The sequence below is a fragment of the Rhamphochromis sp. 'chilingali' genome (assembly GCF_963969265.1).
Source record: "Rhamphochromis sp. 'chilingali' genome assembly, chromosome: 17".
Classification (NCBI taxonomy): domain Eukaryota; kingdom Metazoa; phylum Chordata; class Actinopteri; order Cichliformes; family Cichlidae; genus Rhamphochromis; species Rhamphochromis sp. 'chilingali'.
This window is the reverse complement of record NC_137944.1, coordinates 2,480,566-2,624,744: the sequence shown is the minus strand read 5'-3', so window position 1 is coordinate 2,624,744 and position 144,179 is coordinate 2,480,566. Positions and strand designations below refer to the sequence as shown.

General features: G+C 40.9%; 1 protein-coding gene and 1 long non-coding RNA gene across 2 annotated transcripts; one reads left to right on the top strand and one right to left on the bottom strand.

The window, feature by feature from the left end:
• Nucleotides 1-44,572: 44,572 nt before the first annotated feature.
• On the top strand, nt 44,573-53,009 carry LOC308383946. Its single transcript, XR_013969250.1, has 2 exons — nt 44,573-45,516; nt 50,066-53,009. It is a non-coding gene; the product is annotated as an uncharacterized lncRNA (long non-coding RNA).
• A 12,833-nt stretch (nt 53,010-65,842) lies between these two features.
• nxph1 (neurexophilin 1) lies at nt 65,843-143,688 on the bottom strand. Its single transcript, XM_080863556.1, has 2 exons — nt 143,246-143,688; nt 65,843-67,844 (listed from the first exon to the last, which is right to left on the bottom strand). Exons 1-2 carry the CDS (start codon nt 143,297-143,299, stop codon nt 67,089-67,091), a joined length of 810 nt encoding a protein of 269 aa, XP_080719682.1. The 5' UTR covers nt 143,300-143,688; the 3' UTR covers nt 65,843-67,088.
• Between the last annotated feature and the right edge of the window lie 491 nt (nt 143,689-144,179).

The following is a 144,179-nucleotide window of genomic DNA, read 5'->3' as shown; positions in this document are numbered from 1 at the left end:
TCTCAATTAGAATCCCAAATGGGCTTTTCTCCAGTCAGTGTTATGGTGAAATTTAACTTGTTCTTTTGTGTAATTGCACATGGCCCAGCAAAGGACCCCTTAGTAAGCTGTACAGCATAAGTTTTCAATTCACTTTTGTCAGAAAACTTCACAGTATGAGAAGTTACAGCACAGTTTCTCCAAACGTGTGGTTCTTTTTCAGCCAGCGTGCTTTTAGAGCATCTACATTAGCTCATGTAGTAAAAGTACAATCAGTAAGTGTACTTTAACATTTGAGATTCCGAGTCACTCTTGCTTAGATCATGTGAACTATATCATGAACCTTTTTTTGTATAATGCATCAAACGTGTTCAAATCAGTTTATTTTCAATTTATTTTAACTAATCTAGAGACAAACAACTCCTTTTTAGCTTCTGTTATGTATTTACCTCTCACACCTTAATCTAGATGTTAGTGTTCTCAGAGTTAACATGTCTCATGTTGCCATGTTGTATTTCTAATACCCAGCCTCAGTGTTCGCCCTGTTCACCCTCAAATCCAAACACCAATGATCTAGATATTCACAAAATTCACAAGGAGATTCTTAAGGTCTTAAGTTTTGTTGTTTTTATGTTTTACAAAAAAAACTTCACATTTTTTATATTTTTAAACGAAAGTGACATGCAAGGATATTTTTCTTTAGTGATGTTGCTTCAGCAATCTCAAATACTAATTATTCTGGGAATTTTTATGGTCAAACTATGTGATTTTCCAAATGTGTGTGTGTGGAGTAAAATGACCTTGTTCTTATGATGTTGTCACCGTGAATCATTTAGGATTAACAACACAAATTGTATCGATAGCAGAAACAGTCTTATAACTTATAGTTCTCACACGTTACCGCTAGTTTTACAAACGCAGTCTTCTTCAGCTCTGTTTATGTAGCTTTTATGAAACTGATTTTCCATAGTACAAGTAGAATTTAATTTTTCTTTGCTCTCCAGTATAAATGCAATAATTTGCAGGCTTTTTACTGAAACTCTCACAATGCAACACTCAATGCTCAGAGCTTCATATATCAACAGCTCTGAAAATATCTTCTTTTTTTAAAGTAATGTAGGACAGGATCTCTCACTCTCTGTGTCTCAAAAAAACCCAACTAAACTGGCAATCACCACTAAACAAATGAAAGTAGTTTATGGCTTTTTTATCAGCTGCATTTCTTTCATTTATGTATTGATCACATTGTTTATTGGTAATGCTTTTAGGTCACTGTTTTAGCATGTCTGCCTCACACTCCATTTAAACAGTTTGACAGATAGTGGGGTCTGGTAAGGAAGTTGGGGGGAAGCAGACAACTCCACAGGAAGAGTCTTTTTGTCTTTTCTCCACTGTAAAAGATAGCAAGGCAGTGTGAAACTTTCTTTGCGGGAAAGACAAAAGGTGTGAAAACAGCTGTCTACTGTCTTCTTTCCTGTAGGAGGTATTTAACTGAGAGCCATGCTCAGTGAGAGACTCTGCTCACCCTCTGCCCCAGCGATGGCAGTCCCTCACCAAGCTCGATTTCTGTTCTTTGTCTTGATTAAAGAATGTTAGCTACCGCTCATCGCTTGTCTGCAGGCTTTATTAAATGGAAAACTTCCACAACAACCTCTAAACAGTGGTTTATGGCTTTTTGTCACCTGCAACACCATGTAACACTTGGATGTTAGATTCTTTTACCAGTCAGTGTTGTTAGCCCCAACCCCCAGGCTCCAGGTGTCTGAGCTCTAACCCTGGCTGCCAAATGTCCCACTGAGGCCTTTGTGCTTTTTACCACCACACTAAGTTTGTAGTCCTATCTACTAATATTATTAAATTTTTTATTATAGCACAAGGTTCAGTTAGGTTACTACTTTGACTTCCTCAATTTGAGCACATTTTTGACCTGATACTTTATCAAACTTTTACTCGAGTGTTTTTGACACTAGCAGCTGTACTTCTACGTAAGTAAAAATTGCCTGCACTTTTGCCACCTCAGTTGCCACTTTTCTGGAGTTTGTACACTTTTTATATTGAAACGTTCAACATTTTACGTGTTATCCTTGATCACAGTTCTAAACAAGTTAACTTTCTTCACTTCAAAGTAACCCAAAAAAGAAACTATATGTCCAGTTCTCTTTACTCCAAACCTGGTTTAAGGCTATGCTGTTGTTGTGATATGGCCATACAAATAATATTAAGTTTAATTAATCTTAAAAAAAAAATGGCTGCTTCATGGCTACCTGTTCAGAGAATTTGCAGACTTTTATGGAAACTGTCACAATGTAACACTCTCACTGCCAAAAACAGGGTTGATCCATGTTTCTATGAACACTGATTAATATATCAACAGCTCTGAAAATCCTTTTTTTTAAAGTAAAGCAGAACAGGATCTCTGTATCTCTAAAAATCCCAACAAAACTGGCAATCACCTCTAAACAAATGGAAGTAGTTTATGGATCTTTATCACCTGCAACACCATGTAACACCTAGATGTTAGACTCTTTTACCATCATATTTGCAAGGGTTTATGTGTTATCCTTGATCACAGTTCTAAATAAGTTAACTTTCTTGACATAAAAGTAGCCCACCAAAGTAGCTTCGCCTGGTCCGGCTCCATCAGAGCCTTCAGCCTCGTCTGGTCCAGCCTCATCAGAGCCTTCGGCCTCGTCTGGTCCAGCCTCCATGTCTTCAGCCTCGCCAGGCCCAGCCTCATCAGAGCCTTCAGCCTCGCCAGGCCCAGCCTCCGTGTCTTCATCCACGCCTGGTCCAGCTTCTGCCTGTGCTTCGCCTGGTCCTGCCCCGCCTGGTCCTGCCCCGCCTGGTCCTGTGCCCACCGGGCCTCAGCCAGTACGCTTGACACTGGGGCGCCGCCGCTGCCTTCCGCGCGGCCGGCCCCCTGAACTGCTCCGTCGTCTCCTTCGTCGCCGCCGCTGCCTTCCGCGCGGTCGGCCCCCTGCACTGCTCCGTCTCCTTCGTCGCCGCCGTTGGCTTCCGCACGGCCGGCCCCCTGACCTGTTTGGACTCCTGTGCTGTCGGCCCCCTGGCCAGCCCCCTGCATTGTTCTTTTTTCTGGGCTCGTGTTTTGTTTTGGGGCTTTCTTGTGCTTTGGTGTTTTTGTTTCGTGCCCTCCTTCCTGGGCCCCCGCCGCCCACCCTGGTCGGGTTGTTTTCTGTTTTGGGCGGTTTTTGGGGTTTTTTTTCGTTTTCTTGTGTTGGGCTGTCGGGAGCCAGCCCTTGGGGGGAGGGTACTGTCAGGGTCCTGGGTCTCCTGACCCAGCGTTTTAGTTCTTTGTGATTTTTGTATTATTGTACTTGGTGTGAGTTTCTAGTTTCGATCCCTTGCCCTTCATGTTTCTCTATGTCCCCTCTGTTCTGTGTAAGTCTGTGTCTGCATGTTTGAGTTCCCCTCTGTCTCTCTCGGTTCTTAGAGTCCTCTGCCTTATGGTTTATGTCTCTGTGTTTCTTAGTTGCTGTCTCCACTGTGTCAAGTTCGCGTCTCTGTGTGATCCTTCCTGTTTTACTTTGAAGGTCCGTGTCTTATGTGAATGTGTCCTGCTTTGCTTGTCTCGTCAGTTCTAATTTCCCCCAGCTGTGCTCTCCTTCTGTGTCTCATTCTCCTCGTTACTTCCCAGTGTATTTAGTCCCTGTGTTTCTCTGAGTCAGTGTTGCGTCGTACCCTCAACAAGCTGTGTGTGTTTTGCCTCCGTGTTGCCAGTGTTTTGTTTCCAGTTCCAGTTCAGTGTTTTGTGCTTCAGTGTTTTAGTCCACCAGCGTTTTTGTTTGTCTTTTGGTGAGTTTAGTTAGTAAGAGGTTTTCCAGCATTAAAGCTACGTTTTAAGTTGAATTTCTGTGTCTGAGTCCTGCATTTTGGATCCACCACTCCTGCTTGCCCGCCTGCCACACAGCCAACCATGACAATTACACATTGATACAATGAATAAGGTGTCTATAAAAATTACACATGGTGTAAGAAAAACATTATAACATACAAATAAGTGTTTTAAGATAATCTGACATACTTTAAAAGCATAAGAATAAAAGTTTTTTTTTTAAAAAAATCATGTTCTTTGATGATCACATTACATGTATCACATTTTTTAAAGCATAACGTAGGGTGTTCACAAAAACAGTTTTATGATTACTTTTTCCACAGTGCTTGTATGCCTCTTGCAAAACTATGTACTTATCACCATATGACATAATAACTCACGATTATGCAAGACCAGCCATGAAATGTCCGTCGCTTCATTACAATCATTTGTCCCCGCTGCTGCCCTCAGACCCAGTCTTCTGTACTGTGGGGTAAAATTGCTTTTTTGGTGGTTCATAAAAAATATCTCAAAAAGCGATGTTAGTGAGGGGACCAGAAACACTGGGTTGCAGAGCAGTTGGTAAGTAAGTAAGTAAAGTAAAGTAAAATTTATTTATATAGCACTTTTTAAGACAAAAACGCTGTTACAAAGTGCTTCACAAGAAGACATGTCAAACAAACAATATAATATCAAACAAGCAATAGTACAATATAAATATAAAATAAAACAACATATTACGCCTATTTACATTACCCAAATGCCTGTCTAAACAGATGAGTTTTAAGCTGTTTTTTAAAAGAGGCCACCGTGTCGATGGTGAGTAGTGAGGAGGGTAAACCGTTCCACAGTATTGGAGCCAGGGTTTGAAAAGCGTGATCCCCCTTTGTTTTCAGACGAGTCCGTGGAATAGATAGACGACCGCTATCAGTGGATCTAAGATCTACAGGAAGCGCTGCCTGAGGAAAGCGGGGAGGATCATCAAGGACTCCAGTCACCCCAGCCATAAACTGTTCAGACTGCTTCCATCAGGAAGGAGGTTCTGCAGCATCCGGTCCCGAACCAGCAGACTGAGAGACAGCTTTTTCCATCAGGCCATCAGACTGCTGAACACGTCATAGACACCTCAGCTTCACTACTGGAACTTCAACATTATGCACTCCACACTGTATATAAATGCCACTTGTTTTGCACATATTCAACTCTGTATATTTTATATATTTTATTATTATTATTATTATTATTATTATTATTATTATTATATTTTATTTTTTTTACTATTTAATTTGTAAAAATGTGTACACACACACACACACACACACACACACACACGTAGGAAAATATTTAGTATACACATCCAGAAATGCATACACTATTATATATTGTACATATATTTATTAGTTTCAGGTTGGCCATTCTTGTATTTTGCTCGTTTGTGTTGTTGTGTTTGCACATCTCTGTTGCTTGTGGGGCTCGCACACAAGAATTTCACTCGCATGTGCTGTGCCAGTGTGCCTGCACATGTGATGTGACAATAAAAGTGATTTGATTTGATTTGATTTGATTTGAAGAGTCCGCTTTGGAGAATAGGGCTGGAGAAGCTCCGAGATATAGATGGGGGCCTCACCTTGTAGAGACATAAACGTAAAGGTGAGGATTTTAAACTTATATCTATACTCAACCGGAAGCCAATGCAGGGATTTTAGTATAGGAGTGATATGAGAAAATTTATTGCTGTGGGTTAAAAGCCTTGCTGCAGCATTTTGAACCGCTTGGAGCCGATTTAGTAAGGCCTTAGATACGCAGGAGAAAAGTGCATTACAATAGTCCAGCCGGGAGGAAATAAAGGCGTGGACAAGCATCTCCAGTTCGGTTGTGGAGACAATAGTCCTGAGTTTGGCAATATTTCTTAAGTGAAAAAGCAGGAGCGGGTCACGGATTTAATATGAACGTCAAAGGACAAAGATTGGTCGAAAATTATCCCAAGATTCCGAGCAGTGGCTTTTATCAACGATGAAAAAGCACCCAGATGTTGACTAATCTGGGGCTTGATATTCTCTGGGGCTAGGATTAAGCACTCGGTCTTGTCTGCGTTCAGCTGCAGGAAATTGTTTGTCATCCAAAGATTAATTTCCTTAAGACAGTCCATAAGAGTGGATAGCTTGTCTAATTCCCAAGATTTAAAAGAAATGTATAAATGGATGTCGTCCGCATATAAATGATAGGAAATATTTTTGAAACCGCTAATGATCCGGCCTAAGGGAAGAATATATAGTGAAAATAACAGGGGGCTTAAAACCGAACCTTGTGGAACTCCACATAGAAACTTAGCCACGTCTGATTGGAAGTTTCCCACTGAAACTAAAAGCGTCCTATCTTCCAGAAATGAGGTGAACCACTTTAGAACAGATCCTGATATCCCTACCGTGCAGTTTAAGCGATGGATTAAGATCTGATGGTCAACGGTATCAAAGGCTGAGCTAAGGTCCAGAAGAACCAGGACTGAGCAATCACCCCTGTCTGCAGCCATCAAGAGGTCATTTGTGACTTTCAGCAGAGCTGTTTCTGTAGAGTGTAACTTTCTGAAACCCGATTGAAATTTATCAAGAATGTTATGCTTCTCCAGCGCTTTCTTTACTTGTAGCCAAACAACTTTTTCTAGGATTTTAGAGATAAAAGGAAGTTTTGAGATGGGCCTGTAGCTTGACTGAAGTGTTTGATCCAGGTTAGGCTTTTTCAGCAGAGGTTGAATAACCCCCTGTTTAAAGCACCTGGGGACAGAGCCAGATAGCAATGAATGGTTTATCAGCGTGACCACAGAGGGCCCGATGGTCTCAAAAACTTTACAGAATAAACGAGTAGGTAAGATATCAGCTAAACTCGTTGAAGGATTCAATTGAGTCAGTGTTTCCAATAAATCCTCTAAAGAAACTGGGAGGAAAGATTCCATAATTATGGGGTGTGGACGATCATGGTTGGTGGGGTTTCCTGAGGGAGTTATGTTATGTCTTAGGCAACTAATCTTATCTTGAAAAAATTTTAAAAATTCACTGCAGTAAGGACTTGTATATTTCTGGAGAGTCTGCAAAAGCTGCCTTGCTCGTGCTCCTGATTGGATATGTGGAGCCCGGCTCTGATATCTCACTGGTGGCAGCTAAAGGTAGGCATGCCTTGGAGGCGGAGTTGGTCTCGGGCGCAATCTTTCAAACGAGCCTCACGGCATTTCAGGCAACCTCAGGCCGGAAACAACATCCGGTCACTCGCGGTCAAAATCCACGCAGAGCTGGTGTTTCGCAGGGATCAGGTTAACACATCTGGGTCTAAAAATATAAAGAAAAACAAAAAGAGTTTTAAAACACGCAAACTAGCAAAATATCAAAGGAGCATAACATAACAATAACAAGATGATATGAGATACCTGATGAGGCCATGATAGGTGATGCAGACATGTAATGTATAAACTTTTACGGGAGTTAAAAGTCGAGCTTATATATTTTTTAAAGTGTATTGTACATGGGATAGGCTCCAGCGCACCGCGCGAGCCTGAAAAAAGGATAAGTGGAGGCGAATGCATGGACGGATGGTGTATTGTACGTGTTACAAACCATTGTGATATTTATTTATTTTTTTAATGAAAGGATTGACAGAATGGTAAAAAGGAAAATGCAAAAATGTAGTTAGAGAGGAAGATTAACACTTACCGAATGATATGCGGATAAGGAAAGAGACGCAAGTTGCTGTTGAAATCGGCCGCTCCCTATGCGAACTCGCAAGCAGTCTGAGCGGTTCCAGTTGTTGATATGGCTGAAGGCAGGGGTCTTCTGGGAGCTCGAGGGTAGTCTTAACCTGAGCGGGAGATCATAAAAATCGGACCCGGAGCGGATTGGCTAACCGGGGTGCGAAGGGAGCGGTGCAATAGTTATGTGATTGGCAGCGGGGCGAAGTGAGGCGGAGTTGGTCTCCGGCGCAAATTTCGAACGAGGTAAGCAGCGCATTCGGGAGCAGAGCGGGGAGCGAACAAGCAGGAAAAAATTGTGCTCTGCAAGAAGTTGTGGATCGGAGATTAAGAGCGAGGTAGAACTTAGAGTGTGCGTTGAATTTTAGAGGTTGCTAGTAAGAGGGAAGTTTTTGAAGAAAAAAGACTAAGGATTTTTTCAGGATTTTCCCTGTTATCGAATATAAGGTTTTGGGAATAGAGGGGGTACCCTAACAAGTTATTGTAGGGTTTTGGAGAAAACACGGAGGGTTTTTTAAGGAGTTTTCGATGCTTATGTTTCTAAGGATTAGGTTAAGGGGGCTGGGGGGATCGCGAGTTTTTTCTGAGTATGAGTTTTATTCTAAATCTAAAAATGCATATTGGATTATAACGCTTTTGGGAATAGAGGGGTAGCTAACAGAGTTAGGGTTACGGTTTTGGAGAAAACGCGGAGGATTTTTTAAAGGAGTTTTGGCTTTGTTCGGGAGCCGCAGGGGCGCTGAATTTGAGAAAAAAGACTAAGGATTTTTTCAGGATTTTCCCTGTTATCGAATATAAGGTTTTGGGAATAGAGGGGGTACCCTAACAAGTTATTGTAGGGTTTTTGGAGAAAACGCGGAGGGTTTTTTAAGGAGTTTTCCCTGCTTATGTTTCTAAGGATTAGGTTAAGGGGGCTGCGGGGATCGCGAGTTTTTTCTGAGTATGAGTTTTATTCTAAATCTACAAATGCATATAAATCGAAATAAAGTTTTCCCCCAAGGCATGCAGCCTGTGTTTGTGGCCATACTGAACGTTACAAAAGCACAAGTTTAACTAAACAATTTTAATATGGTTTAATACATTTTTAAACACATGAGCACGGAGCCCGAGAGAGCACGGTCCGGAGACACGGGCGCGCCCCCGCGCGCCCAGAAACGCAGTCTCGGGCGCGCGCGCCCACACACTGACCTGCCACCAGATGGCGTTTTTTGAGCATAAAAAAAAAAAAATAATTAATGGCTTAAAGAAATAAAAGAATGATATTTGATATATAAGAAAGTATCTAAATAATCCATTAGTTGTTTTTAGGGGGGGGGGAGCAATGAGCTATGAACTAGCATATTTTTTATGAATATCATATTTTTTATGAATATCATATTTTTATTACTTCCTTAATTACTTCCTACTTCCGGAGCTCATGAATAATTCATGACCTGTCAGTTTGACATGAGGGGTATAATATCACTCTCTCATACCTTCTTAGATGAGCCCTGGCTAGATGTTGAACAGGCACTATGCAAGGATCTAGAGATTTCAGACCTACCATTTAGTAGCTGAAACATCAAAAGACATGAATGCTTTAAAAGTATCAACATCAGCTTCTCTCTGACAGCATGGTGGGAGTTTCTAAAAATAACGGAGTCTTCATTAATCCCATGCAAACGTACACCTATCTGGAATAACCCTGACATATCGTTAGCTTGATAGCATAATTGCCTAAGTCATTTTTGGCCAATGACATAGGCAGACGGACAGGATGATGCAGCAGTGGTAGGGGAGTAAAGTTAGGCAAAAATCTCAATTTGACCAAAAAATGACTTAGGCACTTATGCTATGAAGCTAACGATATTACAAAACAATAATATGATAAACTTTTCAGATTGGAGTTGTAAAGGAATTAAATACTTAGAACATATATTAGAGGGAACAGAATTTATTCCATTTGACAGACTAGTTGCACAATATGGGATCAACAAGAAAATATTTTTAGAATATCAACAAATTAAATCCATAGTAAAAAAGAAATTTAACCTCAGTCAAGTTGAATTACAAACACCACCAAGTGCAGCACATTTCCTTACTCTTAAATCCCCCAAATTATTATCTAAAATATACAGAACACTTTCTAAATTAGATGAATCAATATCCCTTCCTATTGCAAAGTGGGAAGCAGATTTATCAGTCAGTTTAGACCAAAACTTCTGGTCTCAGGTATGCCTAAAAACCTTTAAATTGATTAAAAATCCCAGTCTGCAATTAATACAATACAAAATACTACATAGAGTGCACTATACAGGTCATCGGATGTTCAAGATGGGCTTTACATCTTCCAACAACTGCTCACACTGTCAAGGCAATACACCAGACAATTACATTCACGCTCTTTGGTTCTGTCCACCAGTGTAGAAGTTTTGGCGCGAGATATGTGAAGACTTATCAAAGTGTCTGAAATGTAACATTCCAACTTCCCCCTTAGTGTGTTTGTTGGGCAGCTTAGATAATGTCACTTCAGAAAAGAATATAGCCCATATGGTTTTCACTGCCCTATGCATAGCCAAGAAGACTGTCCTCATGAACTGGAAAAATAAAAACAATCTTAATTCTAACCAATATAGAAATTATCTATTAGATTACATTAGTCTTGATACAGTCTCTGCCACCACATCAGATCAATTGCTCTGGGCTCCTTTGATCAGCTCCATCACCTAGTGGGGGTGGGGGGTCATAGTTTGGTCCCGCCTTCACTGTTGTGATTGGTGTGGGGGTAGGGACAGGCTTAGGGCGTCGGGGGTTCCCCGGAGGCATCTTCCTTGGGGGGCTCAACCCGGGGTAGCGGTCATGTCCGGTTGGGGGCTCTTTTGGCTCTCGGGTGACTGTTTCCTCGTGGCTGCGTGCAGCGGGGCTAGGGGAGGGTCTGTGCTGACGGACGTGGGTTACTGACCTGGTAGCCTGGCTGCCCCTGGGTGGGTCCGGGATGGGCGTGAGGTTCTGGGGGCGCTCCGTCTCTGGGCCAGGGCCCTGGCCGGGCCTCGGGGCCTTGGGTCCTGGTTTGTGTGTTGCCGGGGTTGTGGGCGGGTGGGTGCATGGGGGCCCATCCCTGGAGCAGGGTGCCGCCGGTGCGTCGAGCCACCTGGGGGGTTCTTCAACTGGTGAGGAAGATTGTCACACCTTGCAGGAGCTTTCCTCTCCTCAGGAACTCTCTGCAGGAGGGGGAGATACAGGAGAGGTGGAGGAAGATCTCAGCCTGGGCGTCTATTGTCTCATGTAGTCTGGGAGATGAGTGGATGGTGGGGTGGGTGCAGTTTTCTCTGTGGTGGGGTTGTGTGGACTGTCCCGGGCTCTGTGGGGCTGGGGGGCGCTGCTGCGCTGGGCCCCGGTCTGGATGGGCCTGGGGCCCCTTTCCCTGGCGGGTCACGGAGTATGGGAGTGCCTACTGGGGTCAGCGGGGGAGCTGGCCCCAGGGAGGGGTCACCTGCCCCTCCCTTCCTTCCCTCCCCATCTCCAGCTGCCTCCCTCTTCCCGCTCCACCACAACCACCCACACATGCAGGGCCTTGGAGTAGGGGTATGTCACCAGGGTGCAGAGGAGGCTACCCCCCCCCCCCCCCCCCGTCCCCTTCTGGCTGCCTCTGCCTCAATTGTATCTCACAACTTAGACATTCACATTACTCACACTCTCATTACACATACATATAGGATCTTGGGGGTGGGCACGATACACGGAGTCCAAATTACCATCAGGGTGTACACCCCACCCCTGGCGTCGTTGCCCACCTCTCAATACACGTAGACATTGAGGACTAGCAGGAGGGACTATGTGCTTACCTGCTGCTCTCTGGCAGGTAGCTCCATGCCCTCCTGGGTTTTAATTGCACCTTAGAACACACATGCATCAACACTACAATGAGCGGGTGGAGGGAGGTTTGGAGTCTTCTCTCACCCCCATTCTCTGCGGCCTGCTGGAGCGGGGGGGCTAGGACTAGGAGGAGTTGGCCGTCCAACTGCGGTCTGGAGTGTGGGGCCTCCCTGCTGCTGCGGAGTCGGGACGGTTTGCCTCTCCCCACCGCAGGGAAAAGGGTAACACCACCTGGGTCTGGGTGCAGTTCCCCCCTCCAGGGGCAAGGGTACCTAGACCCGGTTCGTAGAGTACGCTTGGGGAGTGTGATCGTATGTACAGCGCCTCTTTATGTCTGTCTCCACGTTGGTTGAGTGTGGAGTAAGTGCATATGAGAGCGTGAGGGTGGGAATGGATGTTTGTATCTGTGTGTGCCTGTATGTCTGTGTCTATATGTCAGGTTGGGTATCAGACGCCACCTCTCTGGGGACATCTCAGGCGCTCCAAGGTATGGAGGCCTATCTCCACCCACCACCATTTCCCCTGCCAGTGGCGGACTCCCTCAGGTGTCGGTGCGTTGGTGGTTCTTTGTGTCTGGGGGTGGACGTCCAGGTACACACTGGCTCACTCCTTGGCGGCCGCTTATCGGGGCCTGGAGCCTGGGGCTCGCTCGGGCCACTTCAGAGGTGGGGTGCCCCCAACCTCTCGGCCTGGGGCTCGGTCACTCAGGCACAGCTGGCTGCCGGCGGAGCTCACGGGCGCGTCACTGCAACTCCCCCTGGCTTCTGCTCCGCGGCTGCTGAGTGAGCCCTCATCTGGAACTCTCCTCAGCTCTTACTGGGACAGTGGCGCGGCTGCCCCTCTGTTGGTCTTCCTTGGTCTCTTGTGTTCTGGGGGCCTCTGGATGTCTGGAGTTTTGATCTCCTCCATACCTGCCCTGGAGGACGGGGCTGTGGCTCCCCACACTCCCTAGCAGATCGTTACATGGAGAAACCTTTGGAATGCAAGCATGCTGATCCACACAGGTATGCACACAGGTGTACACACGGGTATTCACAGACGCGGACTACAGCTTTCTTGGCTGCTGCCTCAAAGCACATTGTGCGCTGTCTGTCTTGCGTGCTGCACAATATCGTTTATTATTTAGTATCTACTGATATCTACTGCTAGCTAGTTTATTGTGATGGTGCTGTTCTTTTTTTTATTATTATTATGTTGCTCTTTGTTGTTTGCTTTCTCTTCTGTTTTTTTTTCTCCATACAGGTGACCCAGGTGTTTTGTTTTTTTTTTTGTTTTTTTTTTCTTTCTTCCCCCCCTTCTCACCGTCTCTTCTCCCCTTTGGTTTTCTTTCTCTCCCTCTCTTTCTTTCATTCTTTCTCCCTGTCCTATCACCCAGTCATGTCTGTCCCGTTTGTAGCAACTGAAAATAAAATAAATTCATAATTATAATAAAGGTCAATCAAATGGACCAATATGGCAAGGCCATGATGATCCACTTGGTAAAATAAGTCCGCTTGGCATCTTTCTTGGCCTTAAGACAACAATTCTGATGGCTAAAGATCCAAACGGGACAAAAAAAAAAAAGTATACACAGGAGGTGATCAGGGGATGTTGAAACACATGGGGAAGCAGCTGACTGAAATGAACATAATGGCTCGCACAAGGCAGGACCAGAAGGTGGCGGGGCAGACTTTTGGTGGTGGCTGAATGGTTTCAGCTGATCCTCCAGCTGATGGAACAGGGAGCTGGACAACCTCGCCTGAGCCTCCAGCTGGCACAGGAGGCTGCATGCTGGAACATGAAGTTCCTGGCTGGCCTTTTCAAATCCTCCAGCTGGCACAGAGGAATGTTGGGCGGGCTCGGCTGAGCCTCCAGCTGGCGTTCGAGTTTACTTATACAGCGAAAAATCACAACAACAGTCACCTCAAGGTGCTTTATATTGTGAGGTAGACCCTACAATAATATGAGAAATTGGTTGACAGAAGGACAACCATGGGGACTGACACAGAGCTGCAAATGAAGCCACAGAAATGAAATGCTAGGAGGACTAAAAAGCCAAGGTCATCAATAACTAAAGATTAAAGGCACAAATAAATAAACCATAGAAAAATTCATATCAGAGGTGCGCGTGATAGTCAAAATTCATGAACACATGAAAATACAATTAACTATTTTAGAAGAATAATACATATTCTTTATAGATAGATCCATATTCTGTAATATATCTATATTATTGCTAACGCACTTTCTGGATGGATGCAAACTGCATTTCGTTGCCTTGTACTTGTGACATGTGCAAAGGCAATAAAGTTGAATTCTATTCTACTCTGTTCTATTCTCAAAACCAAAAGAACCATAAATCTACAAAAAAGTAAAAAGTCTGGGTAAACAACCTAGGGAACCTGATGCAAACTAGTCCTAATCCTGGTCAGCAGTTCTCATCCCCAACAAAACATGGCATGAGCCAAGCCCTTGAAGTCAAATGGCTTGCTGGAACTTCCTTGAGGGCAGTCGAAAGTCTGTTCCCACACCAAGTTTGTTTTTGGAACTGCCAAAAGTGTATCCCCCTTTAGCTCAAGGTTACACAGGTGCTGGATCAGGAGCAACCGTGGCTAGCCAAGCCATTGAAAACTTTTTTATTTTAGTGTGGTGGCTTCACTTTCTGCTAATGTCCTGCAGCAAGACCTTAGGTTGTCATAACTATAAGTACAGGTTACTTTATGATCACAGTCTTCCTTGGGATGCAAGTGAAATCCCTTTGGCTATGGAGGTCTAAGGCCATGCACTTCTACCAGACATCCGCAGTTCATCCCCACTAGCCAGCTTATGGCCAGAGCATGCCTAGCAAAGAAGTCAAATAACAAAAAAATCACTCTGGTTTAGAGGCTGGTTATTCCTCTCAGTCACTCTTCACCAACTATCTCCATCACTGCTGCCAAAACCTCTTCTTTGAAAGGTAATCTAAGGAACTTGGAAAGAAAAGCGTCTGGACTTCTTTAAGTTGCCTGAAGACGTTTCACCTCTCATCCAAGAAGCTTCTTCAGTCCCTGTGGGAATATCCCCCCAAAGAGGGGTCCTTGTGAAACCTAGCCCCACTCTATCATGTGATTTCCTGAGGTCAGATGGCCCAGGCTGTGAGTGGTCATTAAGGTGTCTGGGAAAGGATCTCAAAACTGGATTATAGATGGCAGACAGTTGGTGTCGTAAGCCACTGCCTCTGTTAATAGGGTGAGTCTAGGTTTCACAAGGAGCTCACCCGAAATCCTGGCTGATTGTGTCCAACAACCGTTTTCACACCTTGGCTCATGTGATTAGGTAGAGGATCATCAGGGGGTCCTTCTGTCCCTCTTTGGGGGATACTCGCACAGGGTTTAAATCTGGGACTCTCCACCATTTGACCTTAGAACTGAAGAAGCTTCTCGGATGAGACGTGAAACGTCTTCAAGCAATTTAAAGAAGTCCAGACGCTTTTCTTTGCAAGCTCCTTAGACTACGATGACCTGGATGACTGAGAACCTTCAAAGACACTTTGAAAGGTAACAGAAGCAGTGTTGACCAGTCACCATGGCACTACTACACAAGGTAGTAGTATTATAGCATACTAGCATATAGTTTCTAGTTGTACGTCCTCATTGTCACAGGAATTGTGGGGTGTGGTATTATAGCCTGTGCCCTATATTATTCACTAGTAATTATGTAAGATTATCACATAATTACGAGATCTCAGGCCATCATAACAGATCTCAGGTCATGTTATATGTGACATAGTGCTCTCAGTTTTTTATTTTTTGCCTTTTCTTCTGTCAGTTTAATTACTTCAAACTCCAAATCAATATGGAAAGGCTGAATTCTTGGATTTTTGGGGACAGTATGAACTTCATATGACCCCAGAACTGCACTTTATAGTACCAGAGTACCAGAAACTATCATTCCACCTTTGTGTTGTTGCAAGCAGAGGAGCGAGCAAAGGCAAAAGGATGGCAAGAGTTAGGGGTGGGGTGTGCAAGGCTTCATGCTAACCCACATAAAATGGCGTTTACAAGTGTCTTTATCACAAACTTCAGGTCAACAAGGAAGACAAGATGAGGCTGCGGATCCCATCTTGGCCTTCTGGTGCTATTGGATCATAATAGAAAGCATATTCTCAAGGTTCTTTATTATTTGTCACATGCATAGTTATACAAGTATAAAACACAGTGAAATGTAGCCTGACACGCTCCTCGACATGTGCAAAAATTGGGGGGGGGGGGGGGGGGGTGTAGAGGAAGAACATTATATATAAAAACACCCAGCACGCCCCTGCGGGCGGTTTATCCTTCAAGCTCGGGTCCTCTACCAGAGGCCTGGGAGCTTGAGGGTCCTGCGCAGTATCTTAGCTGTTCCCAGGACTGCGCTCTTCTGGACAGAGATCTCCGATGTTGTTCCCGGAATCTGCTGGAGCCACTCGCCTAGCTTGGGAGTCACCGCACCTAGTGCTCCGATTACCACGGGGACCACCGTTACCTTCACCCTCCACATCCTCTCGAGCTCTTCTCTGAGCCCTTGGTATTTCTCCAGCTTCTCGTGTTCCTTCTTCCTGATATTGCTGTCATTCGGAACCGCTACATCGATCACTACGGCCATCTTCTTCTGTTTGTCTACCACCACTATGTCCGGTTGGTTAGCCACCACCATTTTGTCCGTCTGTATCTGGAAGTCCCACAGGATCTTAGCTCGGTCATTCTCCACCACCCTTGGGGGCATCTCCCATTTTGACCTCGGGACTTCCAGATTATACTCGGCACAGATGTTCCTGTACACTATGCCGGCCACTTGGTTATGGCGTTCCATGTATACCTTGCCTGCTAGCATCTTGCACCCTGCTGTTATGTGCTGGATTGTCTCTGGGGCATCTTTACACAGCCTGCACCTGGGGTCTTGCCTGGTGTGATAGACCCCAGCCTCTATGGATCTTGTGCTCAGAGCTTGTTCTTGTGCTGCCATGATTAGTGCCTCTGTGCTGTCTTTCAGTCCAGCTTTGTCCAGCCACTGGTAGGATTTCTGGATATCAGCCACCTCCTCTATCTGCCGGTGGTACATACCGTGCAGGGGCCTGTCCTTCCATGATGGTTCCTCGTCTCCCTCCTCTTTCTTGGGTTTCTGCTGCCTGAGGTATTCACTGAGCACTCGGTCAGTTGGGGCCATCTTCCCAATGTATTCTTGGATGTTCCTTGTCTCATCCTGGACTGTGGTGCTGACACTCACCAGTCCCCGGCCCCCTTCCTTCCGCTTAGCGTACAGCCTCAGGGTGCTGGACTTGGGGTGAAACCCTCCATGCATGGTAAGGAGCTTTCTTGTCTTTATGTCAGTGGCTTCTATCTCCTCCTTTGGCCAGCCTATTACCCCAGCAGGGTACCTGATCACGGGCAGGGCGTACATGTTGATGGCCCGGATTTTGTTCTTACCATTCAGCTGACTCCTCAGGACTTGCCTGACCCTCTGCAGGTACTTGGTGGTTGCAGCTTTTCTAGCGGCCTCTTCATGGTTCCCATTCGCCTGCGGGATCCCCAAGTACTTGTAACTGTCCTCTATGTCTGCAATGTTGCCTACTGGTAGTTCAATCCCCTCAGTTCTGACTACCTTCCCTCTCTTTGATACCATTCGACTACACTTCTCCAGTCCGAACGACATTCCAATGTCATTGCTGTATAGCCTGGTAGTGTGGATCAGTGAATCGATGTCTCGTTCACTCTTGGCATACAGCTTGATGTCATCCATGTACAGGAGGTGGCTGACAACTGCTCCGTTCCGTAGTCGGTATCCGTAGCCAGTCTTGTTAATGATCTCACTGAGGGGGTTCAGGCCTATGCAGAACAGCAGTGGGGACAGAGCATCTCCTTGGTAGATCCCGCACTTGATGGTGACTTGTGCTATGGGCTTGGAGTTGGCCTCTAGTGTTGTACGCCACATCCCCATTGAGTTCCTGATGAAGGCTCTTAGGGTCCCATTGATCTTGTACAATTCTAGGCATTCCAGTATCCAGCTGTGGGGCATTGAGTCATAGGCCTTCTTGTAATCAATCCAGGCAGTGCACAGGTTGGTCAGTCTGGTCTTGCAGTCTCGGCTGATTGTTCTGTCTACCAGTAGCTGGTGTTTTGCGCCTCTGGTATTCTTGCCAATTCCTTTCTGTGTCCCGCTCATGTATTGACCCATGTGCCTGTTCATCTGTTCATATATATATATATATATATATATATATATATATATATATATATATATATATATATATATATACATACACACACATATAGTATATACACTGGGTGAATGTGCAGTAGTAGCAGCAAGCAGGTGAATTCTGTAAATTAATATGAATAGATATCTGACTATTTTACAGGATAGACAATATAAACATATAAACATATTTAAAATTAAATGAATTGAAATGTACATTGTGCCTTGGTTTAGTGTCTGGAAGAGTCCTATCTCAGTCAATTATAGATGATGTGAGAGGGCGGGTGTGTGTGTTTAGGGCACGGATGGCTTGGGGATAGAAGCTCCTCTTGAGTCTCTCTGTCCTTGCCCGGAAGATGCGGAACCTTCTACCAGATTGCAGAAGTTGGAACAGTTTGTTGCCAGGATGGGACTGGTCCTTCAGTATCTGCGCTGCTCTAGTCCGGCATCTCCTGGTGTAGGTGTCCTGAAGCGGGGGGAGAGCAATCCTGCAGCAGCGTTCTGCTGTACGGATCACTCTCTGGAGAGCTTTTTGGTCCTTCACACAGCTGTTCCCGAACCACGATGTCATGTTCTGTGTGAGGATGCTCTCCACAGCGCCTTTATAGAAAATCCTGAGGATCTTTGGAGAGACCCTGAACTTCCTCAGTTGTCGTAGGTGATACAGGCGCTGCCTAGCCTTTTTGGTCTGGACCTGAATGTGGGCAGCCCATGTCAAGTCTGAGGAGATTTGGACACCAAGATACTTGAAGGACTGCACCCTCTCCACTGGAGCTCCATTGATGATAATGGGCTTGTAGTCTCGGTGCTGACCCCTTCTGAAGTCCACCACCAGCTCCTTGGTCTTGCTGACGTTCAGCTGGAGGTGGTTGTCCTGGCACCACGATGCCAGATTCTTCACTTCATCCATGTAGGCTGCCTCATCGTTGTTGGAGATGGCACCCAACACCACTGTGTCGTCAGCAAACTTCACAATGGTGTTGGAGCCATGGGTGGCCACACAGTCTGAAGTGTAGAGGGAGTAGAGCAGTGGCGAGAGGACACATCCCTGAGGTGCTCCTGTGTTGATGGTGATGCTGTTGGAGAAGCACCTGCCCACCCTCACCACCTGAGTTCTGCCAGTGAGGAAGTCCAACACCCATGCACACAGACGGCTGTTAAGTCCCAGATCCCTCAGCTTTGTGAACAGTCTGCAGGGCACTATTGTGTTAAACGCTGAACTGTAATCAACAAACAGCATTCGCACATAGTTACCCTGTTTCTTGTCCACGTGGCTGAGAGTGGTGTGTAAGACGTGGGCGATGGCATCCTCTGTGGATCTGTTGGATCTGTAGGCGAACTGCAGCGGATCTGTGGTGTCTGGGATGGAGGAGGAGATGATGTTCTTCAGCAGCCTCTCAAACACCTTCATTACTACCGAGGTCAGTGCAACTGGCCGGTAATCGTTCAGGGATGAGGGTTTGCTGTTCTTGGGCACAGGGATGATGGTGGATCTTTTGAAGCATGTGGGGACCACAGACTTCACCAGGGACTCGTTGAAGATGTAAGTGAACACACCTGCTAGCTGGTCAGCACAGCAGCGCAGCAGACGGCCGGTGATGCCGTCTGGCCCCGCCGCTTTCCTTGTGTTCACTCTCCTCAGTGCCGCTCGGACGTCATGCTCCGCGATGCTGGTCACCGGTCTCTCGCTGATGACGTCACTGTCCTCGGTAGTCAGGCGGTAGATAGCATTAGCCGCCTGGCTAACCTCGAAACGGGCGTAGAACCGATTCAGCTCGTTGGTGAATGCAGAGTCGGCGTTGATCGGCGCAGTGTCCCTGGCTTTGTAGTCCGTAATGGTGCGTAGTCCGTGCCACATACTCCGTGTGTCGCCCTGGTGGAAGCGGGACTCCACACGTTCCCGGTACCTGCGTTTGGCATCTCTCACCGCGCTCCGCACGCCGTATGAGGCCGCTTTGTAGGCGCTCATATCGCCAGTGGCGAGACCCGCGTTGTAGGAGGCGGTCCTGGCGTTTACTGCAGTGCGGATCGATCTGTCCATCCACGGTTTCTGGTTTGGGAATGTGGTGACTCTCGCAGTGGGGATAATCTCCTCCGCTAGCATATTGACGAAGCATGCTGCTACTTCCGTAAACTCGTTGATGTCGACTTCGCATGCTCTGAACATGTCCCAGTCTACGTCGTTGAGTGCGTCCTGTAGCGTAGCTTCTGATTGGGCAGTCCACCGTTTTACTTCCTTCGTGGTCACGTCTTCCCTCCGTATGCTTTGTTTATACTGGGGAATGAGGAAGATGGCGTTGTGGTCAGACTTCCCAAAAGCCGGGTGTGAGACAGCTTTGTAGCCCTGCTTGTATGGCGTGTAGCAGTGATCCAAAATCCGATCCCCTCTCGTTGGACACGAGACATGCTGGTAAAAGTTTGGCATGACTTGTCTGAGGTTTGCTTTGTTAAAGTCTCCTGCTACAATGAGGGCTGCGCCCGGGTCCTTGTTTTGAAGCGAGCTCAGCACATCATGTAATTCGGACAAAGCCATACCTGTGTCCGCTTGACGTGGGATGTAGACCGCCGTGGCGATGACTGAGGTGAACTCACGGGGCAGATAGAAAGGGCGGCACTTAATGCTCAGGAACTCCAGATGTGGCGAGCAGCCGCTGGAGAGAGTAGAAATGCTCCTGGCATCACACCACTTTCTGTTTACCATGAAACACACTCCTCCACCTTTGGTTTTGTTCGACTCTGCCGTTCTGTCCGCGCGGAGCACAAAGAATGAATCCGACGGAGTCACGGCCTGGTCCGGCACGGTGGGGGACAGCCATGTCTCCGTGAAGCACAGAATGTTGCAGTCCCTCATGTCACGTTGGAAGGTGACCCTTGCTCTTAGGTCATCGAGCTTGTTCTCCATGGATTGTACATTGGCCAGTAGGATACTGGGCAGTGGTGCGCGATGCGCCTGCTGTCTCAGTCTGTTCCTAATACCAGCGCGTTTTCCCCGGCGCTTCTTTGTTCTGCGCCTCGGATGAGCGGCCCGTCCTTTGTTGTTCTCCGCGCCGCGTAGAATCTCTGGCGGCCAGGAAGGGTCAGGTTTAAAAGTGTCCAAGATTAGATGTGCAACCTTGGCACCGATGTTTACAAGTGATCCGCTGTCGTAAACTATAAGACTAGAGGATTTTGGGATGAAAACCAGAGCAAAAAATAAGTAAAAAACAAGAAAAGTGGATAGTCGGAGCGGAGCGGTCAGGAAGGCGTCTGGACGTGGCCGCGCCATCTTTCCTTTTATATTCTGTCTCACTCTAACAATATGGTATGGTAACTGCACCAAATAGGACAGAACTTGACCTGGATAGTGAGAACAGCACAGGGGATCCGCATATTTGTGTTTTATCTGTTTGGGGGCACACCTACCTGCCTTCCAAGTGGTACCCCAGATACTTATTAAACCCGATTCTTTGATCCCCATGATAGAACAGAGAAAACTGACTCAGAGTGTCAAAACATTTATATATTTATTCAATCATCTTCCGGAAGAGAGAGCGCCCTGCACAGCCCAAAGCAAGTTGCAGAATCTCTAACGTTAGAAGCTCAAGATGTGTCTCATATGGTGTTATTTTGGTACTTCACATGTCACACATAGTTTCAACAACTCCTTATATGGTACAAGTTCCTCTTTTCTGTCTGGCTTCCTGTATTTATTAATATGCTTGTATAGCTCTACACTAACTTCCTGTTTTTCAGTCTGGCTGAGCACTTAGTTTGTGAGTCAAAAGTGGCTGTCACAGTCCGCTGTGGCAGACCGTGTGGAGAGTGCGTGGAGGACTCAGGCGCAGACACAAGTGACACGAGAGTGAACTTAAACAAAAGCGAGCCTTTTATTGTGGCTGGTGACACAAGAGAAACAAACAAGAATAAGGGCAGCACAAAAGCAGTAACTAAACAGAAACCTAAACTGGGAACAAACTAAGGAAGGCTATGGCTTGGAATACGACAGACCGGGCATGGAGACACGGAGGGTGGGAACACAGACGACGCAACGCAGACTACATGAAACACAGAGACTAAATACACATGAGGGATGATCAGGGGAAGTGGCCACACATGGGATCACAGCTGACACACATGAACCTAACGACAGGACAGGAGGGTGCAACTGAATACACTGACATGAATACAGATTTACAAAGTAAAACAGGAAACATGGAAATTAGACATGACAAGAACTAAACATAACCACGCAGACATGACTCACGACCCAGGGAAACTTAGTACAGGGGAGATGACATAACTGACAGCATGAACTTGACAATACAAGACACACAGACATAAACACACGAAGGGCAAGGGAGGCTTGATACGAGGGTAACACATACAACTGGCTGGACTACCTAGTGAACCTAAACAAACAATAAACGATAATCATCAAAATAGGTTAAACACAAAACACTGGGTCGCACGACCCAGGACCATGACACCGGCCTTGCTTTACAAACCTTCATTATTAAAGTACATAAAACGATATAATCAGCAAATAAGCATTAAGAATATATATTAAATTCATGACATACTGTACCTCTCTCCGTCCAAATTGCACACTTCTTCGGGTTGACCATGAGCCCCGTCTGCACTGTACAAAAAAAAAAAAAAAAAAAAAAAACCCTAAAAGAAATCGAAAAACCTAATATTCCGGCAGCTGGGGCGCTAAAATAATACCGTAAAATAACAGAAAATAACTTTCTCATAAAAATAAGGGTATTTTCAGTAATTAAAATACAGGTTGTTGCCCTAATTTTGCATGGAATTTTGCCTTTTCAAGTGCTTTTAAACATTAAATTAGGAACATTTTAACGTGATTAAACAATGACATTACCTATAAACAAGGTAAATGAATGCGGCAATATGAATAATAATGCTTAAATTTACAGAAATATACAGTTAAAAGTTGGTTTAAATAACATTATTTGATGTAAAAAAGGTGTATATTCAATTATATTTGATGTAATACTACAGTATACAACACAAAATAATTTCATTCCACTTTCAAAATGTGTCAAAAACTTTTCAAAAAACTATATATTGGGTTTGAAATTACAACTTACTGTAAGAGACTGTTGGTTTTATCTGTAACAAAGCATCCAAAGAACCCCTGATTATAATTACATCAAGATTATGTTAATTCTTGATCACATGTTGTGTATGAGCAGTTTTTACATGTTTATTTTACTTATAAGCAGTGTTGGGGAGTAACGGAATACATGTACCGCCGTTACGTATTTAAAATACAAAATATGAGTAACTGTATTCCGTTACAGTTACCGTTTAAAAAGGTGGTATTTAGAATACAGTTACTTTGTTGAAATAAATGGATTACACTGCGGTACTTTCCCATTTCATTTTGTCGCAGGTCAGGACTGTTTGGTTTTGTTTGACAGCTACGTTCTGTTGTTCCAGGTGGAAGCGTTATGGTTGCCATGGTTACAGGGCGACGCTCTCTCTCTCTGCGACTGTGTGTTTCCTGGGTGAGAGAGCGCCTTTTCGTTGTTGTTGTTGTTGTGCTAAGCTAACAGGCAGAATGCTACAAGCATAGCTCTAAAGAATGTAGCATCATGGGCAGTGTAGTCCGTGTTGCAGGGAGAATGGACTGCCATACACGTTATGGGTCTGTGAGCGCGAGGAGGGAGAAAAAGGGGAGTGGAAAGGTACGAGTTGTCATCAAGGAAAAACGGGAGCTGGAAGCATGTAAATATAATAATAACCACTGCAGCCAAGAAGAGAGCCTGACGAGCCCAGTTGTAAGTAAGCTATTAAGACTCGACTGTACACTGTGTTCGTGTTTTCCTCCGAAAACAATAAGTTCCGTTGGAGCAGCCTTTCAACGCCTCTCTCTGTCTCTCGCAAGAAAAGTTGACCCAGACAACAAAGTAAAGCTATTTTTCGGCTACGAGCCGACAGGGACCCCGCCGTATTAGTCAGAGGTCCCTTTACTACAGTTCGGAGTCGCGGACCTTCAGTAACAGTAATAAATCACACAGCAATAGTACATTCACGTTGTTGTAAAAAGCATGATAATATATTAAGTAATCCAAAGTAGTCAGAATACGTTACTGTGATTGAGTAACGTAACGGAATACATTACAGAATACATTTTGGGGCATGTATTCTGTATTCTGTAATGAAATACATTTTAAAAGTAACCTTCCCAACACTGCTTATAAGACATGACACATGGTTTCAACCATAAACATGGGTTTTATTGACAAAAAGATAACCCTTCCTGGAACAACCCAAGAACAACTAACACTTATGCATGAACAAAGACACATAGAAAAAAAAATCTAATTCAAACGCACATTTGAGCACAAAAGAAGGGGACACTGCCACCTCGAATGTTCATCTGCCTCCCCACTGTCACAGTTCTGGGTCATTTTGACCCAGCTTTTTCTGTTTCTTATGTTTTGGTGTTTTTCTGGATTATGATTTATGTTCTGATTATTTAGTGATATTGTTTTGTTTATTGTTATTATTGCAGCTTTAGTTCAGTGTCAGGTCTGTCTCTCTCTGTCTAGTCCGTGTCTTAGTAAAGTGTGTCTTGTTTCCTGTTTTACTTTGAAGGTTCATGTTCATGTGTGATGTCAGTGTGTTCAGTTTTACTTCTCCCCTGTCTCGTTAGCCCTAATCCCTCCCAGCTGTGTCTCCCTCCTGTTTTCCATTCCCTGATTACTCCCCTGTGTATTTTAGCCCTGTGTTTGCCTTTGCTCAATGTTGCGTCGTACCATCACATTTTGCCTGTGTGTTCTAGTTTGTGTTTTTTCCCCCGATTTGATTTCTGTTTTCTGCAGTCAGTGTTCAGTTCATGTTTTGTTTATCGCCAGCAATAAAGCTATGGTTTTCAGTTGCAATTTGGTCTCCGCGAGTCCTGCTTTTAGATCCTCACCTCCGCCTACCCGTACACAGAGCCCTGACAGAACAACGTGACCAGTAATGGATCCAGTGGACTCACGTTTTGCCTCAGAGGAGTATCTTGCGCAGCTGAAGGATTATTGCCGGCGCATACTTCACTCTGTGGATCACTTCAAGAGGCAACTGGAGGTAGTGGTTTTTGATAACTATTTGTCGTCCACTACCTCCACTGTTAGTTTTATGGACATAAAAATATTAAAATAAATAATAATTGATCTGAGAACGAGGCTCAGCTTTGAACTGTTTGGCATGGGCGGTCCGGGTAAGGACAATTTAGCTGCCCTCCTGGAATCCCTCGCCACTTGGTATTCTCAGCATCAGCGGCCTTTCCCGTCATTATTTATTGCCAAATTGCTCGATCCTCCCTTAAGGAGGTTCAGGAGAACCCGGCCAGCATCAAGCCATGTCAGCTGGGGGTTCTGAAGAACCCAGCCAGCATCACGCCTCTTCAGCTGGAGGGTCCGAAGAGCCTGTCCAGCATCAGGCCTCGTCAGCTGGGGGTCCTGGAGGACCCAGCCAGCACATCCTCATGTCTGCTGACAGCTCTGGGGAGTCCGTTCAGCCACCACCTGCTCCACCACCTGCAACGTCCACACCGTCGCCTGCAGCGTCACCACCTGCAACGTTCTGGTAAATGGAAAGCTCAGATGACACTACACCCTCAAATACATCATGGCCAATACAGGGTGGAGGCCTGGCTGGCAAACATGAAAAAATGCCAGTGAATTAAAGACAGTTAAATTTCCAACCTCAGACTATACTTGCATCACCATTTTGCAGTTCTTGAACAGTGTCATTGTACTCTTGTACTGTACGAATTGGAGCATGGTGTTCAAAATTTTCTAGCTCACTTCTGTGAATCCACCAACATTATGTCACCCCAAATTGTCACCAGCAATACAAAAGACAGTTGCCTTAGCAATGTTTCCATGAACATTCAGTCCATTTCTCTCCAGTTCTCTAAGATCTGCTATCAATTGAGAAAAAAACTTTCTCATGGCCAAAATGTATGAAATCAGCTTCTCGGCGCAAAAGCTGCAAGTTGTCAACAGTGGATCGATGAAAAGCATCAAATTTTGCTAAAGTGAAGCAGACACCAAGCATTTTGTGTTTTGTTTTTTTTTGTTTTGTTTTGTTTTGTTTTCTTTGCCGATCCAAGGGGATTAACCACCTCGAAAGCATCTTGATACAGTATTACTTTTAAAGTGAGACCTGACTCAGAATAAAAAGAAGATTGGATTTAAATACAGATCTATTGCACGCATCATTTAAAATATGAGGTGCACTTTCATTCCCTGATGTAGAACCCTGTTCCAGTATACCAGCATCTTTTAGCAGAGCTTTCAATGTATGTTTTATGGGTAAATATTGAGCATATTGCTCCTTTCTGTTTTCGTCAGACTCTCCCCCCCCCCCCCCCCCCCCAAAAAAAAAAAAAAAAATCGGCTGCGGATGTACATAAGGAAAATTCTCCTCAAAATCTTTTGTACTCTGTAGAAAGGGCTGAGCTGCAGCATGCATGGATATCTACCTCATCTAGGGTCTTCAACACATCTTTAATTTCTGCCTCAGATAGTTTGGTTTTTGTTTGTAACAATGTTTTGATTCTGTGTGTATTGCAGGCACATTCCATTAAGACTATTCCTTTCTTCTATGATGAGCAATTTCATGTAAAACATGCAGATTCTTCATGTACAAACTTTTCATTTGTGCAATGTCTAGTACATCCTCCTCAGGGACATCATCCCGTGACCCTTCGTCTGACTGGCTTTCAGCAACAGGGGACTGAACCTCACTAGGAACTGAAGGAAGACAGTCTGAACCAGAGACATGGACAGCTGTAGAGTGTTTGTGCTTTCTAGATAAGTGGGCTATGAAAGACGACACCACCAAAAAAGTTTTATCACAGTTTTTAAATGGGCAATGCACTTCCTTTCTTCTGGAAATGTGAGATTTTAGATGACAGAATAGGTCTTTCAGAACAATCAACTGTTTCTGACAATGAGGTTGTTCACATATAAAGCGTGCTTGCAAAGTCGGATACTGTAACACAGCAGATGACCGTTGATGATGGTGGTAAAAATGACATTTAAAAGCATTATAATTTCTGAACTGAAACTTGCAACCTTCTATACAACACACAAACTGATAATGTGGCTTATTTTTATGAAGTCCTTGATGCTGAACATACCCTTTTCTCATTAAAGCAATCTTTTGACATCCTTAAATGCAGCACAATACTCACCTTTACAGCTTACTGAATAAACTCGAAAACTCACGCCACTAATCTGCAGAGAAAGAAAAAAAAATCTTTGAATCATGAAACCTGCCAAAATCCAAATAAATGTATGCAGTGTCAAATTCAAATTCAAATTCAAATTTTATTTGTCACGTACACAGTCATACACAGTACGATATGTAGTGAAATGCTTGGACAACTGCTCGTGACCTAAAGAAAACAAAAAAGGAAAAGGCTATGAATAAGAGAGGAAATAAATATGAAAAATTAAAAAGGGTAAATTTAACTAGGAAGGAATAAAATATATATTAAGGTTAAAAATGAAATAACTGTACAACACAAATTGGAATGAAGGGTAAATTTAACTGGGAAAGAATAAGATAAAATATATAAGTTAAAGTTGAAAATAAAATAACTGTACAACAAAATACACAATATAGAACTATATAAGAATGTATGAAGAAATATAAATAAATATATACACAATAACAGCAGCTGTACATGTATTAACTGGAAGTGAAGAATGTAGTGACCAGTGTTGTGCAATCCACATTATGTCTAGTGCAGTGCAAATATGCTTAAAGTGATTTAAGTGATGAAGTGAAAACAAAGTCCAGAATGTCCAGTGTGTGTGTAAGAACTATATGTGTGGGTCAGTACTGTGTGGTGGTGTGATTGAGAGACCATATCGCCTGCGCGAAGAAGCTCCTCCTCAGTCTCTCTGTGTTGGTCTTCAGGGAGCGGAATCGCTTTCCTGACCTCAACAGAGAGAACAGTCTGTTGTTGGGATGGCTGAGGTCCTTCACGATCTTCCTGGCCTTGGTCCAGCACCGCCTGCTGTAGATTGAGTGCAGGTCAGGGAGCTCGGAGCGGATGGTGCGCTCAGCTGATCGCACAACCCTCTGTAGAGCTCGTCTGTCCTGCATGGTGCTGTTCCCGAACCAGGTTAAGATGTTTCCCGTCAGGATGCTCTCTATGGTGCACGAGTAAAAGTTCCTGAGCACCTTGGAGGGCAGTTAGAAGTCTCTCAAGCGTCTGAGGTGGTAGAGACGCTGACAGGCCTTTTTCACCACGGTGTTGATGTGACAGGACCATGACAGGTCCTGCGTGATGTGAACTCCGAGGTATTTGAAGCTGTCCACTCTCTCCACTGGGCACTCGTTGATGACAGGGGTCCGGTAGTTCCTCTCCTGCTTAGTGCTGAAGTCCACTATCAGCTCCTTTGTCTTACTGACGTTTAGAAGGAGGTTGTTCCTCTGGCACCAGTTCTCCAGATTCCTAATCTCCTTCAGGTAGGCCGTTTCGTTGTTATCAGATATCAGGCCCACCACGACGGTGTCATCAGCAAACTTGATGATGGTGGTGGAGCTGGTAGTGGCCACACAGTCATATGTGTACAGAGAGTACAGCAGGGGGCTCAAAACACACCCCTGGGGGGCTCCAGTGCTGAGAGTGGTGGAGGCTGAGACATGTCCGCCCATCCTTACTGCCTGTGGTCTGCCAGTTAGGAAGTTGGAGATCCACTGACACATAGATGAGCTGAGTCCCAGATGCTCCAGCTTGGTGGTGAGTGTGGAGGGAATTATGATGTTAAATGCAGAGCTGTAGTCTATGAAGAGCATTTTAACATAATTCCCCCTTCTAGTGTCCAAGTGAGTGAGTGATGTGTGGAGGAGATGAGAGATGGCATCGTCTGTGGAACGATTTGGACGGTAAGCGAACTGTAGCTGGTATGCGCAGTCTCTTAGGATACGACCTGGGATGCCGTCTGGTCCTGCTGCTTTCCTGGTGTTCACTCTCTTGAAGGCTCTCCTTACTTCATGCTCGGAGATGACGAGCACGTTTCCGGTGCTGGCAGTATCTTCCTGTCTGCAGCCGTTAGCGCCGCTAGCACTAGCATCGTTGGAGTCCTTAGCTGCAGCCTCGAAGCGAGCATAGAAAGTGTTCAGCTCGTCTGCCAGAGTCACGGCCGCATTCGTCATACCGGTTGTTGGTGCTTTATAGTCCATTATTGTCCTTAGTCCCCGCCACAGGCTCCTAGAGTCACTCTGTTGGAGTTGTGACTCTAGTTTCCTCCCGTAGCGCTGCTTCGCCTCTTTCACCGCCCTCCGCACGTTATATGACGCGGCTTTGTACGGGTCCATGTCCCCCGTCGTGAGTCCCGTGTTGTAGGCAGCGGTGCGGGATCTCAGAGCGTCGCGGATGGTTTTATCCACCCACGGCTTCTGGTTGGGAAACGTTGTGATAGTCTTTGTCTCCACGGTATCATCCGCTAGTTTCCCGATGAATCCCACAACTGCTTCCGTAAACACGTTGACATCATCATCGGAGCTGTTTCTGAACATGCCCCAGTCTGCGTCATCGAGTGCGTCCTGTAACGCGGCCACCGATTGATCCGTCCAGCGCGCAACCTTCCTCTGAACCGGAACTTCCTGTTTCAGCCTTTGTTTGTATTTTGGCATGAGGAAGATGGCGGCGTGATCAGATTTGCCAAACGGAGGGCGGGATTGTGCCTTGTAGCCGTCCTTGACCGTAGTGTAGCAGTGGTCCAGTGTCCTTTCACCTCTGGTGGGGCAGGTGATGTGTTGATAAAAGTTCGGCGCTGCGCGTTTGAGGTTGGCGCTATTAAAGTCCCCCGTCACAATAAGCGCAGCGTCCCGGTGTTGTGTCTGGTGCTGTGTGAGTTCCTCATGCAGCTCGCATAAGGCGGTGACCGTGTCCGCTTGTGGTGGAATATAAACGGCACTTATAATGACCGATGTAAATTCCCGAGGTAGATAAAAAGGACGACACATGATGGACAGTAGTTCCAGATTTGGTGTGCAGGAGCGTGTGAGAGGAACAACGTTCGCACTGTTGCACCAGTTGTTGTTCACCATTAAACACACGCCGCCTCCCCTTGACTTCCCCGAGTCCCGTGTCCTGTCCATGCGGTGAACCGAGAAGAACTCGGCCGGTTGGATGGCGTGGTCCGGCACCGCTGGGTTCAGCCATGTCTCGGTGAAGCAGAGGAGATTGCAGTCCCGAATGTCTCTCTGGAACTTTACCCTGGCCCTGAGGTCGTCAAGCTTGTTCTCCAGTGACTGGACGTTGGCGAGCAGGATGCTAGGCAGAGGTGTGCGGTGTGCACGAGCTCTCAGCCTGTTCCTGACGCCGGCTCGCTTCCCTCTAGGCCGCCGCCGCTTCCCTTTGTTCTCCCTCAAGATCTCACTCGGCCAGCTCGGATCCGGAGTTAAAAACTTCGAATTGTGAGTACATTGTAAACCAATAGAAACAAGAGTGTCACTGTCATACCTAATGTACCCAATGGTGATGATTTTGTCAATTTAGAAACGCTGAAAACTAACTTAAAAAACAAAGACAAAGAAAAAGTGGTCGGAGCAGTCGTGACGGCAGCCGACCTCACCGGTGCCATCTTAATGTACATCTTAATGTCTGTTTATATATTGTCAAATAATTCACCTCAGCTGCTTCAGCCTACTTCCTCTCCACAAAATAAAATAGTTAGCTTATCCTTTACATGTCCATTACATTTTACAGGGCAAAGCTAGCACAGTGGGCTACTTCTATTTCCTATTTCTCTCACTTAATCACGCAGCACATCTTGGCGCACATGAGCTCTGATTGCGCCAAGATGTGCAGGTGTGTTGCTAGAGTGGAACAGTTCTTATGTTCCATACTTAAAATCACATTAAGACAAATGCATCAGTGGCAGCTGGTCATCGCGGCCGCCTAACGGTGCATTCACACCAAACGCGACAGACGCGACCAAAAGGCGCCAGACGCCCCTAGCTGGTCGCTTGCACATTCGCACCTCGCATTGGTCATACTTCAAAATATGCACGTTTCACGCGCGTGAAGTGGAAATGTGGGAGAAAGTGGTGTCAGACGGTATGTTTGAAGAGAAAGTCTTCCTTCTCTATTTACTGTGGAGAGCAGAGCAGCGGTGTAAAGGACGTCCTCGCCGTACCTGGGTCCAACAGGTCCTCCAGAAGCGCGAGCAGTTTGGTGAGTTTCACCACTTGCTCCAGGAGCTGTGTCTGGATGATGGCCGCGTTCAGCGGTACCACTGTCTTTCCTTCGCCCAGTTTGAGGAGCTGCTGTCGTGCGTCGGTCCAAGCATTGCCCGCCTAGACACCAACTACAGGCGCTCAATCCCACCTGCAGAGCACCTGTCCGTCTGCCTGCGGTTAGTAAAAGTGTTTAATACAGTAGTCCTTTATTGATACCTGTGCTAATATATGCTAAACTATCCGTTTATACACTGATAACATGGATGTGGTATGCTGTCAGTGAATGCCGTCTGTGTTTACTGATAGCAAACTGTGGTATGGAGACAACTGTTTCGAGTATCACTAGAAATATTATAAAGGTCTCATCAAGTCCTGATTTAATTCGATTTATGCTGTTATCAGTGTTTGCAATGATAGCGTGGCTGTGGTGTCATATCAATGTATGCTCTCGGTGTTTGCTGATATCAAACTGTGGTATGAGGGCCACTGTTGGTAATCTTTGTACTGATACTCAGAAGGTCTATCTTATAAAGTCCTTATTTTGTTTTATTTAGACCTGGTTTAATTCTGGCGGTTGCGAGGCCTGGGTCATGTAGCAGCCAACAGCTCCTCCAGAGAGGCTGTCCTGGTGAGGGAGAAGTTCATGGCCCACTTCTCGGTGGAGGGAGCAGTGTCTTGGCAAACAAAAGAATAGCCTATTTGAAGTCCCAGTGACTTCCCCACAACGGCTCTTTTAAGAGCCACCCACAAACCTCTAAAGAACGCTCCTGCCTTTTTAAAATTTTCTTAATAAATGAAGCTCTTAAATAATTGGTCTTCACTATGTTCCTATATAGTAGTATATTTTTTCAATAGTATAATATGAAATAAATTCTTCATGTGTCAAGTTGTGTGCCAATATTTGCTGTGTAGTAGAACTGAGACATTAGTCATTACAAAAATTTATTTGAAATTATATAAAAATTCTCAAACAGAAAAACATTACACTTAAATATATAAAATATAACTATTTACAGAGAGAAAGGAATATAAAGGACCCAGCTTAAAGTGGAAGAGAAGGAGCTTTGGCTGGACCTGCCCCTTTGAACTAGGTCAGAGCATCACGTCACCAGGCTCCTGATTGGTTGTCGCGGTGCGACTTGAAGCTGGAGTTCAGATTTTTCCAACTCGAGTGGTAGATGCAATACGTGCGAATGCACAAAATGCACCACACAAACTGCCGCACGTATTTTTTATTTGCGCTTCAAACGCGTCAGTCACGTTTTCGCCATGCAAATCTGCTTCTGAATTTTAGCAGGACCCCCAGTCGTGCGTCATCGCGCTCCTCCATTGACTTTACATGTAAACCTGATGCTCTGGTCGCGTCTATCGCGTTCAGTGTGTACGCACCGTAACGGGTATTAGCGGTGTAGAAACTATCCACGTAGCAGCTGCTGTGTTTACACGGTCACAGAAAGCTGGCAGCTAACAAATTAGCGAACAACAACAATGCTAGCCAGCAAGCTAGCTGTACACTAACTGCACCTTATACTGACAGACAACGTGCTTTGCCTTCCCTAGCTAGGGATTCCATGCCTTACCGTCTCAGTAAACTCCGAGCCATAGTGGTCAAGCAATACCAAGTTAATTCTACTAAGCTGAGTTTGATACACTTGCCTTGCAGCACTGCTTGGATGATCTTTCATCAACCTCTCTCTTCCACCGCGCTTTCCACAGCCATACCCGCAACCTAGTGGTTGTTAGTTAAAATTCATTGGCCGATGAAGACGTTTCACCTCTCATCCGAGAAGCTTCTTCAGTTCTAGGGTCAAATGGTGGAGAGTCCCAGACTTGACCCTAGAACTGAAGAAGCTCCTCGGATGAGAGGTGAAACGTCAAGCAACTTAAAGAATTCCAGACGCTTTTCTTTCCAAGCTCCTTAGACTATGACCTGGATGACTGAGAATCTTCACAGACATAGATGACATAACATTTTCAGCAAAATTATAATCCAAATACTCCTTTGATTATTAATTGTTCTAATTAATTTTAGATCATTTTATATATTCTTTCATAGTATTAAATTTGTATTTAACAGTTCAATCTCTCAAATAACAGACGGATATTTGTGAAATTATGATCAATTTTTTTATTACATTTTATTACATTCACAGTGATTTTATGTTATTTTACAGTTGACATGTAAAATCACAGTCTATTTATGTAAATTTAATGATATTCTAAAAAAGCAGGAAAAAACTGTAAAATACACAGTAAAATACTTTTATATTACATTTTGGTTTTTTTTACAGTGTGCCTCGGGGACTCCAGGACTATGTCCACTGACAAGGTGGAGATGGGTAACCAACCAGACATAGAAGTGGTGGAAAAGCAGAGTAAGATGGTTGTTTGATAGATGTAGAGCAGCGGTCCCCAACTCCCGGGCCACGGACAGGTACCGGTCTGTGAGTCGTTTGGTACCGGGCCGTGAGTTGAGGCTCGAGTGTGAAATTTATGGTTTTTAGGGTTTTTATCGTTAACTCGGTTTTCCTGGGTCTTTTCCCGTGTTGTAGTTGTGTGTCTTATTTTGAAAGAAATATTTACATGTTACCATAGCAACCGGAGAGCATTAAGGGGGAGAGAGGAGGATAATACTCTCAATGTTGTTGCCGCATTTCAGGAGGTAATAAAGTTAAAATGATAGAAAAAACTGTGGTATTTTGAAAATATAATAATAAAGGCAAATTCACTGTGTAATTACTTATTTTGTTGTATTTATCCACGACACTTTAAAGGCTGGTCCGTGAAAATATTGTCTGACATTAAACCGGTCCGTGGCACAAAAAAAGATGGGGACCGCTGATGTAGAGTGATGTAAAGTGACAAGGAACATCAGTAAGAAGGAAAGTAAGAAGTTCAACAAATACCAAGGGCTGAGAGAGAAGCTCAGGAAGACTACTGTTGCCTCAAGTGAAGGCAACAGTAGTCCCTGTGCTAATCAGAGTACTCAGGGCAGTGACCCCCAAACTGGGTGAGTGGCTTCATAAGATCCCAGGAACAACATCCGAGATCTCTGTCCAGAAGAGCGCAGTCCTAGGAACAGCAAAGATACTGAAAAATGACTGCCAGCAGTGTAAGTGGTGATTTTTAAATATATATATATATATATATATATATATATATATATCCACAAATTGTTCTGTATAAGTTTTTTTTTAAAAAATACCTTGTTCTAATAGAATTCCTAGAGCTTCTTATTTTGATGAAATGGAGATTTTATGGAAATGGAAATTTCATACTGCTATCACCTCATTTCTGCTTCTAAATAAACTCTTCCTCAATTACATGTTCTGTTCCTGTTGTTGATTATACAGCATGGCGAACCTTGAAAAAGCAGTATGCATGAGACCTGAAGTCTCTATCCTGAGGAAGGGTTCTGGTTCTTCCCTATTAATACAGAAAAGTGACAATCATTCATATTTTACAATTAAATAATTATAGCATTTGTTGATTTAATTAGGAACTACAACAAAGTGGTTTGATTAAAAAAAGTTTTAAAAAAATGCATATAGGATTTATTCAGAATAATCAAAAAAAATCTTTTCAAATGGAAAAAATCAATACTGACTGATATTTGCATTTATAGGGTGTACTCAACACCTGCCTCAAATAAGCCACTTACTCATTGTTCTGCCTTTGTTTTCATTTACGTATGATGGAAAAATTAGTTCTTGTCCATCAAATCAAACGCAGCTGTCACAACCAATGAAGGAGCCCATTTGTTTCTAGACATTTCCACCCTGTGCACTCATACTAATACCAGAACAGTGGGCAAGATAACCCAAAAAGTCAATAAAGGTTGGACACAGTTCAGTTTCACCCTCAGTTCTCCTTTTAGGCAGAAAAGCATGCTGGGAGAAAAAGCCTATTGAGCTGAGACCTCTAAAGCTTTTGTGTCTGTTTCCATGTTTGTCTAATATCAACTCTCTGTCTGTGTTGTTCCCCAGTTTAGTTATTTACTGTTTTATTTTGGTACATTTTTTCCCATGTGTTTAGATTTACCTAGTTCGTTCCTGCGATTAGTTCTTGCTGTTCCATATCACCGTCTCTCTTTAGGTGTCTAAGGAATTCTTGGAGCAGCTCATGTCTGGAGGCCATCTTCTTGGTGCATTGGCAGATGTGTTTCATCCTTGATTGTGGCTCTCACACTCATTAATCTTCTCCCTCCCACTTTCCATTGCTGATAAGGCTCCAAGATACTGTAATTCAGTTACATTAAATGAAATGTATTTAAATGTTATTTGTAATTTTATTTTATTATACGTTTTTAGCTCCACCCCTTCAGTCCAGTTCCCCCTACACTCTCTTTGCAACAATTCATCTACACTTATACAGTCTGACTAACATCTAAGTATCTTCCCTATAGATCCCGGTGAGGTAAATCAGTGAGTCAGTATCTCACTCACTTCTGACTTACAGCTTGACATGTTGATATATTTGATTTACTATGAAAGTCTCATTTTAATTTGTTTTTGAGTTTGAGTTTGTGCTTCCCAACCTCCTGCGCCACGGTTGCATAGCACATTTAAAACCAGCGGTACACCGCAGTGCTTTACAGTAATACAATGATTTATAGAAAGATTAACAGGGAATAAATACACCAACAGGTGGAGAGTACTAATTAGCTGCAGCACAGTGAAAATATGTAAAAGAAAATACAAACACAACTCGACTAGGAGATTATTCAACAATAAAATAAAATAAAATGATTAAAACTACATAAAAGAACATTTGCAGGATACAGACACTAACTAGGGAAGGCTAGATTGAATAAATGGGTTTTAAACCGTGATTTAAAAGATTGAACTGATTCAGACGCACAGATGCATGCGGCTGTTGATGCCAAACAGGCTTGTCTCTGTATTTCAGAAACTGCTGATCTACTAGTATTTTCCCACACATCCAGCTCTCACGAACAACCAACACTCTAACCCATATGCTCCTTGAAGCTTATGGGTTACAGCAGCAGAAGGCCATGCCAGGGGGTCACTCCTTTCAGCTAAGAATGTGAAATTGAGGCTAGATTTCTCACAAATTCATCAAAATTGGACGATACAAGATTGGATTGCTGTAACCCAACAATTTCCACAGTCATAGATCTGAGATCAGTAGAACACATTTTGGATGTGGTGGAAGGCAAAATTAGGATAAGCAGCTGATAAATCTGCAGCTATTGTGTGGTATTATAATGCCAATGTGGACCAAAGTCTCTGAGGAAGGTTTCCAGCACTTTGTTGAATTTATAAAAACAAGAATTAATTTGATGAAAAGTGCTCCGTATGATTTCGTTATTATTGTTTTAACACATTAATTAATTAATGCTGACATGAACCTGAAAAGAAAAAAGTGGCTAGGATAGAAAAATGGAGAAAGGTGCAGGTCATTAACATAGATATTTTCATTTTAAAACTGTTCCAGACGGCAGTGTTGAACTAAAGTTGTTTGTAAGCACTGCAAAGAGGTTTTTTTGTCTATTTCAAGTCTGAAGTTTCACTTAAATACATCACACACAATTGATGCCCAAATCACCTACCCTTCAGCAGACTACGCTGCATGCAGCATGTGGGAGAAGTTGTCATGATCTGCAGTGGCAGGTTGCGTGCAGTGAATGAGGTGTCGACCCAAAAGCAGACAATAAGATGTGGAACTGAAATTAACAAAAGGTAAGCCTTTATTGCGGTGGATACACAAACGTAAACCAAATGAGGGAAACAACTAGAGGAGAGACTAACATAACATCTGAACCAGGAAAACCTAAAATACACAAAACTTAGAAATACTTGAAGAGACAGAGAACTTAAATACACAGAAGGCAGGGAACACAGCTGACACAAATGAACAAGACGCCACCGGGGAAGCAAAACTAGATACACCGAACAAGAAACACGAGACTGTCACAATGAAACGGGAAACACTGAGACATAGACTAACGCATGGCATAACTTGACACAGGAGCTGAGAGGACATGAGAAAGAACACGTGAAGCACAACACAATAATGACACCACTTGGAAGACACAGCACTCAGGAGAACATGACACATAGGGAGGGAAACATGGGAATAGTAGAGAGAAACAAGACAAAAGGACTCACATAAACACAGACACACACAGAGGACACAAATGGAAACACAAAATACTGGGTCAAAATGATACAGAACCATGACAGAAGTTTAGAAAAACCATAGCAAGAAAGTTTAAAAGGCACCATAGCAAAATGGATGGTTACAAACTGCAAGCCACTTAGATGTCAAAGATGTCGGTCTGAGGAATGTTTTAAGGATTGCAAAACATTACGGCATATATGAGCCTCCCTCAAGACACACTATCACAAGAAGAATCTTGTGAAAAAGAGCACTAGAAAAAGTGACTGTGTGACACTTTTCCCCTGCGCTGGGAAAACCTGGCAGAGGCCCTGGTCCACAAGATCTTCAACTTACACGTCTGGCAGAGCTTCAACAGCATTCCAAGGAGACTGGGGGACACTGAACCTGAATGGACCATGTTCAGCACCTCCATTGCCGTTGCTGCACTGAGCTGCGGCCACAAGGTGGTTGGTGCCTGTCGTGGTTGTTATGTTTACATACACTGCTTAGATGGTGAAGGGTTGCTTTACAGGGGGGACTGAATACGAACATATACTCAGTTACCAGTAGGGGGCTCTGTGACTAATAGTGATAGAAGGATAGAAGAAGAAAAGAGTATTGTGATATGTTTTGGATGGCGAACTATTGCTGAATACACGTTCCATTATAAACCAAGCCCCGTCTCCGTTCTTCTGTTGAAACAGCACAGTGGTGATAACCCCCGAACCAAATGGTGGACACCAAGGTGAAGGGAGCCAACAGGCTGTAGAAGGACTGCTATCAGGCTTGGTTAGCCTGTGGGTCTTTGGAGGCAGCAAATAGGTATCGACAGGCCGAGCAGAATGCAGCTCAAGCAGGAGAGGAAGCAAAAACTTTCAGACTGCCTCAAACACATTGTGGCAAACCATCAGGTGACTCAGGAGGGGAAAGCAGTGCTCTTCCTGCACTGTGTATATTGCTTGTGGAGAGCTGCTTACGTCAGCTGAGAACATTGTCGGGCTGTGGAAGGAATACTTCGAGGACCTCCTTAATCCCACTAGCTTATCTTCTGTGGAGGAAGCAGAGTCTGGGGATGAGGGGGACAACTCATCTATCTCTGGGGATGAGGTCACCGAGGTAGTTAAACAACTCTTTGGCAGGGCCCTGGGATGGATGAGGTTTTCCCTGACTTCTTGAAGGCTCTGGATGTTGTAGGGCTGTCTTCAATTCAATTCAAATCAATTCAATTCAATTTTATTTATAACAGTCGAAACAAGGCACCTTATATTGTAACGTAGACCCTACAATAATACAGGTGTGTCTTGGTTGACATGTTGCGTCGAGATCAGGGGTGGTACCTCTGGATACAGAACCAGGAGTTCTGAAAACTAAATGAAGGTTAAACTGAACCGTTAAATTAATCAATTAACGGTTTCACAACTACTCTTTCAAGAATTTTTCAGGTAAATGGAAGGTTGGCAATCAGGCTATAATTAGTTAAGACAGCTGGGTCTAGTGAGGTTTAAGTAATTAATTACTGCCAGCTTAAAGGCTTGTGGTATGTTGCCCAGTAATAAAGATCGATTCATCATATTTAAAGACTGAAGGATTAGTTAATGGTAACTGTCATTAACTGTCAGTAACTGTTATTAACTGGGTGACTATTCTCTGATCTCATAAGCAAAAAGAAGATTTCTTCCTTCTCTTTTTAGCCTTCAGGACTCCATTAAGATTAGCAAAGATCTCTCATCATATTATTAAAATGTATTATTTATATACACACAGAGAAATCAAAGTGAACACATATAAAATAAGTTATAAGAAATTTTAAAATACATTTATTGAAGAAATGTGACTGAGTTAAACAAAGACAGACATGTAGAAATACTGATCTGATCTGTGGGCTTATGAATGCTGAAGAGCAGAAAACGTGTGAGAAACAGATCACAGCACCAGTCATCAAAAACCTCACCTTCAGACCTAAATGCTGTGTGAGAGTGCACTCTAACATGCAGTCAGAATACATGTAATTGCTAATCTATAATCTTTTTAATATACTTTTGCCTTTTCCCAATTGATCCTTTTCCAACCGGAACAGCAGCACCAGAGGCTACATTAATCCTGTTATTGAAAGACTGGAGTGTGGCTCTAGAAATCCAAATAGCTCTTTTACCGTTGTCACCTCACTCCCCACCCATCTGCTCCCTTGCAATTGTCTGTAATTGATATCTCCATCAATGAACCAAAAGGAACATAAAACAAGCCTCTTTTTTTTTTTTTTTAGCTGCAATAGGAACTTACTTCCCACTAAGTCTGCCATAATGTATAATAGCATAAATTATAATTGCCATTTACACTGTATTTATGTGTATATATATATATATATATATATATATATATATATATATATATATATATATATATATATATATATATAAAAACACCCAGCACGCCCCTGCGGGCGGTTTATCCTTCAAGCTCGGGTCCTCTACCAGAGGCCTGGGAGCTTGAGGGTCCTGCGCAGTATCTTAGCTGTTCTCAGGACTGCGCTCTTCTGGACAGAGATCTCCGATGTTGTTCCCGGAATCTGCTGGAGCCACTCGCCTAGCTTGGGAGTCACCGCACCTAGTGCTCCGATTACCACGGGGACCACCGTTACCTTCACCCTCCACATCCTCTCGAGCTCTTCTCTGAGCCCTTGGTATTTCTCCAGCTTCTCGTGTTCCTTCTTCCTGATATTGCTGTCATTCGGAACCGCTACATCGATCACTACGGCCGTCTTCTTCTGTTTGTCTACCACCACTATGTCCGGTTGGTTAGCCACCACCATTTTGTCCGTCTGTATCTGGAAGTCCCACAGGATCTTAGCTCGGTCATTCTCCACCACCCTTGGGGGCATCTCCCATTTTGACCTCGGGACTTCCAGGTTATACTCGGCACAGATGTTCCTGTACACTATGCCGGCCACTGGGTTATGGCGTTCCATGTATGCCTTGCCTGCTAGCATCTTGCACCCTGCTGTTATGTGCTGGATTGTCTCTGGGGCATCTTTACACAGCCTGCACCTGGGGTCTTGCCTGGTGTGATATATATATATATATATATATATATATATATATATATATATATATATATATATATTAGGGGTGCAACGATACACAAAATTCACGATTCGGTTCGGTTCGATACTTTGGTGTCACGGTTCGATATTTTTTCGATACAAAATAAAATGTTCATGCCTTTTTAATTTGTCATTTATTAAAATTATAAATATATATTTTAACTCAAAAGTACAGTTTTTAAATTTAACCCTAACCCTAACCCTTGTGCGTTTTTTTTATTTTGACAGCAAATGCGCACCTGCGGACCACTTATGTGCAGCCCTGGTTATTTAGCTCATCATATTGCAGCCACAGAAATTATTTTGTCCATGAAACCATAAAGCTGCACTTTCTTTTTGCCTTATAGTCTGATTTGTCATAACTTTTCTGTTTTGCGGTAAGCTTTTCTTTGGCTGTCACTTCTTCACCCTGACCTGTCTTATTTGGCTCAGCAGAACTGAAATATATATCCTGCTGCTTTTACACACGCACTCACATAAGCTCAGCGATTCTCTGCACGATCAACCTCTCACATGCTTAAGCTGCGGGAGATTTCACTTGTCATGTATGCGTAGTAAGCTAACGATTAATAAGACAATGTCAGAGGAATTGGTGCACAAATTATCATCACTCACAGATCAGTGCTGTCGCTCTCTATACACAGTTCACACGATTGCAAAGTGAAAGCAAAAAAACAAGCGCAAATTCAAACGCGATTTCAATATGTCACATATTGACAGTGGCTCACCGATGCCAATGACATAATTACCCAGCTACATTTCTGAAAGAATGCAAAAGCATTGACATATATTTTTCCTTCCTACAATAGCCGGACGGGCAGGGCAGAGATAGATTTTGGTAGCCCGACTGGAAAAATCGCTAGCCCCAGGATGTCGGGCTAGCGATTTTGCAAGCCCTGTATCTGATTGAGGAATCACTCATCTTTGGAAAAGAGAGTTTATTACAGAGAAATGTCTCTTTATATATATATATATATATATATATATATATATATATATATATATATATATATATATATATATATAAACACACATACATATATATATACAGGGGCGCACACAAGTGGTCCGCAGGTGCGCGTGCGCTGTCAAAGTAAAAGGTGCGCACCAGATAAGAAGTTGCAACGCGCGTTTGCGTACATGAGTTTAAGTTGTACCCAAACGCGCGTACACAACCACGTACATAAGTAGTTGCAGGAGGTGAGCTGGCATTTGTTTGAAGCCCGCTCAACTCCTGCAACCACTTTTCCGAGAATACGCGCTTCTTTTGCGGTTCGGACTCCTTCTGACATTTCTTTGGAGGTGGAGGAAAACCAAAGTAACTGCTTAAAGGAGCTTCTTTGACATCTTTAAGATTTCTAAACAAATGTCTGTCCTCCTCCAGAAAATCTTATGTACGCAAATGTGTGTTGCAACTTCTTATCTGGTGCGCGTCTTTTATTTTGACAGCGCATGCGCACCTGCGGACCACCTATGTGCACCCCTGTATAGACTAGTCCAGAGGAGCAATATATAACACTGGAGTGTGGAAAGATATGTTTAGAGGCAGCAGCCAACCAAGATGTGTGAACACCTGAGTCCAGCCAGCGAGAACCACCAAAGCACCTACACTGAGATGTTCCAAGAGAGGTGCAGTCCAAGATGCAATCTGACACATAAACATAGACAAACAGGCACACAAAGAAACAAACATGCATTCCCAACCTCATGCGCACATATGCAAATACTCAGCACTCGTCCAACATGGAGACACACAGAAATGAATACATCACACACACTCACACTCCCCAAACATACTCTATACTCCCAGGTCCAGGTACCATCACCCCCAGACGCAGAAGATGTTGCCCTTTGCCCTGGGGTGGAGACAAGCAGACTGCCCGCGGTCCTACAGCATCAGGGAAGCCCAACATCCCAGACCCTCCTACTGCCCCCCCCCCGTCCCCAGATGGCGAACAGAGAATGGGGGTGTGAAGACCCCATCCCTCACTCTGCCCACTCATATGTGCTGTTCTAAATTGCATTTAAAACATGGGAGGGTCATGGTACCAACGACTCTCTTCTAGATAGCAGCTGGTGTCAGCACGGCCCCTCCCGAGAACTCAAAGCCCTGCATGTGTAGGGGTGTGATGGAGCGTGAGGAGGGAGGCAATTGGGGATGGGGAGGAAAGGATTGGGGGAGGCAAAGTACCCCCTCCCTGAAGCCAGCTCACCTGCTACATTGTATATTTGCCCTAGTATTTGTTCTCGTCTCACAAAATTACAGGAAACTTAAATTTCTGCACAATATATTGTGACAAATAGATTTCAGTCTAGAAAATCTAGTTGTCTATTTAAGATTTACTTTAAGATTTTGTTTTCTCGTGAATAAAATAAAATTTACTATTGATCCAGTTATCAGAAACAATACATTTTTAGCTTGCGTTTATGGAAACCTCTGACATTAAATGATATTTAGAAATAAGGTTGAAGCTGAGAAGTTGAGTTTTTTCAGTCTTTCTTACTCTTCACTTGATTGAGTATCTGCTTGAGTGGATGTCTAGTGTCTAATCAGAGAGATGAACACCCACTTGCCCTTACTTTAGTTGGCTCATCAGAGACCTCATCAGGCATTCCAGAAGTTCCAGAATTCTGTGCATAATGGACAACTTGACGGGAAAAAATTTACTCATACTGAGGAGAAGAAATGTGCAGAATATAAAGCAGTAGATGTGACATTTTCTGACATAAGAAAATTATATTTATGCCAGATTTATCATATAAAAGCAACTACTGATATTAAACACAGTTTTTAAACAATGAGTGTCCACTGTTGTATATTTAGTGTTAGCCCTATATTTGCAGTGTGTTAAAGAGTGTGAAAATGCTATCTTCTAGTGAAAATAGAATTAATTTACAGTCACTGTACTAAAGTATAACCTAATTTAGCAAAGATTCTGTTGATGTTTAAAATTAATATATGTTTATTTTTAAATGCTTTATTTTTTGTTGTTGTTGTTGTTTAAATTTGACTTAAGCTGCAGGTATGTCTAAAGGCAAATATTTTATAGAGAGTGTGAAGGAAGGCTGTGACATCATTTATCTTTTTATGGCTCTATCAGATCATGAACTTAGTTTTAACTCATAGTAAAATAGATTTGCTATGCAAGTAAAACAAAAATGAAATGTTACTTGTTATTGCCTGAAATGCATTTATCACTGTAGGACATTACCATACACTTTAGCTTGACCCCAGAGGTGGAGAAAGTGACCTGCATTTGACCCAGTCAGTAGTCTTATACCTCCCTTATTGTCACCTGCTTTAAACTTCTCTTTAAAAAAACTTTCTATTTAATAAACTTAAATCAAAATATGCACTTAGATATAAGAAGAGGTGTTGGAGGTTACAAAGACAAGGCCTGGAAGGGATATGGATAGAGGGGTGTGTACTTTAGCAGGTAATTAATTCTCATAAATTAAAGCGCTCTGTTTTATCAGACATTTTCCAGTGCCCTGGGGCAGTGCTCGTTTAGACACATTCAGTATTAATTAAATTGTTTTCCATAGTGTTCTTGAACTTTTTTACAAGGATAACAAACATCCTTTGAGAGGCCCTTATAGCTGTCTCAGTCCCTTGAGAAATGTGTGAAATTAAATATGAGAGTAAGCCTTTATCTCTGGTTCAGTCCATATTCACTGATATAGGTCTAATGGAGTTTGAGCATGGGAGGAGTAAGTGTTAAAATTTTGATAAAGTTAGTAAAATGACATTAATTCTCGTGATTCAAATCTAGATGTTATGATATTTTGATACCACGGTAAGCATTTACGGGATATTGTTTTATACAGGAAAACTGTTACTCAATAAGGCTCATCTACTAGTTGTTTTTCTCTTTCTCTGTGACCCAAGAATTAATGTGTAGGACTCACAAGCTGGTACCCCAAGGTCGAAAACACCACAGAGATGAGACCACTTCCTTACTCCCATCCTCCCTTCCTTATCTCTTAGAAAAAGGCTCGTTAAAGGCTAGGTGGTTTGTCTCAGAATTCACTAATGAAAGAACTCTGTATTTTATGTCTAGGAGTGTATTTTGCTGGGATGATCATAAATTATAGCTGAACTGATAAACTACACAAGGGATACTTTGCTCAGAAGGCAGGAAGACGTTTCCTTATTTAGTCTGTACCGGTTTGAACTGGGAAAGCTGACACACGAACCTTTTTTTTCTCTATATAAACTGCTGTGTATCAAATAAACCTTTGAGTTGATTCTGGGAAAGCAATCTGAACAGTTTCTGTATCACTTTGTTCTCCTAGCTGCTCCCGATATCGTAACTAACCCCGCTGAACGGCATACCTGAGTGTTACTTTGAATAATTAGGAGTCTTATAAGGAAAGGACAAACTCTGCTTATCGCTCACGCCACGGAGGAAACCCGGGAAGGCAATTTCCTTCAATTTTGGTGTCAGAAGTGGGATTCCTGACAGAAGGTAAATATGCGTCTTTCATATTTATATAAAGACCTATTATACCTCTCTCAGTGATCGATCCATAAAAAACGGGATATGCTGACGAAGTTTCACTTAGTGATCCAGAGAGATACACTGACTGACTTCCTCAGTCCCCGAGTAAAGTAAATTAACCCTTGTGTGGTGTTGGTGGACACAGGAAGTTGCCTGTTGTCTTGAATATTTTAATTTTGTTTAAAAAATAATAATAATTAATTGTTTAATTAAACGTACGTTAAAAAGTGAGAAGTTGCTCACTCAGAAAAAGTGACACAGGAAGTCGCCTGTTGTCTTAAATACTTCTCGTTAAGTCAGAAGTTGCTCAGAAAGAGTGACACAGGAAGATTGCCTGTTATCTTGAAACGTACGTTAAAAAGTGAGAAGTTGCTCACTCACAGAAAGCTAGTAAATAATTAAATTTAATTTTGTTAAAAAAAAAAACAAACAAAAAAAAAACAAAAGAAAACTGAAAACGGGTCTCACAGATCCGATTACCATACAAGGGTTAAAAGCAGTAAATTAAAAGCAGAAAGACACAGGAAGTTGCCTGTTGTTTTACGAGAAGTTGCTCGTTAAGCGAGAAGTTGCTCGCTAAGTGAGAGTTGCTCACACAAACAAAAAATTGCTAGCAATAAATTTAAAGTAACCTCAGCTGTGCCGCAGCGAAAATACTAACATAAATCCTTCAAGCGTGTAAACCCCTCTGGAAATCACTGAACATGGGTCAGAATAATTCAAAAACCACAGACAAGTCCGATAAAAAATCAAAATTACCTGTAAAACCAACAAAAATTAAATTTAAAGTCTCAAACAACAGCTCAGTACGACTCCCATTTCCAGTTACGTGTAACCCACGTCCACGAATCGGCGAAGACTTCCATGATTACGTATCCAGAACATGCGGAAGTGCTTATGTGACTGACTTTGTTTACAACTTACGGACTATAAGTTCAATGCATTCTAATTTATTTCCGGAGCCTTATCCCGAACGATTATCGCCAGAAAACAGGTCAGTAGAAATGTTGAATATCATTTGTGATGAGAAAAGTAGTCTGCTTAAAAAGTCCTGTAGAAAATATATGATAGAATGCCGCGACGTGATGCATCAAATGTTACCGCTATGGAAAAAGGGACCGGAACCAGGTGTAGATACTTTTACATCAAATAAAACTAGTGCAGGCTCCAGCATAGAAAATAAATCTACCGCGGGAAAAGCTAGTCTTGCATGCTCAGCCATTCAGCCCACAGCCCCGCCGCCTTACGAAGATGAGACCGAATTAATAGTTGCTGCAGCAGCCGCATGCAAACAACGTCAGCGCTTTGATCCAACCAGCTTAAAAGACAGTGACACAGAACCTGAATCACATGCAACGGATCTTAGACACCTAATTGAACAAGATCAGGAAAAACAATATATACGCCGCGAGGAAGAATTAGCAGAACATAGAAAGAGAGAAAAACTTTTGAAAGAAGAATGTGAGGAACTTATGAAAAACAATTTAGACGTCTATGAAGAAAAACTTTTGCATCAGGCAGTGTCCACAATAGACACCCACATGAAACGCCACGATATCGTAGCTAGAGGTTTAGAGGTAGCTAAAGAAATACCTGTTACCCGAACTTTAATAAAGACTTATCTAAAAGGAAAAAAGGAAAAACAAAGCCGGAATGACAAAGGTCCTCACGCCAACACTCGCGGTAGTAAACAAACAAACCCAAAATCTAGTGACGTCAATGACGCTTACCCCTTTATGATAATAGGAGATCAGTGTTGTATTCAGCCCCCTAAAATCTCAGAATTAGTGACAACTATTAAAGAGCTTCCCAATCCTCTTAAAAATCCTACAGCCTTTGTCTCTGCACTACAGAGAAGTACCAGATATCACCATTTGGGTGGTCCGGATTACAGGTACATATTGTGTCAATGCATTCCTGGAGTAACCGAGTCACAACTCATAAGAGAGATAGGTGAATTAGACCCAAAGCATGATAAAGCATCCACAACTGCAGAGTTTTTGTGGGTAAATAATGACAAAATCACCGATTTCTTTAAGAATCTAAAGAAATTCCTGCTAACAATGTCCAGAGACAAAATTGACTTAAATGCAGTAACTATGTGTAAACAGAAGCCTGATGAATCTATCCTAGTATTCATAAAACGCTTTATGCACTGTTGGACAAGCTAGAGGTGCAAATTTAGCTCAGTTTTCCAGCAGCCGCAGACACCCAAAGCAAAAATGAATTTGTGTATTTAATTTAACACAAAGTGTGAAATGTTTGCTGACACTGATAACAGCTTATGTTTTCTCTGCCCTATGTACCGACATGATGGAGAAGGAACATCCTCTGTGTCAGCTGGACCCTCAGCAGAGAATGAACTCAACATCCTTTTTGTCCGGTACTCTATGTCACACACTGTGCCAAAAAAACGTGTACAGACGCCACTAACAGGTAATCCCATGACTGGGAGCCACACTTTTGTTTCTCTCACACTGTTCAACAACATGATAACTGCTCACACAAGTGAAGGTCAAACAGTGATTTTGTTACATAACTCAGACATAGGTTACGAAATATGTCGTCACATACATCTAACCTACCCTATCCACTGTACTATTTCTGCAGTTACATTGCCAGCTGAATACCAGAATATGACATTATGGTCAAAAAGTGAGAATGATATAGGATTTATTGACTGTATACCTTATCACGCACAGCTAAAAAAAAAAACAATAAGCCAGTATATGTCAAGCAACATCCCATTTCTGCCGAAAAAGCCGCAGCCCTAGATGTCATGATAGGAGATTTAGAGACTACAGGAGTAATAAAGCCTACAGTATCTCCATATAATACTCCTGTCAATCCTGTGCCAAAGCCTAACAAACCTGGCGTATGGCGTTTCACACAAGACTTAAGACAAATTAATGCAGTCATTATCCCTTTGCCACCTCTGGTCCCAGATGTCCCCAGCATATTGACATGTATTCCATCCACAGCCACACATTTTACCGTGGTGGATTTATGCTCTGCCTTTTTCTCAGTGCCTGTGCATGAAGATACACAGCCGTTATTTGCATTCACACATAGAAATAAGCAGTACACTTGGACTCGTTTGCCCCAAGGCATGATAGACAGCTCTGCTGCTTTCTCAATGGTGCTTCACTCCTCCAGGGCTGCACCCTGATCCACATGTGGATGACCTCCTCCTCTGTGCTCGGAGTGAAAAACTATGTCAAACTGCTACACACATGCTTCTCCAGCACCTCCAAAAGACTGGCCACAAAGCATCTGCAAAGAAAATGCAGTACTGTCAGACTTCTGTTCAATATTTGGGATTCACACTGTCTCACGGAAAACGTTCCATGACTGCAGACAGGGTCAAAGCTGTGACCTCTGTCCCTCGTCCCACTACACAGAAGGAAATGTTGTCCTTGCTGGGCATGGTGAACTATTGCAGACAGTGGATACCAGACTGTTCTTTTCATGACCACATTCTGCGTGACTGTTGTAAAAAAGACAAGCCTCCTCGAATACTGTGGTCCACAGAAATGACTGCCTCTTTCAATGCATTACAGGGAGTGCTGACCTCCGCCCCTTGTTTGGGTCTGCCTGACTACCACTTACCTTTCCATCTGTACGTTACAGAGAACGGCACGACCTGCACAGGTGTACTGGCCCAAGAGCATGGCAGTGGCTACCGTCCAGTAGCCTTCTATTCAAAGGTATTGCCAGCAGTAGTTCAGGGGATGCCGGCCTGCCTGAGAGCAGTAGCAGCTTGCTCTATCATGATAAGGGACTGCGAGAAGCTTACACTCTCACATGACACTATTCTACACACCAATCACCAGGTCACGACCATTCTAGCAAACATAACTACACAACACATGACTGCACAACGTCGCTCAGGTTATGAAGCTACACTGACCTCCACAGCAAACCTCACCATAAAAGCAAGCAGCACACCCAATTCGCCAGCACATTTATTGATCCATATGCTGTGTTCTTCTGACCGACAGGATGGCTCAGACAGGCTTGACGTTCATGACTGCATGACACGTATACAGGAATCCACAGCACCACGTCCAGATTTAGAGCAAACACCTATCCCAGACTCAGCCACGGTTTATGTGGACGGGTCCTGTTCAAGGCCGAATGACAACTCATTTCTTTGTGGCTATTCAGTGGTGACATTGCCTGACATCATACTAGAGGCTCACTCATTACCATTTCACTCAGCACAAAAAGCAGAGCTCATGGCTTTAATACGCGCCTGTGAGCTCCATTTGGATAAGCGTGTGACAATTTACACAGACAGCCGCTATGCGTTTGGCGTCGTACATGACTTTGGCACATTGTGGAGACAAAGAGGATTTAGATCTGCTGATGGAAAACCGATTGCTAATTCTGATCTTGTGCAGAGACTTTTGCAGGCTATACAGCTGCCATCGGCCGTTGCAGTTGTAAAAACGAAAGGACACAGTACAGCTGACACAGACGAAGCAACAGGTAATGCCTTAGCAGACGTGACAGCCAAGGCTGCAGCTGCATCGCAGCTCCCACCTCCACAGGAAGTATTATCTGTGCCCCTACAGCTGCCACTTGTTACACTCCCAGACTATTTCGAAACAAATGTTGATTTAAAATTCATACAAGCGCAAGCATCTGCCTGTGATTACACCTATTGGGAGAATAATGGCTGTACCTTAGATGACAGAGATGGCCTATATAAAAACCTTGAGGGTTTGATTGCCCTCCCATCTTCCCTGCTGCCAGTCCTTGTCCGACATTTTCACGGTGTGAGTCATGTCGGACAGGGAGGGGTAATAGGGGCAATAAAATCAAGATTTGTAATTGAGAAAACATTGCATGCAGTAAAAAGCATATTAGCAACCTGTCTAACATGTGCACGAACTAATGTAGGAAGACCAAAAGCAGAACATCAGCATTTACCACAACCAGATTTTCCATTTCATACATTACAAATTGATTTCACACACATGCCAGCACAAGGAAGCATCAAGTACTTACTGGTAATAGTGGATCAATTTAGTAAATGGGTAGAAGCTTATCCAACCTCAAAAGAAACTGCAGAAGTAGTCTGTCAAAAGTTGTGCAATGAAATAATACCCAGATTCGGAATACCTCACCAAATTAACAGTGATAGAGGACCTTCATTTACATCAGAAGTAATTCAAAAGTGTACTAAAACTCTAGGAATAGACTGGAAATATCATGTGCCATACCATCCTCAGAGTTCAGGAGTTGTAGAAAGAATGAATAGGACCATAAAAAATCGCCTGACTAAAGCAATGATAGAAACAGGAATGACCTGGATCAAACTACTTCCTCAAATCCTCTGTGAGATTAGAATGACTCCATCCGCAGCAACCAAATTATCTCCATTTGAAATAATCATGGGAAGACCATTTCCAACACCATGGTCAGCTTCCAGAGGGGCACCGCTATTGGAAGGGGACATAGACACTGCATTGTCCGACTATGTCCACAATCTGGTAGAAACACTGAATAATAACTATCAGAAAGTTTGTCTCTCCCAGCCTCTCCCCTCCACAGATCCAACCCACAAGTGGAGACCAGGGGACGCGGTGCTAGTGAAGTCACTAAAACCAAGAACACTCGGGGAGGCCGCGTTTTCCAGCCCCCAGACTGTACTGGCAGTGACGAGAACCAGCATCCTAACAGATGGACAACCTCAGTGGATTCATGCCAGCAGGGTTAAGACCAGCCCAATCGGACCATCTCAGGCGTCGGATCAAGCAGACGACATCTCCGGCGAGCCAGCGCCCGGAACTAGAGCAAATAAACACACACGGGTAGATGACATCTCAGGCGAGCCAGCGCCCGGATCCAGTGCACACACGCAATCACTGATTAACACACAACGTCTGAAAGAGCCACAGCAAGGTACTCGAACATCCAGCAGGAATAGAAAGCCAAAAGTACCACATGATGTCTAACCTGATAAAGCTAGACTCACTCCATCCTGATAATGAAGAAAATGAAATGCCCATTGTCATCATACGGCGCTTATTCGATGTCTCTCGAACCTGGGACCAGGCCAGAAGACGATTGAAGAACTGTTTTTCTTATATATTTAGGTTATTCATCATACTTATCGCATTAACCTTAGGATTTTTCTTTGCTATTTTGTATTGTAAACTGCAACCATGTTCACATTTCTGCAGGTCATATTTTGCTGACGATACTTGATGCTCTATTTTGCGAGACACCTAATTAATGCACTCTTAACGTTCCCTAAAATGAGTAAATGACAACATAGACGCCACTAATAAACCATTTTATGCACCCTCTAGAGTAGGAGTCAACTCCTGGTATGAAAATGCTAGAACAGCTGCTCGTGATTTAGGAAACAGCAATTGTTATGTCTGTTCAAAGGGTAATCCAGAACAGGTTATAGTGGGATACCCAATCTCAGGTTTTCCCCTGACAAAGATGCTATTCAAAAATGATGAAAAGGGGCCCTTAACAGTAACCCTGATTGAAGCGGTGCGAGTAGAACTAAGTCCTTTAGATTGTTTACTCATATACACAGGACAAGTCTCTAGTAAGGATGTCAGCATGATTAACGACTCTACCCACCCCTGTAACCCAATGAAGCGCCCCGAAGACCGCACTGAACCTGTCTCGCCCCCAAAACAGGTGCGCCATCACGCAAATATCTTGATGACATGCATACACCGACCAAAACTTGAAAACATAAATTATGACGCGCAAAACTATACATTTTTTTCTGACTCTCCAGGAGCACGCTGTAACGAAACATGGCTAGCAGCGAGTGTTGACAGGACACAACATAGACATATGTTTTTTTATCTATATGCATATATAAGTACGCATTCAGATAACTCCACAATCCTGCATTCGCCCAACACACTAAACGACTCGTACTGGGGAGGCATATTAAAAGGCTTTACAGCTTCGCGCCTGACCAGACCAATCCCACATGCTTATTGGATGTGCAATAATACCCTTAGAGTGGCTTTACCTGTTAATTGGACCGGTACCTGCGGTCTAGTAACTTTAGCTCAAGAACTACTAATACAACAAACCTCAGATCTGCCTGTATCCAGCAAACGTACAAGACGCTCCACTTACTCACATAACGTTTACATAGATGCTATAGGGGTTCCACGCGGGATACCAAGGGAATTGAAGGCACAAGGGGAAATATCCGCAGGGTTTGTCTCACTAATACCGCATATACAGGTAAACAAAAATGTAGCCTGGATCAATTATGTTTATTACAATCAGCAAAGACTTACTAATTTGACCAATACGGCCCTTAAGGCCCTAGGAGAACAGATGTCGGCTACCTCTTTAATGACCATGCAAAATAGGATGGCCTTAGACATGCTGTTAGCTGAGAAAGGAGGTGTTTGCGCGATGTTCGGAGATGTTTGTTGTACTTTCATTCCCAATAATACCGCCCCTAACGGTTCATTCACACTAGCTATGAATAAACTTGAAGCATTGCAGATAGAACTAAGAGCCAATGCAGGTCACGGTCAGTGGCTAGACAAGTGGCTGCAGGACACGTTTGGAAAATGGAAGGAACTAATTGTAGCTTTTGTAACCATTGTAGCATGTATTATTTTGTTTTTGATGATTATTGCCTGTTGTGTGGTACCCTGTGTACGTTCAATAATAACCCGTATAGCTACTACTACAGCTACTTCAATGTATTTGCAATTGGCACAAATTGACCCAGATTATGTGTCAGATGTCATCAATGATGATCCTGATGTATGTATTGAGCATTAGATTGTGAATTACTCAATCGTCAAAGAAGAGACTGACGTTTTCTTCTTTTTCTTTTCTTCTTTTTAAGATTTTGATATTAAGCTCACTCGAAGGCACATTTATGATTTGTTTCACATTTATGATTTGTTTCACATTTATGATTTATCTTTATATTATGTTATTACATTCTGTCTTTATACTATGTTATCATTACATGATAAAAGGGGAGAACTGTTATGATATTTTGATACCACGGTAAGCATTTACGGGATATTGTTTTATACAGGAAAACTGTTACTCAATAAGGCTCATCTACTAGTTGTTTTTCTCTTTCTCTGTGACCCAAGAATTAATGTGTAGGACTCACAAGCTGGTACCCCAAGGTCGAAAACACCACAGAGATGAGACCACTTCCTTACTCCCATCCTCCCTTCCTTATCTCTTAGAAAAAGGCTCGTTAAAGGCTAGGTGGTTTGTCTCAGAATTCACTAATGAAAGAACTCTGTATTTTATGTCTAGGAGTGTATTTTGCTGGGATGATCATAAATTATAGCTGAACTGATAAACTACACAAGGGATACTTTGCTCAGAAGGCAGGAAGACGTTTCCTTATTTAGTCTGTACCGGTTTGAACTGGGAAAGCTGACACACGAACCTTTTTTTTCTCTATATAAACTGCTGTGTATCAAATAAACCTTTGAGTTGATTCTGGGAAAGCAATCTGAACAGTTTCTGTATCACTTTGTTCTCCTAGCTGCTCCCGATATCGTAACTAACCCCGCTGAACGGCATACCTGAGTGTTACTTTGAATAATTAGGAGTCTTATAAGGAAAGGACAAACTCTGCTTATCGCTCACGCCACGGAGGAAACCCGGGAAGGCAATTTCCTTCACTAGAGCTGGGCGATATGAGATTTTTTCATATCACGATATGTTTTTTTCATTTCAGGCGATAACGATATATATCACGATATAAGCCAAATAACTATATTTGTAAGATTTAAATGTGCCGTTGCTCACAAGTAAAATGTGAAATAATCAGCAGTTTGTTTTGATTTAAATATTTATTTCCCATAATAAGTTCAACAGGGTAGATGTACTAAAGAAACATGAGACTTTTTCAGATAAATAAAGGCAAATTTTGCAAACTACACAAAAGGCAGCCGCTAAACCATTTAAGTTTCAAAATAGAACAAACAAAACAGACTACTACATTGTCAGTTCCACTTAGAAACAAAATATTAATTCTAAAAATAAATCTTAGTTTGTTTTACAGAAGAACAGAAAAAATTGACTAACTTTTGTCAATATCAAATAAACTGAGAACTAAAAGGAAATTCTCAATCTCTCCTTGTTGTATAGCTTAGCTTTTCAAACAGTTTTAACAGTTACTTTAGTCTGACAAAAGCCGAATGATGAATTAGCGCTTCCAGTCAGAGATTGAGCATGCACCGGTTTATTGCATTTCCAGACTGGCTTTCGGCACAATTTACAGTGCGCGCTACTCTTTTTGTCAGACTTGAAATAGCCGAAATACCTTCACACTACGGAACTTCTATGGCTCTTCCGTTCGACAATCTCTCCGGCATTGGAACCATCATCTGTTTTCTCTTCGGTAACCTTCGGTCACGCTCTCGGTTGATTTTTCTCTAGTCGGCACACTCATTTCCTCCGTTACCCAGGCGGCAAAGTGGCTGGCTGCTTCCCAAAACAAATACACATGTGCAGCTTGGCACTTGTGCTGTACGTAATAAGTCATGTGACGTGACGCTGCGGCTGTGATTGCTTCGGCTCTGCACTACTTAATTTGGATTGGCTGTTTGTTTGTTTTTTAAGAGGACAAGAGCGGTGAGGTCTATCGCAATAGTTTAATTTTTCTATGGAGAAAAAGTTATTTCGCAATACATATCGTTATCGTTCTATCGCCCAGCTCTATTCATACCTATGTGTCCCTGTCCTCTGTCAGTGCGCCCCAGTGCAGCTGTGGCTACAATGTAGCTTGCCATTGCCAGTGTGTGAATGTGTGTGTGAATGGGTGAATGACTGAATGTAGTGTAAAGCGCTTTGGGGTCCGTAGGGACTAAGTAAAGCGCTATACAAATGCAGGCCATTTACCATTTACCATTTATATAGGAACCATATGTGACAGTAAGATTATATGAATCACAAAAAATTTTTTTTAACTTATCCCAATTCCCAGAACTTATATCTACATTAACCAGCATCAGATGCTGAGTATTAGAGAAAATTGTATTTAATCTTAGACAATGGTAGAAATAACACCCAAAAAATCTCGAGTAGAATTAAATCCCACACATTCAAAATTCAGGTGAAGAAAGAAGGTAAGGAAACTGAGGCGACATTTCACATTTCACGACTCACCAAAAATGGACAATGGAAGAAAAAGACTGTACTCCATTAGCCTCCACAGTAAGCAGATCTCAGTCCAATAAAACATCAACGGGATGTGCTTGAATGGGGAATTTGGATGAGCAGCTGAGAAATCTGCAGCAAAATCTGTGGAATATTTTCACTGCCTTCTTGTGGTTCTCACATATACACACACGGGCGGTCTTTATTCTTCCTTCCTTGTCTTCATGTCTCTTTGTTACCATCTGACTACACTTCTCCAATATGAACGACATATCAATGTCCTTGCTGTATATCCTGGTGGTGAAGGTCAGTGAATCAATGTCTCATTCACTCTTGGCATACAGCTTGATGTCATCCATGTGGCCACCCAAAACTGAAAAATAATGTACATTTAAAAAAAAACTGACAGGAAAAGGTCTGGCAGACCCAAAGCCACAACTGAATCAGTGGACAGCTTGGAGGATAAACAGCTCAAAGGACAACAGCTTCAAGCACAGCAAGACAAAGACCCAAAGGTCCAAGCTATGCCAGAACTACCTCAGGAAAAAAGAACAAGACGGTAAACATGAAAATATGAGCGGCCAGCACAGTCTCCAGACTAAAACCCCATCGAGCTGATTTGGGATGAACTGGAAAGTGGAACTTAGGCAGGCAAAGCAACCTACAAGTGCCACATTTATGAGAACTTCTGCAAGAGATATGGGAATAACTTTCTGAAGACTTTTTGATTTCTATTGTAGAAGTAATGCCACGGATGTGTTCAGTTGTTATATCTGCCAAAGGTGGCTCCTTTGATGAGTCAAAAGTTTAGAATACGTTTTGGTCTATAAACTGATTCCATGATTTCTTTTTTAAACTCCAATTACTTATTTCTACTATGCTTTCATTTCAGAGCGCAATGAAACATTAAACTTAAAATTTTCAATAAAAAACTGGAAAAACTGGGGTGTTCTAAAACATTTTACCAGTAGTGTATATGAACCATTTAAGGTGCATGCTCAGTGAGAATAGCCCCACCAAGGCTTGAGATGGAGAAATACTGGATCCAGTAATCAGTACAGTTGCAAACATCCAAAAGAAGAGTTGTAAGCATGAAGACTTGGATAGTGCCAGGCCCTGACATTATTCACACCTCAGGGCTTAAGAAACTAACTACACTTCATAAGCATCTGGCAGCACAAATTAGCTTCTACTAAGCTACTAATGGATGAGACACACCCAGCATGGCTTGCCGAATACGGGACAATCCTGATCTCCAAGGCTCTCCAGAAGAGATTTGTTCAACTACTGGACAAAAAGTCTGCCTCAGAACAACATAGAAACTCCTGTCAAGCAGCAAAGGAGGAAATAGAAGCTAAGATCCTGTGGGACTTCCAGATACAGATGGACAAACTGGTGATGGGTAACCAACTGGACATAGTAGAGATGGGCAAGCAGAGGGAAATGGTTGTAGTGATAGATGTCTTTGTTTTTAGTTTTTTGCAATTTTTGTTTTTGTACTATTGCTGTGTGATTTATCATTGACTGCTTTCAGAACTACACATGATTATTTGCAGCAAGCAGATTGCTAATGCTATCCATCAAGTCTGCAGCCTATGACCTAACCTCAGCTAATGCCAGCTAACAATGTTAGCTCGGTGGTGAGTAATAGCAATAAATCACACAACAATAGAACATTGAAGATACTGAAGTGACATATAACCCTGGTAGCTACCACAACTAAAACAAGGTAGTTGCAGTAGGCTAACGTTAGTTTTTAAAAAAGAAATTACTTCCAGATATTTCTTTAGGGTTGGAATCTTTTGAGACTGAGAGCAGCTTGGTTGCTGGCAAAGAGAGTTTGCATTGAACAGTTAGATTTCGCCCATCCCTTTAAATATGAAGTGGTGTTGGAATTTCCAAGTAAGAAATGCATTCTTGCCCGTGCCCTGCTGGCTCTGTTGTGCTGGCTTCGGGTCCATTGTGCAGCAAACTCCACCAGCATTAGCAGGACGCTTACATTAGAACCTCTTATTCCATGTTTGTTTGGGTTTCCAGCAATGCGTGGAATTACCAAAATTACAGAGTGGAGGGAGAGGGGATAGCCTAACATATGAAACAGAAAAAGACTGCCATGTAATTTATTTCAACAAAGTAACTGGATTCGACTACCATTCCTCGGAGTTTCTCCTGTTTGGCTACAGCAGGCAATGAGGTGTGTTCAGGGTGCCTCTGTTAATTTGAGTTTCAATGAAAGTGCCATAAATAGGCATATACCTTTGTTTGTTTGGGTTCACTGTGATAAGAGTGTTATTGTAAACATGTTGCTGATTGTAATTGTTTTGTTTGGGTAGTTCTCACGACGATGATGATGACAACGCTGAGTGATCTTGTCGCTGAATGTTGAATAAATCATCTGTAAACAAGAACTTGTCCACATGGTGGTTGACGGGAGCTACAGGTACATGTATTCTGTTACTCCCCAACACTGCTCATCCCTCCCCTGGAGAGAAGGGAATTTCCCAGTAGCATTTAGTCAAACACAGTGTCCAGGAAAAACTAGCAGTGCCTAACCAGTCCAGGAGCTCGTCGACCTGAGGTATGAAGTGAGCGTCAAACTGTGACACATCAGTTACTTTTCCATAGTCCACATAGAACCATACTGACCCATCTTTGTTTACCACAAGAACTATGGGGCTACACCAAACACTGTGTGATTCATCTATTACTACCATCTCTAGCATATCAGCCAATTCCTTCCTTGCCTGTGTTCAGGCAATATTTTGGGCTGTGACCTCACCCCAGGGCGGATCTCAAAATGGTGCTCTACAAAAGTGGCGCTATCGGGCAGGGGAGAGAACCCATCTGCAAAGCGCAGGATGGAGAGGCACAAGGACAACATTAATAGGCCCAGTCAGCCATTGGATTCAGACCAAGAATGTTTTTGCTGTGACGATTCACCACTACATCACTGTACTGCCCTTCTGCAGAGATTCTCAACTGAAATTATTTTTTTGATAAAATGTCTCTTTCTAACAATTTACAAAATGCCAAAAAGTAGTGATAAAAATACACTTTCAGTTTACTGTTGCCCTTTAAAAATGTCATGCAATACTTGTGTCATCTGATGTACTGATGTACAGTTTGTGTCTCTATCATGAAGGCTGAAAGCTGCAAGAATTTTAATGATATGATCTATTTATTTGTGTATTTATGTATGAATGTGTGTATATATTTACAACACAGGTCTGACCTGATGACCAATGGGGACTTCAACCCACAAAATGACCAATTCCCTAACTTTCCTACTTGGGACTCCAACCCAATTTCACTGTTTTCCTTTTCCTTGGGACTCCAACCCAGTACTGTAACTTACAAACTTCCATCATCATTACTTCAACTGTCAAACCTCATGAGATTTTCACCAAAATCAAAACAGACATTTACCAGCAATTTTTACTGATAAGATTTTTAATTTTATCATTTAATTCAGCACACTTCGGATAAAATCAACAGGCCTGTGCCTACCTCTTTTATAAAGGCGCCTGTCCACTCAGTTCGATTGCCAGGTCACGCCTGCCCGTCTGACCACCACGGACCACCGAATTTCTCCGTCTACACCTCCAACTCTCTCCTTCCTCAAACACCGGACGAGCCCCCAAATGTTAAGGGTTCAATATTGAGGACGAGAGTAAAAACAACCATGGTCCAGAAGAGCTTGGTCAAACAATTGATTTTAATGAACACGCGTGGGAGATGAACACTGTACGCAGACAGCATCGATCTCACTCGAACAATAGACAATAAGTTGTTTTTATACCATCAGGGAAATTTATAACGCCCCCTCATGCGTTAAGCAGATACAATATATGCATACGTCAAACCAAAACCACAATGACTTTTAACACAGTTTGAAAAAGCAACATCGCCTCGTCTCCATGCCAGGTGTCTTCCTGTCGCTCCCGGACGCTCGCTTATCATCTGGAACATCAGGCACACATTCTGCAACAAACTGTTCTTTTGCAGGCACAATTTTGCAGTTGCAAGCTTTTACAAAATATTATTTGAACCTTCACCTACCCCTGAGTCTAACTGCTGTGTAAGTGTGTGTATGTGTACGTGTGTGTATGTGTGTGTGTGTGTGTGTGTGGCTCGACCTCACACGAATTTTGTCTTATGAGAAGAGAGGCCAATTCTCATGTGTATAATAACCTAACTGAAACTATATCTGTAATATGTTGAATAAATGTTTTAATCAAGAACCACTACTAAAAGCTTAATCAAAAGATTTAAATGAATAAAGGACAATAATGAATAACCTGGTTATTCAAATAGCATCCTCCCAACAGCTCCTCAAAGTAACTTACACTAGTGCTTTAGTTTCACTTTCACAAACACGCTCAAAAGCCTGCAGTTTCGTGTCTACTTTGCACAGAGTGTACTCAGAGTTAGGCCCTTCTTTTATAACCCAACAGAATTAGCACATACACATTTAAGATTATAACAAGCATTCAAAAGCATTTAAGATTATTGATTTAACTCAACAGTTTAAAATGGTTATAACTGCACCTGTAATAAAGGCTAATTGGGTACCAATATGCTTAAACATCTGAATGCAATATCAATATTAATTATTAATGCAATGGTAATGATGATGATTATTAACAATAGCAGCAAAAATTTCTCTAATCCCCACATTACTTATTTGTGGCATACACAATTTCAGGGAGATCTATCAAACAGGTTCCAGAAACCTTTTCATTTCACAATCCAGCAAGGCCAGCAAGGAATGAAAAACAGAAATTGGAAATACGAGCTATTATTTTTCTAAAATGCATGTAATTATATTGGTTATTTCAGGTTTATTTTTACATTGTAGAATTTTAATTGATTCTCAGAAGAAGAGTTTATAAATCAATCTTACATTTAGAGTATCCCTGTTACAGAATTTCTCTGAAAAAAAAAACAGACACAGTGAAAACAAATATTTCATCACAGTAATCACTGTTTCCGGCTTAAGATAAAGGTTTTCTTGTCATGTAGAATTCCATTACTGTCTTCTTTACCAAAACCTTATGGGAAGCAACAATCAACAGTTTGGAGAGGAATTATCATGGCTGTTGTTAAAGAATGGAGATTCAAAGTGATTAATGAAAAGTAATATTTTATGGCAATTAAAATGATTAAAGCTGGAAGGTTTTTTGCTGTTAGTCTGAATTGCACCAGGAATGAGGTGGCAAAGAAGATGAGAAGCAAACTGCATTAGTAAGTTGAGGAGAACTGTATTAAAATGCAAATGTACATCTGTTAATAGTTCTTCAAAAACCAATAATCCCCTACAGTCAGTCATGTGTCAAAATGGTTAATGGAAAAATATCCCAGAGGCACGCAAGGTCCTTTTCCATTCCGCTTTTGATTAAAGCAGAAATTCTCTTCAGGGAAAAGCACAGTTTAGGTCAGGATGGGATTGGCAAAGATGGCTTAATGTGGGCAGGAACCCAAATTCATTGTTCTGAAGCCCCTATTTCACAGAAACGTGTTTCTTCTCAAGGGAGGAACTCTTGTCACGAACATGACACAATACCAGGATTTATATCAGATCTGCAGTTATTACCAGCATTTTTCATACAGCTGAAAAGGACCCAACCTGTTCTAAAAAAAAAAACACTGACATGAAATAACGTTATGTATTGATAAATACATAACGGTAAGGATTTTTTTAGTCCGAAGACCAGTAATTTTTTTTTTTTTTTGTAATTGTGATTATAAAGCCAGAAAAGTGAAAGTTGTTGGTTTTAAAGATTAGGCAAATAAATAGGCATATTACATAAGTGATATTATATAGTAGCTGTGGAAAATATATTCTGTAAAAGTATATTAGCAAATGTCATATTAATCCAGCAGCTAATAAAACGTGCACAATCATAGGTTATTATTATAAGTGATCTGCTTGTAACAGCATACGTGCCTGCACAGAACAGGATGTGCTCAGGATGTGCTATATACATCATGGGCCCCATAGTGAGAACAACAGGAAACAGCTGGGGTGAGAGACAGTTGAGATAGCTTTCTAAGGGTTATAGAAGATTACCAAAAAAGGAATTATATCTAACTGTCACTAAGTGTGTGTAACTGATGCATGTTATGTTATCTGCCTACTCATGAAGGGGCGTGAACCCTGACATATAAAACTGTGTATCTAAGTGCTTACTCTTTGAGATAGACACGGAAGGTGGTATTATGTACATCTCCACATGCATGTGCTAAATAAATGATTGTTGATTGACTGGACCTGCTCTAAGTATTAGTTGTTTGTTCTCAGCCCAACATCAAAGAATACGGGACATAGCATAGTCAACCTACCTGCATAGTTAAAAAACAATATATTTTAGCATTCATATTATTATAATACATCAATCATATACTTTTTTTTTACTTTGTCTGGATTATAATCACAAAGCCTTAACACAATCAGAACTGCAACTGAACTCAATTTATTGTGTTTGATGGACCGCAATTGTATAAAATAGATCCATACATTAAGCTTCTGTCAAATGTATTGTATTTTGCAATAAATGATGATATTTTCTTTTTGCCTTGTGGGGTACAGTGAGTAAATGTTATTAATTGGTACACTACTATCTCAAAAAAGATTGGCACCTTATCTTGTATTTAGAGAAAAAGGTCCCCAGGGAATGCAAATGTGCGAGTGTCACTGTGAAGCCTCAAGTCTGGAATTTCAAATGTTACCATTTTTTTTCCTTTCTTTCTTTTTTTTCATTAGATATGGACACAATGGCAGAGCTGAGGAGTTGGTAACTAAGGCTGCAGCTCAATACCTTGGATAGCGGAGTATATCCAAGCTTGTGATCAACCAGAGTCCTAGAAAGAGTTATAATCACTCTTAGACTATCACAACTGTTCTTATTGTCTTGGAACAACTGTAAAGACATAATTTTCTTGGGGATTGATAAAGTATTTTGATTCTGATTCTAACAAGGGGAAGTTTTCTTTAGAAGCATTGTTTGAATTTATTCCTAAATTGACTACAACAAAATTATACTAACTGAACATTCTATCTTGTGAGGCAAGTAAAAAAGTAATTTTAAAAAATTGAATACGCTGTTAAGTAGACTGAAAATGGTGACCTCTTACTACAGAGTCCATTTCTTATCTTAAACTAACTGATCAAAAGTGAAGTGGTTGGTTTTCTAGTTTAAAATGCTGACACTGGAGAGAAGGGAAGGCTCTGACAATCCAGACAAATAAAACCAACCAAGACAAATAAATGTAACCAATAGACAGAATTTAGATGTTGACAAAATAAAGAGCAAAACAAGCAAGCACATGACGATACTGTTCTGTATGTTGCATGGCTGCCTTTTCATGTCATCATTAAACTGCAGTTACCAAATGTCAGTGTAATAAAAAAGATCAGACATACAAATTTGCTTTCTTTTGTTGCACTAACATATTTCTCATTTCAAGCGTCTGATAAGATACACAATGTATGTGTAAACAGTGCCAACAACACCATGTACAGTTCTATTCTTTGCCATAAGAGTGTGGTGAGTTCTTGGCTATGAAACTGTAAGAGGGTAATGATTATACTGTTTTCAACAATACAAATCCAGAGATTTATTAGCTCTGAGAATCTTTCTTCTTGTAATTCAGGTATACTAATGCTCTGTGTACATAGACTGTGGTTGTATATACTGTGATTCCTGCTTCGCAGTTGGTATGACATGTGCTTATGTGCTTTATTAATAGTCAGAATTAATGAAAATAAAATCAGGAAATGTAACTAATCCCCACAGGGAAAATTCCTTTTTACCATGGGTCAAAATACATTATATATAACCTAAAATGTAATGAAAGAATTTAAAACAACTAACAAATATTTTATGGTATCAAATGCAAAGAAAAACGGAGTAGAAAATGGCTCTCAAAGGAAAGCTGGGGCTCAGGAATTAGCATGAATTGTGTGTTTATGGAAAGGTCAAATGTCAGTGAGCGAGATAGTGTCCTAAATTGCCCCAGGATATAGTTACAGAGTGCTTAACGGACATAGAATAAATGGTTATGTGAATGTGTGGGTGAATAAGGATTATGATAGAAAGAGCTTTGAATTTGTATATAAGTACCTGTACATTTACAATAAAGTAACAGTAGCATAGTACCACAGCAACTGAAAGACGTAACAACCTAACAACAAAAATGGAAGCACAGCTAGTAATTTTTCTTTTAAATAATTTTAAAAGAAAAACAAGGTGTTGCATGACAAAACTGAAGTAGTGGCAAACTTGTGAGATATAAGAGTGACTTATGACGATCACTTTAGGTGCATTTGTATGTAAGAGATCAGGCCATTAGGTGGGTTTTTAGTTTTATTTTTTTAAAGGCCTCCATATCATTATAATGCCTGTTAATTCTGAGAACAATTATAACAACTGTATTAAACAGCTTATACTGTTTTTTTTTTTTCCTTAAGCAATTGTGCTTCATTAAAAAACTGATTAGTGTCTAGTGTCAGTTGGAATTAAGAAGTTCTGCTTTTTTATATATTTGCTTCTACACTGATGGTATTTCGTTTATACTCTCCCTTGCTTGTTAAAACTGAGGATTGAGGGTAAAGTTTTGGGAGGCAGCTTCTTAATGAGGACAGCTATAAAAGTACCCCACAGACCTCCAATGAAAACACAAACCTGGCATCCACTTTAATTACTGATAAATTGTGAGCCAGCAAAAGGCAATGGATTTCCCTTCCCTAGAGGCTCTAATCTGTTTAAAGCTGAGTACTGATCCTAACTGCCGAGTTGGAGGATTTGATAGCAGGTGCCACTGTGAAGTCCCACAACAGACGCTATCAGTCTTGCATCCCAATCTCCACATCTCCCGGGGACTGAATTACAAGCTTGCCTCTGTGTGTCCAAATTTCTGCCATGTCTGATCATTCAAATCTGCTTGATCACACATGGCACTAGATTAATTATAGTCAGGCACGCTGCTTATGTGTTCTTATGTTGTCCCTGTTAGTGTGAAGGAAATGTCGAGACAGACTGTTTACACATGCACTGTTTGTACACTGCACAAATGTGAAAATCCAAAGCTGTTTAATTTAGCACAGTGCACACTAAGTGCTTAATCAGTCATTTCTTTAGCCTCAGGAAAAACACAATATTGTATACTGCTCAAAAAAATATTAGTAAACCCATAAAGATAATTAATTGCTACTAAAGATTATTACCGTTAACTACTTCATTGCATTATAATACATAAAAACTGTCTTATTGCAGAGTGTCACGCTAAAGTGTAATAAGAATCTCTGCAGTTTCTTGTTACATTTTAACATGATAATCTCTGTAGTTTCCATTTTAATGTCAAATTCATAACAAATTATCTGCATTCGCTGATTGTGACACATTTGTCACACATTCTAGAAAACTGTCAGTATAACCTGTCATTCAGTATAATCTGGTTTCTGTTTTCAGATCTACATCCACCAACTAACTCTATTATAACAGATATGTATCATATGTATGTCGATAATTTACAGTCTGTCAGGGTCTCTGGGTCTTGGAACCAGGACAATGCATTTCTGTAAGGTTTTGTGATTCTTCATTTTTATATTAACATTTTGTAGGTTTCCTTTAAATTATATTCTATTCATTGTCAATTTATATTCAACTTAATCAAGGTTTTGGAATATTTAATTATCATTTGTGCCCTGTCTCTGTGGCTGTCCCCTTGGATACAGCAGCTGTCCCAGCAACGCAGCCCAGATAAACATAGGTTCTCTCCATCACTCTACACCAACCAAGCAAAATCCAATGCTGAGTGAGAAGGACTTGTTGCCTCCTGCTCTCTTCAAGTCTGGGGGAAAAAAAAGACTATGCTGTGCCACAAAATCTGTAGAGACTAAGAATGATAGTTTTATTCCTGAGATGGCTGATTATAACACATTCTCTTCTGTCTCCATGCCAGACTTTGTTTTCAGTTTCTGAACCGGCCACTACTTGTTTAATTTCCAAGCCTGATAATAGGCCCTTTTCTGGGAGGCAGTGGGGGGTAGAGCTTACAACCCAGCGCGGAGGTGTGGGAAGCCAGATCGGGCGCCCCACTTCCAGCTCTCCTCTCTGCTCTCTCCTATCTTGTCCCTTTTGTCTTACTCCTCTCTATCATAAGAGAGAAGGCTCCAGGCATCATAAGGCTACATAAATGTTAAAGATGTAAGTATTATTTCTCAGTTGCAGTGAATAGATAGAAGAAAATAAACTATAGAAACTAAACAGAAGAAAGAGAAATAATAATTTAACATAAACCAGTGACACACTCCGGGGCCTGATCAACCCTGGCAAGGCCTCCTTGGATGAGGGTGTATAGTGATAATGGCCAAAACACCCAATGAATCCATTGGGCGTTTAACCGGAGCCTGAGCCTGTGGGTCCCACATCTGATCTGAACCAGCACCTGAGCATCCAGTGACAGTGGGTCTTGCTCCACTTGAGCCAGAGGAAAAACTGGAATTGCCATCAAGATCAGCCATCAGCCATGCTACCAGAGGTATTCCATCACTTCCATCGACGTTCTTTCGTCAACGGCCTCTGACAAAGGGTTGCTGTTGCCATCACTGGCCACCTACCAAGTGATCACAAACCTGTGAACCTGCTCCCTCACCTTCACAGGCTTCCTTGAGATTTGCACCAATGGACTCCCGGTCGGCCTTCAGAGTTGCACCATCTGTGCCGCTGATCTCCGGAGTCCTGCATTTGGGACTCACGCAGCAGCCATGACATAGTCCTATTAGTTATTCTAGAGGTGTTTAATATATGTGTGACCAAACCTCAATAAGCACACACATATGTATTTATGAGATACCACCAATTCATTTAAAATTACATTTTTTGTGCCTCTCACTGTTGCTCATGTTTTAGGCAACAAATCTTGTGTTAGATGGGGTAGGACTCATCACACAGATATCCAAGATAATTGAGAAACATATAACATCTCCTTAATGTTGTGAAAGCTTGAATTTTGAGTGAAACCTGAGTCTTTTCCTGTACTTTGTTGCAGTTCAGTTTATTATAATAAATTTTCCTTTGCCATTGTAGCCCATTGTCCTACAAAGATGGGTATGATGGTTTGCCACAAACCTTGAACAAATCATTACTGATTTAATTAACTCACACATACCAGAATTCAATTGATAAAATTTCTGATTTCTTTAATCCATCTTCATCCCCAAACCTTCCCCCAACCCAGTAAAGAAAATTTAAGTCAATACTTTTATTATATTTAGTCAGTTCTAAATCTTCTGTACATGATTTCTGTTTTCATGACATTCACACCTAGGGCTGCAACATCATTTTCTGTGTTAGAGGAACCAAGAACAAGCATAAATGGACTTTCAAGAGGACTTAGCAGAGGTGGTCAAAAACACAGCTCATGGGGCATATACAGAAGCAGCATAATTTGGATAAACTATGTACAATACAAACCATTCATACAAATTAAGCTCTAATATATAGAATTCAATACATTACATTTGCTATATTAATTGACAATGAACAAGTCTTATCCCCAAGAACCCACTGATCAGTCAGTTAATCCGGAATTTTGTCAGTTCAAAATATAGGCCAGTCATCTAACTGACTCAGTAGCTGGTTAAGTTCGTTATCGCAAAAAGCTCTCTGATGATGACCGAGGACTGATCATCTTACACTATCTGAAAGTCTGTTGTTAACAGGTTTTCTCAACTGACTGTAGAAGAAGCCAGCCTGGTAACCTCACTTATTAAACTACCTCACATTTCTAACAGCATCACACTCACATTTGAATCTTTGTTGTCATCCTCAGCCTCTTTTTCTAATAACATTTGAAGGATAGTTTTCATTCTTTTTAAACAAGGAGCTAATTTTTTTTCCATTATTCAGAATAAAACGCAGAGTGAAACTGGTACAGCAGGGGCAAACAGTCCATATACTATCAAGAGTTAATACACTGTATATTGAAATATGCTAAAAGAAAACAAGGTTATTAACATTCAGTTGGACTACAAGTGTGATGTAAAAATAACAACAAGAAAGAGCAGAGTTCAATAATGAACAATTCATACTAGTACTAACCCAAGATGACCCAAAGGCCATTGCTTTCGACAAAATTCAGCTGGAATAAATCATAATTAAGGGATAAAATTCTAACTGGTAATCCAAGGTTACTTTTAAGCAGTTTACAATTAGCACATTTTGTAAGAATTGAAAGTTGCTCTTTGCTCTTTCAGAAGATTGAACAGGGGAATCATTTGGGGAATCATTTGGGCATAGTTGACACTCTGATATGGACATGTTAAGGGACAGAAGGGCTAACATACAAATGTCTCTGGCCTGGATAGAAGTCCTAGTCTGTTCTCCACTCGACCACTATGTAGTTTGTGAGTGTATGGAAATGTCAGCCAGAGGGAAAGTAGGGAGTGTCACTGTGGTAGTTGTAGTCTGGACACACTTTCTGCACCAGTTTGTAGTCGGTGCTGTAGAAGGAAATGAAGATGCAGATGACTTTGAATGGTTTGGAGCAAAGCCAGGAGACATGGCTCTGAGTTTGCTCTTGGTAGCATGTCTTGGATGGGTCAAAGTTGCAGAGTGTGTTCTTGGCACCCTTCTCAACCTTCTCATATTCTATGCGACAGTTGAAGGACTTTGAGTCCTTGGCATCAATGACGGACTGCTGTGCTGCCACATCAAACTCAACTATCTTTGTTGGAGGGACCAAGCTAACAGACACATTGCCCTGCCCTGTGGAGTTGTGGCGAAAGTAGACACTGAAGGTGCCATTTCCATGATCTACAATCTTACCAGTGATTAGCAGGTTAAGTTTAACTGTCTTAATGTTTGAATGGAAGTCCCCCCAGCCAAACATCTTCTTAAACTTTCCTGTCTTGACCATAGGCCGCCGTTTAGCCCGTGGTCGTGAGTCCTGCAGGTCCGTGGAATTTCTCAGCCAATCCCAAAGATCCTGCTCCAAATAGGGCTCTGGAGTGTCATAGTGAAGATCCAAAGCTGTGCTGTTCTCCTTGCCTTGTAGAGTCTGTGATAGCAGCCTACTGATGGACATTTCCTTATTACTTTGTGTCCATATATGCTTAAGTGTGGATTTCAGATTTCCTGATTTGACAATGTCTGACTTTGAAGGATGAGCACTTGTAACCTGGGGAAGAGAGTAAAAAACATCTATTAGCTGAGAGTTTACATCAATATGAGGATGCTACGTTAGGATCTAGATATCTATGAAATGAGCAAATTGCAAATGAGAAAACATTCCTTTCACCAGGTGCATATCTACACCAGTTAGTCACAACGTTAAAAGTTTGAAAATTGAAAACGTGAAGAAAATATTCAAATTTAATGTTTTGTATTAAAACCTTGGACCCTGGTATTAATGTGGATGTTACTTTGACACATACCATCCAGAGAGTCCATACGCATCATAACACAACACCCAGAGGATCTTCTACCACACAACACCCTGTCCCTGCACCTTGGTCCTGGCTTGTAATGCCTGATGTGTCAGCGAGCTGTTCTGGCAGTACTCAGGGGATATACAAAATATTTGGCAGGATGTTTTAATTTTATGGCTGATCGATCTTCATGGTACTGTATGGAATGACATGCAGTGTTTACATGGAAGGTTTTGATGCATGCTCCATCATGTGGGTAAGGAAATCCCCAAAAAATTGTTTCTGTTCCCCTGGATAAACTGTACATTTGCTTAATGACTGAAAATGGCACCACTGATTAACAGAGGACTGTGGGGTCAGTTTCATGATCATATGCAAATTGTCATGGCTATTGATCAATGACCAAGAATACCATTCACATAGAGTTGGCGAATGGCTGCAGTCACAGCATTGTAAGATCCTTACAGACCAGGGAAGCAGAAGAACATCATATGAAAAAGGCTATGAGTAAATGTGGTTATCCCAGCTGGACATTTGTCAAAACTGGTAAGACACCTAAGGGTGCTCCAAGCGATCCAGGAGAGAAGGTCAACGGCTGCCCAGCCAAAACCCTTTATTGATCGCTTATGTGTCTGGTGTATCAGAACAGCTGAGATGCAGTTTCTCTAAACACAGCGTCTCTATAGATTTGAAACCCCCCCAAAACCCAGTGTAAAGTTCACCACAAGGATTGTGTCCCACTGGCAAATACTTTCTATGCCTCCTGTTTTTTAAAATGTGCAAAATGATGTTTCTTGAGGCAACTTTTTACAACTTGGCACTGTTAAAAAACAAATAAACAAACAAAAAAATCCTAAATTGTCAAACCTAAAAGTAGGCTACACATTTCATTTTTTACACCCGTGACACAACAGCCTAGAGATAAAGCGTGGATGCTACATGCATATGTATTCTCATCATCACACAAAACCATCTAGAAGGTTTTACACACACTGTTAAAATAAGAATGCATCTGCACCGTAAAGATGTCCTCGACTGCCAGAAGGATGGAGATTTAAATCTGTATTATATATTAATTTTAAAGTAAACATCTAGCAATCCTTTTTTTATATGATTTATCTTTTGTTTTTGACAAATGTGAGTAATTTTTCTTCCCTTTCAAGCCTTTCCATGACTGACATGTACTATATACAGAGATCACATCTAACATAGTACTAAATAAATTACACTGAGAAATTGAGGTACAAAGTCTGTCTTTAATCAGCCAAGTCACTCCGGGTAAATAATGTGGTGATCCTCTCTCTTCTCTAATGACTTGAGGTTGTAGATTGTTTTGTAGATTGTGGTACTGATGTTACATTTGCCAAATTGTAACACCAAATTCATTAAAAACTGACAATGAAAACACTGTTCAACCCTTCTGCTTTAAAATGAGCTGTCATACTAGAACCCACTTGTGTATGTAAGTGTGCTTATGATTAAAGTGACACTTTTTTTCAAATGGAAGAAACTTTTATTCCATCCATCCATTTTCTTGACCACATATCCAATTAAAGCCACAGGAAGACTGGACAGGGTGACAGCTAGGGCTGGGTATCGTCACTGATTCCTATAACTGATTCGATTCCGATTCACAAGATCCCGATTTGATTGGATTCGATTTTGCATTAGAACCCTGCAGTAGATCAAAAACTGAAGAAAGGTTTTATTAGAGACATAGCTTTTGTAATTTGGTATAATTTGTAAAAGTTTAAATTACACTGCACACAACGGTAGACTGGTGCGTAATAAGCAAGCAAATAATGCAGAGAACAGATTTTATTTATGCTTGTTCAGTGAATTTTGGTCAGAGGGTGATGAAAACTGCAGCTTCAGAATCTGTGAGATGTTGGCTTTTGCAAACATGCTGTCGGCGAACAGGGAGATCTGCACTATAGCAAGTTTAGATTCATCCAGCTACCCCAACATAAATGTGAACCATGGAGAATGCTAGAGTACCCACAGTGAACCTATGGGGACAGAAATAATATGCAAGTTGCACACAGGAAGTCTGTATTTATTTAATTTTTTTAAACTTATATTCTTTGTTGAAAATCAAACATTTTAAAATGTAGAACACATTTCACAAGTTGATATAGTATTCATTCAATTCAACTCTCTTTAACGCAATAACAATTTAATTGAATTTTATTTAATTAATGCCAAATCAAAGCAACAGTCACTTCATGGTGCTTTATGCTGTAAGGTAAAGACCCCACAAAATAAGTAGTAAGTAATTAATAAATAATATTCAGGACCTTGCTATTGAAGAAAGTTATGGTTATGCCAATAATGTTTGTTTAAAATCCTACAATGTGGCTGAATTAAAGCAATTCTGCAACGATTTGGCCAAAATTCCTCCACAGCAATGCAAAAGCTTCATTATCAACGATCACAATCACAATCATCTTCTTCATCAAGCAGTTGATTGTAGTTTTAGCTTCAAAGTGTTGGATAACCAATGGTTAAGTTTAGGGAACAGTTACATTTGACATAGGGCCAGGTAGGTTTGGAAGGTTTTTTCCACTCAATTAGTGAAATCATGATTAAAAACCAGAGGTTTGTATTTACTTCAGATTTCAGGTTTGTTTGATGATCTGAAACATGTAAGTTTGACAAATATGCAAACATTAAAAATAAATAAGTGCCCAGAAAATATCCTGAAGAGTTTAGATACTTTTACAGAAAGGTATCTTAGTGTAAATGTGCATGTTGTTTAATTGTAACCCTAATGTTACCTTGAATTAACGGCAGTTAAAAAAAGCAATGATCATCATTGAATTCTTATAAGATACAAAAATAATAGTCATTAATTAATTTTTACCAACAAAAAATGAATAGTTAATGCAAACTTAAAAACATGAAGAGATCGTCCTCCTCTCTTTGTTTGTTTTTTTCTGCCTGCTTACAAGATGAAAATTGTTGCGTATCATACCAAATTGAAAATAATCAAGATAAAAACAAAGCTTGGAATAAAAAGAGACCCAAAAAGTCCTAGCTTTGAAAAGACATTCATTGTTTCCAGATCTAACTTAGTAAATCCTGCTCTTGCTCTTGACGAAGGCGGTCACACTTTTCTCCTCTCCTCCTCCTCCTCTCCCTTAGCTTCCCTGCTTAGCTTCTTATGTCCTTGTCTAGTCTTGTGTTTTTTGTATTACTTTTCCCTGGAACACTCTCTCACAGTCTGTTCTCTAAAACCTAAAAGAGGAATTATGGATTGGATCAACTGGTCCCTAAATGCAATTGACACCCCTTTCTCAATGAGAAGTTTGGGCTCGGGTGAGCCTGAGTGCTGAAGATATCTACCTATTCGGAACCATGATAACAGGGTTCTGGCTGATCGGAGCTGGCTTGGCCCTGACTTATCGAAGAATTTAGAAAGCAGAACCGGCTGTTCAAACCCCCACAAGGCTGCCCACTGGGATTGAAACGATGGGAGAGGCGTGAGTTTCTCAAAATGGGCTCATTGAGTGCAGCACGGATAAGATCTTGGAGAGGCTACGGCTGCTGTGAATACTCAGAATAAGATCTCTGACTGCAGACTGGATTACATCTCGGAAGGGCTCGCTCAGAATAACATCTCTGGGTGCAAATTGGATGACATCTCGGGGAGGCACACTGTCGTGAGTTCTCAGAATCGGCTCCTCGAGCACAAGAAATGACAACATCACAGAACGCTAGTATGGCGAAGCGCACGGCTCTCCAACGGGAGATTGAGAGACCAGTGTCGGACTGTAGAACTGCTTTGAAATTCATATGAGCTGTTCGCACTAAAGTAAAAAGCACCATCACTTCATGCGGATACCCTTTCGGCGCCAGCTGCGGTCTCAAGGCTGGAGCTGAACAACAACACCCTGATAACGACTGTGTTTAGTCTGTTCCTTCCCATTCCATGCAAGGCCACCTGGGTTGGCTGGAAAACTGTTTACTTAGCCTAGCAGGGCGAAGGACACTGTCTCAGCTGAACTCTGGACACACACACACATACATATACACTGATATGCACACACTCATCCCCCCTCCCTTTCCAAACGCCTTCGACGCTTATTCCCTTCCGATGCTGACGGTGGATCAAGGAGACCAGTGCACGCAGCCCCGGATGTACTGTCTAATTCGGCTGTCTCTCACCCTTTACCCACCCCTGTTGCTTGTCATGTGTTTCTTTGGTGTATTAAGAGTTTTTTCATGTGCAGAGGTGTTTTTTTCTGTTCTCAAACTGATCTCCCTGTTGGAGCTCAGTCTGGGGGGAGTTATTTTTTCTCCTTATCTTTCCTCCAAATTTTTCATTGTTATACCTCTCTGACCTGTCTTCCCCATGTGATGTTTTGTGTAATGTATGTATGGTCGGAGGGTAAGATGGCGCCGCCATTGCGTACAATAGGTCAGCAGCCTTATGAAATTTCCCTTTGTGGGACTAATAAAGGTATATCAAATCAAATCTAAATATCATCTCACCAGGGGCGATTTTAGCCCAATGAATCAAAATTAATCAAAGAGTTCTCACTTTTTTGACAATATTTGCTGTTTGTGTAAACACTACTAAAAATATAAAAAACATACAGTACTTAATTGAGACATAACATTTTAACAACAAAAGCATAGATACCCCCCTCCCAAAATGGTTTGTTCCAGCTCGCCTCTCCCCTACTCTGGCTCTAGCGCCATTTCTGCCAGAGCGATGGTAAATGGTAAATGGCCTGTATTTGTATAGCGCTTTAGTCATATGGACCCCAAAGCGCTTTACACTACATGCAGTCATCCACCCATTCACACACTGGTGATGTCAAGCTACATTGTAGCCACAGCTGCCCTGTGTGCAGCCTTAATGGCAAAGTTCAGAAAAGAGTATCTAAGCTTAAGAAATTAAATATGTTGTAATTAAAACCCTTGAGCATTATAATAATTATAATAATAATAAGCTGGCCAAAGGAGAAGATGGAAGCCCCTGACATCAAGACAAGGAAACTCCTGACTATACATAGAGGGTTTCACCCCAAGTCCAGCACCCTGAGACTGTATGCTAAGCGGAAGGAAGGAGGCTGGGGACTGGTGAGTGTCAGAACCACAGACCAGGATGACACAATGAACACTCTCGAGTACATCAGGAAGAATGCCAGAACTGATTGTGTACTTAGTGAATGCCTCAGGTAGCAGAAGCCCAAGAAAGAGGGCAAGAGGAAGAACCATCACTAAAGGACAGGCCCGGTACTGTGTATATACCCAGTAGATAGAGGAAGCAGCTGACATCTAGAAATCCTACCAGTGGTTTGACTAGGTTGGTCTGAAAGACAGCACAGAGGCACTAATCATGGCAGCACAGGAACAAGCTCTGAGCACAAGATCCATAGAGGCTGGGGTCTATCACACCAGGCAAGAACCCAGGTACAGGATGTGTAAAGATTCCTAAGACGCTAGCAGGCAGGGCATACATGGAACGCCAGAACCAAGTGGCATAGTATACAGAAACATCTGTGTGAGTATGGAAATACCGAGGGCAAAATAGGGAAAGCTCCCTAGGGCGGTCGAGAATGACTGAGGCTAAGACCCTGTTGGACTTACAGATACAGAGGGGCGCAAGAGGGAATTTTTTTTAATATATGTAACATTTTGTATGTGAAGTGGATGTTGTGTGATTACAAGAATTGTCAAAAACAAACAAACAAACATATTTTATTAATATTCAGAGATGGGCAGTAACGTGTTACAATTACTGTATTGCTGTAATCTGATTACTTTTTTCAAGTAACGAGTAAACTAAGGGATTACGATTGCAAAAAAAAGTAATTCGATTACACTTACTTTCCCCTTAAGCACGCTGCATTACTGCGTTACTAAACTGTGATTTTGTTTGAGAGAGTGTCTCATGACAATGACGCAAGCGTGTGCGACGGCTGTGGAAGCACGTATGTAAATCAACAATAGAAAACATGGAGCGAGGGATGGAGTACGATCGTGCATCATTTAATACTTGGAAATACCGACATTACTTTGAATTTGACTTTTTCAAAAGCGACAAAAACATAAGCATACGTTGTACACTCTGCATAGGAAGAAAACTTCCACATCAAAAAATTCCGCTTCCAACTTGAGCAAGCACCTAGCACAAGAATGTTAAATTGACAGAAAACCCCCAGGATCCCCCCACTGAAATGACCGCTGTGGCTCAGATGGACCCACTCCTGCTAAACAGATTAAACTAGACATAAGAGCGACAGGACTTAGTGCCGCTGAACTGAAGAAGCTCGTCGCTGCCTATATCGTCGAGAACATGTTGCCTATTTCCACTGTAGACTCTGAATCATTCCGAAGCATTGTAGGAAAAATACCAACTAAAAGTGGTGTCAAGCTGCCCCAGAGAAAGTCATTTGTAGGATACCTTGAGAGAGAATATGACAAAATGAACAACTACAGGCCGATCTCAAATCTCCCATTTTTAAGTAAGATCATTGAAAAAGCAGTTTCTCAACAGCTCAGTTACTTCTTAAAACAGAATAATTGCTACGATGCCTTCCAGTCAGGTTTTAGACAGAACCACAGCACTGAAACCGCTCTGACCAAAGTGTTTAATGACATATGTCTGAATACAGACAGTGGAAAAATGTCAGTCCTAGTTTTACTGGATCTCAGTGCAGCATTTGATACAGTTGACCACAACATATTACTCAAACGACTGGAGAACTGGACAGGTCTTTCAGGAACTGTACTAAACTGGTTCAAAACATACGTAGAAAACAGGAAATACTTTGTATCAATAGGTAACTTCACATCTGAGCAGACAAGTATCACATGTGGAGTTCCCCAAGATTCCATCTTGGGACCCCTTCTGTTTAACATCTACATGCTCCCACTGGCACAGATTATAAACAACAACAAAATAAACTATCACAGCTATGCAGATGACACACAAATATATATCACAATGTCACCAGGAGACCGAGGCCCTGTACAGGCTCTTGGTAAATGCATTGAGGAAATCAATGACTGGTTGTGCCACAATTTTCTCCAGCTAAACAAAAACAAAACTGAGGTAATAGTCTTTGGCGCCAAAGAAAAACGATTACAGGTCACCAGAGAACTTCAATCTATACATCTAAAAACCACAAACCAGGCGAGAAATTTGGGTGTAGTGATGGATGCAGACCTAAACTTAGAAAAACACATTAAGACAATAACAAAGTCAGCTTACTATCACCTCAAGAATATATCAAGGATAAAAGATCTGATGTCTCAACAGGACCTGGAAAAACTAGTCCATGCATTCATCTTTAGTAGGCTTGATTACTGTAACAGCATCTTTACAGGTCTACCTAAAAAATCAGTCAGACAACTACAGCTCATTCAGAACTCTGCTGCTCGAGTCCTCACTAAGACCAAAAAAGTGGACCACATCAGTCCAGCTCTGAGGTCCTTACACTGGCTGCCTGTCCGTCAGAGGATAGACTTTAAAGTTCTGATGCTGGCCTATGAAGCTCTGAATGGTTTAGGACCAAAATACATCAATGACCTCCTGACCCAGTATGAACCATCCAGATCCCTCAGGTCATCTGGATCCGGTCTTTTATCAGTTCCCAGAGTCAGAACCAGACACGGAGAAGCTGCATTCAGCTTTTATGCTCCTTATATCTGGAACAAACTCCCAGAAAGCCTCAGATCAGCTGAAACACTCAGTTTATTTAAATCCAGGTTGAAGACTCACCTGTTCTCAGCTGCATTTGAATAAAGCACCAAATCCACACTTTAAGCTTAAATTTCAAAACTTACATTTAACTACTGATTTTATCTACTGTTCTGATTTTATCTGTTTTGATTTTATATACTGTTGTTTGTTTGTTTGTTTGTTTGTTAATTAGTTAGTTAGTTTATTTGCTTGTTTTATTCAATTTTAAATCATTATTTTTATTTGTTCTTGTTTCTAATGTCTCTGTAAAGCACTTTGAATCACCTTGTTGTTGAATTGTGCTATACAAATAAACTTGCCTTGCCTTGCCTTGCCTTGCCTTGCCTCTAACTTAAAGGCTACACTCGAAGAGGCAGAGTTTGTTTCCACTACTGCTGACATCTGGACGGTAAATAATAAAAGCTTTATGGGTGTAACAGTTCACTGGATTAATTCCACATTACAATGCAACAAGGCCGCCCTAGCATGCAAGAGAATTAAAGGCAGCCATATCTATGATGTAATCGGAGCAGAGATTGAAGAAATCCATTCATCATATGGACTACAAGACAAAGTTGTTGCCACTGTAATGGATAATGCATCTAATTTTCCTAAAGCATTCAGAGTATATCAGCCCTGTCATTTGGAGTCTGAATCTGAAAATGAAGAAGGTGATGACGAGGAACCGACCTTTACTGATGTCATAGAAGCTCTTTCAACCACATCTGGTGATGCACAGTTTAGCCTCCCTCAACACTACAGATGTGCATCGCACACAATTAACTTGATTTCAACAAGCGATGTTGACAAACATCTAAATTCCTGTGCAGACACCAAGGCTGCATATAGGAGTAGCATTGCAAAATGTTCTGCTCTTTGGACTAAAGGAAGTCGATCAACATTAGCCTCTGAACAGGTGGAGGAAGTCAGCCAGAGGAAACCTAATGGTACTGACATCCACAAGGTGGAATTACCTGTATGAGGCCATTTCTAGAATCATCACAATTCCCTTAAATGAACTTAATCCCCTCTGTGTAAAACTGGGAATCAAGTGCCTTAATGAAAGGGAGTACCAGTTCTTGAAAGAGTACTGTGCTGTGATGAAGCCCCTGACAGTGGCTCTGGACATCTTACAAAGGGATGAGTGCACCTATGGGGCTTTACTACCAACACTCACAAGCCTGATGTCAAAGACGCTTGCCCTGAAAGATGACCTCTCTAGATGACCTCTCTAGAAAGACCTCTGTAAAGGTAAGATTATTATTGGATAATTGCTTTGGGTGGATTTGTTAAACTTATTATACGCTTCACAGTGGGTGGATGTTATACGTAGTTTTAAGCAGCGTGTACAATTATTAAAATGATAGAATAAAAGACCAAGTATTCACCCCTTGTTAAATATCAGGGATATTGATCATCATTGATTATGAATATTAATCATAATATCAACAAAACCAAAATTAAATCTCATACAGTATTGATAATAGAAAATATAGATGGTTTAGGGCAGTAAAGCCCACAAAATAATGACAATAGGTAATTATATAGTAAAATAATTTTATTCTTAGATGCATCATATTGTATGTTACAGGCCCTCAAGACTTGATGCTGTTCTGGACAGCCAAGAAGGACTTCTCGCAGCGGCCACTTGTCCCAAGTTTAAACTTTGTTGGTTGAGAGATGAGTGTAGGAGAGTATGTGAAGGAGCTCCTGATAACAGAGTGTCGTAAAGCTGCTCCTGCAACTGACAACACTAATGTGTCCCAAATGCCAGCCAGCCAAATGCTTTTTCTCAGCAGAAAAAGAAGTAACCGACTATTTAAGGTCAGACTATGAGCTTGAGATTTTGAATCAGTTTCCAAATCTCAAAAAGATGTACATGAAATACAACAGGCCAACTCCATCCAGTGCACCAGTGGAACGGCTGTTCAGTTTAGGTGGATTGGTGCTTTCCCCAAAAGGAACAGACTGTCTGATAGAAGGTTTGAGAAGCTTCTGCTGATGCGATATAACCACTGTTTCAGTCCAAAAGAAAACAATAAAACATCGGTCTTTTTCAGGGTTGCCACAAAATGAGACTGGATTAACAGCCTATATGTAGCATGCAATAGCATTTTCTGTTTTGGTAATCTCATTATTACTCCTCTCTGCACTTTACCAACTGTTAAAAGATGTTATTGTTAATTTTATTTATTTTATTTCTTTATTTTTTTTGTTGTATTTATGTGAAAGGATGTGTGTGTATACACAAAAAATAATTTTATGTTATATACTGGAATATGCAGAAATACAGTTTAAGCCTTTATTTTCTTAAAATATGGTGTAATGTGCAGAAATATGTTTAAATGTTAAGCAAATTTATTAAAGTCAAAGATTGTTGAATTTAATTTTTTTTTTTGGACGCAATGTTTATTAAGTTAAGATTAAAAGTAATAAACTAATTTTTAAAAAGACACTTTTCAATTTGATTCACTTTTATATGTTGGATTATGCAAAAAAATAGAATTGGGCCAAAAGGTCTATTGGTTTGTGACGCATTCAGGTTGTGTATCATGTTTTTGAAAAGTGACTAAGTAACTAAGTAACTAATTACTTTTGAAAATAAGTTGCCCCAGTATAATGTGAATTACCCATAATTTCCTTTTTGACAAAGAATATAGTTAGGGTTGGATCAGGTGTCACTGAATTCCCCCTTAGTTACACTGTAATAGGTCAAGGTAGCTGGGGGCTTCCCATGATGATGATTTCTTCTTCATTCACCTTTTTTTTCACACACTGTTTATACGCCACTCTGCATTTAATCACTAGTTATTATTAATCTCTAGTTCTCTTCCACTCTTCCTTTGTTTGTCATATCTTCCTCCCCCTTACTCCAACCAGTCACAGCAGATGACCACCCCTCCCTGAGTCTAGCTGTTTTTGTTAAAAGGGATTTTTTCTTTCCCGAGTTTGCTAAAGCATTTTCTCATAGGAGAAAATGTATTGATTTAACTTACAATCTAAAGCACCTTTGTCATGTGGAGTCTACAGTTTTCATGATTTTCTCCACAAGTCACCACTTCCTCCCCACTTGGCTCCACCTCCCCAAACACTCAGTCTTTATTCATTCGCCTGAGCCTGCTTCCTGGGTCTGTATTAGACAGCATTATGACAGCCTTAAGGCAACAGTTGTATTGATTTAGTGCTATACTGCGGGAAAAATAGGTATTGAACACATCACTAAAAGAACATGTCACCAATTTTCTAAGTAAATATATTTCTAAAGGTGCGATAAAATTCTCACTAGATGTAACAACCCATCCAACCCACACATGCCAAGAAGTCAAAGCACTGATGTCCATAAATTATAAGTAATAATAAGGCGTGACCAAGGAATAAAATATTGAACACATGAAGTGAAAAGGGGGTGCATTTAAAGCTGGCTGATCAACATTTAGACAAGCTTGTGAAATACTGGGACAATATAGTCTGTTCAGATGAGGCCAGAATTGAACTGTTTTGATGCCTTAATACACACCGTGTTTGGATTTTAAAAGTCACTGCACATCAACCCAAAAACACCATACCAACTGTGAAGTTTGGAGGTGGAAACATCATGGTATTAGGCAAGGCAAGGCAAGGCAAATTTATTTGTATAGCACAATTCAACAACAAGGTGATTCAAAGTGCTTTACAGAGACATTAGAAACAAAAACAAATAAAAAGCATGATTTAAAATTGATTAAAACAAGCAAACAAACTAACTAACTAAACACACACATATTAGGCGATTTTTCTGCAAATGGCACACTTCATATAAGGAAGAATGTATGGAAAAATGTATTGAGACATTCCTGTCTCAAAACCTGCCGCCATCTAACAGGATGATGAAGATGAAATTAGGATGGATGTTTCAGCAAGACTGTCACATGCCATGATACACAGCACTTTGTTTTTCTGTTGCTCTTGTCTTTCAGGTGTCAAGCCTCCACCTATTGGCCCATTCAAAGATAATTGGCATATGCCTATTGGCTAATCTGGGCACAGTAGCCCAGCGGTCCCCAACCTTTTTTTGCCATGGACCGGTTTATGTCCGACAATACTTTCACGACCGGCCTTTAAGTTGTCGCGGAAAAATACAACAAATAAAACCTGTAAAGGTACCAAAAAAAGTAAGATTTATTCATAACACACAGGAAAAGACCCAGGGAAACTGAGTTAACAATAAAAACTATTAAAAATAATGATAAAAATCAATAAAACCCTTGAAAACTACACATTTCACGCCCGAACCTCAACTCTTGTTGGTACCAAACGACCAGTACCGGTCCGTGGCCCAGGGGTTGGGGACGGCTGCAGACCAATCGCTTGCCAGGGATCATTACAAAAGAGCAGCTTCCTGGCCAGCTTCTGATGTTCTCTAAACGTTTGTTTGTAGGCTTATGTGTATGTGAGTGTTTTGGTGGGAGGCTGGACAGGTAAGATTGGGGTACCCCATACACTTGCAACTGGGCATTTATTGTTAAAAACACTAGGTTATACGCTTGATGCCACTTTTGTATGTTTTGACTGACCTTTTTTTGTCAAGCAGCTAGACAGACCTTTTGTTTTGTGTATTGTTTTATTTAGACCTTAGGAAAGAAGTCAGCCTCTTTTTGTTTTCTTAATTTAATTTCTTAATTTTGATTTGTTTGAGTTTATGATTGTCAAGGCACAGTAAACCATCAATAAAAACTGCCTGACTGTAACCTAGCCGTTGTCCCTCTCCTTCATTAATTGTGGTTGTCTTGTGTTGCCGTCTCGAAGCTGTCATCACCAACAAACGCTTTTGTACAAACTATTAAATAATTTTCTGTAAGCGTGTTCAACACTTTTTTCTCCGTGTCAATTCTCATTATATTTTAGGGTCTTTATCTTACAATATAAAGCTCATTGAGGAAACTATTGCTTTGATTTGGTGCTATAACAACTACATTTAATTGAATTAAAATTTAGATTACACATAACTTAATTTATGGACATCTATGATTTAATTTCTTTGCATGTGTGGATTGAATGGGTTGCTACAGACATCTGCTGAGAATTTCATGTCAATAGCATTTTTAGAAATACATTTACATTTAGAAAACTGGTCACATGTTCAATACTTATTTTACCCACTGTATAAAAAAAATTGAATTGAATTAAAAATTAAATGATCCTCAGGTAGTAGTAGGGGCTCATGGTGTGTAAAGATAATATGCACACAACATTACATCACCAGCAGCCCAAGGTCTAAGGTACTAATCAGAAGGTTGGTGGTTCAAGCCCTGTTTGCACCAGTATCTTGGCCAGGAATATTTTGCAAGTATTCTTGGGCAAGATATTGAACCCCAAGTTGTTTTTCCAATATTTTCATCAGTTTGAACACTAATTAGAAAACATGTAGAAAAAAGAAAAAATATAGAAAAAGTGCTTGTATGAATCTTTTGTACTGGTTAATAAGACATGTTGTATAATGCGCTTTAAGTCCCCCATTAGACTATGCCTAGGACATCAATGGGCTTACTGAGTGTATCACCGACTACATAACTTTCTGCACCAACCCCATTGTTCCAGCTCAGACTGTCCAATCGTTTCCCAAATACCAAGCTGTGGGTGACTAAGGGCATCAAAGCCCTCCTCAGTGACAAGAAGAGGGCTTTCAGAGGCTACGTCCACACTAGCCCAAATAAATTTGAAAACAGCGTTTTCGTCTCAAAATGCTGCGCGTCCACACTATCATTTTCAGTCTTTTTCACAGAGTTGTGCGTCCATATTGAAACGGCCGAAAACGCTTACCTTCCAGTACTGCGCATGCGTGAAACGCAAGACGATTCGACCTGCCTCGTTTCTGTCTGCTGTTTATTTACTTTCCGGCTCTTTGAAGTGTCAAGGAAAAGTTTTTTAAATGGACTAACAATGAGGTGGAGTTGTTGCTGCGAGTAACACAAAAGTACAAAGTTGTAAAAGCGAGTGAGAATTAAAGAATTTGAAGAAAAGCTATCTAAAGCATGTACAAACTGATATTAATCTTTAACCCTTTGAGGTCCACACCAAGAAAAAAAACAATGGAAAGATTTTTTGTTTGCATTTCTTATTGATTTGGGTTAGTAAGATAAGATAAGATAAGATAAGATAACCTTTATTAGTCCCACACGTGGGAAATTTGTTTTGTCACAGCAGGAAGTGGACAGTGCAAAAGTTATGAGGCAAAAATTAGAATACAATAAGAATAAATACAGTACACAACTGTACAGAATAGAATAAAATACTATATACAGTAGAATAAAATAAAATAAATATACAATAAGATAAAAATAGAATACAAATACAAATACTATATACAACTGAGTAAAAATACAACGATGACAGAAAGGATTATTGCACTTAGTATTATTGCATATGTATGGATGTGTGTGCTTGATCAGTTAAAGTCTTTATTATGGAGTCTGACAGCAGTGGGGAGGAAAGACCTGCGAAATCTCTCCGTCCCACACCATGGGTGCCGCAGTCTCCCACTGAAGGAGCTGCTCAGTGCTGTCACAGTCTGCTGCATGGGGTGGGAGATGTTGTCCATCAGGGATGACAGCTTAGCCGCCGTTCTCCTGTCACTCACCACCTCCACTGGGTCCAGAGGGCATCCTAGAACAGAGCTGGCCCTTCGGATCACCCTGTTCAGTCTCTTCCTGTCCCCAGCAGAGATGCTGCCGCCCCAGCAGACCACACCATAAAAGATAGCAGAAGCCACAACAGAGTCATAGAAGGTCTTCAGGAGTGGGCCCTCCACTCCAAACGACCTGAGTCTCCGCAGCAGGTACAGCCTGCTCTGCCCTTTCCTGTAGAGGGCGTCTGAGTTATGAGTCCAGTCCAGTCTATTGTTCAGATGAACACCAAGGTACCTGTAGCTGTCCACAGCCTCAATGTCCATACCTTGGATGTTCAGTGGTTGCAGTGGAGAATGCTTGTGCCTGCGGAAGTCTACCACCAGTTCCTTGGTTTTACTGGCGTTGATCTGGAGGTAGTTCAGCTGGCACCAGTCCACAAAGTCTTGGGTCAGACCTCTGTACTCCTTGTCGTCCCCATCAGTGATGAGGCCGACTATTGCAAAGTCATCAGAGAACTTCTGCAGGAAGCACTGGGTGGAATTGTGGGAGAAGTCTGCAGTGTAGATGGTGAAGAGGAACGGAGCCAGAACCGTTCCCTGTGGGGCCCCCGTACTGCAGACGACCCTGTCCGACACACAGCCCTGAGTCCTCACATACTGTGGTCGGTCGGTGAGGTAGTCCAGGATCCAGGTAGTGAGGTGATGGTCCACTCCAGAGTTCACCAGCTTGTCCTTTAGAACCGAGGGAAGAATGGTGTTGAAGGCACTGGAGAAATCAAAGAACATGATTCTCACAGTGCTTCCAGCGGTCTCCAGGTGAGCGAGGGAACGATGTAGGAGGTGAATGACGGCATCATCCGCTCCAATGCCAGGCTGGTAGGCAAACTGAAGTGGGTCCAGTGATGAGCTTATTAGGTGCCGAAGCTGAGCCAGGACCAACCGCTCCAGGGTCTTCATCAGGTGGGATGTCAGAGCCACCGGCCTGTAGCTGTTGAGGTCCTTGGGGCGTGAAGTCTTTGGCACTGGTACAACACAGGAGGTTTTCCAGAGCTGTGGGACTCTTCCCAACCTCAGGCTCAGGTTGAAGAGGTGCTCCATCACCCCACACAGTTGGTCCGCGCAGGACCTGACGACCCTCGAGCTGATGCCATCTGGACCCGCTGCCTTCTTGCCATTAATCCTCCTCAGTTCCCTCCTAACCTGGGTGGTTGAGAGAGACAGGCTGGAGCCTTGTGTTGAGTGTGTATTGGATGCTGCAGTTGGGGGTGGGGGGGAGTGAGCAGGGTGAATAGAGGAGGTGTGAAGTGTCTGAGGTGGAACAGCAGCAGTGGGGGTGGGTGAGTCTGCAGCCGATGTTGCAGACTGCCTCATGGCTGAATCAAATCTGTTGAAGAAATGATTCAATTCATTTGCCCATCTCACATCCCTCCCAGTAATAACCACAATCAATAATTTTTTTTCAATAGACCCTGTAGTTTTTAAAATATTGATCTCTACCAAATGGTTGAGATGTCACTTAATGGTAAAAGTATGAAATGTCATGCAAATACAAGTGCATTATATAATACAGCTGAAATTGTATTTATAATTATAATTTAATTAATAACAAAAACTATCCAGCGCATTGGATACAGTTTATTTCTAGTAGCATGCCAGTGAACATTGCTGTTTTCATTCCATCAAAGGACAGGATTATATCAAACTACAAAATACATAGTTTTTTAATCTGCAAATGTGAAAAATGTGCTACAGCACAAAATACTCACATTCAGGCCACTTCTGATTGAACGGTACTGTGCAAAATCATTTTTCTTTTTAAAAAATAAATAAATAAAAACAGTGCAAATGAAGCACATCTGCATGTGGTTTTGGTCGTTGGGGTCTTATGGTGTAGCATTGATTCTGTGGTCTTGGAGAGCTGAATCATGGTTGTCCAACTCTAGATGCTGGCTTGTTAACTTTTTGAGAGCCATCGGGTTCTGGTCCAGTAGGGCACTGTCCCTCTTATAGACCAGGTATTAAAGTCATGTCACTGGAGAGTGGCATTAGTTGAACATCCCTTCGGCGGATATTAGCTACTCACAAATGGCACCCTTACAAACTCCAGCTACTGCAGCATCTCAACGAGGATGACCCAGATCGGCGCACAGAATTTGCAGAATGTGCAAAACAAAAACATTAGCGTCCATCGTGCGTGGGAAAAAAACTTCTTTTTACAGCGAAAAAACCCCTAAACTTCCAAACGAGCACCGAGTAGCTACGACGTAATGGGAAATTCACAGAGAAACTCTCGGATTCTTCCATTGAAGATGGAGCAGGGTAAACCTCCGCCTACCTCAGTCCTGCTTTACAGGTGAAAATAGAGCAACAGGACCGCTAGTCTTTGACTTTATTTATTTTCTGCTGTGTTTTACTTGCATCTATTTGAAAGAGTGAGTGTAAACACAAAAAATATTTTATTTTATGTGCTGGAATGTGTAGAAAATAGGTTTAAATGTTAAACTAATTTATTCAAGTCAGAGAATGTTGCATATAATAACATTTTTGCTTGATGCATAAAGTTAAAAGATTAAAACTGATAAAACAAGTTAAAAAAGATACTTTTCCATTGGATTACATTTTGTATGATGGATTATGCAGAAAAAGTAGAATTGGGCTGAAAGATCTATCGCTTTATCACCTATTCGGGTTGTAAATCGTGTTTTTAAAAAGTAACTAATTATTTACTTTTGAAAATAAGTAATCAGTAAAGTAACGGGATTACTTTTTGGGGGAAGTAATCAGTAATTAGTTACTGATTACTTTTTTCAAGTAACTTGAGCAACACTGGTAATAAGTAGGGGTGGGTTTTGATTATCCTAACCCTATTTAGAGAGAAAGAGAGAGAGAGCTCTACATGAAGTGTGATTTTATCTTGGTGGAAGCAAAACAGCAAAAGTAAAAGGAAATTCGTGACGATGTTTATGTGAAGCGAATGTGAAGCATAGTTTGGATCGTCTTTGGCTGCTGGTTCAGTCAAAATTGTTTGGAGAGAGATACAACCACAGCTTCAGAATCTAGTGCAAAAAGGACGTAAACACAAAGCGCCCGCCGACGCTTCAAAATCAGTGAGCTGTCGGCTTTCAGACGCCGTGTCCGTGTCCGTGTATGTGCCGTCGGGTGAGAAAGGTTACATCTCACTGATTCGGATGCGCTGGGTCCACGTTTTGTGTTTATGTCTTTGTGCAGAATCAGTGTACCTGCTCTCATTTACTGTTTTAGCTGTTTGGTGGTTGTAGAAATTTTGTGAGGTTTAACCTGAGATTCTGGCGTTTCGGGCAAAATCGGCCAGAATCTCAAAATAAATTTATTTTTAAATGAATTTTAATGAATTGATATCATATTATCCAAGCCAGAATCGGTTTTAATTGATAAGTCGATAATCAAAACCCACCCCTACTGTCAAGTGACATACATCTGTTCAGTAAGTCCTCTAACACTATCATATATCAAAAAATTATATCTTCCTGTCTTAGTTTAATCAAAAACACTCAAAATATGTTGGATGGTTTTTTGTTTCCGTGTTCCTGGTTGGGAGAAGGATAAGAAGAGCCAACAGTTTCCATTCACAGTGCCTTCTGGTGGATTTTTTTGGCATTACAGATGTAAACCAATTGGTAGAAAAGACTCAACAAGGTAGGTCAATTTCAGTGAAAGCCTCAGTTAGATATAGGGTCTGAAAATGTGCTCTAGCAATTGGTTGACCAGAACGTTAAAGGGTTTTAATAGGGCTGTCAAAAAATTGACAACTGCTGTGTAATGCCCTCCACTATCTTAGTTTAATTGGTCACATGACTGCATCACATGACTAAAATTTGTCATCATTTTCGAAAAGGCTCCGGGTTCACTGTCCACACTGCGATGCGAAAATGGTGTTTTCAAATGATTCCGCTTTGGAGAGCATTTTCAAAACGCTGCATTTTCCTTGAAGGAAAACGCCATCTCAAGGTGGACGGAAGGCCAAAACGGAGAGAAAAAGATGCGTTTTCAAACGAAAACTGTTTCAATCCAGGAGGTCAACGTGGACATTGTGGAGGACTATAAATATCTTGGAGTATACATCATAGCTGGACTGGCCATCGGGCGTACCGGGCATTTGCCCGGTGGGCCGCTGGCGATTTTTTGTTTTTATGGGCCGATGGATTTTTTTTTTTTTTTTTTTTAGGAAGGGTATATATAATGAAAGGTGTTGGATTGGCCAATTGGTCATGATCGACTCTGGGCTGGACCAATTACAGCCGAGGAGGCCGGATGCACCCTCCCCCTTGTTTAGCAATCACGTGATTTTCGCGCATTGCATGCCGGGAACTCGTGGCAAAACAATCCAAGTACCGCATCAAATGCAAGCATTTGCAGCACCGCAAAACGTTCATTCTCCGGTTCCAATACCTTCTTGTTTTTTCTTTGCCGCACAAAAAAGGAATGTACAAAACAAAAGGAGAACAATGCCGGTCCGTACAAAGACAGACTTGACGAAAAGACAAAGAAAAGATACGAGGAAAAAAATCAAAGGAGTGAAAGGGTCAGACCCTTACGAGTGGACAAAAGACGTTAGCGTGCTGCCCAACTTTCACCACGCTCATATTTATAATTATACGGTTCTTGGAGTGAGTGCATACACTCATGAAGTTTAGTAACTTCAGGTCACTGCAACAAGCCCAGGTACAGTTTACCGACGGATGGGTACAGGACCTTGAAATGCATCGCGTAGAACGAAAGACCATCGTACGAACAAAGGTAAGTTTACCAGTTTCACAAATCGTCATCATAAATACACATTCGTTAACCGTTTATTAATATAACCTTTGAGCTCAACGGTAATTAATTAGTAGTGGAAATAATTTCTGGTAGCATCACAGAAATGTAGCAGTGACAATAATATTGTATGCTGTAATCGTACTGGGCAATTAGTGATACAAAACAACTGTTTTATCCTGTGAATAAAAATATATGTTTTTGTCAATGTACCATGGTAATAACAGAAGCGAAACACAATATTGTGTCAGGACAATTCACTATTTATGCACAATAAATAAAGGAGCATAGCGCGACAATTTCTGTTCAGCGCCAGACTTGCTTGTAACCTATATCACCAATTATGTTATGAAAAATGACGTATTAACTACAACAGCAGACCGACCTTTGTGGGAATGCTTGGAGCAGACTAACATGTGAGCTGGAGTGCTCTGAGACGTTATATTTGGTATATCCAGACCATCCGTCGGCTCTTACTTCGGAAACATGGCTTAAAACATTTCTCTTCAACGACGTAATCCGATAAAAAAAAAAACGATCTCTTTACCCGTCGGCTTCCCGTGGCTGTCATGCGACCGGCTATTGCAGTTAATAATACAACAGCTTCTTGCCATTTTTTGTGTTTCTTTTTATCGCTGTGTAACTGATTTCAATTGAAAGCCTGCGTGCGCTAGTACCTCTTGCCACAAGTTCCCAGAATCCTTTGCGGTTTTACCCCTGAATGACGTCACATTTATCCTGGTGGGCCGGTCTCTAGTCAAAATGCCCGGGCCGATTTTTTGTCCCAGTCCAGCCTTGGTATACATAGACAACTGGACTGGGTTAAACACACCACTGCACTTTACAGGAAATGCCAGAGTTGTCTCTATTTTCTGAGGTGGCTGAGGTCCTTCAACATCTGTCGGACAATGCTCAGGATTACTGAAGTTTGGCCAGCTGGTATACAATGATGTGCTACACAGCTATGTTAGCATACTATACAAGCTGGAAAATGAACGCTAACTTTTTTCCACTCCGTAAAAGTTAACGTGAGGGTTCCCGAAGGTTAGGGACAAACGCAATCGCATGGCAGGATGCTGTAAACAGATAATCCATTCACAATACGAGATTAGTCATCATCATCATTGTTTATTTATATAGCACTTTAAAAACACACCTGGTAGACCAAAGTGCTGAACAATACAACTATAAATGATAATAATATAAGAACTGAACAAAACAATAAAATTAATAAAAATGTATAAAAATGTCAGTCACCCACAGAGTAAAAAGCCAGAGAATAAAAATAGGTTTTTAATCTGGACTTAAAACCGGTACTGATGTAGCTTGTCTAATATGAAGAGGAAGATTGCTCCAAAGCAACGGGGCCACAGGGGAGAACGCCCGGTCTCCCCTGAGTTTCAGCCATAACTTAGGGACTGAAAGCAGCAGTTGCTCAGCTGACCAGAGGGAACGAGTGGGAACATAAGGCTTCAACAAATCGGACAAATAAATGGGTGCCAAACCATTTAAATATTTAAAAAACAATAAAAGAACTTTAAAAATGGATCCTAAATTTGATTGGAAGCCAATGTAGGGAGGCCAAAACCGGAGTGATGTGGTCGAATTTCCTTCTACCAGTTAAAAATTGAGCCGCAGCATTTTGCACTAATTGTAAGCGTGACAAAGTGCCCAGCCCACTCCCTATTAAAATGGAATTATAATAATCCAGGCATGATGTAATAAAAGCATGAATTACAGTTTCTAAGTTACGTTTGGAGAGAAGTCATTAACATACTGCTGCATGGGCTGGGCTATAGTATACATCGTAAGGGTTTAAAAACTGAGCTTTAAAATGATTAGCGGTAATAAAAACCGAGAGAGGCCAACAGTGATCACTGACTGTTTTTAGGGGCTTGTTAAGATTAAATAGAACAAGATACAAAGCATTAAGACATGTTAATTTCAGATGGAGACACTAAATATATGTGGCGCAGTAAAACAATCTGACTTGTTCTCAGCTTGTCACACAGGGCCCATGAGAAGCCCATGAAGAGTTCATCACTTTAAAGATGTGTTCAAGTATGTTGAACCCAAAGTGTTTGTGGACAGAGATGAGAACAGTGCTAAATACCTTGAAGAGTCTGCTGGATTCAAGTTTTTGGCAAGGTTTCTCATATCAGTAGATTCTAATCATGTTTCAAGACCATATGTTCTCAGTGACTGTTGTGATGGTAACGTGTTTGTGTCAAACACATTTTTTCAGGAAAATCTTCATTGTCTCAAGCTGGTTCTATACCAGGATGTATATGAAGTAGGGAACCTACTGGTTCTGCAAAAAAGTAACACGAGGTTTTGGTGGTATACTTCTCTCTACTCAACATTCCCCCATGCCCGGTCAAATGCTGATCATGTGCAGCTAGTTTTACTGTGTAGAGAGACAGATTCTGGCTAACTTGGCCATGAAAAGGTTTTTTTCAGAACACCTGACTGATTTGAAGGTACTAGAGGAGAATGGGATAACAATGGCAGATAAAACTGTTGTGAAAGGACCGCTCTACTGCATTGCTGGATACAACCTGAGCTCTCATTGTATTGGGGGTTCTACAAAAAATTTCAGTTTGTCTGTGTACTTATGCAGCTATTGTCTGTTAACTTGAACTGAATTTCAGGGTGCTGATCCAGCAGTCTGTGGACCTCAATGGACCCCAGAAACGTATAGATCTGCCACTGAACAACTGGAAAGAGAAGACCTGTCAGAAGTACAGGGGATAAAATTTAGGTTTGCATTTAATTCTTTACAAAGCTTTGATGTTTGCACACCTGGCATGCCCCCATGTTTCGGTCATGTCATCTTAAGGGTGTCTGCTCATACGATCTTGCTCTTTACCTCAAGTACTTCATCAACACAGTTCGAAAAGAGTACATCAAGTGTACTTAAATGCAAAAAAAACCAGATGCTTCATCCAAACCTTGTGAGGTCAGTCCAAAAACATTGAAATTTAGTGGACAAGCTGTTCAAAATTGCAACTTCTCGAGACCTTTACCTCTCATAATTGGAGACGGAATGCAGAAACCTTAAGATAATGTGTGGAAGTTAACTTGGCAGCTCAAGAAGATCGTTGACCTAACTTGTGCTCAGGTTACTCATCTGGATGCTATATTGTATTTGGAAACCAGAGAGGAGCTGTTACCTAATATCAACTTAAGACCTATACATCATTACGTACGACATCATCCAGGACTGATCCTAAAATGTGGCCCTCTCCTCAGGCTGTGGACAATGTGCTTTGAGAGCAAACATAGTTACTTCAAAAAATGTACAAGGCATTTGAAAAATTTCAAAAATATGTGCTTGACTCTTTCAGAGAGACATCAGATGTTTCAGGCCTTTCTTTCTGCTGGGTCAGCGATTCCCCCAACATTGCAAATATAGGATGGCTCAATGTTTAATGCTTTCATATCATTTCATCTCAAGCGCTTCGACACCAAACTCTGTGCATTCCTCTCCTGTGGATGTCCTTCCCTCTCCGACCTCAATTTCTTCTTCACCAGCATCATCCATGACTTTTTCATCACCTTCAGGAATCTGTACACCATTAATGCTAAACTGGATAGAGAGATTTGAGATACCAAGGCTCCCCAAGGAGTTGGTACAGAACTTGGAAAGACAGAAAAGACCAAGTGCAAGACAAAGATGAGAAAAGGTAAGGATTGTGGTCTCTGAAATGATGAAGATTTGTCAGAATCCAACCAAACGCAACACTACAGAGATAGCAAAAAGGATGGTGGCCAAGTATCCCAAGTCTCTTCAAGACGTGATTGATGGTGATGTTATTGGACCTGGATATTATTCCCTGGTAAAGCAGCTTCAGGCAGGAGTTGAAAACATCAAGCGACCTGACACACCAAAAGTAAGAAAATGCAAAGCGGCATCAGATGATGGCAATGACACAGATGAAATGCCTTCTGAAGAAAAAGCAAGTGTTCAAGACACATATGACTGTATTAGCTGGTAGCCATGCATTTGCCACTCTCTGAGACCGTGGAGAGTCTGCTTGAAAAAAAGAAGAAATGAAGAAGCTGTTTAAAAAGAAGAAGTACAGTACAGATATTCTGGAAAAACTAGTCAAGTGCACCTATTACATGCAGCGTAAAGATATCAACAAAAGGGCAAGCATCCAGAAACTATGCCAGGAATGGCTCTTTCTCTTCAATGAAACCAGTATGACAGCACATTTTCTAGAAACGGACTGGTGTGAATCTGATGGAGAACTTCCTCACCATTGTAGACAAAAAGGGGGCAGGTCTGTTAAAGTTCCTCAAATATGTTGATGCACAAAAGCGCAAATAACTCCTGAATTCTCTTCTCAAGCTTCAGACTGAAAGAGTTCAGTCCAGTGGTTGCTCGAAAGAAGTCATTGAGATGATGCTCAATGACTTTTGAGATGATGCTTCTTACTGGCTCATTTTGATGAGAAGGAAGAGCTTCTGTTCCACTGGTTTAAGATGACAAGCCTTGCAGAAGATGTTCAGACGGAGAAAGTGCCACCAACACCCTGCGTCGTTGTTTGTGGTAAATAGATATAGCAAAATTCAACAGTTTCTTTCTGCTCTAACTGCCTTGTTCTTGTATTTTTGGCTTGTTTAGTTTCATGTTCTGTTGCTTTCACACTGAGGAGTGGCTAACACAAACATAGAAGTTCAGCCAGCAAGTTAAGTGATCCACTGATATATGTAAAAAGTATCTCTGTATTATTGTTATTAAAGTTTTTAATTTTTAATTTTTAAATTCTCAGGTTCCTCCTGCTTCGCTGCTGAGACATTCATGTTGAGCATCGACATGAAGATTGTTAACGACCACATCACAACCTTCATGTCTGCCTAATGTTTGGCAGTTACTACTGCTTTAACATACACTACCCCGTGGAACTACAATCAACACTGTAGTTCCTTGAATGGTAAAATTTGTTTTATTATGGATTTACAGTGGGGCAAAAAAGTATTTAGTCAGCCACCGATTGTGCAAGTTCCCCCACTTAAAATGATGACAGAGGTCAGTAATTTGCACCAGAGGTACACTTCAACTGTGAGAGACAGAATGTGAAAAAAAATCCATGAATTCACATGGTAGGATTTGTAAAGAATTTATTTGTAAATTAGGGTGGAAAATAAGTATTTGGTCACCTCAAACAAGGAAAATCTCTGGCTCTCACAGACCTGTAACGTCTTCTGTAAGAAGCTTCTCTGTCCCCCACTCGTTACCTGTATGAATGGCACCTGTTTGAACTCATCATCTGTATAAAAGACACCTGTCCACAGCCTCAAACAGTCAGACTCCAAACGCCGCCATGGCCAAGACCAAAGAGCTTTCGAAGGACACCAGGAAAAGTATTGTAGACCTGCACCAGACTGGGAAGAGTGAATCTACAATAGGCAAGCAGCTTGGTGTGAAAAAATCAACTGTGGGAGCAATCATCAGAAAATGGAAGACATACAAGACCACTGATAATCTCCCTCGATCTGGGGCTCCACGCAAGATCTCATCCCGTGGGGTCAAAATGATCATGAGAACGGTGAGCAAAGATCCCAGAACCACACGGGGGGACCTGGTGAATGACCTGCAGAGAGCTGGGACCAAAGTAACAAAGGTCACCATCAGTAACACACTACAACGGCAGGGAATCAAATCCCGCAGTGCCAGACGTGTTCCGCTGCTGAAGCCAGTGCATGTCCAGGCCCGTCTGAAGTTTGCCAGAGAGCACATGGATGATACAGCAGAGGATTGGGAGAATGTCATGTGGTCAGATGAAACCAAAGTAGAACTTTTTGGTATAAACTCAACTCGTCGTGTTTGGAGGAAGAAGAATACTGAGTTGCATCCCAAGAACACCATACCTACTGTGAAGCATGGGGGTGGAAACATCATGCTATGGGGCTGTTTTTCTGCCAAGGGGACAGGACGACTGATCCGTGTTAAGGACAGAATGAATGGGGCCATGTATCGTGAGATTTTGAGCCAAAACCTCCTTCCATCAGTGAGAACTTTGAAGATGAAACGAGGCTGGGTCTTCCAACATGACAATGATCCAAAACACACCGCCCGGGCAACAAAGGAGTGGCTCCGTAAGAAGCATTTGAAAGTCCTGGAGTGGCCTAGCCAGTCTCCAGACCTCAACCCCATAGAAAATCTGTGGCGGGAGTTGAAAGTCCGTGTTGCTCGGCGACAGCCCCAAAACATCACTGCTCTCGAGAAGATCTGCATGGAGGAATGGGCCAAAATACCAGCTACTGTGTGTGCAAACCTGGTAAAGACCTATAGTAAACGTTTGACCTCTGTTATTGCCAACAAAGGTTATGTTACAAAGTATTGAGTTGTATTTTTGTTATTGACCAAATACTTATTTTCCACCCTGATTTACGAATAAATTCTTTACAAATCCTACCATGTGGATTCATGGATTTTTTTTTTTTTCACATTCTGTCTCTCACAGTTGAAGTGTACCTCTGGTGCAAATTACTGACCTCTGTCATCATTTTAGGTGGGGGAACTTGCACAATCGGTGGCTGACTAAATACTTTTTTGCCCCACTGTATTTTTGTGTTTATCAAACTTAGCCATTTAATATCCTGCCTCAGGTTGTTAATTTCCTCAATCTCTCTCTCGCCCTTTTTTTCCATAAAGGTGTTTGTTTTCCATAAATCCTGAGAACGCACAAAGGTTGAGTCCAAGAAGAAAACTGTGTTCTCGGTCAATCCCAGTCTTCATTCTCATCTCAGACATTGTTGACCATGAGTGGATCTAGTTCTGCCCTTCTTGTTTGAGACAAAGTGATAAAGGTATACTCTGTTACATAGATGTTCTGTTGATGAAACAATTGTTACATTTCTGATTTTGAGTGGGAAGTTTTTAACAATGTGAAGTTTTACTAGGCGCAGTTTGTAAAAGTACTAAGAAAGAACTAAAAGTACTACTTTTGCATCACTGTTTTATATCTGGAAAATGTGGTAAACCTGCTTGTTCCAGGAGTGACTTGGATTTGAATTTTCCTACAGTTTTAAAAATATTTGTATTCCAATGGTATAAAAAAGGTATGGTGCATGTACATTGCTAACATTTTGTGGTTAACCAAAAATTGCAGATGAAGTTCTCAAAACAAGTGTGAAGTTTTTTTGTTTTATTACCTGGTGCAGTTTTAAGATGTACATTTTCAGCGTTACTGCTGAGTTCTGTGTGTAAAATATGTTGATGTAAACTTGTTCGTGGAATTTCTTAAATTTAGATTTTCTTTCAATTATAGAAAAAAATGTTTCATTCTCTATGTCTGCATTTGGATAGTTTGAAAAGACAACATTCTATGTGTACTGACATTTATGTAGTGAGAACAGCACCAGTAACACTTAAATTTATGGTACAGGTGTCTGATTTGTCTGCTCCAGGTAGTGTAAAATATAATGTATGCTGAACTTACAACATTGGTTTTACACAGTTTGAACAGAACTTGTAAAAATTCAGTGATTCTTTACTCTTTGTCACGGTTCTGGGTCATGTTGACCCAGCTTTCTGTTTTTCATGCTTTAGTGTTTTTCTAGATTATGATTTATGATTTGATTAATCAGTGATACTGTTTTGATTATGATTATTATTTAGTAGGCTTTGGTCAGTGTCAAGTCTTTCTCTCTGTCTAAGTAATGTGTGTTTTGTTTCCTGTTTTACTTTGAAGTTCTTGTTCCTATCTGATGTCAGTGTTTCAGCTTTGTGCTCTCCCTGTCTCGTCAGTGTAATCAGCGTCAGCCGTGTTTCCCAGCTGTTTCCTCTTCGCTCCGTTCACCTCTTGTATTTAGTGTCTGTGGCTGTGTCCCAACTCAGGGTCTGCACGCTTGAAGTACGCATTTTAAGTGCGATTATGTCACCGCCACGCGACGATGGCTGTCCCAATTCGAAGTGTACTTCAAATGCGTACTCCAAATGCGCCGTCGATTTCCCCAAATATCAAGCGTGGTTCGGTGCACGCTTCGTGGTCCCATATATCCCACAATTCATAGCGCAGCGGTGGGTGTGGAGAATTTTGCTTAGTTGATACTCAACTAATCAAAGTGATGTCATGACAAAAATGAATGACCAACAAAACATTTTTTCTCCTTCATTTCTGTCACACAAAGCTGTATGAAACATTTCTTGCGGTTAGTATCATGGTTGCTAGGCAACCTGAACAGCGCGACGAAGGGTATACCGTCCCATTTCACAAGCCTCTCACTTCTGCACTTCTTGTACTTATAGTACACACCGTACGTAGTATGCGTAGTGCGCGTACTTCAAGCGTGCAGACCCTGAATTGGGACACAGCCACTGTCTTCCCCTACTTGCTGTCGCGCCGTTAACGTCTGTTCACCCTCTGTGTGTTCCGTTTGCCCGCCAGCCTACCTGCCTAGTTATTCTGTTCTTCCAGTTTAGTTAGTGTTTTTCTGTTCTGCTTCTTACCAGCAATAAAGCTGTGTGTTTTGAGTTACTTCTGCCTCAGTGAGTCCTGCATTTTGGGTCCTCTCTTCCTGCCTGCCTACACACAGACATGACACTCTTGCTGTCATCAATGTTACTATTTGCGATTTATTGAGTAAAAAAGTAAACATTTGATGTTTACAACATCAAATATGTGAAATAAAATACTGTCTTGGAAATTTAAGGTGGACATTTTTGTGTTACATTCAGGAATTTGAATAAATTCATAGTTTGTCTATTAAGCTTGCAGAGTGGAACGATTAAAAGCACTCTAGTCTAAAAAAGGTTATCATCCAATAACAGCTGGCTAAATATTTTACTTACTTACACAATATTTGTATGCATGAAATGAAGTAGTTGATAATTCATACTATGAATATTTCATGAGGTAAACCCTTTCATAAAGCTCATGAGAGTTTGTCATGTCATGTTCATTTATAAAGTAAAATTGGTGTTTGTAAATAGCAAAATAATTTATTCAATTATTTCACTATAATATTTACAGGGAAGCTTTCTATTATTTTTTTAACCATTAAAAAAGTTAATTGCAATACATTTTCAAACACAAGTAAATTATGGTAATTTTTACAGAATAAAATTGAATTTTATTATTTTGACAGTTAATTTTATAGGGAAAAATGTTTTTTGTGGCACAAACTTTATTTTATAGGTTATTTTCATGATCATTTTAAGGAAAAACATATTTTTTAAGTTAAAACATTTTTGTTTACAGTAAAACATTGACCCAAGCACTATTTTTAACCATAACATCAACAATAACCATACGTTCTTACTGTAAAAGAAGAAAATGTTCTACCTTTTAATTTGTTTGGTTAGTTTTTTTAACAGTGTGTGTCGTCTGCGCTTTCAGCTTTATTGCTCAACACAAATGATCTGGGAATACTGGGAACTCTAAATTAACTACGCAGAGTGGAAACACGACAAAGGCACAAAATATATAGAAACCAGGGGAAGAGGAACACAAAGGGAGGACTAAAAGTGGGAACTAAGAACAAGACTAAGTAGTCCAAAAATCAGACACAACATTAACACAAAGCAAACCAGGAATCTCATATTGAAATAACTCAATTCCAAGTCCAAAAACTAATGAAGCTACGAAAAACAGACCCAGGACCGTGACACATGTGCAACATGAAGGTATTTAACAAATGGGAAATATCATGTCCAAATGTTATTTGCTAACCTTCTATTTTTCTTGATTTATGTTAAGCCTTTCCCTTCATTCACTTGTCTTACAAATTATAACATGAGCATCGATTGATGAAGTTCAGCAATAACAATGCTACTCTTCCTTACTGAAAGTTTGCAGGCAGAGATGGGATTCTGCCTAGAGAAATGCAGACGCTAATATGTCCTGTGGTACCATAAATCAAAGCCAGCTTTATTTTGTCAGCACACAGATGGCTCAAATACACAGCTCACCTCAATTAAGACTTGAGAATGGAAGCTGAAAGGGAAAAGTGTTTGGAGAGGAAAAGGGGCACCTGTTCGCCTGTCATATCTGGAGCTCTTCTGATCAGTGGCTCTGAGCTTCCCCCAGAGCTGTTTCAATGCTGAATTAATGATGGCAAACAAAGCCAAAGCCTCCTCACAGCCCCTGTGTGAGTTCATTCTCTTTCCACTTTGGTCCCTCTCAACTAATCTTCAGTGTCACACTTAATGAGATTTTCAGTTTGTAAAGTAAGTGGAGCAATAACTCCCCCAGCCCAGACTGGCATCACCATTCCCACCATCTCCTTGAATGCTTTTAAGCAACTACTTCTGCATTTTCTCTCTATTCCTCCTCTTACTAAAGGATGCATTATGAAGGATTATTATTTATGAAAAATTACATTGAATTATTCATTGTCCAAATACTTGGACACAGATTGTGTGGAATGGATAGCATTTTTTTTAACTTCATTTTTTATAATGAGTAGTTTCTTCAGCTTCTCTTTGTGCTGGAGAATACAGTGAAAATTAGATTAATATACATATAAACATGAGCAGAATATAACAAAAATGCAGTTAAAGTTGTTTCCATTAACAAAGCGTGTTTTATTTCATGTAATTACTGTTTTGTTTAGTCTGATGTTAATAATTGTAAGGAAATTTTCAAAAGACCAAGTTAAAAAAAAAAAAAGGAGTCTATGGCTGATGGGTGTTCTTGGTTTCCAAACAGAAATGTTTCCAGTTTAATTATGACTGGAAGATTGTTTATTTTTACAAACTAAAAACATAACAATGAAATTCTTACAAAATAAGCATGAACATTCCAAAAAATGAAAAAAAAATTCCAGAACAACCTATGCAGAAAACCATGAGACTTCCTTGCCAGTGCTCGTCCTCTTCCTAAACCACACAGGTTTTTATGCTGCCATCGCACTTACATGCTTAAAGTGGTAGGCAGCTCTTTCAGATTCTATCACTACCTTCTGTAAACATAGCTTAATGTTCAAATTTATTCATCCTGAAAAGATCAGTTATGTAGCTCATCTGTGAATTATAAACCAAACATAAGCTCAATCGTCAATCTGGCACCTATAATAATAATAATAATAATAATAATAATACATATAATAAATTTATTTTTCTGTTATTGTAAACTTTAGGCACTTCACCACAGAACGTTAGTACTTGTATACGGTCCCAGCTTTGATTCTGAAACAAATGTATATTTTTTCCTTGTAGGGTGGTTGATCAAGTCTTGTTTCTGTTCTGCCAAATGACTTGACAAAATCCACGTAGGCTTACCAGAAAGAGACCAAAGAAATACAGTATCTTGCATGCCAGGAAAATAATCAGGGACAGTGCAAACTTTCTTTTTCAGATTACTGTATGAATGTGTATATAAATACAAGGCCATCTTCTTGACTGTGTTTGTAGTTTGAGACATGTGCACCTCAATAAGTGGTTTTATACTGATAAAGTATAATAACTTTTTGTTTCTCATTACTAATATATATTATAATTCAATTAAGCTGTGAAGTTTGAGTACCTACTGATTGATATTAATATTAACATGATAAAACACTAGGTTTGTACAGTAATGCTACAATACTGCTTTATACCTTACCATATATTACCACATCACATCACTACATTTCTTTTTCTATATTTGTCCTTAAAATCATCTTTAAAAAAAAAATAGATCTATTGCTGCTGCAAGCCCAATTCCTTACTTAGTAAATTTTTCCAGTTACTCCAAACTACATTGTGGTTGAATGACATTCATCAGCAATGCTGGGATTTGATTTTACTTTCGCAACTGGAAAACAATTAGGACACACTCACTTACTGTGCCTCAACATGTAATTATATTAACAAATATACAACAGAACATTCCTAATAATCAGTAATGAAAAAAGTAAAAACAATTTGATGGTTTTTAATGAGCCATAAAAACAAAACAAAATTAAAATAACAAACATCTTCCGATTAAACCAAGTGTACTCTGAATTTGGAATCACACTGAACATGTTGAGTTTACCTGGTAGACTTTTGGTTTGTCGTGAAACACAATGAAATAATTGCCCACCCACCAGTAAATGTAAAAAAAGAGTCAAGTGTTTCCTTATACTGATAAGCAGGGGCGGAGCGTGGGGGTGGCTTACTGGGCTTAAGCCCGGGTTGTTTTGTCAGAAGCCCGGGGTCTTTTGAAGTGTAATTTTTTCATAGTTAGATGCCTGGCTGACAACTGTATAAAACAAAAAGTACACACAATATTCGAAGCACATAGTGCACACTGTGGGAATTTACGACTGTGCGTGAATCCCCCCTGATATTGGTATGATCCGAGCTCGGGCACTAAGCGACTGAGCGAGGGGGCGGGGCAGCTGCTGCCAGCAGTGAGTGCGCTGTTGGAGAAACGGAGCCAGCCATACTAAGGAGAGCTTAAGTTTGACCAGGTACCAAAGCAAATCATTCGTACCGTACAAATAATGTAAATATGACAGTGCATCACGAAAGATTGATATCAAACTGATCACTTGACCAATATTACGTTACTTGCTCTTCAAGTGAATCAACAAATGGCGAAATGAAAAGCCGAACAAATGCTATTTTTTTAGAGAGTCTTAGCTTACGTGTGTTTATTTCATATTTTCAGTTCTTACCCTCCCCGACTAAATCGGTTTCAGTTATGTACTGAAATATAAGAATGGACATTAGAGGCTTCTTTCAAAGAAAAAACTCAGGTAAATGTTATTTTATATATTATGCTTTGTATGTTGTTCAGTATATTTCTATGCAAAACAAGAGGGATTTCAGTACACAGCAGGATATTCACATTTGTAACCAGATATTTACACTTTAGGGAGAAAACATGAAACATTTTTACTGTACAACATCAATTTAGATTAAACTTTTGTTTTAGATAAATATTGAAATATCTTTTGAATTAGTTAAATGTCAGAATAAAGAGAGACAGAGCTGTCTATTTTTTATCACTTTGATCAATTTTAGGAGTACATATACACTAAGTTTGTTAATTAATAAGAAAACTCCAGATGATTCCATTCTGAGCTGAAGAAGCTTCTGATAGGTTAGTAGAGTCCATGTGAGTAAATTGGTGGCACAGCTGTGGATGCATATAAGGCAAAACACAGAGCCTGTTTTTTTGACATGGGAACATCAAGACATGTCAACCAAAACACCAGGAAAAGAATTGTGGAGCTCCATAAGTGTGGCTCAATTTTGAATACAATTTGGTGCCATTTGCAATTAAGAAATACAGACAGTTTCTCTCTTTACTCTTAAAGTTAACAAATATGTTTTTTATATTTATCAATCTAAAAAAATAAACATTTAGTCTGATTTGATGTTACAATTAAAAAAGTGTTTGTGTTTTGATCTGAAGAGTACATAAATATCTGGTTTCAACTGTATATTTGATGATTGTCAGCACAAAGAGGGAGAGAGAGGAACAGAGAGGGAGATGCAGAATGAGGACAGAACAGAGATGAACAAGAGCAGGTGAGACACACATGTTAGTCAAATGATTGTTTACCAAAAGCATCACCGTATCACAGGTACTCATGTATCTCGTACCTAGTGTTTCTTTTTAGGTTTGCTATTTTTCAAATTCTACATTTATTAAGTTATGCAGGCTTGTTTGCACAACAAGGCTAAATAATTATATAAACTTTTCTAAATCTAAATAGTGGACTTTGGTAGAATTAAAAAAATAAGTGTAGTGCAGGTCTATGATGATTTTTAGTGCTATCATCTAGTTCTGATTCTGGTTCTGTCTTGGTTAAATCCTCGGTAGTCCTGATTTTGAACTCTTGTAGTCCTGTTTTAATTCCGGATCAGTTCTGGGTCTGGTTGAATTGGGGTTTAGTCCTCATGTCCTGATACAGCCCCGATTGTGTTCTGCCTTGCTGCTTAATTAAAAAACTAGTTTAAGGTGTCCTGCACATGTGATATATATTTTTCCCTATATGAAGTCATTCTTTTTTGAACAAAACTCAAAACAGAGCCTATTAATCTTTCAGTCATTTCTAACCCCCCCCCCGCCAAAAAAAAAAAAAAATCCCACATGCATACTACCCTTTAGGGCTAAGCCCCGGGTGTTTCAAATGTCTGGCTCCGCCTCTGCTGATAAGATGATCCAAAGAGTCCATACAGGTTGCACAGGTAGTCTACCACGGTTGTATGTCCGCAATTGTGTGATAGAGATACCAGGAGATGCCCTATTACATTAGGAAAGCAGGACCGGACAGGGCCGTAGAAAAGCATCAACTGAGCCTCAGGACCAATATTTCTTTGGGCAAGCAGTAACATAACAAACACCACCAGTCCCTCAGTGGGATTTGCGCTCACAGCCCAGCACCATGCAAATCAACTGACATTCCACAGAGAATACTGGAACTGGCTGGTCTGCCACTGGCATCCTCTTCTCTTCACAGATGAGAGCAGGTTTGCATAATTTTTCAGAGAAGATCACCAGCAGCCAAATGCTCAAAGTATTCTTCTTCTCTTTATCATCTTTTGCTAGGATTTATCTCGAAGAGGAATCTGTTAAATCAAATACAAAAATCCTCAAAACAAAACAGTTAGTAATCAGTGACTGATCCTAGTCTTTACAGTAATGTACAGATTTTTAATGTATCACCAATAAAAACAGCAAAACAGCGGGAGTTTACAAAGAGCATGTTTGTGGTGAGTGCATGTTATTCCTGCACCAGAGCAGTGTGTGGCACCAAAGAGGTTAGGTTAAGCTTCTTGCATTTAGAAATGCATTTATGATCTGTCATGAGGTGTGGAATGAGAGAAATGAAAATGCAGTATTTAGAACCAAGCAGGTTAAGCTAAAAACTAACCTTTAATTAGTATGTATGCAATCCACAGGGGGGGAAATAAAAAGTTTTTGGAGAACAGCAAGCACACGAGAGGAAGTTAAAGAATGACCTGAAAAAGAACAAAAGAAAAGCTATGAAAACATACAAGGGAGTTAGGGGAAATGTATATATTATATATAACAAGTCAGAGCAAAACTAAATGCAACACACAGGAGACAGATGACTATATGGAGAACAGAAAATGAATCATTTGAGACAGGAAGTCACAGAGATGGAGATGTTTACACAATACTTAACACTGAAGGGCCACATAGAAGGAACACGACGAGAAGAACTTTTCATATGTATCTATAAAGTGCCCATGAAAAGTCTCACATTGTGACACAGAAGATGAAAGCTGATAGTGACAACAAGACATTTGAAAGCATTGTTCTTTTGAAGTTAACTGCTATACAACACACATACTTTATGATACATAGATAACCTGTTAGGGTTTTCACAGAAAAACCACATTTATGACAAGTGTAATTTCTGAACATCCTTAAAATGCTTATGCTGCAAACCCACCTTTTTACAACGCCCCTGTACACCAACAACCCATATAACGAATCCCCTGAAAGAAAGAAAAGCAAACCTTTGGGAATGCAGTGGACACTTGAATAGATAAATCAGACTAAATCCAAAAAAGTACTGAATGCTAACAAGTGTGGAAAAGCTAAAAATGCTAGCATCACCTCAGTAATTAGCTTTGCTAGCAATCCCATTTTCTTCTCAAAATCACTAGCACTAAGAGTTGGTTTATAGTTTAATAATAGTTAGCTGACACCTCTGTTAACTTTATAACTATTCATAGAGATTTGGTGCTAAGCTGGAGCAAAGGCAGTGTCGTATATTAGGATGCTAATGCTAATGAACTTGAGTTTAGTATACTTGCCTTGGAGATACAGTGTTTTCCATTCTTCCCCTTCTGATTGTGAAAGGTCCTTTGTCCTTCAACAAAATTAGCATTGTTTTTGCAACAACAACTTCCTGTGTCCAGGGTGTCGCTTATCCAGACGTTAACTTGTACGGTCCATTTACCATCTTATCTCTGGTCCAAACTATAAATGGTACACTTGCCTCCCTGGAATTTTCCCTTGTTGCTGATTTTGAGTGACGAAACGTTTCTCCCACAAAACGCTACGTCCAGATGAACAGAATCAACTTTTGGAGACTTGTTGCTGATTATTTACAACAACAACAAAAAGTCTTAACCTTTGCTTCCAAAAGACTGAAAATTCCACACTGTTCACTTGTAACATTGTCCCATAATGGCCTCTCCATGAGCTGTTTTGCAAGTTAACTGTTGTTGACATTGCACATCAGTGTGCCCACTCTGTAACCCTTAGACTTAATTTATTACAAGAACTACGTGATCACAAAAGTTTTTAGTTTAACTACCCAGACAATACCCTTTGTCGTTGTGCATCAGCATTACAGAGGAACCTAGTCTACTGCTTTGCCTGCATTACACAGGTCTCTACATGACCCAGAGGTAGATTCAGTAGTGTTTATGTGGTTTCCTCATTGGTGAGACATCAGATCATTTACCTCACCATCTCATTGAATGCTTTTAAGAAACATCACAGATGCTTTTTCTCTCTGTTTGCAACCCCATCCTGGAGGCACCAATAAGGTAGCTTGGAGATCATTTGAGGTGTGTTAGTTTTCAGTTGTTAATTGTCTCTTGACAACAGAGCATGAACTTTGCCTGAAGCCAGTAATTTGAGAATACAAGATACAGAAGATGGAAAGTCAGCTACATAAGCTAACATGGTAACATCTTGATGTCCTGACGGCACCCTGTTAGCAAGCTTTCCTCAGCTGTTACATGAATTTTTCATGCCAGCATTCCTCAACCATAAATGACAACTTATGATCAAAAATATAGTTTTCCAGTCCTTCATCTGTGGAATTTCACCTTCTCTTCCTCTCAGGTAATTACAGTAACATATCGACTTAGGAGGTCATCAGTGCCTCATTGGTAAGAGCATGAAACAAAAGTGTAGTAATGTTTGGACTTTAGATGGGACGTGGCCTAGTGGTTGTCTGCTGACTGATCCATTCTGTAAATATCACATTTGCAGAGAGGTTATAAGAGTATTGGTGTGGTTTTCTGTGTCTTTTTGGTGCTCTTTAGGTCTGTCATCGCAGACATAGGCCCAGACAAACCGGAGGCTTCATGTTGCTTAAAGGTGAGTGTGGCAGGTAAAGGTATAAAAAAAATTGAAGGTACTAATTTGTAACTGCCTCCAGAAAATTAATTTCTGATATCGATATCAACAGAATGCAAATAAACAAATTCTTTAAATTTATGCATGTTGTGGACAAGAGATATTTTATTCTGTATTCTTATGGTGACAGTTTATAATCAGAACTATCATTGATCAATCATTCATCATTGTCGAATCAGTTGACAGAATAATCTTTGAATTATATCTAGGTTAATCTGAGCAAATATTAATGTACACAGATTATCATCACTTTAATCAGTCTATTGTTGTTCTGTATCATTCTTTCTATCTGCTTAAGCTGTTGCAAATGGTATTCACATCATTGTATCCACACCTCTTGAAGCTGTGGGTCCAGTAGGGCCTGCTACATTCACTTGCACACATATTCAGGCCTATAACAACATGCACATAGAATTATGTAAAACACGCACGTTCACACACACACTTATTAAGGACAGGGAGGTCGTTTCAGGACAGTCTCTCTGTTGGACACACAGTCTCACAAAACTGCACAACATATCACACACTTGTTTGTCTCTAAAGTAGCATCTGATGTCTATATAAGGAGAACTTTTTGAGTGTGGGGAACTGTTATCATTTCCAGTAAGATCTAACTGTGACGTCATCAGGGTAATATAAGGATGGGGAGCGGTCTGCTCGAAGAAGATTGTTGTTGAAAAGTTTCTTCCCACACTCTGCGCAAGTGTGTAAATAAAGATCACTATTTTTTGCCACCTACCTGGATTCAGTCTGCTTTCTTCGCTTACCCAAATCGAACGAGTTTCAACAATGTCTAAAGTTATTTTATGCTGTTTTTTTTTAGATTGCTTTGAATCTGTTCCTTTGTATGGAATAAACATGGTAATTTGCAATTTGGAAGCTATTAGCACATCTCCTAGTCTGCCTTGATACCTGTATGTTTCTGAGCCAAGCAGAAACATACAGGTATCATGTATGTTTCTGTCACTCTGTACTTTTTGTTCTAAGTTTTGTGAAAAGTTATATTCAAAGTTACTTAACATCATGGCTAGGGATAGGAATTGATAATAAATTGTAATAGTGATTTCAATTTCATTCTCAATATCACTTATTGATTTGTTTCCTTGTCGATTCTCTTATCGACTGTCATTTGGTTCCACCATTGCTAAGCAGCATATCAAAGACATTATATCCATGCAGATTAAGTTCATGCAGTGGGTCAAATTTTTTTGCATGTTGGAGGTATTTTCCTTCTTTTCTGTACTCAAACTAATTATTACACACATTACACAGAAAACTTTTCTTAAAAGTAATACATTACTTAATTGCTCCAATGAGAAAGTAATTCATTATACTACATTCATGTTTCAATAGCTGAAAAACACTGTCTCATAATTACATTTAAAAAATTAAATTTTATTTATTCAAATTTTTCATGTTAGTGAATTAAATCTCTGCTAAACATGGGATATTTGATCAAGTGACTTGCACAACATACCATGAAACTGCACTGAGGACAGAACTGAAGTGAAATAAAGAAGGCAGGAGATCAAAAACACTGCACTGCTAAAACCTCACCTTGCTCTTTCTCTCGTTTATCTGACAGCAGTGCTTTTCAGTCTGGGGCTGGGCCCCCTTGTGTGCTGAAAAGGTACTAGTGGGCCGTAGTAATAACAGAAATTCAATCTGAAAAAGTGTGTACAGTTACGTCTTTGTAAAGTGAAGATTTAAGATTAGGTTGGATCTTATGCTTTTTAAGTGGGTTCAGCAATTTTGATTTTGTGAATGGCTGCATTGCAGTGTAAGAGATTATTGTTAGTAGGATTTGGTGCTACATATATAATATTTAAAAGGTAACTGTTTTTACATAGGGGTAAAAAATCCTAAAACAATCAGACAACACATTATGACTAAGCACCTGCTGACAGTGGGAAGGAAAAACTCCCTTTTAACAGGAAGAAACCTCTAGCAGAACCAGGCTCAGGGAGGGGCGGGGCCATCTGCAGTTGAGGGGGAGGGAGACAGAACATGAAACACTGTTGAAGAAAGCCAGAAATCAATAATAACTAATGATTAAATGCAGAGTGATATATAAATGCAGTGCATCTGCATTAGTTTGATGTGCGACTGAAGGACATACCCTCATTAAAAGTAATTCCAAGATTCCTCACAGTGTTACTGGAATTTTTAGGGTTGAGTACAATAACCACATTTTTATCTAAATTTAAAAGTAGGAAAAAAGAGGTTAGGGTTAAGGATAGATAGATAGATAGATAGATAGATAGATAGATAGATAGATAGATAGATAGATAGATAGATAGATAGATAGATAGATAGATAGATAGATATGATTCAAACTACTGCAGTGCAGTACCTTTAAACCTATGCCATGCTCTAATCTCTGTAATAAAATATTATGGTCAATTTTATCAAAGCTGCAGTGAGGTCTAAAGATGAGACTACTATCACAGGCCACAACAAGATCATTTGTAACACTGGATAACACTGTTTCTATATTGTGATGAGTTCTGAAACGTAACGGAAAATAAACCATTCCTTTGTATAGGAATGGTGAGATACTTATGAATGGTTACATTCATTTTAGTTGTGAAGACATTCATGAAGTCATTTCTAGTTAAGGTTAAAAGAAACCTTGGCTCAACAGAGTTCTGACTCTTTGTCCTTCTGGCTAAAGGGCTGAAGAAAAACTTGGGGTTGTTCTTATATTATTTTTTTTTTCAGTCAGTGAAAAAATTGTGAAATGAGCTTTACACAAGGTGCTTTTTTTTTTTATAGAGCAACAAACTCTTCCAGAGTAATTGAACATCTTTTAATAGCAAGATGCCATTTCCTCTCCAACTTATGGGTCATGTGCTTTTAGGTACATGTTTGGGAGTTATACCAGGGAGTCAAATACTTCTGATTTGAGGTTTTTTCCAATAGAAGCCACAGTATCCAGAGTAGTACACAATGAGGATGCTGTTTAGAGGTGCAACGCTATTATAAAAGATAATCTACCTCTGTGGGAGTAGAGCTTGAGGTAGTTGTTCTGTACTTAAGTCGTAGTGTAGATACTAGTGTTGAAAAGTACTCCAGTAAAGTTGAAGTACTGATTCAACTTTTTAACTCAAGTAAAAGTGAAAAAGTACAGACTCTGACATGTACTCAAAGTAAGAAAGCTCTTTGGTGGACGTTTCTACCAGCTATTTTTATGCAAACCTAACTGAACCTTGCTGTATTAATGTAATAATAAATAGTACTAGTAGATGAGAAAACAAACTTTATTTTGGTCTAAATTGTAATTCTAATAAATATTGTTATCAGATAAGCAGAACATGAGCAGAGAAAAAGTAGGAAAATGTAGCTCTGTTTTCTGTTGCTTATGTCGTAGAGGGTGACTTTGACTCTAACCACAAAATGAGAAGAGAGGAGTTTAAGTGGGATTCAACACGTGGGGGATACCCAAAATCGACTGAAATGGCTCTGCGTGGGGAAAGTAATCATAATGCACAATAATTTCCTGTACTGCAACCACAACTTATGGACATCTTTAGTCTATCCGGTGTTGTACCAAAAAACAGAAGAGAAAGAAAATGGTAGGATTTCATTTCATGTGTTTCTGTTTATTCTCAAATCGGTTTGATGTTTGATGGCCCGCAGTGACATGAAATAATAACGCCCCTCAAATGTGTCAAAACAAAAGTAATGAGCCTGTTTTGAAAAGCTAAGGATTAGAAAGTAGAGACCCTCAAGTAGAGATTTCTTTATACATGTAGTGATTAAAAGCAAAATGTTGTCAGAAAAAAACTACTGAAGTAAACTACAGATACCTGAAAATTCTACTTTAGTACAGTAATAACATATTTGTACTTCATTAACTGGAATGGATTTGATTATTAAAGTTGATTAATAAACCATGGCCTGTGTTTCAAGGATTCTGAGATTTAATATGACTTGAAGGTGTTAATTAATTTAAACTAATTGTTGATCAATTACTAAATCATTTACCTAAGGATGAGATGTATTTTTTTAAGGAAAGAAAGCAACTTCTTTAGTCTACGTAAGTCAAGTGTTTTTGAAGACATTTCTTTTCTTAGATGAAATGTCAAACATCTTCAAAAAAAACAAAAAAACTTACAGAGGTCCAGTTGCTTAAGCTCCTTAGACTACCAAGATGTGGATGACTGAGGACCTAGACACAGTTAAATGTGAATTAGTAAAGAATAGGTTATATAAAATAGTTAAATGAGGGGACCAAAAAGAAAAAACCTACAGAGTACAATATCATTTTGGCAAAGTTACACAAAAAAATCAGTATTAATTTTAGTGACCTCATGCTCTGGCCTCTGGAAGACAATTACGTATAGTCGTTGTTGTCTCTAACTTCATGTGTTTGCAGAATTGTCAATTGTTCCTCGGCAGGTTATGTTAATGACTGGGGGAAAACTATTTGAAGTGTGAATTGGGTAGCGTACTGGGGGCTTCTGTTTATGACTATGCTTCTTCCTCACTATCAACCAGCCAACCTGGTTTCTCGATTTCTGGGGACAATCTAAATCTTAATCTCAAAATTTTTGTGGTAATTTCACAAATTTAAAGAGTGCCAACCAAAAATTCAGAAAAAAACACATTACATAAAAGTTATATATTGATTTGCATGTCACTGAGTGAAATACTTTAAGTATTTAATCCCTCATAACCCATCCAGAATACTAGCTGATGAGCTGAACACGTTTTATGCTCGCTTCGACGCCGCAGCAATTAAAACAACAAACGGCTGCGCGCGCTCGGAGTGCACCAGTGAAGAAAATGCATTCGTCATCACAGAGCATGCCGTGAGGAACACCTTCAGGAGGGTGAACACCAGGAAGGCAGCAGGACCAGATGCAATCCCTGGCCGGGTCCTTAGAGCCTGCGCTGATCAACTAGCACCGGTGTTCACGGAGATCTTCAACCTCTCCCTGGCCCAAACTGTGGTTCCCACGTGCTTCAAACAGTCCATTATTGTCCCTGTTCCAAAGAAACAACAGCCCGCTTGCCACAATGACTACCGTCCAGTAGCACTGACTTCAATTGTGATGAAGTGTTTTGAAAGACTGATGAGAGATCACATCACTTCTTCACTTCCTGCCACCATAGACTCACTTCAGTTTGCTTACCGGACTAATCGTTCCACAGACGATGCCATATCTCACCTGCTCCACACATCCCTGAGTCACCTGGACACTGGCAGAGGGAATTATGTTAGGATGCTGTTCGTGGACTACAGTTCAGCATTCAACACAATAATTCCCTCTAAGCTTTTCACCAAGTTGACGGATCTAGGACTCAGCTCATCATAGTGTCAGTGGATCCTCAACTTCCTCACAGACAGACCCCAATCAGTGAGGGTGGGAAAACAAGTCTCCCCCTCCATCTCACTCAGCACTGGAGTGCCTCAGGGCTGTGTTTTAAGCCCCCTGCTGTACTCACTGTACACTTATGACTGTGTAGCCACATCCGACACCACCTCCATTGTCAAGTTTGCTGACGACACTGCTGTTGTGGGCCTGATCTCCGACAACATCGAGACGGCCTACCTGGAGGAGATTAGGAACCTGGAGACCTGGTGCCAGGAGAATAACCTCCTCCTAAACATCAGCAAGACTAAGGAGCTGATCGTGGACTTCACTACAAAGCAGGCGAGGAATTACAAACCCCTCATCATCAGTGGCACGCCAGTGGAGAGAGTGGACAGTTTCCGATACCTGGGTGTCCACATCACTCAGGACCTGTCATAGTCCTGTCACATCAACACCCTGGTTAAGAAAGCCCGTCAGCGTCTCTTCTTCCTCAGAAGACTTAGAGACTTCCATCTGCCACTGAAGGTGCTCAAGAACTTCTACTCCTGCACCATCGAGAGCGTTCTGAAGGGAAAAATCTGCACCTGGTTTGGGAACAGCACCAAGCAGGACAGACGAGATCTGCAAAGGGTGGTGCGCTCGGCAGAACGCATCATTCAATCAGAGCTCCCTGACCTGCTGTCCATCTACACCAAGCGGTGCAAGTCCAAAGCTAGGAAGATTATGATGGATCTCTCCCATCACAACAATGGATTCTTCTCACTGTTGAGGTCTGGGAAGCGCTTCCGCTCCCTTAAGGCCAAAACAGAGAGAATGAGGAGGAGCTTCTTCGCCCAGGCTATTTGGGGCCTGAACCAGGTGTAGGACTGGACTCTCCCAAACACGTCACTATAAGACTGGACTCTCACACACGTCACCACACGCACCACCACACATTTCCTATAATCCTAAAATTCCTATAATTTATAATCCTTATCTTTATAATCTCTTCTGCTATTTGCACATTCTTTACTGTAAATTCCTAAGTTAATTTGTAAATTTTTGTAGTAAACTGTAAATTGTAAATATTGTAAAACTTTTCTTCTGTCATTTAATGGTCGGGCATTGTACAGCTACAAGCATTTCACCCCCATGTCATACTGTGTATGGTTGTGTGTGTGTGACAAATAAAATTTGAATTTGAATTTGAATTTTAGCTTCCAAACATTGGCTGATTGGGAGATTACAGTCAATCAATCAGCCAATTACAGATACTTCTAATTACAGTTGATCATATCTATAAGCCTGTCCATAGAATCAGTTTCTTTCATTCCAACTTCTCTACCACCATAGGCAAAAACAAGGACCTCAAAAGGACATCAGGGATGAGATTACAGAAGCATGCTGAGAAGGGCCTTGGGTTGACTGTTACTGTGATTTGGCGCCATATAAATAAGATTAAATTAAATTGAAGATGACCGCTGGTGATGTGATTTGGAAGTGGAAGAAATATGAAATGACCATTGGCCACCCTTGGTCTGGAGCTCAATGCTGGATCTTGCCTCATGAAAAACGTAGCGCATCAGCCCTTAAGTACACAGGAGGAGCTCGTTAATAATCTGAAGACAGGTGGGTCCACAGCCACCAAGAACACCACTGGTAACACACTATGCTGTAATAGACTGAAACCTTGCAGTGCCTATAAAGTTCCTCTGTTCATGAAGGCACATGCACAGGCTCATTTTACCAGTGAACATTGAAATTATTCAGAGAAACCTTGGGAGAAAATCCTGTGGTCAGATGAAACCAAAATTGAGCTCTTTGCAACAGGGTGACTGAGTATGCTAAGGGTACAGGACAGTGAGGGCCCAATACAGGCCACATACTGTAAAATGCTGACCGAGAATCTCCTTCCCTCACTCTGAGCTGAAGTTGGGTTGTAGATGGGTCTTATAGCATGGCAGTTACTACTAAGCAACAACCAGAACATCCTCTTTAGCCACATAAGCAATAAATAAAGAAGTAGCAAATTAAGGTCATGGAGTGTTCTTGTCAGCCTCCAGACCACAAGCACATAGAAATCTGTGGATGGAGCTGAAGATTTGAGTTGTCAAATCGCAGCCAAGAAAGGATTTAAAGAATTTCTGAGTAGAGGAGTGGGCCAAAATCCACTCCTGAGATATGTGCAAACCCAGTGACCAATTGCAATAAACTTCTTATCACCACAAACAAGGGTTTCACCACCAAATACAATGTCATGTTTTGCTTAGTGATTAAATACTTATTTCATTCAGTGACATGCAAATATATTTATAATTTTTATATGATGTTTTTTTTTCTGGATTTATTTTGGACATATTCAGTCTCTCTCCATTAAAATTAAACTACCAGAAAAATTAGACTGCTCATTTCTTTCACAGCAAACCTATAAATTAATAGTGTTGAAGACTAGCTTACAATATTTTTGAGAAAAGAGTAAGAATATAATCAAGATACTTATCCATCCCTCTGTGACCTCGACACCAGGCTTCCTGTCATGTTCCGTTTTACAAATTAAAAAAACTCATAAATATTGTGTTTTACATGCGATTGCCTCGAGACATCCTTCACATTATGCACTTGAACATATAAAAGTGATGAGCACCTCTTTAGTAGAATCTTGAGTGTTTTAATCAACTTTGTTACATCTGTGGCGTACCTGGTCAGAACCCCCCCCCCCCCCCCCCCCCCTCCCGCAGTCTTTGACCAACTGAATGGCCCGCCGAATGAAATGAAGACCCACTTTACGACCTACTAAACCACCCACTGAACTGAATTTGGTGGTGAAAAATGTTTCTTACGTTAATTTATGAACTGTTAAAACAGACCGGTCAATTGTGACTGGAACACTAAAGGAAGGGGTGGGGGTGCACACAGCAGGAGGGCTAGACTAATGTAATTCCCTTTACTTTGGTCTCCACTCTGCCCTTCTTCATAGATTGCAGCTTGTCCAGAATGCTGCGGCATGCCTTTTGACTGGAACCAGAAGGTTTGCCTCCATCAACCCAGTCCTTGCTGACCTGCACTGGCTCCCTATCAAATACCGCATTGAATTTTGTTGCTTACCTTTAAAATCATAATAATACTACGCCTTGCTATCTCATTGAACTCCTTAGTCCGTGTATCCCGAGGAGAGCCCTAAGATCACCAGGACAATCACTCTTAGTGCAGCCTAGATCTCAGCTAAAGACCAGAGGTGATCGTGCTTTTGTCCTGGCAGCCCCTAACCTCTGGAACAATCTTCCTGCTGCTATTCGCGCCTCTAATTCCATTCATTCATTTAAATCACGATTAAAAACTTACCTATTTGACCGAGCATTTTCAGTTAGTGCATATTTCCTACATTTTATCTCTGTGTTATTTACCTTCTATTGATGTAACACTGTATAAATCCCACCCACCTTATACGTATGAATACTCAGTGATTTTATCTTCTTATTACGCTCAGATGTTTTATTTCGTATTTTACCTCTATTGTTTGCCTTAATAGTGTTTCTTAATGTTAGTTTATTTGTACTCTGTTATGGTCTTATATCTGTTATGTTTTAACCTGTTGTCTTGATATAAACCACTTTGGTGTACTTTTGGTTTTAAATGTGCTATATAAATAAAGCTGTATTGTATTCTATAAGACAAAGTTCTGCATCACCCACAGCATAACTGAACTGCAAATTTAAAATGTCTTTTATTTATCAAAAGAAAAATCAAGTAGATTCCATCAGCACTACAGCACTGAAAAAATGCCCCGGTATATTGTCCATGTCAAACCTCAAACTTCTGTTCGTACTTCCTGCTTTCACAATCTGCAAATGAGATCTTCACCAACAGGATCCAGTCTAATGTTTTATTTGACCCTTTCTTATGAACATCAATTTGTTTGTTTTTCTTTCAAGTACAGAGTTTTAGAGAGCTGGATTTAGTGGCTGGAGCTGACCTGGAGTCTGTCTTAAGATTGGGTGGAAGCAGCGGTCAGGCAAAGAAAAGCCACACAAACACAGCCATATCTTATTACTATGCAGAGTTGTATCCTTCAGTGAAATTAATCCCATAATCCAATAAACCACCATTTATACTTCCATGACCCCAGAGGACCCCTTCTCAAACCTATGACTGGGTGTAATCAATATGATATAGGAGCTGAAGGCATGAATAACTTAGCTGAGTCCAACACACACTGTATGAGGGTCATTCTGATGTTTTCATTTATTTGAAAATGCTTTTCAGTTTGTTACTATCCATATGAACATATGCAGATATACATATGCATAACCAATTAAGATACTTTCATTAAATCAGGAATTCCTAATTAACATCTATTAATGAATGTTAATAGTCAGTGAAGATACAGGGTGGATATACTCAGAGAATAAAACAGGGATCTTGAGTGACAGTTACACCAGTGTATTACCTTCATAGCCATTACAAAAAACAAAGAAACAAATCAAACAAAACAAATCTAAAGAAACAAACATAATATTGCACTACAACAGTTACTCATACCCTTGTCATTAAGTGTTACCACTCACAGGTACCGGCATTTCTGAATTGTTGAAAATTAAATTGAACCACCAATTGTACCAAAGACAGCTACAGCCTCGGAGCTCAATGACTAGCACCCAGTACTACTTACTCCAATCATCATGAAGTGCTTTGAGTGGCTAGTCCTGAGTTACATAAAGCACAAGAACACCTCCACCTGGGAATGTATCCTGGACTTCCTCACTGAAAGACCTGAAAGACCCACGAAACAAGTCGGCGAGACTGTGTAATAGTTTTTTCCCTCAAGCAGTCCGGCTCCTGAACACTATTCGGCCCTCCTCCACACTGGACTCTCTTCTCCACACACTTCTTTGGACTACACTGTACATAACCCTCTCCTCTCACTTCCAATACTAGGACTATTCCGTATTACAGTATTCCACTCTGTGTACTGTTGTATTTATTCTGTGTACTATTGTATCTATGTATTCTTTTCTATTTCTTATTGTATTTTTATTCAAATACAATACTATTGCACTTATTCATAGTTCATTTTATTTCAGTATATATGTATATCAGTGATTCTTGAGATAAGGGACAAAACATGTCCGCCAGATAAAACCCAATTTGGGGGTTAAAAATATGCATACAAGTACTAACCCAACTGACTAAAAGACAAACCAAGGCAATGTTTATACAACAAAAGTATGATTTTGCATTTTATATAGATATAGATTTATTTTAAATGTCCTTAAAAGTCGATTGTCCAGAAGTAGGTGTGATAATATTAAAATACAGAAAAATATATTATATAATATACCAAAATATGCAATTGAAAATTTATTTGTACATATTTTTTAAGTGATTAAAATTGTGATTAAAGTTAAAGTGATTAAAGTTTTTGTCAACACCATCAGATTTTTTTTAAAAGTACAAAAAATTCAGGAATTATTGTGGGTAGCTTACACTCTGAGGACCCCTTTACAACTTCCTGTTGCTTAGTCCTCTGCATTTGACCCATTCACTCAGTGATGCAGTGGGCAGCTACCAATCCAGCACCTGGGGAGGTATAGAGACACTACCTTGCTCAAGGGTACATCAGGATAGCTGCTGTTCGGTGGATTTGAACCCCCAACCTTCTGATCATGGGGTGAACACTCTATCTACTGAGCTATCTCTGCCCTGAGATCTGGTCTTTTAAGTGAAATCCTGCTTTTGGGCCCAAACTACTCTGTGTTTATTAAAGCTGTTGTGTTTTTAACATGTTTTAATGCTTTGTATCTTGCTCTATTTAATCTTAACAAGCCCCTAAAAACAGTCAGTGATCACTGTTGGCCTAACAATCAGAAACCCTCGTGTTAACTTTTATCAAGTAGAAAAAAGTTAGCGTTCATCCTCCAGCTTCACTGTGTTTATGTTATGCTAACACATCTGTGTCGCTAGCGGTCACATAACACATCATTATATACCAGCTAGCCCAACTTCAGCAACCCTACAAACGTCACTGCTGTTTAGTTTTCTGTCTTCATTTATGTTGGAAGTGATAGCAGAGCTGTACGTTTGAATGTTTCAGAAATCTCTCAGTCAGAACATGCTATATCATGATTGGGTGGAAACTAGCGAGCTAACTTCTAATTCCGTTGAAAATATTCTTTTTTCGTGGATGCCTGGATGTTACACCTGGTAAAGCAGTCACACTGATCATTTTATTAAAGATGAAAGAACTTAGATGGTTTGTAACTTTCAGTGATGCCACAGAGTTCCTTTGACTTTGGGATGTGCAGCGGAGTTTTGACCTGGAAATGGCTAATGACGTCAGACTTAAAGACGGGAAAGCATCTCTATTGCTTAATATATAATTGTGTTGTGAATATTCATCCTTAAGCTGTATAAATCCATATGCTTCAGAAAAATTATAGTAATTACAAAATGGTACATTTCAGGCTAGAATGGCAAAGGGGAACCTGTCAGTAAAGGAACGAAAGAGAAGGAACAGGGATGATCAAAAAAGAAGGAGAGAAAAAATTAACAGCCATCCTGAGCTGAAGAAAGAGTTTCTCATAAAAGAAAGTGAAAGATGGAGAAATAGAGTGAAAGGGGGAAAAATAAAAAACATCAGTGATTTGAAAGGAAGAGAAAAAAGGCAGAAGAGAAGGTTTTGGAAACAAGCACAGAGAGACTCGAGAGAACGAAGGAAAAAAGGAGAGAAAGTCCAGCAGGGTTTAAACACACAACCACAGAGTACTTTAAACATTAACTTTGAGGAATCAAGGAGTAGTAGGCAGCACAACTTGTACAACTTGACATGTGCAAATATAGAATTGTTATGAAGTGTCTTGTGATATTACATAAGTTTTTAAAGTTTAATGGTAATTTTGAAAGAAATATCTTGTTTTCTACTAGTTTGTCACCACTGTCAACACCTTGTCAACTCCATAATATGGATTTTTTTGTTTATTTTTCTCTTTTGAAGAACCATATATTTTGCTCCCTCATGATCTTCCAATAAAAATACTTAATTTTCTGAATAAATGTGTCATTTGCACGCTGTTAAATATGACTGTTTCTTAAGGAGATTAAATACAAGCTTCTGAAAATATGTATGACTGTAACAATTAGTTTGAAAACATATGTGCATAAACAGTAGAACAGACAAGCTGCTAATAGTCAAAATAGCTGAAACAACTACATTTAAAATGTATATTTTTACATTTCTTTGTGTCTGATGGTATTAACAAAAACCTTGCACTTCTCCAGCAAAAGCATAAATTATTAAAGAATGATACACCTGAGAGATTGTGCCAAAACATGACGAGACAGCCAAAACTTTGTGTAACAATTATATGTAAATATGTTTTTGAAAAATCACAAAATATTTTTTCGAAAAATTAAAACCTGCTTTGTCCCTAATCTCACGAATTAATCATATATATACATATATAGCTGCTGTTCGGTGGATTTGAACCCCCAACCTTCTGATCATGGGGTGAACACTCTATCTACTGAGCTATCTCTGCCCTGAGATCTGGTCTTTTAAGTGAAATCCTGCTTTTGGGCCCAAACTACTCTGTGTTTATTAAAGCTGTTGTGTTTTTAACATGTTTTAATGCTTTGTATCTTGCTCTATTTAATCTTAACAAGCCCCTAAAAACAGTCAGTGATCACTGTTGGCCTAACAATCAGAAACCCTCGTGTTAACTTTTATCAAGTAGAAAAAAGTTAGCGTTCATCCTCCAGCTTCACTGTGTTTATGTTATGCTAACACATCTGTGTCGCTAGCGGTCACATAACACATCATTATATACCAGCTAGCCCAACTTCAGCAACCCTACAAACGTTTTTGAAAAATCACAAAATATTTTTTCGAAAAATTAAAACCTGTTTTGTCCCTAATCTCACGAATTAATCATATATATATATATATATATATATATATATATATATATATATATATATATATATATATATATATTTAAACAACAAACACCCAGCTCGCCCCTGCGAGCAGTTTGTCCTTCAAGCACGGGTCCTTTACCAGAGGCCTGGGAGCTTGAGGGTCCTGTGCAGTATCTTAGCTGTTCCCAGGACTGCACTCTTCTGGACAGAGATCTCCGATGTTGTTCCTGGGATCTGCTGGAGCCACTCGCCTAGCTTGGGAGTCACCGCACCTAGTGCTCCAATTACCACCGTTACCTTCACCCTCTACATCCTCTCGAGCTCTTCGCTGAGCCCTTGGTATTTCTCCAGCTTCTCGTGTTCCTTCTTTCTGATGTTGCTGTCATTCGGAACCGCTACGTCTATAACTACAGCTGTCTTCATCTGTTTGTCTACCACCACTATGTCTGGTTGGTTAGCCACCACCATTTGTATCTGGAAGTCCCACAGGATCTAAGCTCGGTCATTCTCCACCACCCTTGAGGGCATCTCCCATTTTGACCTCGGAACTTCCAGGTTATACTCGGCACAGATGTTTCTGTATACTATGCCGGCCACTTGGTTATGGCGTTTCATGTATGCCCTGCCTGCTAGCATCTTTCACCCTGCTGTTATGTGCTGGATTGTCTCTGGGGCATCTTTACACAGCCTGTACCTGGGGTCTTGCCTGGTGTGATAGACCCCAGCCTCTATGGATCTTGTACTCAGAGCTTGTTCTTGTGCTGCCATGATTAGTGCCTCTGTGCTGCCTTTCAGTCCAGCTTTGTCCAGCCACTGGTAGGATTTCTGGATATCAGCCACCTCCTCTATCTGCCGGTGGTACATACCGTGCAGGGGCCTGTCCTTCCATGATGGTTCCTCGTCTCCCTCCTCTTTCTTGGGTTTCTGCTGCCTGAGGTATTCACTGAGCATTCGGTCAGTTGGGGCCATCTTCCCAATGTATTCTTGGATGTTCGTTGTCTCATCCTGGACTGTGGTGCTGACACTCACCAGTCTCCGGCCTCCTTCCTTCCGCTTAGCGTACAGCCTCAGGGTGCTGGACTTGGGGTGAAACCCTCCATGCATGGTAAGGAGCTTTCTTGTCTTTATGTCAGTGGCTTCTATCTCCTCCTTTGGCCAGCTTATTATCCCAGCAGGGTACCTGATCACGGGCAGGGCGTAGGTGTTGATAGCCCGGATCTTGTTCTTACCATTCAGCTGACTCCTCAGGACTTGCCTGACCCTCTGCAGGTACTTGGTGGTTGCAGCTTTCCTAGCAGCCTCTTCATGGTTCCCATTTGCCTGCAGGATCCCTAGGTACTTGTAACTGTCCTCTATGTCTGCAATGTTGCCTTCTGGTAGTTCAATCTCCTCAGTTCTGACTACCTTCCCTCTCTTTGTTACCATCCGACTACACTTCTCCAGTCCGAATGACATCCCGATGTCATTGCTGTATATCCTGGTAGTTTGAATCAGTGAATCGATGTCTCGTTCACTCTTGGCATACAACTTGATGTCATCCATGTACAGGAGGTGGCTGACAACTGCTCTGTTCCGTAGTCGGTATCCGTAGCCAGTCTTGTTAATGATCTCACTGAGGGGGTTCAGGCCTATGCAGAACAGCAGTGGGGACAGAGCATCTCCTTGGTAGATCCCGCACTTGATGGTGACTTGTGCTATGGGCTTGAAGTTGGCCTCTAGTGTTGTACGCCACATCCCCATTTAGTTCCTGATGAAGGCTCATAAGGTCCTGTTGTTCTTGTACAATTCTAGGCATTCCAGTATCCAGCTGTGGGGCATTGAGTCATAGGCCTCCTTGTAATCAATCCCGGCAGAGCACAGGTTGGTCAGCCTGGTCTTGCAGTCTCGGCTGACTGTTCTGTCTACCAGTAGCTGGTGTTTTGTGCCTCAGATCCGCTAGCCACTGAGCATTGCAGTTATGGGTTGCATCCTTCTCCCATATGCTCTTCCAGTATTGCTCTCCAGCCTTGGTGGTGCCGTTCTTGTATTGTTCCCTTGCCACTGAGAGTACACCTTGGCTGGTTCTGTGGAGAACAGCTGGTTTATTCTTCTGTCTTCTATTTCTCCTCAAGCGGTTGGCCAAGGCTGTGAGTCTTTGCTTGGCAGTTTCCACGGCCTCATGTATGGACAGCTTGCTGTATTTGTTATGCACCTTCTTTGTCGCACCTTTCTGCAACTCCGATAGTTGGCTAACCTCCCTCCTTGCTACTTTGATCTTGCCCTCTAGCCTTCTTCTTCATGGAGGTTCAACTTATAGCCAAGCATCTCACTGAGTAGTAGTATAGATTGTTAGTTTCGGTAATGGTGGCGATAGGTATCGTAGTGCTGCATTCACATGCAGTGATTATATCTTTCAGGTCAGTTCCTCTCACACTCAATGATCCTTCTTCAATCGCACTTGGAGCTTGGTACCCAATCTCGGGTGGCTGACCTGGAGTCCTGGCTCCCCCTTGCCGTAGCATTTATGTTGTACCTCACCAATCTCTAGCTGTGAGAGCAGTGCCTTCTTCAAAAATGGCCCACTTTAAACCCTGACTATAGCATATGGTTTTGCCTCTTTCATCTCTTTTTATGCAACATCCCCTGGTAATTAACAAATAGTCATGTTTTACTGTTTAGGCTCTAATCATTCTGATGTTTGAAGGCCCGTAGTGACGAATAATAACACTGCTCAAATCCATTAAACCAAAAGTGACAAGGGCATTTTGAAAATATAAAAACTAGAAAGTACATATATTTGTTTAAACGCATAGGAAGAAAAACTAAAAAGTTGTCAGAAAAATGGCTATTTAAGTAAAGTACAGATAACTGAAAATTCGACTTAAGTACAGTAACAAACTATTTGTAGTTCGTTACTTCCTACCTCTGCTTAAAACACACTACTGTGCTGAGAGTTCATTTTCAACTAAGTGTATCCAAATAAGTGCTGGTCTTCTTCTCAGAGCTGCAGCATCATCAGAGGATAAAATGAGTGACTAAGACACTGCCATACAACAATTATTTGAATTCTTGTGGACTTTAGCTGTAAATGAACAACAGCTAGCTACGATTAGCTCTTATCACCCTAACTGAAGCCCCTGTGTGAGCGGCAAGGAGGAAGGGAGGCAGGGTTATGTCAATGCTGTTTCCACTGCTCATTTTTTTCAACAGCACAAGCCAGGTTGGTTTAGGTGATGGCTCCTCTTTTCTGGCTGCTAATGGGAAAATCAAAGGCGAGTGTTGCATTTGAACCCAGAGGGTGTAGGCTGTTAAGTGAGGGATGCTTCCACATCTGCTTTTCTCTCTCCACCTCATCAAAGCCAAGCAGCAGAGAAAACTGAACTGTTATCCATTACCTGACAGCTAATTGGTTCTATAATTCCATGTCATTTTAGAGCACTTCAGTGGCTTTAAAATGGCAGAATGGTCACGTAATGTCATTGTATCAAAGCACTCTATTGAGGTAAGGCATGTACCATACCTGAGAAAAGTCACCCATCCATTTCAGATTGGTAGATGTGTCTGGAAGAATGTAATAGTTGCAACAGCATAAACAGGCTAACCCTGTGACAGGATGTCTCACAGAAAGTGAAACAAAATAGCACAACAATGAGACAAATGCAGTGGTTTAACAGAAGGCTTTTACAATAAATGTGTTAAATACCCTTATTAGTCAACAAAAACAACAAAAGGGCTTCCGATATTTCCTTTATTTGTAATACAACCTTTCAAACAAGTATCTGATGCTTTTTACAAGATATGCATATGACATGTATATATTACATATACCTGCACAAGAATTTTATAAATAAATATTCAATTCAGTTTTATTTACATAGCGCCAAATCACAAGAACATTTGCCTCAAGTCACCTTATATTGTAAGGTAAAAACCCTACAATAATGCAAGGAAAACAGAGAAAATCCCAACAATTATATGGCGACAGTGGAAAGAAAAAAAATCCCTTTTAAGAAAAAGAAACCTCCAACAGAACCAGGATCAGGGAGGGGCAGCCATCTGTCGCGAATGGTTGGGGGTGAGTGGTTGAAGACAGAACAGAGGATTTAGAGATGAAAACTGCAAGCTGAAGAAGAGGGGCCTGAAATCTGAGCGTTCTGCCTCCAATTCTACTTTTAAAAACTCTAGGAAAAACAACTAAGCCCACAGTCTGAGAGCAAAGAGCTCTAATGGGGTAATATGGTACTATAAGGCCATTACGATAAGATGGGGCCTGGATTTGAAGTAGGATTTTAATTTTGACTCTGAACTCTGGATTTAAATTGCCAATGAATATTGGCAATATGATATAAGAGAAATATGCTCCAGCATTGTGGATCAACTGAAGACTTTTGATGGAGTCTTTAGGACATCCTGACAATAGTGAAAGTAGATCTAGTCCAGCCTAGAAGTAATAAATGCACGAACTGAACTAGCTTTTTAATGTTGCTCTGAGACAGGATGTTTTTAATTGTTTTGGAGATATTGTACAGATGGAAGATGGAAGCAGTCCTACATATCCTACATTTTTGTAGGATATCTTACAAAAATGTAAGATGTTCAATAGTAAGATGTTCTAGCTTTACATTGGGCTTTTTTTTATAGAGCAGGAAATGGCTTTTCAGGCTAAATATTGATCTTTTAAATTAGTGACATGCCATTCCACTCCTGCTTTCGAGTTATCTGCCTTAGGGTGTGGGTTTGAGAGTTAGGAATTATGTTCTTAGGAGAACTTGTTCTTTCCATTCTACTGACTTTTCAGGACTTGCCTGACCCTCTGCAGGTATTCTGACTACCTTCCCTCTCTTATATACCATCCGACTACACTTCTCCAGTCCGAATGACATTCCGATGTGCTAATGGTGAAGAGGTGGGCTACAATCGCTCTATTTGTCCGTGGCATCTCTTGTCAATGATCTCAATGAGGGGTTTCAGGCCTATGCAGAATAGCAGTGGGGACAGGACATCTCCTTGGTAAATCTCACACTTGATGATGATGATGATTTGTGCTATTGGCCTCTAGTCTTGTTTGCATAACACCGTTCACTGGGGTTACTTGCGTATTAGCTTTCCCACAGTGCCTTTTTCTCATTCCTTGCCCACTTTTGCCTTCTTGTTTCATCAGTGTGTCCCAGTTCCTCAACACCTGATGCGGACCTTGTTAATCCTGGCGACGTCCGAGCTAACCAAGCCTACCTCGGAGATGAGCGAGAGAGGGATAACTGAAACCATAACGGATATATATCAGCCAAGTACAGAAATTCTCCTTCAGGGTATAGAATTTTTAAAATGTCTGCTCGTGTCTTAATAATGATAGAACATCATTCATTATTGGACATTGTTGGACTGTAAGGAAATCGGTCTCCTCTCATGATTACAGAAGCATCAAAATATTATTTCCAATCCTATCCTCTCCTTTTGCTCTACTGCCACCTAAACCTGAAAGAAAAGATGAGGAAGAAAAAAGACATTGGACTCAACCTATAAAACCAGCGAGAGCACCTAAAAGAAGTCTGCTAACTCCAACACATTCAGATAATGTCACAACCCTTTTTTTCTGTAGTGGGGGAAAGTTACAACTTTATTGCATGCGCCAATAACTTAAAACTTTAAGCCAGATAGTTTTTTGTTGTTGTTGGTTTTTTAAATTTTAGCTGGGTTAAGGTTAATAAATTAGGTTTTACTGGGTAATGTGAAACTGCAGGAGACACTCAGTAGAGCCCAGCTTTATTTAGTGTTTGGGTCATCGCTCAGAAAGCAATTTTACTACAGTTTACTGTCCAGGAGAACTTCACTGCATTCCATTACTCTGTTGCTCTGGATAGTTTTTTTTCCCATAATAAATGAAATCATAATTTAACAATGACACTAGAATCAGGATGATAAATATTTCTTCACAGCATTGTAGGTATAGAGGGACATTCTAACATATGCAGTGTCTTCTACATGGTGGTGGCCAGTGCTTTCTTTTTTACAGCAATCTGCTGTGGAGAAGATGTCCCAGCAGCATACTGGGATAGAGCAGACAAACACTTTAAGAAAGCCAGCTCTGTGGTCAGGTCTGAACTTGAGACAGCCCAGCAGGCTGCAGAGAAAAGAATGCTCTCAAAGCTGAAGGTTATCAACTGCACCACCTTCAGTTAAAGACTGGCTGCACCTAAGGCTACGTCCACACGTACACGGGTATTTTTGAAAACGGAGATTTTCCGTTTTCGTTTTTAAAAATAATCCCGTCCACACGTAAACGCAGAAATGAAGAAAAACGCTGCTATGAACATGCCAAAGCAACAGGTGGCGATATATTCCTAACCGTGTAGAAATGTTGGCCAATCAGAAGTCTAGAAGCCCCGGTGGGAAATAGTAAACAATGATGGGGCATAGAAGCAGAACCGAGTCGTATGTGTGGAGGGACAGTAACTGTGTGTATATGTAAGCACTTAAACACTGCAGAGAGTAACAGTAACAGCATTGTAGAACTTCATTTCACCGAAACAATAACGTGGCGCACAGTATGACGTCAAAAAAGGCGCACACCTTTGACGCTGCGTTTTCTCCATTTTTCTCGTCCACACATAAATGCAAAAACGGAGTTTTCGAAAATATCCACCCTGGCAGGCGTTTTCAGAAATCTCAATTTTCAGTGACCGAAAATGCAGTTTACGTGTGGACGAAAGGTTCAAACGCATAGAAAAATCTGCATTTTCAAAAATACCCGTGTACGTGTGGACATAGCCTAAGTGCAAGTCTGAGCACCTCAGGAGGTCCTTTATACCAGCTGCTAAAAGACTGTGTAAAACATAATAAATATATGATTTCACTCACTTTTGTGCACATTTGTACATTAGTTATTGGTTGTATTATTTATTAAAAATACTTTTTCATGCTTTGACATTGTGTTACACAGCTATTTTCTGTACGCAAAACAAGAAAATAAAGGCTTTGGAGTGGTTTGTAAATCTATTAAAAATGTACTTCATTGATCTATCGATTAGGGGTGGAGCTGAACCCGAATACAGTATTCAGATAGGCACGAATATCGTGGGTTTTTTTACGAATACTTATTTCAAACAAATACTTACAAGAAAAACTTTATATCAAAAAGCTGAGTTTCTTTATTAGACCGCAGTGCATGCCCAGATGAGTGAGTGACGTGTAAAAGGTGAATGACACAGGCTGCTCCACACAGCAACAGAGAAGACTCGGCTGAGCGGTAAAAGACTGAACTACATCACTATTTTTGTTAAATAGATTTTTTTGTACCTTAACTGGGTTCCAGAGGCAGTTTATAACTTTAGCGAGGATCAGGAGATTAATCAATTACGCTGCATTAATGACGTCTGCAGTCGGGTGCTCTCATGTTCGCTCTGTTTACGTAGCTCTGTTAGCTTGGTAATTGGACAATAGGATGTTGACAGAGTAACGTTAAAGTTCAGTTTAAAAGGATAAAACAATGCTTCTGTAGTTGTGTCAAATTGTATGCACTTGTGGGAGTTATATGGTACATTTAAGTTACTCTGTCTTTTGCAGACAGCAAGATATAGGCTACAGGCTAGTTAACCTTAGCATAGCTTCCCGTCACTCATTAACTTAGCTGAAACTTCCCACATGGATTTGGCCAAACAGAAAAGAGTGTTGCTGCTGCTGAGCCACCTCTTGGTCCTGCACCAGCCCAAACAACTTGATCAAGTTCTGTGTGGAAGCATTTTACACTCAGTGCTGCACATGAAACCAAACTAGTATGTAATGTGTGCAAAAGTCAGATCAGCAGAGGCAGTTATATCAAACATCTGTCAACATCTGTTATGCATAATCACATGCACTTAAAGCATCGTAATCCTGGTACCCACCAGCACCACTACTAAAGAATACTCACATTGTAATGTTAATTAGAAGTGTAACGCAAAAAAACTGGATTTTTACACCTATTTTGAATTTTACTCAAATACAAATACTTTTCCCCCCTCAACAAATACAAAAACTGGCTGCTTTGCACATCTATCTATCTGTGTTTGTATGTCCAGGATATCTATCTGATATTGGTCCAATACTGACCCTGTCAGCTCCACACCTGCATGTGTAACAGGAGAAGCTACTGTGACTTCATTTATTTTTTCATTATGTATCACAGGACTCTTTTTATTTGTTAAATCTTTAATAAATATTAAAAAGTATAAGGAAAGCTGTTTAAGTCAAGTTCAAGGTTTCTTTACACATAAACACTTCCCCACAGTGAGGAAACCGATAATTAATTGATTATTATTAACACTGATATTAGATCTATACTTTGTATTGGAAGATACTCATAGCCAAAGTTTTAGGTCAGAATCCCAAAAGTTTGATCGGACTATCCCTAATAGATTTATGAGTATTAGTAGTATTTTGTTAATATGTACCAATGTTTGTAGAAAACCTTATATAAGGATTAAATTAACAGACTTGCAACACTGATACACAGACAGAGGAATTCAAAGAGCAAAATGATCAGTTTAAGAGCAAATACTGAATCAGGTCAAAATGTTTGGTTTTAAACTAATGTTTAAACACAGTTATATGGCTTACTTTCCTGCTTTCCTTGGCTCATAAGCATGGCTGTTCTAACAGCTGTGACATTCTAATTTGATGCAGCTTCAACAAAGGTTTCTCACTACCACTGGGAAAACTGAATGTATTCCTAAGGGTCCAACCCAAATCTCCCGGTTCATACATATTCCCAACGCATCACAACTACTGCACCAGTCTGCTTGCTGTCCACTCTCACAGACAAGAACATACATGTCTTTAGCAGATCATCATGGTGGGGCTGCTCTCTGCGTCCTGAGCTGTTCATGTTTTAAGTAATGACTTGTGAAGCCTGACAGATCGGCCGTGCTCTCTCGGCGCTTCGGACACACCGCTTAGAGAGGTGAGCAAATCCATCAAAGCGACAGGATGAATTAGTGCAGAGACACCTCACTACCTGTTCAGAGGAACTCCCATCAGCAGTAATTGATTTTATAAATGCTGTAGCATACACAGAATGAGAGATAAAGGTAGCGGCACAATGCTGTGTGCCAGAAACTGCCCTTTTTTGCTCTGTAAAGTTTCCCAAACCTTACAGAGAAACATTACAATACAAGGAACATGCGCTAAAGAGGACTTGCTTATCTTTAGTTCAACACTTTAAGACGTTTTTTTCTACTTTGTATTATGTTTGTTGCTATTGCTAACTGAAATATTTTGATTATGGATTTCGAAAATGCATCAATCAAATGAATATTCTCAAGTTGCTGCTAAAACAACTAAGTAACCCTGGAAAAAAGTAGCTCTCCATGTGAAAAAATGATAATGGATATTTGTATCGACGGGGGCATGTGTTGGAATGCCCCTTTTTTGATGGAAATGAAAATTATTAAGCTGCAAAGGGCTGAATTCAAAGACACCCCAAAAATCAAAGTGAAAAACTGTCATGGCAGGCTAATCCATTTGGCTGAAATTTTATAGCAGAAATTTAAAATGGCACTCAGTATTTTGTATGCCCCCCATGCGCTTGTTTGCATACCTAACAACCTCAGGGCATGCTCCAAATGAGATGATGAATAGTGCCCCTCCTTCCAGAGCTGGATCATCATATCACTTATGACCAGTCTGATGTCCAACCTTCCTTTAATTCATTATATTTTTATTTTATTGTGAGCAGTGTGGTTTGAAAGAGCTTTTTTTTTAGCTTTACAGTAAAGTAACATATAAGACATACGACAACAGTAGCTGGTATCTCACAACAAAACACAATTAGGCAAAATGCCAATGTCCGTCTCGGCCACTGTGTTCAATGTGGTGGGGTCACATGGTAGCTTCCACAAACCACCCATTCCTACATATTTTTAATGGATGAATTCTAAGAGAATTGAAAAGGAAATGAAATGAAAATTTATGAGAATGAACTAATTTGTTGGAAGATGTAATTGCAGTGTAATCAAACTATTTTGCTGAGTGTAACATTATTTTTGATGTATTTATTATTTTTAGTGTACTATACTTTAAGTTTGAATCTCCTTTAAGCACAAAATACACAAATTACACATACACACATACTCATACTAACACACGTGCTAACACAGCAGCCCGTGACTTTTCCAGGAACCATGCCCATGTAGCCCCTCTGTGGCCAGCATAGGCACGTGACACAGCATGTGATTAGGTCCAGCACACAAGCCGACTTTGAAGAAACTCAATAAAAGCCGATGAGGAAGCCGTCTTGAATAGTGACCAAGATGGACATCAACATTTCATCTTGCATTCTGCATTTCATGTCCCTCTCTTCCACCATTCCACGTCGTCCTTATCTTCCTCACCGTGGCCTTCTCATGTCTGGGCAGCTGACAGCATGTCCGAGTCCAGCAATGTTCGATCCACTTTCTTGAAAGTTTCTAGTTTCTAGTTACATTCTAGTCATCTGGATGTAACGTTTTCAGTGAGTGAAACATTTTGTCGCGTTTTTGTGCTATATGGCAAACAATGAGGGGAAATACATCTGATTGCAGGAAAGGAATATTTGAAGTCAGGGGTCATCTTGATAAGAAGTTATTCATGTGGCTCTGAGAGTGTGGCGAATAGAAAGTCAGAAGAGGAGATAACAAGACAAGGAGTCTGAGAGTCGATAAATAAGGAATAGAGATAAGCAAGGAACAGAAGGTCCCCTGCTCTACTTCCTTTAAAGGATGAATATCATTGTGCTGACTGACAGCTGTCAGCCACAGAAAAACACTCCTCATACCTGTTTTTTCTCCCCTCTGCTGTGACTGGAAGCCATTCAGAGGCAATCAAATCTAAAAATCAATATGGCCACAATCTTCAGGGCTGCAGTAAGTAATGAAGCACTGTCATTTGCTGCAATGGGGACCTGATAAGGACAATCATTGGCCTATTCCATCACAACAGCCCTTTGCCCCACATAGCAAAAGGGACACAAATGTCTTTGCCTGTAATGTATTGATTAATGAAGCAGTATAAACAACTTTTAAGTGTGCAGTGACATTGATTTTATCATTCCATTGCACTGAATAATTTTTTTATACTGTGCAACAGTGCCACCCTGGGGTGTGTGTGTGTGTGTGTGTGTGTGTGTGTGTGTGTGTGTGTGTGTGTGTGTGTGTGTGTGTGTGTGTGTGTGTGTAGTTTCATATTAATGGAGAGAGACAGGATATCCACCACTTGCACAGATCTCAGGAGGGGATTTCGGTGCACTCCTCATTACAGAAATTCCATAAAGGGATTAGGATTTTGGGCTGCCACTTGGCAACTCAAAGCTTTGGCTCCCTCCACAGATTTCCCTTAGTATTTTGCACACTAGCTAGGCAACTGCATGACCTTGACATGCATCTTTTTTGTCACTCCTTTGTTACCTTAGTGGTATGTTTTGAGTCATCGTTGTACTTGAAAACCCATTTTCAGTGTTCTGATTGACGGATTCTTATCCTAGTTTTCATAGTACACGGCCTGGTTCATTGGCCCGTCAATGTGACGAAGTTGTCATGTACCCTCAGCAGAAAAACAAACCCAAAGCATAATGTTTCCTCCTCTGTGCTTAATGTGGGGATGGTGTTCTTTGGGTTATATTCAGCATTCTTCCTCCAAACCAGGTGGGTCGAGCTGATACAATAAAGTTTGATTTTGGTTTCATCTGACCACAGTGCTTTCTCCCAAGCCTTCTCTGAATCATTTCAATATTCACTGGCAAAATGAGCCTGCACATATGCCTTTTTGAACACAGGACACTTGTAGGCACCGCAAGATTTCAATCCATTTTGGTGTTGTTTTACAAATTGTATTCTTGGTGACGGTGGACATCTTGCATCTTGAGATCCTGCATGGATGATAGATAGATAGATGAGATGGTACACACACACACGCACACACACACACACACACATATATATATATATATATATATATATGTATAACACCCAGCACGCCCCTGCGGGCGGTTTATCCTTCAAGCTCGGGTCCTCTACCAGAGGCCTGGGAGCTTGAGGGTCCTGCGCAGTATCTTAGCTGTTCCCAGGACTGCGCTCTTCTGGACAGAGATCTCCGATGTTATTCCCGGGATCTGCTGGAGCCACTCGCCTAGCTTGGGAGTCACCGCACCTAGTGCTCCGATTACCACGGGGACCACCGTTACCTTCACCCTCCACATCCTCTCGAGCTCTTCTCTGAGCCCTTGGTATTTCTCCAGCTTCTCGTGTTCCTTCTTCCTGATATTGCTGTCATTCGGAACCGCTACATCGATCACTACGGCCGTCTTCTTCTGTTTGTCTACCACCACTATGTCCGGTTGGTTAGCCACCACCATTTTGTCCGTCTGTATCTGGAAGTCCCACAGGATCTTAGCTCGGTCATTCTCCACCACCCTTGGGGGCATCTCCCATTTTGACCTCGGGACTTCTAGGTTATACTCGGCACAGATGTTCCTGTACACTATGCCGGCCACTTGGTTATGGCGTTCCATGTATGCCTTGCCTGCTAGCATCTTGCACCCTGCTGTTATGTGCTGGATTGTCTCTGGGGCATCTTTACACAGCCTGCACCTGGGGTCTTGCCTGGTGTGATAGACCCCAGCCTCTATGGATCTTGTACTCAGAGCTTGTTCTTGTGCTGCCATGATTAGTGCCTCTGTGCTGTCTTTCAGTCCAGCTTTGTCCAGCCACTGGTAGGATTTCTGGATATCAGCCACCTCCTCTATCTGCCGGTGGTACATACCGTGCAGGGGCCTGTCCTTCCATGATGGTTCCTCGTCTCCCTCCTCTTTCTTGGGTTTCTGCTGCCTGAGGTATTCACTGAGCACTCGGTCAGTTGGGGCCATCTTCCCAATGTATTCTTGGATGTTCCTTGTCTCATCCTGGACTGTGGTGCTGACACTCACCAGTCCCCGGCCCCCTTCCTTCCGCTTAGCGTACAGCCTCAGGGTGCTGGACTTGGGGTGAAACCCTCCATGCATGGTCAGGAGCTTTCTTGTCTTTATGTCAGTGGCTTCTATCTCCTCCTTTGGCCAGCCTATTACCCCAGCAGGGTACCTGATCACGGGCAGGGCGTATGTGTTGATGGCCCGGATCTTGTTCTTACCATTCAGCTGACTCCTCAGGACTTGCCTGACCCTCTGCAGGTACTTGGTGGTTGCAGCCTTTCTAGCGGCCTCTTCATGGTTCCCATTTGCCTGCGGGATCCCCAGGTACTTGTAACTGTCCTCTATGTCTGCAATGTTGCCTTCTGGTAGTTCAATCCCCTCAGTTCTGACTACCTTCCCTCTCTTTGTTACCATCCGACTACACTTCTCCAGTCCGAACGACATTCCAATGTCATTGCTGTATAGCCTGGTAGTGTGGATCAGTGAATCGATGTCTCGTTCACTCTTGGCATACAGCTTGATGTCATCCATGTACAGGAGGTGGCTGACAACTGCTCCGTTCCGTAGTCGGTATCCGTAGCCAGTCTTGTTAATGATCTCACTGAGGGGGTTCAGGCCTATGCAGAACAGCAGTGGGGACAGAGCATCTCCTTGGTAGATCCCGCACTTGATGGTAACTTGTGCTATGGGCTTGGAGTTGGCCTCTAGTGTTGTACGCCACATCCCCATTGAGTTCCTGATGAAGGCTCTTAGGGTCCCATTGATCTTGTACAATTCTAGGCATTCCAGTATCCAGCTGTGGGGCATTGAGTCATAGGCCTTCTTGTAATCAATCCAGGCAGTGCACAGGTTGGTCAGTCTGGTCTTGCAGTCTCGGCTGATTGTTCTGTCTACCAGTAGCTGGTGTTTTGCACCTCTGGTATTCTTGCCAATTCCTTTCTGTGTCCCGCTCATGTATTGACCCATGTGCCTGTTCATCTTAGCCGATATGATGCCTGACAGGAGCTTCCATGTAGTACTGAGGCAGGTTATTGGTCGGTAGTTGGAGGGGACCGGTCCCTTCTTGGGGTCCTTGGGGATCAGGACCGTCCGGCCTTCAGTTAGCCATTCCGGGTGTCTCTCGTTAACTAGCAGCTGGTTCATTTGTGCTGCCAGACGCTCGTGGAGTGCAGTCAGCTTCTTCAGCCAGTAGGCGTGAACCATGTCGGGCCCTGGTGCTGTCCAACTCTTCATACTGGAGACCCTTTCTTGGATATCTGCCACTGTGATGGTTACTGGACCCTGTTCAGGGAGGTCGCTGTGGTCTGCCCTCAGATCCACTAGCCACTGAGCATTGCCGTTATGGGTTGCATCCTTCTCCCATATGCTCTTCCAGTATTGCTCCGTCTCCAGCCTTGGTGGTGCTGTTCTCTTATTGTTCCCTTGCCACTGAGAGTACACCTTTGCTGGTTCTGTGGAGAACAGCTGGTTTATTCTCCTGCCTTCTATCTCTCTGGTGTACCTCCTCAAGCGGCTGGCCAAGGCTGTGAGTCTTTGCTTGGCAAAGGTATGGACAGCTTGCTGTATTTCTTAGGCACCTTATTTGTCGCACCTTTCTGCAACTCTGTTAGTTGGCTAACCTCCCTCCGTGCTACTTTGATCTTGCCCTCTAGCCTCCTTCTCCATGGAGGGTACTGCCCCTTGTGGCTGTTCAACTTGTAACCAAGCATCTCACTGATCACTGCTGCCGTATTGTAGATCAGCTTGTTAGTGTCGGTAATTGTGGTTGTAGGTATTGCCCGTAGTGCTGCATTAACATCATCTAGCAGACCTTCTGAGGGTACTTCACGTAATCTTGGTAACCGGCTACGGGGGATCCAGGTTTCAAGCTTGGCCATGATCCTATTTTTCAGGTCAGTTCCTCTCGCACTCAACGATCCTTCTCCTATCGCACTTGGGGCTATGTACCCAATCTCGGGTGGGGGTGATGATATCTCCCCCCTGACCTGGCGTCCTGACTCCTCCTTGCCGTAGCATTTGTGTTGTACCTCGTCAATCTCTAGCTGTGAGAGCAGTCCCTTCTTTCGAATGTTGGAACACTGAGCTACTAGTTGTTTCGCCGTCATTGTGGATGTTGGGTATCGAAGAATCCATAGGTCCCTCATCCTATTCATGTAGCCCCTTCCGCCGGGGTTACTTGCGTAGTAGCATTCCAACAACGCCCTGTTTTCGTCCCTTGCCCACCGATGCCTTCTTGTTCCAGTAGCCCACTTTTCGTCAGGGTGCCCTGGTTCCTCAACACCTGACGCGGACCTTGTTGATCCGGGCGACGTCCGAGCCGGCATGCCTTCATATTTATCTGTCTCGCTCATGTCTGCGGTAGGCTTGCTTAGCATAGGGGGTCTAGCCTTAGGACCCTTACTGGATACAGACGCCCCAGGCAGGAATCGAACTTGCGATCCTCTGTTCCAAAGGCGTGTAGTTTAACCACTACGCTATCCAGCTGCTGATATATATATATATATATATATATATATATATATATATATATATATATATATATATATATATATATATATATATATATATATATATATATATATATATATATATATATATATATATATATATATATATATATATATATATATATATATATATATCTTTTATGGCACAAACATGCAATTGCAAGCCCACATGCGTAGTACACTCATAAAGAAATGCAGCACATGAAGAAATGTAAATGTTTTAAAACTTAATCTTGGACGAACAGGAGAGAGCTTTTCTCTGGTTACAGAAGCAGATAAATGATTGCTGACACAGAATGTTATCGACACATTTACATTTGTTTTGAAATTCACAAGTAGCATCATGTTTTAAAACTAGCTGCACAAGCTGGTGAATGACCTCGTTTTAGTTTCAAAGACACATTGAGGGCTACTTCCCAAAGTCTGACTTGCATACGCTCATCTGTTCAGTGTACTCGTCAGTCATGCTGGTTACCAGAAACACTAAATTACAGTTAATTGAATGATTAAACTGAGTTTGCACTGCAAAAACTTGTCAATGATATGGGTGTTTAAATTCTTCATTACCAAACTGAACTAATGTAACTTATAGGTGAAATAGTGTGTCAATAAAATTCAGCCTAGAGGGCACAGTGATTTCACCCAGACGCACATCCTGGAATCCATGATGTCAGTAAAAGCACAGTTAAAAATGTCAAGTTTGAGAGCATGATTAACATAATTACCTCGTGGGCCGTAAACATTACCTTCAGATGGCACCTCCCAGCTACAATAGTGTAGAGAGACAGCTGTGTCATATTTCACTGCCATATTGGATTTGTGTTCAAGTTGCACAACCCAGCCATATATGAGCCTCTCTGCACACTTCATTGAGACAGTGCTACACTTCTTGTGCCTTTTAAAAAAAAAAGTTTATTTATTGCTTCCCTTGAAGCCGGCCACAGTTGAATTGATATGTCAGTTTTGTTTTTCTTCTCTTTTGTTTCCATTTAAAAGTTTCTTGAATTTTTTTTGAATACAGAATGTTTATTTGTTGTCAGTTTATTTGTGTGGTTGTTACACAAGGATTTAATGTAGTTGAACCTATACAGAAGAAATGATATAGTGTATGTTCGGCATTTTGTTGAAGACTTAGAGAGAGAGAATTTGTTTTTAATTTACTAAATTTTTAATGTAAATTATTTATTTGGAACTGACCAGATAAGTTCAGTTTTTCATTTTCTGTGTGTTCTTCTATAACACTTCTGTTTTTCAAATGTTAAAAATAAAGATTTACATTTATCATACATACCTATGAAATGTAAACTATAGATAAAAGATAACATAGAATATAGCAATGATAATTTGACAGCACATTTTCTATGGTTAACTTTTGACAGAAAATAATAAATCAAATTGAAATCAAAGTTAAACTTTCTCAGGTTTTCTCAGGAATAAAAAGAAGCCTTTAAGCATCATAGTAATCAGAGTTATATTGTTAAATATATTGTTACAAAACAAAAAAAATAAACCAATAAATAAAACATTTTCTCTTGTGCCTTACACAAAGACTGACAATTTATTGTTCCATCTAAAGAAATAAATAAATCTATGTCATCTGTTGACAATTGTGTAGTGTGCTTTTCCTCAGATGCATATTATTTCAACCTGTTTGCTGAGAGTGACAGTGACAGCACAAACAGTCCATTCTGATAGACATGTGGTATTGAGGACAAATTGGAATAATGTACTCATGAAGCAGCCTCTTCCCTTTATCCTTTTCCTCTTCTTCTCCATAACTCTTCTCTTGTTTCATCTGTACACTACAGAAACTGAACCAAGGGTTTCAAAAGCAGTTCTGTTGTGATTGGAGATTAAATGCCAGGGTTTTGCTTTGATTCAATATAAATACTGGAGAAGAATAATAGATATAGATATAATATCCCATGAAAAGCAGTCTCGTTTAGAATCATTAACTGAACCTTAAGAACTTTTGATTTTTCTCCTCTTAATAATTGTGATGATTAAGTGTGATTGATTAAAATATCCTTGAACAGGACTTGAAACACTACACATATAAAGGTTAATTTACACCATTTACACGACAGCTCTCAGAAACTGACACAGATGTAACTCTGTCTGTGAAGCTACATTTGAGTGCTTCAAGTTTAAAAACATGTTTAGTGCCATCTTCTGTCAGTACGGAACATTACAACACCTCGTTGGTTGGTTGGTTGGTTGGTTGGTTGCGGTCAATAGGCATATATTAATTTATGTTAGCTAACTAATAACAGAACCAATAATCAACGATATGCTGTCCACTTTCACTCTGTCTCTTTAGCAGTAAGTGGTTTCCGAACCACCAGTGGAAGGCTGGCTCCAAAGTTGTAAAGTTTCCAAAGTTTACAGATGATTCGGTTCATGAATTCACGATTGCAGTAGACATGCTCAGGAGTGAGGCTTGCTCTGATCTTCCAGATGATGTTCCCAGCCGCTGATAACCACACTAAAGATGCTCTCTGTCATGACTTCAGCCGTTTGAGAGGTGCATGAGCCTCTTTGCAGGAAAAACTCCGGAAGCGGAGATAAGAGTTACTGAAATAATCATCTAATCAAAACAAGAAATTGGCAGATTAGTCAGCTACCAAAATGATCTTTGGTTGCAGCCCTACTATTGGGTATAGATAAAAGTATTCTTAAGGACAGTGATAGTTGTTGCTAATTAATTTATAATTCTTGGAAAGGTTCTTATCCACACCAGCAAATTCTCACTCCAAAATACTAAATTTAACACCTCCTAAATGGTAAATGGCCTGTATTTGTGTAGCACTTTACTTAGTCCCTATGGACCCCAAAGCGCTTTACACTACATTCAGTTATCCACACATTCACACACTGGTGATGGCAGCTACATTGTAGCCACAGCTGCCCTGTGTGCAGCCTTAATGGCAAAGTTCAGAAAAGAGTATCTAAGCTTAAGAAATGAAATATGTTGTAATTAAAACCCTTGAGTATTATATCATGTTTTACATATTGTGTATTATATGTTCAATTTTTTTCTCTTCTTCTCTTTTTTCTTGCTTGTTCATTAATCTGTCTGTGCTATGTGACTCCCACTACATTTCCCTTTCTACCCACCAGGTAGCACACCATTATGTATAAACTAGCTCAACTTCAATAACCCTAAAAAGAAACCTGCTGTTGTTTCTGTCATTATTTACATCCAAAGTGATTTGAGAGATCTATGTATTCTTTATTTGCTGTTTATTTATCCTTCAGTCAGAGCATGGTATATCATCTTTTGACGGAAACTGGCTAGCTCATTAATTTATATGATACTCACACATTCACATTATATCACATTATATCTGCCTGCATCTATATCTATTTCTCTTTGTTGCTGGCAGAATTGGAAGCTTGATATGGTTAAAGGACTTACCTCTAAATATAAACAATTAGCACACCATGGTGTTTTGATTTCCATAACTGATTACCGATGATATCAAAGTTAAGTACGAGTTGTCATTATGAGACCAGTTAATCCGATAGTTCAGTGGATGAGTACCCTGTGGACAGTGGAGCTTTGTACTGGATAAATGGGAGACTTAAAAATGGGAAAACAACTTTTTTAATTTGAAGACTTCCATTTGATTGGACTATTTTGTGAAGAAGAGTGAGTTAGGATTATTAAGGGTTAATTGATTCAAATGGTTTACTCACAATGTGGTTGTGTCAAAGGTTGCTTAACACATTTGTTTGTTTGTTTTTCTAATAAGTTTAGGAGTGTCTTAGAGGTTTAATAAGTTGTAATATAGAAAACAGCTTAAAAATAAAAATCTCTACTGACTTTGAGATGAACACAATTCTTTAACAGCTCCTTAGATTTTACACTGTTAAGTAAAATCCTCCCTGATTTTGCTGTAATGATTTCACACAAATAGTGCAATAATGTCAAGCAATATATGGGGCTAATCCCAAGTTTTGAGAGCACACATAGGTATTCATCACTCACTCACTTTTTTCACAAGTCATCTATACATGTGTCTGCAGTGAAGTGACAGCACCCACATACTCGAGCACTGTATCCCAACAGGATGGAAAGATCTAAAGTAGAAGATAACGGACATGGCTCGTAATTCCCATCAGTGGATGCTGTGACTGCTGGACTGTGCAGCAGACAAGAGCTCAGATGGCAGATCCATCACTGCCGAGGCAGTGGAGGGAAGCATCCCCCCCCAGCACAAACACACACACGCAGCCATTTTAACTATTTCCACCACTTCTCCTCTTCCTTCTGCTTTTATCCTTTTATTTTCTATATATTAAAGATATATATATATATATATATATATATATATATATATATATATATATATATATATATATATATATATATATATATATATATATATATACATATAAAACTATAAACTATAAAACTAATCTATAAAACTTTAAACTCTTAATACATTTTAAACTTGGAATACTTTGAAATGTGTTTATTATAATAAAATAAATCATTATAAATCATTTGTATAGATAAAGTTAATCTATTATAATAATATAATAAATAATAATAATAGTAAAAATGACACACCAAATTGCATATTCTCCTGCTTTCATCCGAGATTTCTGTCTAGAAGAACACTGTCCTTGGAAGAGCAAGGACCCTCAAGCTGCCAGGCCTCTGGCAGAAGACCTGTGCTCAAGGATGTATGTGTATATATATACATATATATAACACAAGTAACGAATAATGTTGACTTCAGTTTGCTACTGAAATTGAAACTGAAACATTTATTTTAAATAATTGATAGTTCTGTACATGCAGATCTTTCACTGGTCATCATGGCTGCTGTTTGTTTTCGCATTGATTTTATTAAACCATTAACAGCTTGTTTTGTTGTTTTTCTACTGTGAATGACCTGGCAGCAGAAGAGATGCATCTAACAAACAGGTATGATGCTGTATTCACCATTTATAGCTCTGTGACATGAGCTCCTGGATGCTGGGCCCAAAAAACCATCAACAAATCTGAATCAACCCAAGTGAAACAGTTTTCAGTTTGAGTGCTGTAGGTTTGTGCTATCTCTTTAGCTGCAATGAACCAAACACATGGCAGACTCCAGAGTTACATGAATACCTGGAAATGTAAAGCAGGTGGAATGAGGTTATCTAGTCCCTTCTTTCCTTTAGAAACACTTTGCTTCATGGGCTGCTTCAAAGTGCTGCTATCAAGGTGTCACACACTTCGCCATAAAAGGATTGCTCTATGTGGAGAGGGGAGCAAGTGCTGGGTGGGGGGTGGGTTGAGGCTTCCCTCAGGATCAAACCCAGGTCGTAAGCAGGGCTGGATTTTTCAGAACAACACCCTTCAACGATCAGCTCCAGCTTTAACCTTTGAACTGCGAACACGATTGAAAATCTGGAGCAATGCAAGGAGCAGAGAATAGAGGCTGTAGTCATTAATCACACACTCTTACCATTTCAAACATAATGCACTAGCAACACACACACACACACACATTGACAATACTACCATTTTCTATGGCTGCAAAGTCTGCGGGGCTGTTGTGGGAATATTTAAGGTTGATTCCTCTCTCCTTTAACATCAACAGAGATGCAAATCTAAGGCACATATCCCTCATTTGCCCTCATCTGGATGTGAATAATCATCCCTGGATGGTGCATGCAGAGAAAAGAAATAAGCAACGGACTTAAGTGCCGATTCCACGCACCACAGTAGGTGCGATTACCACTGACTTTATGGTAAAACACCAAGGTCAAGTGCTGTTTTGACTGTTTGTGGGAGAAAACTGTCTGAGCTCAGACAATCCGGAACTCACAGGCAGGATCACAGAGGTTACAGTTCATGCAGTGTGAAAACTGAGTCTCCTTGATGCATCAATTTAAAGTTCTACACAATCAGTCTGCCTGCCCAGATGCACAGCAGTGTCCTGATTGAAGGTCAAAGGTGAACTCCACACATGAGGTTCCAAGATTATTTTCTAGTTGTTTTAGCATGGGCCTTACATATACATACATATATATATATATATATATATATATATATATATATATATATATATATATATATATATATATATATATATATATATATATATATATATATATATATATATATATAACAACAATGATTTATCACAAGATCTTGTGATTTGTATGATATTCATTTAAAGATGTAAAACTGGCTCCAATATATAAAATAGACTAAATTCTCCAATAACCATTTCATTACCACTGCTGAATGTCATTTTAATGGTTGATAGACATAAAAATGAAAATACTGTCCTGTTTGACTAATAAACCGATGCAGCCTAATATCTCAAACGTAGAATAAAATAAACTTGTAAGGCAAAAGTATTAGATTGGTCATTCATAAATTTCATGAAGTAATTCATAAAGAATTTGATATATTTAGGCTTGAAAATAATTATGAAAAAGTGAGTCATTTATTTGCGAGCTTTCTTTATGTATTATTTAAAACTGACCTAAACTGACCATAGATGTATATTAATGCTACATGAATGTGGCTTGTACTAAAGCCCTTCAAGTGGTCAGTAAGAATACAAAAGGACTATATAACGGACTAAATAATAAAGGACTAAATTCCCACAAAACCTACAGAAGCACTCTTCAACCTCTCCGAAAACAAATGGAACGTTTTTCCGAACAATCCAAACCTCCTCGTGAATCTTCACATTGCAAACCCCTGATGTAGATGAAATAATTCACAGCAGCTGGTGACTAGTCACTAAAGACTCAGTGGAGTCACTAAATGAAAACCAGTGAGTGTAACAGAGCTGGGTAGCTGGGCTGAGCTGAGACCACTAAGGCAGCGGCAGGAACAGCAGCAGTGGGGGAATTGCATTGTTGTTATCTGAGACTGAACTCTGAGCCCTTTTGTACTTGGCTCTTTCCAGCAGCCAAGCTCTCATAGCTCTAAAGTGACGCCTCCATGCTGCTTTAAAAGCTAAGTAGCACAAAGGTTGAAGAAGGAACTGAGAGAAATGTTCACTTAGTCGACATCTGGACTGAAAAAGGAAAGCTTCACACATTCAGCAGCTCTTACTTGATGACCACACAATGCACTTGTCCACTTGTGTGTATGTGTGTATTTATCTTCAGTTGCACAGCATGTGGGCATTTACAAGAATCCATTTGCTATATAATTCAATTAATGCTGGCCCGCTCTTGATTTAAGCTTCAAACAGCTCAACGAAAGTATATTGGGGTTTTTTTTTTTTGTTGTTGTTTTGTTTTGGGTTTTTTTTGGGGGGGGGGGGGGGGGGGGATTATAGAGGAATGTAGATGTGAAGTTTGTGCTGAGAAGGGGGTCAGGAGAACGGTGGAGGTAGTGATAAAAGGCTGGTCACACTGTGTAAGGTGTGCTGTAGTCATCACAGTGGGACTTTCTTTCCTGCCTCCCATACAGACAGTTTGACATTGTAGGATCCAATGCACTGGTTTATAATAACACTTTAATAGGACTACGACGACTGGTGCCAATGGGACCACTGCATCCTTTAGTCCCAAGGGTGAGAGGGAAGGGAGCAGGGGATTGGGGGGCAGTAGCAGTGGTGACAGTGGGAGTTACAGACCCGAAAGACCTCACTGTCTGACAGTATCCTGTCTCGAGGCCAGTTTGGTATTTAAGCTGTTGTCAGTGACTCAAATCCTTAAATCTCTCATGTTGTCAGAATTTCTATCTATTAACTATAAAAATAAGTACAAGACAAACTGATGAGATCATCCAACCACAAAAAAGAGTCACTACAGCATCAAATAATAATACAACATGAGACAAAATTAAAATAAATAGAATGTTCCAGCAAGATAATAAGATCATTACCACAAGAGGAAAGATTGTGTAATTAATATAATATAATATAATATAATATAATATAATATAATATAATATAATATAATATAATATAATATAATATAATAACGGGCATAGGTGAGGTCCCTGAATTGCATAAGTGGACAATAAGGATGGGTGTGTAGACATATTTAAACAGTAATGAAGAAACTATGACACTTTAATGAAATGAATGCACTGTAATTAAATATAGTTTTAGATTACCGTTTCATAAGGTGTCAAAGAAAGACAGAATGAAGCTTCAAAATATTATCCATAACAACTGTTTAAATAAATCAATGTGAACACTACACTTACATAAATAATTGTAATAATAAGATGGAAATAAGACGCGTGAAAATTAAATAGTGGTCATTTTAAGTAAAAGTTCTGCTGTGTCTTACATGTGCAGCGGTTTACCTAGACTGTGTTGTTATCAGGGTCAAGGCACAGCTCTCAGACAAGAGGCTTAAGCAGAGACAAGAGCCTTTAACACAAAATAAAACCATCAAAGTTCAGCTCTAATCCTCGTTGCGGTGGATAAGGCTGATAGTTAACGGGCTCTATTATAAGCTCTGCTTATCCTAGCCGAGTTGTCGGTGTGTGTGTGTGTGTGTGTGTGTGTGTGTGTGTGTGTGTGTGTGTGTGTGTGTGTGTGTGTGTGTGTGTGTGTGTTCATTCCATACTCAATTCAACATGCCAAACAGGATTTATTGTACTGTGAATTGACATTACCATTCCACAATATTTAAAAATGGATATTGTGGAATGTGTGACAATTCTACAATAAATTCACAATCTTTTTTAATTACTATAACTGATACCATGCCTCAAAATTTGAAACAGAAACAGGACAAGGAAATATTAAGGGGGGATTTCAGAGAGTACTCCCCAAAGATTGGAGTCCACTTGCAAATTAATGTCAAGAAGAGAATGGTGTCAAAAAGTGGTCACACAACACAGGCTTCTAAGTTTAGTTCACAGTGAACATTTCAATTTGAATTTTAAAATAATCTTGTGTTTAGGCCTGTTATATTTCCTGTGAAGTCTCCGTGTTTCTGTGTATGCTTCAGAGTGTGCGCTCAATGATTTCAGCACCTTGGCCAGCTCCCCTCCGAAACATGTTTCCCCTATATTTTATTTTATTTTATTTTAAATAAATGAGTCGTGTATTTTGGGGAAGGGGGGGAAGGGGGGGGGGGGGGGTGTGTGTGGATACGACCCATAATACCGCCGCAAAACTGATACACAGATATTATCCGGGACAAAGAAAGGGAAAGTTACTTAAATACGGCTGTGTGTTTAGTTAGTAGGTCATTGTTTATTTAAAACAAACAAACCAAAAAGAATTATGATTTCTTAATGACTACAGCTGTTTTCAGAGAACCTGAAATTACCCCGTGAATGCTCTGCTTCAATGAAACGGAATATTGTCTGCAATATATATATGTAACTCCACTGTTATGGCATTTGCTCGGCTAAATTAAAGAGTTATAGAAGACGAAGAAAAAAATGAAATAGAATCAAATTTATGTTTCCACTTTTTGTTTTCTCAAATTATACGAAATATCAGGCCCGAGAATAAAGCTTATATCTCGCTCTTTTCCAAGTAGACAATCATCAACAGTTTGTTAAATCACGTTTGTGCGGCCAGATGAGCCTAAATCAGTATTGGTTTTGTTTGTTTGTTTGTTTGTTTGTTTGTTTGTTTATTGTTTGTTGTTTGTTGTTTTGTTTTGTTTTCTTGCTATCTCAAAATAAAAACCCCACTTATGACTAGACTTGTATTATATTAACCCGAAGCTGAATTGCGTCTTTTCAAGCTAACACGTTGTTAGTTTTTTGCGAAATACATTTCAGTTGTTTAATCTGCTCACAGGATTTATTTATTTATTTATTTATTTATTTATTTATTTATTAAGTAGCTAAAGAAATCATTCTAAAGTATGCAGAAAAGCTCATTTGTCACATTTCTCAAAACCGATCCCAAACTCCAACTTCCGTCTCTCGTTGCTTTCCAGCCTAAGAGGCTCCACAGTTTGCGTAAGACGACCCGACTGATCGGGAGTTTTGGTTTGTTAGGGCGCCCTCATGAGACATTTCTACTGCTGTGTCTGTCTGCAATCGAACATGTAGGTGTTACAATTTGTACCTGTTCAAAATGAAAAGTATAATTTTAAAACATACCATGTAATATATTTGAGGGAATTTCCTTCGCGCATATTACGCACAGCGAATTTGAGCGTAAGGCACACCCGTCACAAGTCCTACTGTTCCATAGTTATAATAAAGTGTGTATCTAAACTTTGAATTCCACTTCTATACTTTAAGCAGTGCAATATAAGGTGGAATCCCCCGAACAGTCGCCAGTCTCACCGCCAATGTAAATGCATTTGGAGTACGCACGCTTGAAAGGGTAACAGACCTCACACAGTGTGGAAACAACAACAAACACGGCTTTTCTTCTTCCTGACAGAATAAAACCGAAGTGCAGAAAAGTTGAACTAGAAGAAAAATCTAACTCACCAGGTAAAGCGCAGGCGTCAGAAGGAACACGGCGCACCAACACGTCACCTGCATCCTCCCGGAGCTCAAACTTCCACTAATTTCCCTCGGATGGTAGTTTCGGCTTTGACGACCATAAATCCACCTTGTATCCACTTCACAGCACAATCAAGCCCATCAGCTGCCCAGGCAACAAGGAAACAACGAACCCCATGGCAAGAGAACAAAGCAGAGAGTTGCAGATTGGGAACAGGATCGATCGGCCGGTGAGGCTGCTGCCGCGGCTTGACGTTAGAGGGACCAGGTAGCGACAACCAGCGCTTACTTAAGAGTTAATCCAGGTAGAGGGAGCAGGAGGGTCATAGTTGTGAGCACGTTCAGGTCTTGACTGTCTAATGGACAGCACGCTCAGCGGTTGGAGCGTTCCGATCTGAAAGGAATGGCGAGGCTTTCTGCTTTATAACGCGCTGCTACAACACAACCAGGGAGACTCTCGCTCTAGGGGGGAGGGACGAGATGAGGGGGAGCAAAAAAGGCAGGGGGGAAAATAACGGGAGTAAATTCCAAGATGTAGTGAGGAAACATTAAGTTTCCCTCTCTCGTGTTTTGTAACAGAGGCTTGTGGAGAAAATGCTGGTTACCTTGGTTGTGGTTTGTGCGTCTGATATAGATGAATGAGCTGACATTCTGAACTATGATGCCAATAACTTTAGGCAGCCCCCCTTCAACAAGGGAGCCTCAAACCTAAACAAACAGAGCACTGTAGCTGTTGTTTATAATTTCCCCTTTTCCTGTATATTTGCTGTTAGCAGTCTTCTTTAAAAAGATTTTCAACCACTGTTCAACACCCATCCTGTTTATTTAAATGCAATTTAAATTCAAGCATGGCAACAACACAAAAATCAACATGAAAAAGGGACCAAAACTACTTTGACTGAACAAATTAAAAGTTAAA

Bases quoted from the DNA above. Each gene is read 5' to 3' on its own strand.
- nxph1 (XM_080863556.1), bottom strand. From the start codon at position 143,299: ATGCAGGTGACGTGTTGGTGCGCCGTGTTCCTTCTGACGCCTGCGCTT. The intron at 67,845-143,245 runs GTGAGTTAGATT...TCTCTTCCCCAG, and splicing joins TGACGCCTGCGCTTTACCTG to GTTACAAGTGCTCATCCTTC.